Source organism: Trachypithecus francoisi, unplaced genomic scaffold, assembly GCF_009764315.1.
Source record: "Trachypithecus francoisi isolate TF-2019V2 unplaced genomic scaffold, Tfra_2.0 Lachesis_group1, whole genome shotgun sequence".
NCBI classification, from domain to species: Eukaryota; Metazoa; Chordata; class Mammalia; order Primates; family Cercopithecidae; genus Trachypithecus; species Trachypithecus francoisi.
In genome coordinates, this window is record NW_022681454.1 from 55337679 (window position 1) to 55459574 (window position 121896).

At 38.7% G+C, this 121896-nt stretch overlaps 1 protein-coding gene across 3 annotated transcripts; it reads right to left on the reverse strand.

Moving 5' to 3' along the window:
- Positions 1-5867: 5867 nt before the first annotated feature.
- MRPL1 (mitochondrial ribosomal protein L1) lies at positions 5868-102633 on the reverse strand. 3 transcript variants are annotated; one of them, XM_033214332.1, is made up of 9 exons: positions 101991-102633; positions 90173-90284; positions 78300-78558; positions 75042-75125; positions 73076-73147; positions 66126-66237; positions 51229-51335; positions 8793-8874; positions 5868-6164 (listed from the first exon to the last, which is right to left on the reverse strand). In XM_033214332.1, exons 1-9 carry the CDS (start codon positions 102019-102021, stop codon positions 6049-6051), a joined length of 975 nt encoding a protein of 324 aa, XP_033070223.1. In that variant the 5' UTR covers positions 102022-102633; the 3' UTR covers positions 5868-6048. The 3 variants fall into 3 exon arrangements, with proteins under 3 accessions (XP_033070223.1, XP_033070225.1, XP_033070224.1); XM_033214334.1 differs by having other exon boundaries at positions 101856-101996; XM_033214333.1 differs by lacking the exon at positions 101991-102633 and adding an exon at positions 101666-101743.
- Positions 102634-121896: the final 19263 nt, after the last annotated feature.

Below are 121896 nucleotides of genomic sequence, written 5' to 3' on the forward strand. Positions count from 1 at the left end.
TTATCAGGAATACAATGTCGCAATGATGTTTAACAAACACTTGTTAGTTTTCCCTGTACCAGGTTATATTAAAATGACATGCTGTTGAGAAGCCACTCTTAAGAGTCCAGTTTGTTTAATGATATGGGCAGCTACCAATTTGTTGTGTCTCTGTATATTTTTGTAAAGATTCTCATTTTTATGCTTGAAGTATTTGGTGAAATATGTTGGTTGACCACAATTTGCAACATTCTTACTAAAAATAAACTTTCGTATTCATATTTCGTAGAACTGTTAACTTAGAAAGAAGATAGAATGTTACAAAAGTGAAGTTGTAGCCACAGTACAACACTGATTGCTCAGACACATTTAGGTTCAGCGTGGACCTTTCTGTCTTATCAAGATGTCTAGGCTCTTGATAATAGTTTATGATACAATGTGGATTAGTTCTTTTGTTAACTCCACCGTCTTGGGGAATAATGCCAACTGAGTCATGTAGTATTTTCAGGGAGATTTAAGTTTTTGACTGAAACATGGAGCCTTTACTGTTTTTCTGGTTGCTATAGATTTGGAACAAGAAAACATCAGAAAAACTCACCTTAAAATTTGTGGAGGTCAATAATGGTAGAAACAATTTTAAGGGGAAAAGAATGTTCTTACGTAGTTTTTCTAAAATTTAAGGAGTACTGTTGACCATAATATTGCTTAGTTTTCTTACTGCCCTTAGAAGCAAGTGAATTGTTTCAAAGTAGGCTGTGTGTGTGTGTGTGTGTGTGTGTGTGTGTGTGGTGTATAGTGTAAAAGAACTGAAATGTTGATGCTTACAGCATTTGGCCTATACATTTGCATCAAAATTTGCCTGTTTCTTTATGCAGGAGGCTTGCATTTCACACCTCAGTTTATTTAACGTGAGTCAAGTTCAAAAACAGCACGCTCATTCTAGGTGATTCTGTGGTGCCATGAAATTTAAAATGATTTTGGAAAAAAAGACTAGTCAGTTTTAAGAAAGAGTCACATCTTTTGAATTTTTGACTACCAGTGTAGTACTTGACCAAAAATAAAGAAATAATACCCATTACCATTTATAATTTCTATATTTCTCTGAAAGATTGTTTTGGGGACAAAAGTGACTTGACATATCCAATCTCATTTTGGACAAAAAGCTAATATCTTTTAAAATCTCAGATTGCTTGCTTACAGATATAAGAAAGAATTATGGAGAAGCAATTCCTTTAAGAGGATTACTTATTTCAATTGTTTTTAGTAACCTAGGCTTTGTCTGTAGAGAACAAAACAATGGCAGTAAGCTGAGATAGCTCTGTTGGGAGAGCATTAGACTGAGAACAAAACGATGGTTTTTAAATACTATTTGTGGGAAGTGCTTAAGGGGTTGATTGTAGGACCTTTGTATATCTGATACTATTTCTTTCATTTCTTTAGTGTTTGCAGTTCATGTTCTGTTCTGCTATGCAATCATTTATATGCATGTTTCTTTACTTTTTTAAGACTTTCCTCGATATATAAACAACAAAAAGTGTATTTAAAACTGTAGCAGTAGTTTGCAGTTCTAGCGGAGAGGAAAGTTGTAGGGCTAAACTTTCTACTTTTCTTACAGAAGCTTCTACAAAGGCATTTTATAGTTCTCTTTAACAAATATTGTGTACCGCTTTTAAAACATCAATATTTGGATCAAAGCAAGACCCAGCTTATTTTCTGCTTGTTGTAAATTAAGCAAACAGAAATAAACTTTATTTTATGAAGGAAAATTTTTCCCTTCATTTTGCTATAATAAAAACAAAATGAAGAAAAAAAGATTTTTTTTTTTTTTTTTGAGACGGAGTCTCGCTTTGTCGCCCAGACTGGAGTGCAGTGGCCGGATTGCAGCTCACTGCAAGCTCCGCCTCCCGGGTTTACGCCATTCTCCTGCCTTAGCCTCCGGAGTAGCTGGGACTACAGGCGCCCGCCACCTCGCCCGGCTAATTTTTTATTTTTTTTTGTATTTTTAGTAGAGACGGGGTTTCACCGTGTTAGCCAGGATGGTCTCTATCTCCTGACCTCGTGATCCGCCTGTCTCGGCCTCCCAACGTGCTGGGATTACAGGCTTGAGCCACCGCGCCCGGCCGGAAAAAAGATTTGATTTACTGTTCTCTAAGAAAAAAAATATAAAGATTTAAATTGAGTAATATAGTGTAATTTTACTTTTTCCAGAAGCATACATTCAACAAAGCTCTAGTTAGCCAATAGGAAAAACACTCTAATGGAAGAGTGGAGAGTAATTTATTCATAGGCCAGTTAATAAGACCCTGGAATGTTCCTGCCTAGAGCAAATTTTCGAATCACATTTCCTTATTCTGGTTTGTTCTGCTCAATAAGTTACCTTTCTAAGACATAATAAGGCCTTTTAGTCACATCAGACCTTTAGACCCAGGAATGCCACTTCTAAAACTTAGAAAATAAATTACACTCCAATGATTTCTCCAAAGCACTGTAAATAATGGGGGGAAGGGGATCCTGGAGTTAGTTAAATGTACAACAATTGAGGAATGATTCCATAAAATAAAACATCAACAGGATGGAATATTGTTCAACCATTAAAATGATGCTTTTCATATGGCTTTTTTGTTTGTTTGTTGGTCTGAGACGGAGTCTCGCTCTGTGGCCCAAACTGGAGTGCAGTGGCACGATCTCCACTCATTGCAAGCTCTGCCTCCCGGGTTCACACCAACCCCATTCTCCTGCCTCAGCCTCCCAAGTAGCTGGGACTACAGGCACCCGCCACCACGCCTGGCTAATTTTTTGTATTTTTAGTAGAGATGGGGTTTCACCATGTTAGCCAGGATGGTCTCAATCTCCTGACCTCGTGATCCGCCCGCCTCGGCCTCCCAAAGTGCTGGGATTACAGGCGTGAGCCACCACGCCCAGCCTCATATGGCATTTTAAATATAGGAAATGCTTACTTTATAACATGTGCACACACAGATACATACACACTCACAACTGAAGACAACAAAGTACTAAAATATTAATGCTGGTTATCCTTCAGTAGTAGATTATGAATTTCAAAATATCTAATCAGTATTTTTAATTTTTTCAATAACGACTATATTTATCCATTAATTAAAAGAAAATCTACAAATAGCAGAGCTTCTACTTTGTAAATTGAGATCTTCAAATAATGATTAATCTGTAAGCTTTCAAAAGATAGTAACTGTGGAAAACAGGTAGGTATCTTTTCCTCTCCATCCTGTGTTATTCTTTCCTCATCCCACTCTAACTCTTCTACTTCTACTTTCTTCACATCAGCCCTGCCATAATTCATTAACTAGAAATACCAAGAAATCGAAGGCAATTATTCAAATAATTTAAAATTATTTTAAAATTTTAAAGCTGCTGAATTAAATGGTTGATCTTAGAATATATATTTAAAAAGAGGTAAAATAGCCCAATGGCTAAAAGAGACTAAGGCCTTTAAAATTAAACAGATCTGGGTTTAAATCTTAGTTTGCCACTTAGGAGACCTCACAGAAGTTTCATTTTCCTTACCTGTGAAATGGGAGTACCACTCTGCTTAGTGAATTGCTGTGAGTATGAAATGAGAGGATGCATCTAAAGCATAAGAAGGTAGTACACATTTGTTAGTCTGTTTTGTGTTGTTATAGCAGAATACCTGAGAAGGTAATTTACAAAGCATAGAGATTAATTTCTTGCAGTCTGCAGGCTGGAAGACCATGATGAAGGGGCTTGCTTCTAGTGATAACCTTCTTGCTGTGGTCATACCATGGCAAAAGGCAGAAGGGCAAGAAAGGGCAAGAGGATGCAAGCCGGGGAGGAAGAGAGAGCAAGCAAGCATGCAAGGTATGCCCAAGAGTTCCTTGCAGTCTTAAGCCGTTTTATTATTATTATTCTTTTTACAATTTGTATAAATTTAAGAGGTACAAGTATAGTTGTGTTACAGGATATATTGCTTAGTGGTGGCCTGGGCCTTTTAATGTAACCATCACCCAAATAGTATACACTGTACTTATTCATTTCTCAACCCTCACCATCCTCCTCCCACCCTCCCTCTCTTCTGAATCTCCAATGACTATACTCAGCATTAATCCATTCATGAGGGCAGAGCTGTCACGACTTGTACCTCCCATTAGGCCTCATCTCCCAACACTGTTGCATTGGGGATTAAGTTTCCAACACATACTTTTTGAGGGACACATTCAAACCATAGCAGCACTCAATAAAAGGTAACTGCTGTTATTGTTTTCTAGTAATGTTATTGCTGTTTTGGGTAAGCAAACTCTAAGTTTTAATTTTCCTGTGGGGAAAAAAAGCTTAGTGGGGTACTGTGGCTATTCAGTCATTTGGAATTCTCAGATCACTAACATTTCAAAAAGAATTTGGGAGACCTATATGGAGCTGTCAAAATTTTCTTTACAAAGTAGATATTAATCAATTTTCCCTCAAATGTCTTGTATAGCTGATGTTTTCAAACTATGCTCTAATCACTAACCCACATTAATTGTTACGTCTGAATTCCCTTTAATGGTTTCTCCTTCTGCTTGTTTCTATGAGGCTGGGAGGGTTGAACTGCATCACATCCCACATTCTGAATTGGCCTACTTATTCCCACTTGAGGTCAGTTGATTTGTACCTCCATCTCTTGTATCTTCTGTAAACTGAGATGTAGGTCTATAAGCTTGATTAGATTTAAGCAGAACAGCCTTGGCAAGAATAAATACTTCATTGGTAGTGATGAATTTCATCTTGAAACATGTCTATTCCTTGGCCAAGTTGAGTGTGCTGATTCTGTGTGCTCTAGGCAGATTTATGGTTCCTAAGTAGATCAATGCAAAATGAATCAAAATAATTTGTGTTATTAGAAATCTAATTGTTTTAAAATAATACATTTTGTAATTGTGAGAACTGTGTTACCCAGATCTTCTTCAAAAAAGATTTTACCTTGAAAAGCTAGAGCTGGTGAGTCAACACCAAAACTAAAATAAAATGAGACTCATTAATGAGAAAAAAATAATAACAAAACAAAAACAAAGTAGGTATTTAAACCCCACCAACAAATTCACCATCACTATTATTTCATAAAAGAAAATTCATTCAAATATCCCTTAAAAAGGTGGAAGATACTTCAAGTAATCATTCCCATGAAAGGACAGCTAGCAATTGCATGCCAAAATTATCCTTATTTTTTTCATTTTGTCATATATCAGGAAGCACTTAAGGATTAATATCGGTCTGCAAACTGGTACCTGATGCAGGATGCTTTACTTCTTGACCTGATTTTTAATCCATGAATGAAGTTGTTCTAGCTACTTCATGGGAATGTTCATTCGACAAACACTAACCAAACACTTGTTATACTATTAAGCAGAGAAATTCAGGAGCAAATGAGGTCACGTATATGAAAACACTGTATACAGTGCCTTGTAGATTGCAAAGCATCATAGAAATATGTGGTATTATTACAAATGTATATATTATCATATATAATTATATATTACATAATTACATAATATATAACTATATATTACATATACATATTATATATACATATATAATTACAAACCGATTCCTAAAAAGAGATTACCCAATACACGTTTTAGTGACTTAGCAATTTTCTATATTCATGCTATCAAAAATAGTACTCAGAATTCTTTGGAATGCGTATTTTCCTTTTTTTTTTTTTTTAAAGAAAATAGTTATATTTGTGATGTACCTCATGATTCTGCCATTTTCTGCTTTATGGGAACTGAGGATGTTACCATTCCCTCAGATGGTTATGACTCCCAAGGGAAAGTTATCAAGCTAGAAACTGCTGCTATAATTACCAGTATGTAGACTCTGGATTCTAAAAAAGAAAATGTCACAGGGTCTAAAAGGCAGGTTCAGACAAAGAGAAAATTTTATTTTCTTATTCTTGAAATGACTAAGATTTTTCAGTGTTAAAGTTCACTTTCAAGTATGATCAATAACGAGACATCAAATGTAAAAATTATGCAGTTTTATAATTTTCTCCATTGCTTCTTAAAACACTTAAAGTAATTTCACAATTCAACACATTTAGGTGTCTTTTTTACTTTCTTCATTTTTTACTTCTTTAGGCAACAATGGATCAATCTTCAGTAATAAACCTTCACTTGTTGAACTACGAAGGAAAGCACGTATCACAAAGGGACCTGGAAACAAAAACGAGAATCGACTTTGATTTTATATCACAATGCCACCTCATGAGCAAACACAGTAAATCCTCACTAAATATTGTCACTAGGTTCTTGGAAACTGCAACTTTAAGCAAAACAACTTATAGAGAAATCAATTGTACCACAGGCTGATTAATAAGAGTTAAGTTTCAAAGACAAATTTCTAGTCACAAAAATATCACCAAGCTTCTAAATAAAGAGCTCAAGCACTTCTAATATTAACCACTGAAATAAATTTGAACTATAAATACATTTAAGATTAATAAAAGCAATAATTATTTACCCAACTGTTGGTAAATCAGAGTGACAAGAGTCATAGTGGTGGTGACTTAAATCAAAGACTAAGTGTTTGCAAAATGAAAACCGTAAGAAGCGCCTTCTGCCACCATGCAGTTCAAAAACAAACTAACAAATATGATTGGCTCCCTGAGTGCTTTCATACCACATCATTTATTGTCCTGCATTTGTATGATTATCATATACTTTGCACATTTTTATTTTACAATAGTTTGCATTCATTCATTCATCTTCCAACTCCCTTATTCCAGTCCAGGGTTGCGGGAGGCCAAAGCCTATCCTGGCAGGTCAGAGCATAGGTGGGAATGATCTCCAGATAAGCAGCATCTCATTGCAGGGCACATGTACACACCCCCCACACTCATTCACACCAGGACCACGTAAACATACCAATTAACCTAACATGCCCATCTTTGGGATGTGGGAGAAAACCGAAGTACCCAAAGAACCCATGCAGACATGAGGAGAACATGCGAACTCCACACAGACAGTGGCTCTGGCCAGGAATCTATTTTTTTCTTATGAATGTTATAATGAAATAACATTGGACAAAAGGATATTATTCAAGGACCTGCTGTACAAATATGCAACAGGAAAACTTATAGAACTCATGTCATATTTTCACATAAAAAGTACTGTATTACTAAACTTTTTGTATTACTGTATAATATTTTGAATTATAAGAAGAGGAAGATAGTTTCATTTCTAGAATAGAAGACAAACTAGTTGTACTCTAGAATATTAGAGATTCATCCTTGAAACTACATATACTCACTAATAATTCATTTCTCTCTTCCAGAAGATGATCACCTACAACTTATTTTATTGTAAAGTCAACAGTGAAGGGAACAGGTGGTGATATTTACATTTGATGGAAATATTATAAATATTTATTTAAAACAGTCAGCACAGATGCTACCTTTGTGTTACCACACAATTGGTAAAGTTCCCTAAAAACTAAAATGCTTTTCATAAGAACAATGTTAAGGGGCTTCATTTAAAATAGCAAAAAGACAGCCAGACACCATGGCTCACACCTGAAATCCTAGCACTTTGGGAGGCCAAGGTGGGTGGATCACCTGAGGTCAGGAGTTTGAGACCAGCCTGGCCAACATGATGAAACCCTATCTCTACTAAAAATACAAAAATTAGCTGACATGGTGGCGGGCGCCTATAATCCCAGCTACTTGGGAGGCTAAGGCAGGAGAATTGCTTGAACCTGGGAGGCGGAGGTTGCAGTGAGCTGACATCAAACCACTGCACTCCAGCATGGGCGACAAAGTGAGACCCTGTCTCAAAAAATAAAATAAAGTTGCAAAATGAGAATCACAACATTTAAATATGCTAAGGGGCTTCACATGAAATAGCAAAAAGAGAATAACAACATTTTGAGGATTTGCTGTCCATCATCTACTCCTACTATGGTCTCAGAGGATCCTGTACTGAAATCAAAGTTCTCTGTGGACTCTAAGAATCCATACACATCCAATTACTTAGTAGTATGGCCATATTTAGGACAAGAGAATTAACAAGGGTGGTATTTATTCACTAGTATGGTTAACTCCCAAAAAAGGTGAAAAATAGCTTAAGATTGTGTGTTTTAATTATAAACTCAGTTATAAAAGTAAACCTGACAAATTCTTATCATGGTAAGCCTACAAATGAATAATCAATTGAGTATAATGGACCCTTGCTTGGCTTCAACCATCCACAAGTGAAATTTGTCTGAGGAAGGAATTTGAACAGCACACAACACAATGATAAAGAAACTGGACACCTGTGTTCTAGCTTACTACACAGCTTCCCGCATCTTAACTGAGTTGAGTGATTCTCTATGAATCACCTCATTTATAAATGACTCTCATGACACAATAAAATGATCTTCTTTCTTTCCTGTAATAAATAAATAAGATTAAGAAAACCAACTGCTAGTGCCAATGACAAAGTTAATGATCTGGCTTCAAAATGTCATTTTAGAAATAATTTTAGTCCCTAACATCACTGTAAGTTTAAAGCAATCAGTTACAGTTTTATTTCAAACTTTGCTACATTTATTAGTAGTAATAATGTGGGAATTTACAGAGGTTTCAGGATGCATTCCTCATTAATGCTAGAGAAATCCTTTGGAGAATCAAATTTATTTATCTAATACCTGGAAATATAATACTTGCATGTTAACTTGATTTTTTATTTAATATTTTACATTTTGCTATTATACTTGCATGTTAACTTGACTTTTTTCTTCATATTTTACATTTTAAAGTATCACAGGGTCATAGGCAAGTCTGCCCTCAGCAAACCACTTACCAAAATTCAGTGGTCTGTGCCTACAAACTTCATTAATAACTGCTTGCAGATTGGCAGCTATCTGGTCACTTGACATATCCAACTGAAAGAAAGTAATATATATAACATTAATGATGAGAAAGCAAGAAGATAATACAATTATTCTAGACTATTTTTCAAATATTCAATCAATGCAAATTATCTAGTAAGTGACCCTACTGTTAAAGGGGAAAACCTCTACAGCTCTTTGTTTCGAATGCCACATTTACATGTCTTCACATGTCAAGATTTAATAGATTTATAGAACATGTTATAACAAATTGAAGTTGAAGTTTTTCTACTTGAGAGTCCTTGACTTCCAAGTAATTTCCCCAAAGCATATCTTGGAGCAGAAGACATCATTTCCTACACCCACCCTGCAAGGAAACAGTGATATTTTCTTATGAAGTTTGTTGATTTAAAGGAAACTAAGAAAATGTTTAGAAATTAATGTTTTCATGAGTCCAAAATAAAACTGCTTGCCACATGCATTCAGACAATACATATCTACACAGAGACAATTTCAGGATGTTGTGCTAACATTCTAATTTTTCAAACACTCTATGCAATAACAATTATCTTGTCATTTAGCAGTAAGTAAATATACAGTGAATGAGTCCTATTCATAAAACTCCTAAACTCAAATTACACCCTTGAAAAGTCTTTGTGTTTATTATTCAAATTCAATGACTCTTACTCTTCCTAAATATTCCAGTTAAAATCCATTATATTACATTCAAATGTTTACAGGATTTTGCACTGTGCCAAATAAACCAATTTTTAAAAAATTCATGGCTGGGCACGGTGGCTCACGCCTGTAATCCCAGCACTTTGAGAGGCCAAGGCAGGCGGATCACCTGAGGTCAGGAGTTTGAGACCTGCCTGGCCAACACAGTGAAACCTTGTCTCTACTAAAAATACAAAAATTAGTCAGGTGTGGTAACAGATGCCTGTAAACCCAGCTACTCGGGAGGCTGAGGCAGGAGAATCGCTTGATCCCAGGAGGCAGACGTTGCAGTCAGCTGAGATCGCGTCATTGCACTCCAGCCTGGGTGACGAGAGTGAAACTCTGTCTCAAAAAAAAAAGAAGATTCATATAAAATTATAGTAGCTTAACAGGCAAAATTTATACAGTACAACAGTTGAAGTTCAAACAAGATTTCTGTTTTCCAAAGACTCTGAGAGCACTGTGAGAACTGTGCCCCACATAAACATAAAGAGAATTCATCCTAAAAAAATTATTTTATCATCATCAACAGCATTTATTCAACACCCACTTGGGCACGATGCAGTACCAAATCCTAAGTGAGAAAGGTTGGACAATACTGGAGGAATTCTCACTTTATGCCAATCCTTAAGTAGAAGTTCTGAGAGGAAAAAAAAGCAATGCTTAGTTCACCTTATTAAGTCCATACAACATAAAGACTTTAATTTGCATCGATGTTCATCAGGGATATTGGTCTAAAATTCTCTTTTTTTGTTGTGTCTCTGCCAGGCTTTGGTATCAGGATGATGTTGGCCTCATAAAATGAGTTAGGGAGGATTCCCTCTTTTTCTATTGATTGGAATAGTTTCAGAAGGAATGGTACCAGCTCCTCCTTGTACCTCTGGTAGAATTCAGCTGTGAATCCATCTGGTCCTGGACTTTTTTTGGTGGGTAGGCTATTAATTGTTGCCTCAATTTCAGAGCCTGTTATTGGTCTATTCAGGGATTCAACTTCTTCCTGGTTCAGTCTTGGGAGAGTGTAAGTGTCCAGGAAATTATCCATTTCTTCTAGATTTTCTAGTCGATTTGCGTAGAGGCATTTATAGTATTCTCTGATGGTTGTTTGTATTTCTGTGGGGTCGGTGGTGATATCCCCTTTATCATTTTTTATTGCGTCTATTTGATTCCTCTCTCTTTTCTTCTTTATTAGTCTTGCTAGCGGTCTGTCAATTTTGTTGATCTTTTCAAAAAACCAACTCCTGGATTCATTGATTTTTTGGAGGGTTTTTTGTGACTCTATCTCCTTCAGTTCTGCTCTGATCTTAGTTATTTCTTGCCTTCTGCTAGCTTTTGAATGTGTTTGCTCTTGCCTCTCTAGTTCTTTTAATTGTGATGTTAAAGTGTCAATTTTAGATCTTTCCTGCTTTCTCTTGTGGGCATTTAGTGCTATAAATTTCCCTCTACACACTGCTTTAAATGTGTCCCAGAGATTCTGGTATGTTGTATCTTTGTTCTCATTGGTTTCAAAGAACATCTTTATTTCTGCTTTCATTTCGTTATGTACCCAGTAGTCATTCAGGAGCAGGTTATTCAGTTTCCTTGTAGTTGAGCGGTTTCGATTGAGTTTCTTAGTCCTGAGTTCTAGTTTGATTGCACTGTGGTCTGAGAGACAGTTTGTTATAATTTCTGTTCTTGTACATTTGCTGAGGAGTGCTTTACTTCCAATTATGTGGTCAATTTTGGAATAAGTGCGATGTGGTGCTGAGAAGAATGTATATTCTGTTGATTTGGGGTGGAGAGTTCTATAGATGTCTATTAGGTCCGCTTGGTGCAGAGATGAGTTGCAAAAATTCTCAATAAAATACTGGCAAACCGGATTCAGCAGCACATCAAAAAGCTTATCCACCATGATCAAGTGGGCTTCATCCCTGGGATGCAAGGCTGGTTCAACATTCGCAAATCAATAATGTAATCCAGCATATAAACAGATCCAAAGACAAGAACCACATGATTATCTCAATAGATGCAGAAAAGGCTTTTGACAAAATTCAACAGCCCTTTATGCTAAAAACGCTCAATAAATTCGGTATTGATGGAACGTACCTCAAAATAATAAGAGCTATTTACGACAAACCCACAGCTAATATCATACTGAATGGGCAAAAACTGGAAAAATTCCCTTTGAAAACTGGCACAAGACAGGGATGCCCTCTCTCACCACTCCTATTCAACATAGTGTTGGAAGTTCTGGCTAGGGCAATCAGGCAAGAGAAAGAAATCAAGGGTATCCAGTTAGGAAAAGAAGAAGTCAAATTGTCCCTGTTTGCAGATGACATGATTGTATATTTAGAAAAACCCATCGTCTCAGCCCAAAATCTCCTTAAGCTGATAAGCAACTTCAGCAAAGTCTCAGGATACAAAATTAATGTGCAAAAATCACAAGCATTCTTATACACCAGTAACAGACAAGCAGAGAGCCAAGTCAGGAATGAACTTCCATTCACAATTGCTTCAAAGAGAATAAAATACCTAGGAATCCAGCTTACAAGGGATGTAAAGGACCTCTTCAAGGAGAACTACAAACCACTGCTCAGTGAAATCAAAGAGGACACAAACAAATGGAAGAACATACCATGCTCATGGATAGGAAGAATCAATATCGTGAAAATGGCCATACTGCCCAAGGTTATTTATAGATTCAATGCCATCCCCATCAAGCTACCAATGAGTTTCTTCACAGAATTGGAAAAAACTGCTTTAAAGTTCATATGGAACCAAAAAAGAGCCCGCATTGCCAAGACAATCCTAGGTCAAAAGGACAAAGCTGGAGGCGTCACGCTACCTGACTTCAAACTATACTACAAGGCTACAGTAACCAAAACAGCATGGTACTGGTACCACAACAGAGAAATAGACCAGTGGAACAGAACAGAGTCCTCAGAAATAATACCACACATCTACAGCCATCTGATCTTTGACAAACCTGACAAAAACAAGAAATGGGGAAAGGATTCCCTATTTAATAAATGGTGCTGGGAAAATTGGCTAGCCACAAGTAGAAAGCTGAAACTGGATCCTTTCCTTACCCCTTATACGAAAATTAATTCAAGATGGATTAGAGACTTAAATGTTAGACCTAATACCATAAAAACCCTAGAAGAAAATCTAGGTAGTACCATTCAGGACATAGGCATGGGCAAGGACTTCATGTCTAAAACACCAAAAGCAACGGCAGCAAAAGCCAAAATTGACAAATGGGATCTCATTAAACTAAAGAGCTTTTGCACAGCAAAAGAAACTACCATCAGAGTGAACAGGCAACCTACAGAATGGGAGAAAATTTTTGCAACCTACTCATCTGACAAAGGGCTAATATCCAGAATCTACAAAGAACTCAAACAAATATACAAGAAAAAAACAAACAACCCCATCAAAAAGTGGGGAAAGGATATGAACAGACATTTCTCAAAAGAAGACATCCATACAGCCAACAGACACATGAAAAAATGCTCGTCATCACTCGCCATCAGAGAAATGCAAATCAAAACCACAATGAGATACCATCTCACACCAGTTAGAATGGCAATCATTAAGAAGTCAGGAAACAATAGATGTTGGAGAGGATGTGGAGAAATAGGAACACTTTTACACTGTTGGTGGGATTGTAAACTAGTTCAACCATTATGGAAAACAGTATGGCGATTCCTCAAGGATCTAGAACTAGATGTACCATATGACCCAGCCATCCCACTACTGGGTATATACCCAAAGGATTATAAATTACTCTACTACAAAGACACATGCACACGTATGTTTATTGCGGCACTATTCACAATAGCAAAGACTTGGAATCAACCCAAGTGTCCATCTGTGACAGACTGGATTAAGAAAATGTGGCACATATACACCATGGAATACTATGCAGCCATCAAAAAGGATGAGTTTGCGTCCTTTGTAGGGACATGGATGCAGCTGGAAACCATCATTCTTAGCAAACTATCACAAGAAGAGAAAACCAAACACCGCATGTTCTCACTCATAGGTGGGAACTGAACAATGAGATCACTTGGACTCGGGAAGGGGAACATCACACACTGGGGCCTATCAGGGGGAGGGGGGAGGAGGGAGGGATTGCATTGGGGAGTTATACATGATATAAACGTTATGCACATGTACCCTAGAACTTAAAGTATAATAAAAAATAAAAAAATAAAAAAAAATAAAAAAATAAAAAAATAAAAAAAATAAAATAAAATACTTAAACCTGGAAAAAAAAAAAAAAGACTTTAATTTGCATTGAAGCAGGTGGCTCACTGGCAGAGAAGGCACCTTATATCTTTTATGTTGAAAAATAAAAAAGAAAAGGCTAAAGGCATCAGCATGTGTCCCTGCCTTCAATTCCCCTCTTAATTCTGCGCAATATATGTTTCAAAAATATAAAACAATTATGTCTCCTGCAACTTTCATTATTAGGATGCCTTCGATGATTTTACCAATTTAAGTTTAAAAAAACCACAAAAATGTTTTAAAACATAGTTTATACTTTTATTCAAATTTTACCATCTTTAATATATGGTACTGTGCCCTCTACTGAATTTTAAAATATATGTATAGCTATACTTTTTATTTTAGATATTGTGCAAGATTATGGAAATGTTACATATCTCATAGGCATTACTGTGATTATTTAATTGGCTAATGACAAGACAGATAGCTGTGTACAAAAACAAAATATAAGTGTGGATGAGTTTTATCAAAACTTGCAAAGGAAATTAATTTGGGGTGACAATGATCTAAAGAGAACTCAGAAAAGCAAACTTTCAAGGTTTTCTGCCTACTTCTCAGTTAGTCTGCACTCCAATAGTGCTTTCCCATGTGATAACATTTTGTGGTCTTAAGGAGACAGGCTGACTATTTCGAGGAGAGAATATTATCTATTATATTAACAATAGCACAGTATATGACTTGGTACAGCAAGGGAAAAACAAACAGGGATGGGGTTGATCTTGAAGGGGATATAGGACTATGTTAAGCACCATATTTGTACGTGTGCATATATGTGTATCTGAATATATAACAGTCACAATACTATATATGTTTAACTAAAGTGATTATCCACTGCAAGACAAAACAGTTATTCCTTATTCTGGAGCATACATGTTTTCAAAAAAAAAAAAGACCACTTTACTTTCTGCTTAGCATTGCTTATAATGTCAGAAACCATTCCCTAAGCAGACAGAAGACTTCTACAAAAGATGTCAGGGCAGTGGCTCAGTAGACACAGGTGAACTTTATGTCTCTATCTCTGTTTTAACTCTCAGATTTCCCCCTTTTTGCGTAATTCCTAACCATTTTATTCAATAACTTTCTTATCATTATGATAAAACTAAAAATCAGTGGTTCTTAACCTTTTTTTTTTTGTCCCATTGAGATGCATATGTCATAATTCATCTCAGGGCAAAATGTAATCACAAGCATGTCCAAGCGAGTGATTCTTAAACATTTTTAGGTCACTGAGTCTTGCTACAGAAAAATGCACATAAAGAACTTAGTCTACACTACCAGGGTCTTCATAGATTCTCTGATTTAAAAGAAAGGGGATAAAAGAAGAAAGCTTCCTGGGGAAAGTGTCTGAGTTAAAAAGGATCCCTGGGCCACATTTTGAGAACCACTACTACAGAGGTTAGTCTGTCCAGATATGTTGAAGGACTAAGGATTACAGTGTGAATAAAGGATTTTTACAATCTTACAGAAGACAGAACCAAAAAAAGAAAAAAAAAAGCACCCCATACATGATTTTTAAACAATCACATGTTCCTTCTAAAGTGGCAGCTTATATTACTATAAATGTTCTGACAGTCTCTAGATGACTAATTACCTTTGACTGAAAACTGCAGAGAGGACTGCTGCTTTGGATAAGCACCTGTTAGACCACTTGTCCTCCAAAATCCCTTCCAAATGTAATATTCTAAGACTATATAAAGTGTGGACCGGCAGACGGCTTTTAAAGATGGGCCAAAACTCTTAATTTCCATGACTCCTAACAGTCTAAACCAAGAAAAGAAAAATTATCTGTATGTCTCCTACATAACATAAAGTAGTAATAATAATTGATGGTGCAGCTCTGTTTATTGGGTACTTACTTTGGGCCAAGCTCTAAGTGTTCACATAGATATTCTTATTCATTTCTCCCAAGAACCCTATGAGGTGGGTGCTATTATTATCCTTTATTTACACTTATAAACTGAGACTCAGAAAACTCTAACTTATTCATGGGCACATACATGGTAAGGAGTGGCCAAGTAGCTACGTGTCTGAGCACTTAAGGCAGAAAAACCTCACTTCCACCACCTTACTAGCTTATGACTCTGGACACAGGTATTACAAGTTGGTGATCTTTATATAAGGAAAATGAAGTATCAGTTGTCTGAGAAACACAAATGAGCGTGTTGTATACTAAGGTGAGAAAAAAGAGAAACTAAGTGAAACACTAAAAGAATATACATTTAAGATGGAAAAATAAGAATTTTTCTCTCTGCCCAATGAATCCCTTACTGCCTTCCTAATTTTTAGATGTTAACACCATACAACTTAGCAACATTTACTTAATCCCCACTCTATCAAGCAACACACAGAACCAGGAACAGAAAGATGAATAAGATACAAACCTTGCCCTTGAGATTACAATCTAGACACTAAAACACACCATAAGAAATACCACTTTAACTATATGAACAAAGCGCCACAAGGGCCCAGAGGAAGAAGTAATTGACACGGAAGGCTTTACTCATCACCAAAGAAGGTGATATCTAAGCTGAGTCTTAAAGGATGACGAATTTTGAAAGACAAAGAGGATCTTCTAGGCAGAGGGACCAGCATAAGGTAATGTGAGACAAAGGTGGATCAGGAGAACCCACAGACCCTTTGAAGGAAGCGGATTGCTCCGGCAGGCACCAAAGACAGCTGAAAAACTGTGCTGCTATCCATGGCTGAGACCTGAAGACAGTTTGCATCACAGTACTCTGTGCAGACATGCCCCACTACCAGCCTAGAGCCTGGTAACTCTGCTGGGTGGCCAGATCCAGAAGAGAAATAACAATCACTACAGTTTGGCTCTCAGGAAGCCCCATCCCTAGGGGAAGAAGGGGAGCACTACATCAAGGGAACAACTGGTGGGACAAAAGAATCTGAACAGCAGCCCTTGAGCCTCAGAACTTCCCTCTGTCTGCCCAAATAAGGAACCAGAAAAACAATTGTGGTAATATGACAAAACCAAAGTTCTTAAATACCCACCCCGCCCCGCAAAAGATCACACTAGCTTATCAGCAATGGATCGCAATGGATCGAAACCAAGAAGAAATCCCTCAATTGCCAGGAAAAGAATTCAGAAGGTTGATTATTAAGCTAATCAGGGAGGCAGCAGAGAAAGGTGAAGTCCAACTTAATGAAATCAAAAAAGTGATACAAGATATGAAGGGAAAAATCTTCAGTGAACTAGATAGCATAAATAAAAAATAATCACAACTTCTGGAAATGAAGGACACACTTAGAGAAATGCAAAATGCACTGGAAAGTCTCAGCAATAGAATCCAACAAGCAGAATAAAGAATTTCAGAGCTCGAAGACAAGTTTTTTGAATTAACTCAATCCACAAAGAGAAAGAAAAGAGAATCAAAATAAATAAATAAACAAAGCCTCCAAGAAGTTGGGATTATGTTAAATGATCAAAACTAAGAATATGGTGTTCCTGAGGAAGAAATCAACAAGTTTGAAAAACATATTTGAGGGAATAATCAAGGAAAACTTCCCAGCCTTGCTACAGATCTAAATACAAAGCAGCTCAAAGAACACCTGGGAAATTTATCGCAAAAAGATCATTGCCTAGACACATAGTCATCAGGTTATCTAAAGTCAAGATGAAGGAAAGGATCTTAAAAGCTGTGAGGAAAAAGCACCAGGTAACCTAAAAAGGCAAACCTATCAGATTAACAGCAAATTTCTCCGCAGAAACCCTATAAGCTAGAAGGGATTAGGGCCCCATCTTCTGCCTCCTTAAAAATATATATATATATATTGGCCAAGATTTTCGTATCCAGTGAAACTAAACTTCATAAATGAAGGAAGGATACAGTCTTTTTCAGACAAATGCTGAGAGAATTTGCCACTACCAAACCAGCACCACAGTTAGCAGTTCTGTTAACACTGCTAACAGAAGCTCTAAATCTTAAAGCAAATCCTTGAAATACACCAAAATAGGACCTCATTAAAACATAAATCTCACAGGACCTATAAAACAAAGATGTAATAAATTTAAGAAAAAAAAGTATCAGGCAACAAATAGCACAATGAATAGAATAGTACCTCACATCTCAATACTAATGTTGAATGTAAGTGGCCTAAATGCTCTACTTAAAAGATACAGAATAGCAGAATGGATAAAAATTAACCAAACAAGTATCTGCTGTCTTCAAGAGACTGCCTAACACATAAGGACTGAAATCAACTTAAGGTAAAGAGGTGGGAAAAAAAATTAATCTATACAAATGGACACCAAAAGTGAGCAGGAGTAGCTATTCTTATATCAGACAAAACAAACTTTAAAGCAACAGCAGATAAAAAAGACAAAGACATTATATTTTGACATTATATAATGACAAAAGAACTTGTCCAACAGGAAAATATCACAATCCTAAATATATATGCACTAACGCTGGAGCTCCCAAACTTATAAAACAACTACTACTAGACCGAAGAAATGAGACAGATAGCAACACAATAATAGTGGGAGATTTCAATACTTCGCTGACAGCACTAGACAGGTCATCAAGACAGAAAGTCAACAAAGAAACAATGGATTTAAAATACACCCTAGATCAAATGAGCGTAAGAGATATTTACACAACATTCTACCCAACAACTGCAGAATATACATTCCATTCATCAGCACATGGAACATTCTCCAAGATAGACCATATGATAGGCCACAAAACAAGTCTCAATAATTTTAAGAAAACTGAAATTATATCAAATGCTCTCTCAGACCACAGTAGAATAAAAGTGGAAATTAACTCCAAAAGGAACCCACAAAACTGTAGAAATTAAACAACCTGCTCTTGAATGATCACAGGGTCAACAATAAAATCAAGATGGAAATTAAAAAATTCTTTGAACTGAATGATAATAGTGACACAATCTACTAAAACCTTTGGGATTCAGCAAAGGGAGTGCTAAGAGGAAAGTTCATAGCCTTAAATGCCACATCAAAAAATCTGAAAGAGCAAAAACAGACAATCTAAACACCTCAGAGAACTAGAGAAACAAGAACAAACCAAACCCAAACCCAGCAGAAGAAAAGAAATAACCAAGATCAGAGTAGAACAAAATGCAATGGAAACAAACAAACAAACAAAAAACAATACAAAAAAATAAATGAAACAAATGGCTGGTTCTTTGAAAAGATAAATTAAATCAATAGATGATTAGCGAGATTAATGAAGAAAAAGAGAAAATCCAAATACACTCAATTAGAAATGAAACAGGAGATATTACAACTGATACCACAGAAATACAAAATATCATTAAAGGCTACTCTGACACCTTTATGCGCATAGAAAAACCTTTACGCACACAGAAAACCTAGAAGAGATGGATAAATTCCTCAAAATAGACAACCCTCCTAGATTAAACCAGGAAGAAATAGAAACTCTGAACAGACCAGTAACAAGCAGTGGGATTGAAGTGGCAATTAAAAAAAATAAACAAAAAAAAAACTGTCAACAAAAAAATTCCAGGACCATAGATTCACAGCTGAATTCTATCAGACATTCAAAGAAGAATTGGTACTGATCCTACTGATACTATTTCACAAGATACAGAAATAGGGAATCTTCCCTAAATTGTTCTATGAAGCCAATATCACTCTAATACCAAAACCAGGAAAGAACATAACAAAAAAAGAAAACTACAGATCAGTATCTCTGACAAATATAGATGCCAAACTCCTTTTTTTCCTTTCTTTTTTTTTTTTTTTTTTGAGATAGAGTTTTGCTCTTTTTGCCCAGGCTGGAGTGCAATGGCACGATCTCGGCTCACAGCAACCTCTGCCTCCCGGGTTCAAATGATTCTCCTGTCTCAACCTCCCAAGTAGCCAGGATTACAGGCATGTGCCACCACGCCGGCTAATTTTGTATTTTTAGTAGACATGGGGTTTCACTATGCTGTCCACGGTGGTCTTGAACTCCTGACTTCAGGTGATCCAACCACCTCGGCCTCCCAAAGTGCTGGGATTACAGGCACGAGCCACCGCACGTAGCGTATAGATGCAAAATTCCTTAACAAAATGCTAGCTAACCAAATCCAACAGCATATCAAAAAGATAACCCACTATGACCTGGGTTTCATACCAGGATGCAGGGATGGTTTAACATATGCAACTCAATAAATGTGATACATCACATAAACAGAATTAAAAACAAAAATCACATGATCATTTCAATAGATGCAGAAAAAAGCATTTGACAAAAGTCAGCATCCCTTAAAGATTAAAATCCTCAGCAAAATCAGCATAAATGGGACATACCTTAATGTAATAAAAGCCATGATTACAAACCCACAGCCAACATAATACTGAATGGGGAAAAGTTGAAAACTTGAACACTGAGAACTGAAACAAGACAAGAAGGATGCCCACTCTCACCACTTCTATTCAACATTGTACTGGAAGTCCTAGCCAGAGCAATCAGACAAGAGAAAGAAATAAAGGGCATCCAAATCAATAAAGAGGAAGTCAAACTGTCACTGTTTGCTGATGACATGATCATATACCTAGAAAACCCTAAAGGCTCCTTCAAAAAGCTCCTATAACTGATAAATGAATTCAGCAAAGTTTCAAGATACAAAATTAACAGAAACAAATCAGTAGCTCTGTTATATACCAACAGCAACCAAGTTGAGAATCAAGTCAAGAACTCAATCCCCTTTACAAGTGCTGCAAAAAATAAAATAAAATACTTAGGAGTATACCTAACCAAAGAGGCAAAAGACCTCTACAAGGAAAACTACAAAACACTGCTGAAAGAAATCATACACAACACACACAAATGGAAACACATCCCATGCTCATGGATGGGCAGAATCAATATTGTGAAAATGACCATACTGTCAAAAGCAATATACAAACTCAGTGCAATTTCTATCAAAATACCAACATTATTCTTCACAGAACTAGAAAAAAAAAATCCTAAAATGTATATGGAACCAAAATGAGCCCACACAGCCAAAGCAAGACTGAGCAAAAAGAAAAACTCTGGAGGCATCATATTACCTGACTTCAAACTATACTATAAGGCCATAGTCACTAAAACAGCATGGTACTGGTATAGAAATAGACACAGAGACCAATGGAACAGAACAGAGAACCCAGAAATAAACCCAAATACTTACAGACCATTTTTGACAAAGCAAACAAAAACATAAAGTGGTGAAAGGACACCCTATTCAACAAATAGTGCTGGGATAATTGCCAAGCCACATGTAGAAGAATTAAACTGGATCCTCGTTTTTCACCTTATACAAAAATCAACTCAAGATGGATCAAGGACTTAAATCTAAGACCTGAAACTGTAAAAATTCTAGAAGATAACATAGGAAAAACCCTTTTAGACATTGGCTTACGCAATGACTTCATGTCCAAAAACCCAAAGCAAATGCAACAAAAACAAAGATAAGTAGAAGGGACTTCATTAAACTAAAAAGCTTCTGCACAGCAAAAGAAACAATCAGCAGAGTAAACAGACAACCCAAAGAGTGGGAGAAAATCTTTACAATCTATACATTAGACAAAGGACAAATATCCAGAATCTACAAGAAACACAAAGAAATCAGGAAGAAAAAAAAAATCCCATCGACAAGTGGGCTAAGGACATGGAGAGACGATCTCAAAAGAAGATACACAAGTGCCCAACAAATACATGAAAAATGCTCCACATCACTAATGATCAGGGAAACGCACATCAAAACCACAATGTGATAGACACCACCTTACCCCTGCAAGAATGGCCATAATCAAAAAATCAAAAAATAATAGATGTTGGCGTGGACGTGGTGAAAAAGGGACACTCTTACACTGCTGGTGGGAACGTAAACTATTAATAGTACAACCACTATGGAAAACAGTGTGGAGATTCCTTAAAGAATTAAAGTAGAACTATCATTTGATCCAGCAATCCCAGTACTGGTATCTACTCAGAGGAAAAGAAGTCATTATACAAAAAAGATACTTGCACACACGTGTCTTTAGCAGCACAATTCGCAATTGCAAAAATATGGAACCAGTCCAAATGCCCACCAATCAATGAGTGGATAAAGAAATTGTGGTATATATATACACCATGGAATACAACTCAGCCATAAAAAGGATTGAAATAATGGCATGCACAGCAACCTGGATGGAATTGGAGACCATTATTCTAAGTGAAGTAACTCAGGAATGGAAAACCAAACATTGTATGTTCTCATTCATAAGAGGGAGCTAAGCTATAGGATGCAAAGGCATAAGAATGATATAGTGGACTTTGGGGAATCAGGGGAAAGGGTGGCAGGGGAGTGAGGGATAAAAGACTACGCTTTGGGTACAGTGTACACTGCTTGGATGACGGGTGTACCAAAATCTCAGAAATCACCACTAAAGAACTTACTCATGTAACCAAACACTACCTGTTCCCCAAAAACTTATTGAAATAAAAAAATAAATTTTTTTAAAAACGTGGATCAGGGGACCATGACGTAGCTCATTATATCTAGCTCCAGGGTTACGAACTCAAATGTCTACAGTGGCCACAGTGGGAAACATGTATAAGTGAGGAGGACTGGGTTTACATGTATATGCTTATACCACGTGTGTGATACAGGTTGTGCTGAGGTGGACAGCAACCACTAGGGATGGAGGCAGCAGAGTTGCTACACTAAGGGTTAACAGACTGAGGGCTGTGGGGCCAATGTCATCAGAACTCCTGATTTGTCAAGAACAGCTAAAAATCTGGATTTCTATGTGATACTGTCCAGTTTTTAAATCCTGATTCAATAGACAAACCACCACCACTATTTGGGACCAACAAAGTAAGACCAGGGGCCAAATTCAGCCTGCAAGCTGCTATTTGTAACTTTGGTCTTCCAGTTGCACAACTGAAAACAACAGGAAAGACTGAATTTGAACCTGAGGTAGTGATCTGCAACTAGGTCGCAAAGGGATTTAAAGGTAAAGATCTTAGAAAATACCCTGTCAGCAGTGAGAGGCCATTTAATGTTTCTAAGCATATAAATGGTATATCTGATCTATGTTTTAGAAAGAATTCTAGAAGAGTATGAAACAGGAGTTGGCATACTTTCTTTGTAAACGGTAAGGCAGTAAATATTTTAGGGTTTGCAGGCCAAACGGCCTCTGTCAGAATCCTTCCATTTCTGCTGTTCTGGTGCAAAAGAAATCATACACAATACATAAATGAGCACAGTTGTATTCTAACAAAGCTTTATCTACAAAAACAGGTGGAGAGCTGGATTTGGTTTGCTGACTCCTGGTACAGAAGACAGACTGAAGGATGTCCGAGGAAATGAATGAGTAAAAGTCACCATTTTTGTTTTGTAAGTTTTTGCTATAGCAGAAGCATTTTTTGGTTTTGTTTTAAAAGAAACTTTGTTGGGTCCTGATAGACTTCTGGTTTCCTACTATGAATCTACTATGCAGTTGAGACTTAGGGTTTCCTACTATGTATCTACTATGCAGTTGTCTGGCTAAGAAATGCGTTGTCATTTAAAATTTAAAAAATGCTTAGCAATGGTTTCAGTAGCTGATATAAACTTTATATATGCATTTGAAACAAGTTTCTTCAAGATTCACAATGAAGAGTCAAATTTGCAAGGAAAAAAGGCATTTAGTACCCTATATTCTAAAGAAAGATGCCAACAATTAAGGCCACCAAAAAGGTCCTACCATAATCAACACCCAACCCAAGAAGCAGCAGAAGCCAAGTGAGAAGGCAAGACTCCAAGATGTTCATCTGGAAAGACCGGGCGGTACTTGCAGGAAGGAGAGACTGACTGAACATGAGAAGCAGCAGAAGCCAAGCGAGGAGGCAAGACTCCAAGAGGTTCATCTGGAAAGACTGGGCGGTACCCGCAGGAAGGAAAGACTGACTGAACATGAGAAGAAGCAGAAGCCAAGTGAGGAGAAAAGACTCCAAGACGTTCATCTGGAAAGACCGGACGGTACCTGCAGGAAGGAGAGATTGACTGAACATGTGTTACATGGAGGCAGTCAAACCACCCAAAACGGGGACCACAAATACAGGTGGGGAAGTAGAGGCATTTGGGTTTTCCCCCCTTAATCTCCTCTTTAGGCATCTACCCCAGAGCAGTTAGGCCTGGAAAAGGCATTGGGAGCCCCGTACTTAGAACTGAGTATTCTAAGATCAAACCCAGGAGGTTGAAATCGTAATAAGCACTTCCCACTTCACGTCACACAAGTCATCAAAGCCTGGCTCCAAATTAGGCAAGGGAAATCTTTGGATATGAGATCACAGTTTTGAACTGGAACACAGTCACTTGAACTATGAGATCTGTCTAGTACGCATGCATCTAACAGAGAAGGGAAGTAGTACAGGGCACAGTTGAAAGAGAATGAAGAAAACGATGTCATGTTTATACTCCACTAAATTCACTTTTCTTCTTTTTTTTTGAGACAGCATTTTGCTTTGTCACCCAGACTGGAATGCAATGACACAAACACACCTCATGACAGCCTTGGCCTCCTGGCCTCAAGCAATCTTCCCATCTCCGCCTCTCAAGTAGCCAGGAGCACAGGCATGCACCATCATGCTTGGCTAATTTTTAAAATTTTTGTAGAGATGGGGTCTCACCTTGCTGCCCAGGCCACTCTTGAACTCCTTGGCTCAGATGATTCTCCCACCTTGGCCTCCCAAAGTGCTGGGATTACAGGCATGAGTCATCGTGCCTGGTCTAAATTTAGATTTCTTAATAAACAACTACATATTTATACATAGACACAGAATGTATTATGTGTGTATGAGAGCCTTGAATTTATGTTCATTAGAATGATATTTATAATAATGAGATATTATTAACAATCTAAATGCCCCCAAAAAAGAAATAAAGTTGAATAAATAATTATGTGTCTACATAATAGGCTATGAAACAGCTATTAAAATGATACTTTGCAAAGATTTTTAATGACATGGGAAAGTGTTTAAGATACAGTGTTAAAGGGAAAAGAATACAAAACTCATTATAAAATAGCAACTACTTAAAGAAAAAATATGTGCATACAGAAAGAGCAGTAATAAAAAGTACTAAAATGGTGAAAGATTACAGGAATTTGGAATGATTTTTGTATTCTTACCTAGGTGATTCAGTATTTTCTAATTATTTCATTACGTGCATTTATTACCTCTTAATAAAAAATTAGTTTTAGTTTAGCATTTAAAGTTATTAAAACCAGCCCTTTAAGATGCTATAAAATGCAAGACATAGTTTACTTTTTTTTTTTTTTAATGAGACGGAGTCTTGCTCTGTCGCTCAGGCTGGAGTGCAGTGGCACAATCTCGGCTCACTGCAACCTCTGCCTCCTAGGTTCAAACGATTCTTCTGCCTCAGCCTCCCGAGTAGCTGGCACTACAGGTGTGTACCACCATGTCTGGCTAATTTTTTGTATTTTTACTAGAGACGGGGTTTCACCATATTGGTCAGGCTGGTCTTGAACTCCTGATCTCGTGATCCGCCTGCCTCAGCCTCCCAAAGTGCTGGGATTACAGGTGTGAGCCACTGTGCCCGGCCCATAGTTTACTTCTTAATGAAGATATAAAGCAATCTAAGAATTATTATTGGCCGGGCGCGGTGGCTCATGCCTGTAATTCCAGCACTTTCGGAGGCCGGGGCGGGTGGATAAGCTGAGGTAAGGAGTTTGAGATAAGCTTGCCCAACATGGCAAAACCAATCTCTACTAAAAATACAAAAAATTAGCCAGGCATGGTGGCGGGCACCTGTAATCCCAGCTACTCATGAGGCCAAGGACAGGAGAATCGCTTGAACCCAGGAGGCAGAAATTGCAGTGAGCCAAGATGCGCCACTGCACTCCAGCCTGGGCAACAAGAGCGAAACTCCATCTCAAAAAGGGGGAAAAAAACCGAATTATTCTCACTGTTGATATAGGGGCATAGACCCAAAGCCTACCCGACCACCATTACAGCTCCTAACAAGCTAATTATGTTGTTATATGTTTACATATTTTTTAATTACATTTTTAAAATTGAAAGGTAGTAAAATTAACTTTTTGGGGGGTGTATCTTTTGAAACTCATGTATACATTCAAGTAATGACCACTCCAATACAGGATACAGAATCCAAAAAATTCCCTCATGTGATTTCTCTCAGGCACAAACACCATCCACTCCTGACTCCTGGTAACCACTGATTTACTAGTGTTCTTTTTAAAAATGTCACTTAAACAAAATAACAGTATATAACTCATTAAACAATAACTTCCCACTGCCCCCTTCCTCCAGCCCCTGGTAACCACCATTCTACTTTCTATCTCTACGAATTTCACTGTTATAGGTACCTTATACAAGTGGCATGATAAAATATTTGTCCTTTTGTGACTGGCTTATTTCACATAACAAAATGTTCTCAAGGTTCATGCATGTTGTAGGATGTGTCAATTTCCTTCCTTTTAAAGGCTGATAATATTGCATTCAATGTGTGTGCTGTACTTTATCCATTCATCTGTTAATTGTCACATGGGTTGCTTGTACCTTCTGTCTCCTTTGAATAATGCTACTGTGAACATGGGTATGCCATCATCTGTTCAAGTTCCTGCTTTGAATTCTTCTGAGTATGTATCTAGAAGTAGATTTGGTGGATCACGTAATTCTATGTTTAATTTTTTGAGGAAGTGCCATATTGTTTTTCATAACGGCTATAGTATTTTACATTCCCACCAGCAATAAATAAGAGTTCTAATTTCCCTATATCCTTGCCAACAATTATTTTTTTAAATAATAGCCATCCTACAGAGTATGAAGGGGTATCTCATTGTGATTTTAATTTGCATTTTCCTGATAGCTAATAATGTTATGTGTTTATTGTCCATTTGTATTTTACCTTTGGAGAGATATGTATTCAGGCTCTGTGATGATTTTAAAATTGGGTTATCTTTTTATCATTGAATTGTAAAAGCTCTTTATGTACTCTCGATTCAAGTCTTGTATCATGTATATGATTTCCAGATATTTTCTCCCATTCAGTGGGTTGTCTTTGTGCTCTATTGATACCGTCATTTAATGTGCAAAAGTTTTAAATTTGGATGAAGTCCAATTTATCTAGTTCTTTTGTTGTCTGTGCTTTTGGTGTCAGTATGTAACCACTTCAGATTGGCTTCTTTCACTTAGGTTACAGTACAAAACCTTTTGAGATTCTAAGTTGCTGTGTCTACACAACGGCTCATACCTTTTTTATTGTTGAGTGACATTCCACTGTGTGATGCACCAGAGATTTTTTCACATGTAGGAAAACATCTATCTACACAACTGGGTTTTTTTCAGCTTTTGATAATTATCAATAGAGTTACTGTAAACATTTGTGTTCAGATATCTGTGTGAATGTAGGTTTCCATTTCACTTTAAATTTTTCATTGTGTAGAGTTAAAAACCCACAGAATTGCTGGGACATACGGTAAATGTATGATGAGCTTTATAAAATACAACTGTTTTCCACGGTAGCTGCACCATTCTGCATTCCTACTTGAAAAGTATGAGAGGTGCAATTTCTCTGCAATCCTGCCATTATTTTTTTAAGTAATTTTCTGTACCACGCTTCTCCTTTCCTTCTGGAACTCCACTGACATGAAAGTTAGATCTTTTGTTACTGTCCCACAGGACCCTCAGGCTCTCTTCATTTTTTTCCAGTCTTTTGACTCTCTGCTTTTCAGATTGAAAAATTTCTATGATCTTAGAGTTCCCTGACTCTCCTCTGTCATCTCCATTTATTTCATCTCCAGGAGTTTATAGTTCTATGAGGTCATTTTTCCAAGTTCCACACTCTGCTTGATCTCCCCAGTACTTCTGAGTTCCCTGGGGCTCACCTTTTCAGCTCTGCAAAGAAAGATGGGGCTTTATTTACCCAGTTCTGACACTTTTTGCAACCAAATGTTTCTCCACTGAGGGACAACTAGCCCTCAAAGGACAAAGACAGAGAAAAAAAGCAAGGGTGGTATGCCCCACCCTCTTGTAACTACAGCTCCTCTAAACAGAAAGAAAGGTTCTAGCTGGGTGTGGTGGCTCACACTTGTTATCCCAGCATGCTGGACAGCTGAGGCTGGAGGATCACTTGAGAACAGGAGTTCGAGGCTAGTCCGAGGAACATAGCAAGACCCCATCTCTTAAAAAAAAATTAAAAATTAGCCACGTGTGCTGGAGCGCATGTAGTCCTAGCTACCTGAGAGGCTGAAACAGGAGGATCCCTAGACTCCAAGTTTGAAGTTACAGTGAGCTATGCTTGCATCACTGCACTCCAACCTTGGCAACACAGAGCAAGGCCTGTCTCAAAAAAATTTTTTTTTTTTTTAAAAGAAGAGTTCCGTTCTCTTACAGTTTTAGATACCTGTGTCTTACCCTACACAAGTGGTCCAACCTTTTTAGTACCAGGGACCGGTTTTATAGAAAACAGTTTTTCCAATGGGGTGGGGGTGGGAGGTTTAGGATGATTTAAGCACATTATACTTATTATGTATTCTATTTCTATTATTATTACACTGTAATATATAATGAAATAATTATACAACTCACCATGATGTAGAATCAGTGGGGGCCCTGAGTTTGTTTCCCTGAAACTAGATGTCCCATCTGGGGAGGATGGGAGACAGTGACACCCCAAGTGTGTTGCTTATGTGCAGTCTACTCTGTAATTTCGTTTTGGTTGCTGTCACTGAGGAAAACCCTGCTTCACAAAGAGGATGATAGAAATGGAAGCAGGCTTTCCAGAGCTTTTGTGGCAATCACAGGATATTCCACACTGACTTTAATACAGAACATATGGAGATTTGAAGCTGTCTCAAACATACTTTCAAGGCCACTGTCATTTGTGATCTCACAAATGGGTCAAGAATCCATTCCTTCCCAATTCAGAGGCCTTTTGTGGTTGGGAAGTAATGCCCAAACTCTGAAAGCTGAGAGAGGTGATCGTGTACCAGCTGGGACAAAGGAGGCCCTGGCTCAGTCTCTTTCAAAATCTCTGCTAATGTTTAAAAAGTGTTAGAAATCCCAATGTTCACTCGCCACCCCCATAATTCCAGTTTGACTTTGAATGCAGCCCCTTTATCTGCCAACTCGAACACAGTTATTGTTTTCCCCAGAAGTGGCAGATTGAGTTTGTTGAGGAGGCTGAATATGTCAAACAAGTAACCAAGTTTTGTGACCCATTCTGTATCACTGAATGTGCTGCCAGTGATGACTGTTTTTCTAAAAGAAATCTCTGGAGCAGCTCTTGTAACTGAAAAACTCTGGCCAGTGACCTATCTTTATAAAGTCATCTCACTTCTGTGTATAAGAGAAGATGTGTGTGCTCTGTGTCCATCTCCTCGCAGAGCTGCATGAACAGACAAGAGTTAAGAACATGTACTTTAATGTAGCTGATAATTTTAATCATGTCCTTCAAAACGTTTTTAAGTTTGGGTGACATTTTTCAGCTAGCCAGCGTCTCTTTATGGATGACACAGTGCACAGACTCTCATTCAGAAGTGACCTCTTTCACCCAAGTAGTGAAAGCAGAAAGCCGTCCAGTCACGGTAGCCACTCTGTCCATGTATATACCAACACAAGACAACGAATTCAGTTTTCCTGACATGTAATCATTCAAAGACTTGAATAGTTCTGCAGCTGTGGTGTTGGTTGGCAACAAAAGTACACATAACATATCCTCATATACATCCTCCTGAAAAATATATCGCACAAAAACAAGCACTGTTGCCTTGTTAACATCAGTAGAATCGTCAACCTGGATTGTGTGTCACAGTGATTCATTAATCCTAACAATTGTGCTTCAATATCCTCTGTTATTTCATTAATTCATCTAGTTACAGTGCTAGCTAAAGGAGGAAGACGTGCCACCTTTCGAATGCAGCTTCTCCTAAAAGTTCAAAACAAATGTCCTTAGCAGGAGGCAGGATCAACCCCTCACCAGTAAAGGACTTTTTAGCTTTAGCAATGTGGTTAGCCACTAAGAATGATGCTGTCAGTGCAGACACATTTGATGAAGGGGTGGCCTTCAATAATTGCTTCTGTTCTTCGTGTTCACGCTCTTTTCTTTTGAAATACTCCAAAGGCTTGTCTTTTAATGAAGGGTACGTGGTCTCCATGTGACAAAGCAGTTTTAAAGGTTTCATGGCTTCACTGGATAGCCGCTCGCCACATATTATACAAAGTGGGCTTGGAGAATGTGAATCATCCGGTGCAACAAACCCATAATTTAAGAAGGAATCTTGCTCTTGGTATTTCTTTTAAATGCAGCTTTCTTTTTGCTGGCAGTCTTAGAGTCTTCTGCTGTCTCGTCATTGAGTCTTTCCCCCTTTTCAAAGAAGCTCTCCAGTGGCATTTGTTTTTTACTCATTTTGGCTAGGGTTAGCCTGCGGGCTTACCAAAACTGTGACTGAGACAAGTGCACAGTGCGGGAAAGAGGTGCAGATGGAAGTGGTAAATCAAATAATGGGCAGGCCATACACAGACTAAAATAAGGGTTGGATTCTGACTTAAAGCCTGCCACCAAATGCAGCTGCACAATTGAAGTATATCAGCTTACCTGCCACTATAAAGCCTGCCACCAGATGCAGCTTAATTGTCACCTGCCACTCACTGATAGGGTTCTGATATGAGACTGCAGCAATTGATTTATTATGGCCTCTGTGTAGTCAAACATCTTTGCTAATGTTAATCTGTATTTGCAGTGGCTCCCCAGCACTAGTATCACTACCTCGGCTCCACCTCAGATCCTGAGGCATTAGATTCCCATAAGGAGCATGCAACCTAGACAGAGCTTGGACGGTAATGCAAGCCATGGGGAGCCGCTGTAAATACAGATGAAGTTTTGCTTGCTCACCCACCGCTCACCTCCTGCTGAGAGGCCCAGTTCATAATGGGACCCAGACCATTACCAGTCCATAGCCCAGGGATTGGGGACCCCTGCCCTATACCTACTGTTGCCACAAGGAGACATGATTTCCACTTCTCAAGCTTGTAACTGGAAGGTTTCTCCTGGAGCTCTCGCTGCCTACACTTAGGTCTGCTGCTGGTTTCAGGCTGTATTGAGACCAGGCCAGGTGACAACAGAAGGGGACAAATGGCAAACTTGCCACCAGTTTGATGGTACTTCAAAATCTGGTTTTCTCTCCCAACCTGCTATTATTTACTTTTCAGAATCCTCAAGTAGCTCTTCCATGTATTCTGTCCAGGTTTTATAACAGCTGCATTCAGTGAGAGAGATAGGGTGGCATGTGATTATGCCGTCTCACCTGGAACTGAAACTTCCCACATTTACACATTATGTATTTATATTTTAAGCTTGGTAAACATTTTCTGTAAAGAGACAGATGGTAAACATTTTAGACTTTAAGGGCTACTTATGATTTCTGTTCCATATTATTCTTGTTTTTTTTTTTTTAATAAAACCTTTTAAAGTGGTTCTAAGCTCATAGGCCACACAAAAACAGGCCACAGAGCCACTGTTTGCCAAACTCTGTTTTAGAAAACATTATTATCTACAAATACATGAAAATTCATATAAAGACAAGCTGTGGTATAAGCTATGCTTTACACCACTTTAACAAATTAATATTTGCCGAAATCTGTAATGGGAGAAGGGTGCTCTGAGGCAAAAGCAGCTTTTATCATTATTTATGATAAAGCTGTTTAGAAAATGCTTAACTTTGCATTTATATTTAATAATTCATAACATTTTTATTGTTTACTGTAAATACTATATTAATAAATGTTATTAATGTTTACTGTAAATACTATATTTATAAATGTTACTTTTTTAGATGTAATACTAATGACACTCATAAGGAATTATCTTTCAGATACACTTAATTTGTTCTCCAGGCATTTGGATAAAGACAGAATTCAGTAAAAGCTATCGTATTTATCCACTGGTTTTAAATTTGTTTTTATTTTTATTTTTATTTACAGATGTGGGATCTTGCTATGTTGCCCGGATTGATCTTGAACTCATAGGCTCAAGAGATCCTCTTGCTCAGCCTCCTGAGTAGCTGAGACTACAGACATGAGCCACCATGCCCAGTTTATCACCGCTTTTTAAATAAAGCCAACAAAAGAAAGCTGTCTATGCAGCAAAGTGGCTGGCAAGGGAAAGTAGATCAGTTTACTCTCTTTTTACACATTATGCAACATTTGTATTTTTCATCATGTGTCATTCTATTATCCATGATCACTACATTGCAAATACAATGGATTAATGAGAAAAGTTAGCTATTTCTTTCAAACGGTATGGTTTTTCTTCTGCTATTATTCAAATCTGTTAGTAGGGGAGAGTCACACTTTCAATTTCCAAAAGTTCTGGGAAATTAAAATCTGATTTCATGATAATATAGGTAAGACCACTAGAAATGATAAATTATTTTTTGATCAAAAATAGTTTTTGATCAAAATTAATTCAAAAGATGTAAAGTAAAATACTGCAAGGATGACTCATCCCAACTAAATATACTTCTCTTATGATAAAGCAACAAAGACAGAGCTGACACAGAATGGATTCTGGATAAATATTAGTTTTTCCTCCTTCTTAGCTCCATATCCTTGGAGATCTAAGATCTATTGCCAGCCTACTTCCTCTACTTTACATTCTAAAGTTTATTTTCCTCTCTTTATAATTCCCTTATTTATGACACAGTACACTATAGTACACCAAAAATAATGCAACAAAAGGAAAGTTAATTATTAACTAGAAGGAATAAGGGAAAAGGAGGAGGGGAAGTGGCAGTGAGCCATGAGCCAATGGGTTGCTTCCTTTTATCCAGTTATTGTTTGTAGATTTAAGCAAGATTCCTGGCTAGCTACTATTTCAACCTATGGACCCAGTTGCTTCAAAATAAGCATTTAATTTCCATGTCTTATACTATCCACATCTTGCTGTTTGGCTGAACTCCAGAACATTCACTTTTCCTGTTCTAACATGTTCGCTAAAACCAAAGGCTCTCTAATTTCAACGTAAGATTTTACTATTGTTTATAGTCCCTTGTCCTGAACTTGTTTATTTTCGTTACAATATGCTTCAGCTTTTATCAGCTGCCAGGTTGACAACACACTTACCACAAAACTATTCGCTATTACACAAGCACAGAAAATGATACTCACCTATAATTGGACCATGTCTACAACTTTAAAAAGAAGAAAAACAAAGAGCATATCAAAGGCATTGCTTTTATATTAAGTATGTCAAAGCTCCAAATATATTTGAAACCCAGACAAGAAATACTTGTTAAATCAGGTCTTGACATGATTTGGTATAAATATAACTCTTGAGTTGTCCTACTCTTTTCTTCTCTCTAGAAAACAAGCTTAGATTTGATTTGCCAATAGCATCATTATTTACATGTTCTCAAGATCTGGATATTTACATGATTGTAACAGGGCTATAGTTTTTTTCTTTAATGTTAAAACTTAATGCCTAATCTCCTAGACTATCATATAAATGCATTTATATGTTGTACTTTAAAGAGCTTTTTCATCATTTCAATTGTATTTAGTGAAATTTTTATCATTTTTCCTCATTCCAAATAGTCAAGATTTTATATTTAAATTACATATTATTAAAATAATATAGTATTAGTTTTTTAAACTGAAACAGAACAAGTAACATCCATATTTTTAAAGTATGTAGTTTATTTACAATACTTTGCTTTTATTGACTTAATTCGATTTATAGCATACTAATGGTTAGAATCTGTCCTGTGATATATAAAAATAGAGTAGAACTCTTCTCACTCACAGGAGGAACTGATGCTTCATAATAAATTTACTGATGTCACTAACGTGGAATTAACAATTCAGAAACTGTGCCAGATACGTTTTAAAAACATAAATAATGTAAATAAGATTATAAGAAAACATTTAAACATCTTTAGAAAACAAACTTTTAAAACAACCATTTGTTAATTATATAGCATTAATTCAGGCAATATCTACCAGGCAATATTTTTTATCAGACACTCTGTAATCAAAATTAATTAGGTTGCATGTCACTGAAAAACTATTCTGAGAGACACACTTCCCACTAATTTACATTAATTTTCTCAAAGATTTCATTCTACATTCTATCTTTCATGTCTTTCTGACATGTAAGTAGATGACCAAGGAGGGAGGGAAAAGTATAAAAGAGGGGGTAAAAAAGTAATGAGAGAAAGGGACAAAGAAAATAGAAATGAAAAACTTCAAGAGCTATTAAAAGGAAAAAAAAGTAAAGAGAACATGGGAGACAGGAAGACAGAAGAGAAACCTGAAAACAAGTATCAAAAACAAATTATAGGCTGGATGCGGCAGCTCATGCCCAAAATCCCGACACTTTGGGAAGCCAAGGCAAGCGGATCACTTGAGGCCAGGAGTTCAAGACCAGACTGGCCAACATGACAAAACCCCATCTCTAACAAAAATACAAAAATTAGCTGGGCATGGTGGCATGCGCCTCTAGTCCCAGGTACACAGGAGACTGAGGCAAGAGAATCACTTGAACCCAGGAGGCAGAGGTTGTGGTGAGCCAAGATCGCACCACTGCACTCCAGCCTGAGCGACAGAGTGAGACTCTGTCTCAAAAAAAAAAAAAGAAAAAAGAAAAAAACTATAACAATGATTCCTAAATCATGTCAAATAGTTCTCATAAAGTACCAGAAATGATTAAGTATCTCTTCATCCAGAGAAAGAAAGAGCGAGCAAAGCCACCATGAATGTTCAAACTGGGAAGGAAAAAATGGTAAAGCTGGGTCAAATGCTTTACTATCATTATATCCTTGAACTAAACCTCTTCTTATCTCCTGCCTAGAGGGTGAGGCCTGGCAGCCCAGAGTTCTGGGAGCTAAATCAAGGAAGAGAAATGGTGGTGGAGGGTAAGGGGAGCTTCTCAGCGTTCAATATCAATATATTCACTTAATCTCCCTATTTTCAGTTTCAACTCCAGTTGATCTCCCCCAGTCTAGAGACCCTATGTTTTAATCTCTCCAGTCATCTGCTGGCAAGGAAAGGGCAGTTACTCAGTATGATAAAGTAAGGATTTTCCTCAATAGTTTTTAATCAACCCTCCCTTTTTCAGATTCCTTCTGTCCCATCCCCATGCCCACCATTAACATGCAGTTCCAGAGGTATCCAGAGCCCCATTCTTTTTTTTTTTTTTTGAGATGGAGTCTGGCTCTGTCGCCCAGGCTGGAGTGCAGTGGCAAGTTCTCAGCTCACTGCAAGCTCCGCCTCCCGGGTTTACGCCATTCTCCTGCCTCAGCCTCCCCAGTGGCTGGGACTACAGGCACCCGCCACCTCGCCCGGCTAGTTTTTTGTATTTTTTAGTAGAGACGGGGTTTTACCATGTTAGCCAGGATGGTCTCGATCTCCTGACCTCGTGATCCACCCGTCTCGGCCTCCCAAAGTGCTGGGATTACAGGCTTGAGCCACCGCGCCCGGCCAAGAGCCCCATTCTAAGCCTTTTAAAGATACTAAGGTTTAGACTGTGTTTGGTTTTTGCCGTTGCTGATTTAAGAGTGAGAATTTTCTAATAAGTTACCACTGTGGTGTTCAAACCACTATCTTTACCTAGAATTCTCAGAACACATGCTATTTTCAAGTGTCCATGAAATGCCTGAAAAAATATTAAACCTACACTATATGCCAGAATGAAAGTCTCGAGAAATTAAAAGAAAATAGAAACTACAAAGGATGCATTCTTCAACCATAAAACAAAAATATTAAGAAACTTAAGCCAAAAAAGGTTGCAAAGTATAAAACACTCTCACAAGTAAGAAGAAATAAAAAGTACCATTGCAGACTACTTAGAAAATAGTAACAAGAAAACTAAAAATCAAAACATGGTGATGCAGTCAAAATTATAATTAGAGGCAAATTCACACACTTAAACTCTTTCATCATTTAAAAAAAAAAAAAACCTCACAAATCTCATATATAACTTAAATAATTACAAAGCCAATAACAAATCTCAGAAAAACTGGGTAAGTAAAAAAAGCAGCAATAAACTATAAATGAAAAAACTACCAATAATTAAATTTTAAAAACTGTTCTTAAAACGACTTAGCCGGGCAAGGTGGCGGGCGCCTGTACTTGGGAGGCTGAGGCAGGAGAATGGTGTGAACCTGGGAGGCAGAGCTTGCAGTGAGCCGAGATCATGCCACTGCACTCCAGCCTGGGTGACAGAGCAAGACACTGTCTCAAATAAAAAAAAAAGAAAAGCACTTAATTATATCTCTATAAGTCTATTCACAGTTAAATACACACATATATATCTAATTATATAGTTTAATATATATTAAACATATATATTTCATTATTTTTCATACATATATGAAAAGATCCCTATCCTTAGGCTATGCATGCTAAAATGTTTACAGGTGAAGCACTACAATGCTTCAACTTAATTTCAAGTGTTTTAAAAAATTCACAAAAGTATACCTACTAGTTTCTGTAAGTAATCTAGTTTTACTAGTTTTGGTAAGCAAATGTGACAAAATTGGTGAATCTAGGTGATGAGTACTATATGGGTGTTCTTTGCGCTGTTCTTTCAACTTTTCTACTCACTTGAAAATTTTTGAAATAAAAAAGTGGGAGAAAACATATGCAGATACTGAGGGCATCTACAAATAAGATTCTAAGTATAAAGTTATGCTAGTAAATGTGGATGGTTTTCTTAGGTATATAACTACCAAAATTCACTTAAGAAATTAAAAGAAAAACCAGACAATTAGCCATGAAAGATGAAAAAGGTTATTAATTTATTCTACAAATACTGAGTACCGATATATACCATAAATTTTTCTTGATGTAGAGTCAAATGAGTAGACCATGAGTAAAAATGATAGGCCATGTTCTTACCTTCATGAAGCTAACACTCTAGTAGGAAGGAGAGAACATGACAAATATGACAAATAAACATACACATATATAACATGCCAGTAGCAATAAGCACTACGAAAAAAATAAATGGAATCAAAGGAATGAAAGGCATGAGGATTGCCCTGTGAGAAGGAGTTCCAAGGTGGGGGCTTCTCTAAAGTGTGATATTTGACCAGAGCCCTGAATGAAAGGAGGAGGCAAGATTCAGAACTATCTAGGGAAAGATGGGTCCAAGCATAAGAAACAGCAATTATCAAAGAATTACAACCTTCCTCCAAAAATAAGCTCTTGGACAAGCTGCTTTTATTAATTTTTTCAAATTTGAAAGACGAAGATAATTCCCATGTAACATAAACTGCTCTTGAGCACAGAAGAAGATGGGAAGCTTTTAAGTTCATAATCCTGACATCAAATCCAGATAAAAATAGCACAAAACACACACACCGATTAACAGTACCAATAACTATAGATGTAAAAATCTAACAATCATCAAACTAAATTCAAAGGCATTTAAAAGATTCTTGTGTATTTTCCAAGGTTTATGATTTCCAGTTGAGTCAAACCAGTGGTGGTCTACAATCAACATGAAAGACAGAAAGAATAGGGAAGAAAATCTCACTGCATTGCATATAATAAGTATAGTATCATGACACTTTTTTTCTTTTTTTTTTGAGACAGAGTCTTGCCCTGTCTCCCAGGCTAGAGTGCAGTGATGCAATCTCGGCTCACTGCAACCTCCACCTCCCAGGTTCAAGTGATTCTCCTGCCTCAGCCTCCCAAGTAGCTGGGACTACAAGTGCATACCACCACGTCTGGCTAATTTTTGTATTTTTTGGTAGAGATGGGATTTCACCATGCTGGCCAGGCTGGTCTTGAACTCCTAGCCTCAAGTAATCCACCTGCTTCGGCCTCCCAAAGTGCTGGGATTACAGGTGTGAACCACACTCGGCCCTCCTGAAACTTTTTTCTCATATACACACATAAGTTTGATTGGGTCATGATATAAAAATTATTTTTTACTATGACAGTGGCAAGAAATATTTGAAAAACAATAATATACAATAGGGTTTATCATTGGAATATAAGAATAGTTGGATATAAGGTAGTATGTCATGTCAATAGATTATAGAAAATAATTATCTCAACAGATTGTTTCAAAAACTATTCAGTAAATTGCAACGTATATCCACAATTAAAAGGACAAACTAGGGTCGGGCAAGGTGGCTCACACCTGTAATCCCAGCACTTTAGGAGGCTGAGGTGGGCAGATCACCTGAGGTTAGGAGTTTAAGTCCAGCCTGGCCAACATGGTGAAACCCTGTTGGGTCTCTACCAAAGAGAGACATGGTGAAACCCTGTTTAGTCTCTACTAAAACTACAAAAATTAGTCAGGCATGGTGGTGCACATCTATAATCCCAGCTACTCAGGAGGCTGAGGCAGGAGAATCACTTGAACCTGGGACGCAGAGGTTGCAGCGAGCCGAGATCATGCCATTGCACTCCAGCCTGGGCGACAGAGCGAGACACCATCTCAAAAATAAATAAATAATAGATAAATAACAAAAATACCAGCTCCTCTCTTAAATATCAAACTTCTTTTAAAAACTATTCATTTACATAATAAAGAATATGTATATTAAACAAACAGCAAACATCATACTTACTGAGGAAAATCAAAGTTTATGAACTATCTATATGCAGATGACTTCCTAATTTGATCCCTATCCCAGTCCTTTTCTCTGAATCAGACTTGAATATCCAACAACCTACTACACAGTTCCCTTTGGACATCTAAAAGGCATCTCAAACTGAACACGTCCAAATCTGGGCTTCTGATAATAACCCTTCCGCCTATTCATTTACTCTGCTTTGTAATCTTTCCTATCAATTAGAGGCAACTTCATTACTCCAGTTTCGTCAGCAAAAAATCTTGCAACCATTCTTCGCTCTCTTCACTTTCTATCACACCTCATATCCATTCAATCAGTAAATTCCACGAACTGTATCTTTAAAATATATCCTGAATCCAATCAGTGTCATCACTTTCACTGTTAATAACCAGGTCCAAGCTACCCTCATATCCAGCCAAGATTATTGCGAAAGACCCTTAACTGGACTCTGCTTCCATCCATGCTCCCTTCAGTCTCCTGTCAATACAGCAGTGAGACTGAGCCTTTTAGAAGTCAGATCATGTTAGTCTGCTCAATCCCTCCAAAGGGTCTGCATCTCACTCTAACTAAAAGACAGTATCCTTACTATGACCTAATCACCTACAACCCCTGCTCTCTGCTCTAGCCACACTAGCTATGCTAGTCCTCAACCATGCCAGATATACTGTCACGGCCTTGCATTTGCTATTCCTTCTGCATGTAATGCCCTTCCTTCAGTCACTTTCTTTGGATCATGATTCAAAAGTCATGTTTTTAGAGAAGTTCACATGAGATATCCTATCTAAAATTTCAGTATCCTAACTCTATTACTTACATACACTTCCTTCTTCCAACTTGTTTTTCCCTCCTTAGCACTTTCATCTGAAATATTTTGTTTGTTTTTTGTTTTGTTTTGTTTTTTTACCATTTCTCTTCTATCACCAGATGTCTACCTTTATACCATCTACACATCTATCCCATGAAGGCAAGGATTGTTGTCTACTTTGTTGATGTATAGAACCCTATTATCCAGAGTTGTGCCCGGCATATAGTAGGTACCCGATAACTATTTGCTCAACGAATGAGTCATGAATCCCTGATGGAAAACACAACCACTCGCCCAAGAAAAATGTACACATGCACGTACACATAGTACTCTGCATAAAATTTCAGGAAGTTCACAGAATCTTGAAGTCTATTGTTAGCCTCATAAAGGTTTCCTGATGTGAAAAAAACTCTGCACAAAAGGCTTTTCTATTCAAATAAAAGCAAGTTAAGATTGCTATTATGTAAAGATACTCAGGAATGTACTGTCAGTAAAATATGTAATTCTATGTCCTCCTATATCAAAGTAGGTTCCTTTGTGTATTTAATACTTTTCTCAGAACTTTTTGAGCATATATTTCTTCAAAGATATTTTAGCCTTTTCTAACACCCCGAAGAAATACCTCTTGTTCCTGTAAAAGCTTATTCCCCTTTTTTCCTCAGAGTCTTTGTACTTGTTGCCTCCTGTCTCAAGAATACTTTTCTCTCAGATATCTTCATAACTTGTTTTCTTATTTCATTCAGTCTCTATTCAAATGTTACCTCCAATTTAGAGAGGCAGGCCTTCCCTGACCGACCTATCTAAAATAGCTACACATATACACACTCCACCATCACTCTGTCTCCTTACCTAAGTACATATATATTTATTTGTATATTACCTATATTCTCAACTAGAAAGTAATCTGAGGGCAAGAACATGTGGACGACAATATATCCCCACAGTTACGAACAGTTTTTGCCACTCAGCAGGCATTCAGAATGTGTGTACATGTGTACTTTATGACAGAAAATAGATAGAAAATAGTAAGAAGGTGCCAGCCCATGTAGAACCATTGAAAAGTTTTTTAATTTTTACTAGATTTGGTGTGATATGTTGAATTACTAAGTCAAGGAATCAATGGGGCTGGGTGCAGTGGCTCATGCCTGTACTCCTAACTCTTTGGGAGGCCATGGTGGGCAGATCACTGGAAGTCAGGAGTTCAAGACTAGCGTGGCCAACCTGGCAGAAACCCATCTCTACTAAAAACACAAAAAATTAGCTGGGTGTGGTGTCAGGCGCCTGTAGTCCCTATCTACTCAGGAGGCTGAGACACAAGAATCAGTTGAACCCAGGAGGTGAAGGTTGCAGTGAGTCAAGTTCATGCCACTTGCACTCCAGTGTTGGGGACAGAGTAAGACACTGTCTCAAAAAAAAAGGATGAATGGCAGGCAGTAGGGTACTATAGAGGGAATAAAAGCAAAATAACCCTTCTTCCTTTAGAAGAAGAAGAGCATTTGTTCTGGACATAAAAGTATGTGCTAATTAGCAGAAGCCAGACTTCCTGTGTTTGTATTTCAACTTTTGCCACTCAAGAATCAAACCTCATGTGATCCCACACGCAGGTTCCTATAGTCTCTCTGCTCAGCAGTTTTCCCTTTTTTGGGAAAGAGCTTACTAGAGCTACAGCTGTATGAAGCAACAGATCTCAAGACAATGTGTGATGTTTCATTTCCTTACTTTTTTACCTGAAATGTTATGAATATGGATTAATTTCTCTTTAGATTTTCTTGTGAAAAATGCTATGAACTCCAGGAGTCTCCGATGTTCTAAGATAAAATATCAAAATTCCTTATTTTACGACTTGTCAAAAAATACTATAGTAAAAAGTCATTTTAAAAAGTTTCATTTTTATATACATGTACACTTGAAAGGAATTACTTTGAAATGAAAAAAAGCACAAGTTGATTGAAAATATAGCAATCCTTAACTAAACATACTTTTGAAGAACAAACATTTTTCATAAAATGTGGCAAATTCTACCAAGTTGCTACATGGATAGCAAAGCACTTATAAAGAAACCAATATTATTTTTAAAAAGATAAAAAACTAAGTCATTTTCATAGTGCATTGCACTTCTTTAAAGTTCCAGTGTGCATCACCAACGCTAGTTTGTTTTTATTTCCAACTTTTATCTAATTTGACTAATTCCCAAAGATTTTTTAGTTAGAACTGATTTTAAAATCTAAAACCTACGAAAACTACATTGTTTCTATATTTATGAAACTCTACCCAACTGGATTCAGCCAAAAAAGTCTGCTAATTGCTACTAGAAAACACATATATATATATAACATGGATCTGATTTTATAGGTTCTTGAATATATATAATATTTTATAGGTTCTTGAATATATATATTCTATAGGTTTGTGAATATATATAATAAGTCATGAGAGTTATGTAGTTTATTATGGTACTAAATGTTATGAAAGGCTAAAAAAAGCAAATAATAGCCCCATCCTATTTTGTTGATAAGTACTTGTTACCACAAGTACTAATATACCATATTTTATAACTCAAGTAATTTTTTCCTAGTGGAAAGTTCCATTCTTTGATTACCACTCTCAGCAAATGAAAGAAACCTCAACAACAATGCTATCGCATTTCTTTGTTTTTGAAATATGTGAGGTAATCAATATTAACAAAAGTGAAAGGAAAGAACATTTTAGTTTTTGACAAAGTTATTATATATGCCTCTATAAAATGGGATAGTCAACATTTATAGAAAAATAGAAAGAACTTTTATCTTATAATGAAGGACAAGTGAAGAAAACCAGGCAACAATGTAAGTGGCCTTCAATTACACTTAGAAGTGTTCTGGAGAAGCAGGCTGAAGGCCAAGTATTTCAAATCATGTAAGAAATCTATCAATGAAAAAAAAACAAAGCAAGTTCTGAGAGCCTCACAGCTAATACAAAATGGATTTGTGGTATGTTATAAAATACTAACAGTTGCCCTTTGAAAATTACTTCAAAGTCTCCATTCTGACAGGTTAATGCTACAATATTTGGACATGTTTTAACCTTCTTGAGTAATATCAAACTATACACTTGGCTAAACATTTTTATAAAAAATAGAGGACAAGACAGTTAATTCTGTCATTTTGTGAAACTCCAACATTAATTCCAGCAATATTAGTCCACGTTTAAAAGTTTAGTGTCTCATTGGTTAAATTTTATAGACTAAAACTTTCCCACTGATTCATTATATAATTTGAAATGTTGTTTTAATCATTTCTAATTGATCTTAAATTAGAAAATTTTGTTTATTCATACATATATATTCATCCAACAATTATTTATTGAGTAGCTGCTATATGTCAGGCAATCTTCTAGGAGTTGGGGATATAACAATAAATAAATAAATAAAATTATTGCCTTCAATTTTCTTATTCTTTTAGGATTCCTGGTTCTTCCTCAGCTATGGTAAAACCTTAATTTTTCCCCAAATCTCTCCCCTCTTCTTTTAATCAGGTTTAGCCAGGTACATGATCACATGATCACCCAGCTAGCTGCTACAAAACACAGACCTTGAGCTAAGCCATATGAGTAAGCTCTGGACCACGGGATGGGGCAAAAGTGATGAGGGCAATAGCTCACATGCTTGTAAGAAACTGCTTATTCTCTACCTCCTCTTGCCTCTTTCATACAGGCTACAATTCAGACATGGTAGTCAGCAAGCTTCAATCACATAGAAAAGAAGACCCTAGAAGACTGCAACAACGAAAAAGAGGTGAGGTGGAAACCTTGATCCCTGGATAGCCCTGTGGAGCAAAGAAGCCCTGAGCTGAAAACCAATTTAAACTTGGGAGAAAATTAACTCTCTATCAAAGTTAAATCACCGTTATTTGGTTTCTTTAAAACAGTTGAATCAATAATTTGTGCTCCATTCATCATTATGCGTGTTATTTTGAAATACGAATGGCCCTTTTCTAGCTGGTATATATGTTCAAACTCCTCCTAGAACCCACCCTGACCTACTTGCTCCACTGCTACTCTAAACAATCATTGCTACTTTTCTGTAACTTCTATATCATATATATGTATATGTATTATACATATATATACACACACTCATTTTTTTTTTTTTTTTTTTTTTTTTGCGATGAAGTCTCGCTCTGTCACCCAGGCTGGAGTGCAGTGGCGCATCTCGGCTCACTGCAACCTCCGCTTCCCGGGTTCAAGCAATTCTCCTGCCACAGCCTCCTGGCTAGCTGGGACTACAGGCATGCACCACCATGCCTGGCTAATTTTTGTATTTTTAATAGAGAAGGGGTTTCACCATGTTGGCCAGGCTGGTTTCAAACTCCTGACCCCAGATGATCTGCCCACCTTGGCTTCCCAAAGTGCTGGGATCACAGGTGTGAACCACTGCACCCAGCCCTATATATACATTTCTATTATTATACTTACCACATTTTCCTGTACTTTATTTACGTATCTATCTCCCCTACGAGAAGTATTTTTCTTGAGAAAAAAAGGTCATAATCTTTTTGTATCACCAGCATTGTGTCGGCATCAGAGTCAGTATTTTTACATATTTGTTAAATAGAACTTACACATTAAGTTGATTGTTTTCTGTTTTTTCTATGGTTAGATTCTAAATGAGCTAACAGTAATTTTACCTGATCAGAGAATAAAGCTTAAGAAAAGTCAAAAAATAAGCGTAATTTTTTAAATACATAGGATACATTAAAAATCCCTACTATATCATAGGTCAGAAAAACCAGTCCCCTTTTCTACTGGGTAGAAAAGGCTTTCTTTTCAGTAGTTAGCAAATGCCAGGCAATCTCAGTGTTTGTGAACACTTCAAGTTTACAAGCACTCAACTTTCAGTGATCATGGCTCTTATCAATTTTATTTACCAGGCACTTGTAAACAGAGCAGGTGATGGTAGGGGTGAGTCAGAAAGAGTCCATGGTAAAAAGAGTCAATAGGAGACTGCATACACAAAAAAGAGAGTTGTGGAGAATAAGAGAGGGGCTAGGAATGTGAAAGAAATAAGAATGGTGGACAGATGAGGAGATTCAGAATCTTAAGGAGTAAAAGAGAATAACACTGTAACCAAAGAAAACGATGGTAATGTTCACACTGAAATTTTTAAGCTGTTAAAAGTACACATGCGCTCACACTCACACCTATAATGTATCAACTTTCAAACTGACAAAATGTTTAAGTGTGATAATACTTAACACAAGTACTTTAACACACTGTTGGATAATGATAAATTAGTATAAACATTTTAGAAAATAATTTGGGAATTCATATAATAAAATTTTCAACATATACTCTATTTCTATAAATTTACCTTATGGATATACTTGGAGAATTTTGGCAATATTTCTTTGTGAAATTTTCATTAAGTATTATTTACAATAGCAAAAATCGGGACACAAACTAACGGCCTATCAATAAGGAACTGATTATGGTATATGATAAAATATAACTCTATGCAGGCATTAAAAAGAGTGTGGCAGATCTCCTTGCATCTTTGATGACATTCATACTATATCTTTGAAGACATCCATGCTACACTTTTATCCACAGAAAAGAAAGCTACAGAATAGTATATGTGGCATAACATAAATAAATGAATTTTATGAGGGTGCCTATGTTTATGCCTTAATATTTCTGGAAGAACAAAAATAAAACTGTAAATAGAAATTTCGCAAGAAAACAATTACAGGGAAAGGGGCTCTGGTGTTTCTTTACATGCATTTGTAAATTACTTTAACTTAACCATGTACATATATTAATTAAAAGCTTTTTAAGTTCCGCAAGAAAACTATTTCAGGGAAAGGGGTTCTAGTGTTTCTTTATATGCTTTTGTGAATTATTTGAATTTAAATATGTATGTATATTAATTTGAAATTTTGTAAATGTCAAACGTTATCTGGATAGCAGAATTAAGACTATATTATTTTCTATATAGCAAACTCAGATAAATCATTTTAAAATTATTTAATTACTATCTGAAATTAAATTGCTATTTAGAATATAAACAGTGGCCAGGTACATATGTCTTAACTTCATCTTTTGAGAATCTGCCTTAGTTTCATTTCTGTTTCATGGAAAGAGCCATTGGGGGAAAAAGGTTGAAGAAATGTATTTTTTCTCCTCTGTAGCTCTTTATTTTCAGTTTTATACTCTAAGACTTTTCCCTTTTATCTGATCCTTTGGCAATCTGCTTTTATCCCAACCAATTATACTTCATGCTATGACAGAAAATAAACGGTGTCTATGTGATAGCAATATAAGTGATTAAAAAATAACATATTCATATCAATAACTTGTTCTGTCTTCATGATGTTCAACATATCATCTTAATGACATTTTCACTGATATGAGCATTTGATAGCATAAAGACATAACCAATTTCATGACTATGTAAGTTACAGGTACAAATGGTAGGAAATACTAAGAACAAAACTAAGGCCAGGCACAGTGGCTTGTGCCTGTAATCTCGTAACTTTGCAAGGCTGAGGTGGGCAGATCATTTGAGCCCAGGAGTTCGAGACCAGCCTAGGCAACATGGCAAAACCCCATCTCTACAAAAAATACAAAAATTAGCTGGGCATAGTGGCACACACCTGTAGTCCCAGCTACTGGGTGAAGGAGCTGAGATCAGAGGATCACTTGAACCTGGCAGGGAGCTGAGATCACGCCACTACACTCCAGCCTGGGTGATACAGTAAAACTCTGTTTAAAAAACAAGAAAAGAGAAGCGAAAAAAACTAATTTACCTGCAAGTACTGCTGACAAATGTTAGATATTGGCTGACTATAAGAGCATTAGTATACACAGTATTGATATACAAAAGCATTAGTGGCTGAGTTCTAACATCTAAGATACTAATCCTCAAGTTAAATAATTAAGAAAGATCATTCAACTGATTATATTTAGCACATTGATATAGAAGGAAAACTATAAACTACTGAAGATCAATTCTGTATTACATCAATATTAGAAATGGATCTTGAAGTGCAGAATCATAACACAGGACATCAAGATGATTTAACTACAGTGAGAATCTCTCCTGTACAGGTAAGTAGACACACAAAACTAATCCATTTCACTCTCCCAAAAAACATTTTTCTAGATCAGAAGTCAGCAAATCTTTTCTATAAAGAGCCAGATAGTGAATGATTTAGGCTTTGCGGGCCATATGCAGTCTCTGCAGCATATGCTTTATTTTTTATAACCTTCAAAACTGTAAAGACCATTGTCAGCTCACAGGCTATACAAAAACAGGCCACAGCCACAACCAGATTTGGCCCCTGGTTGTCATTTATTGACCACTCTTCTAGATATCTTCCTTTTATCCAAGTAAGGACACTTATTAGGCATGTGATACCGTCAGTGCCCTTTTATCTGTTGCACTCATTCTATATCAATTATATCATATTGGCTACACACACACACACACACACACACACAAATACCACATCTTCAATATTTTCAACTGCATAAGAAGAATAATTTCACTCAAGGAAACCTCATTAAATTGCTGTAAAATAGTTTCTAAATTTTTAACTATCAGATAATTCTAACAATAACATTTATGGAACAATTATTTTGCATAATACAATGGTACAGTTTTTTACTACTTTGTAAAAGTAAAAGTTGACATACTGCACATTTTTAATTAATGTTATTGAGGCATACTTTGCATATACTATTTACCATTTTTTGATGTAAAATTCAATGTTTCTTAGTAAGTTGACTGAGTTGTGCAACTATCACCATAAATCAGTTTGAAAACATTATCACCCCAATACGATCATGCACACTTAGCATTAATACCTGTTTCCTCCCACCCCTCCTATGCAACTACTAATCTTTTTGTCTTTATACTTTGATTTTTCTGAATATTTTATATAAATGGTATCATACAGCAAGTAGTTTCTGTGTCTGGCTTCTTTGCCTAAGCATAATATTCTTGAGGTTTATCCATGTTGTAACATGTATCCATAGTTTATTATTTTATGTTGCTACATAGTATTCCATTGGATATGCTCCACATTCTTAATGTGTACAATTCACTAAGCCTTGTCTTATGTATGCACACATGCAACCATCACCAGTCAGAATAACATAACAATCACTCCCAAAATTTACTGTGTGCCTTTGTAATTCTTCCTTCCTGCCCCTCTTCATCCACCTCTGTCCCCAAGGCAACCACTGGTCTGCTTTCCGTCACCATACATTAGTTTGCATTTGCCAGAATTTTATATAAAAAGAATCATACAGGATGTGCTCCCTTTTTTCTAACTTCTTTCACTCAGCACAATTATTTTGAAATCCATCAATATTGTAGAATGTACAAGTTAATTTCTTTATATTACTGAAGAGTGTTTTTTTTTATATTCAACTGCAGTGAACATTTGGAAATTTTCCAGTTTGGGGCTATCACAAATAAATCTGATATGAACCCTTGCTTACAAGTCTTTGGACACGTTTTCATTTCTCCTGAGTAAATTATCTAAAAGTAGAATGGCAGGATCATATAGTAGGTGGATGTTCAATTTTAAGAAACTGCCAAATTGTTTGCCAAAGAGGTTGCATCATTTAACATACCCACAAACGCTGTAAGAGTGCTCAAGTCTCACCGCATCCTTACAACAGTTGGTATGGCCAGTCTTTTTAACTTTATTCATTCCAAATAGATGTGTGTTATCCCATCATGGTTTTCATTTACATTTCCTAACAATTAAAGATGCTGAGCATCTTTCCAAGTGTTTGTCATCTATGTATCTCCATAGTAAGGTGTGTTCAAATCTTTTCTGATTTTTAAAATTGGGTAATTTTATTATTGAGTTTTTGACAGTTCTTTATATATTCGGAATTTATCAGATATACGATTTTTAAATATTTTTCCCAGTCTGTAATTGGTCTTTTCATTCCCTAACAGTGTCTTTTAAAGAGCAGAAGTTTTTAATTTTTACAGAGTGATTTATCAATTTCTTCTTTTATGGATCGTGCTTTTCGTGTCTTATCTAAGAAATCATTCCCTAACCCAAATTTCTCTTCTCAAAGTTTTATCACTTTAGGCTTTACATTTAGGTCTTTGATTCATTTTTACTTAATTATTATATATGTCTTGAAGTATTGGTCAGATTTCATTTTATGACATACAGATATCCAACTGTTTCAGTACTGTTTGTTGAAAGAACTATCCTTTCTCCAGAAAAAATGCCATTGTACCTTGTGGAAAATCAGTTGTTCATATGTTTTGTCTTTCTTTTTGGACTCTCTATTCTATTCCATTAACTGTTTTCTTTTGATGTGAATACCACATTGTCTTAATTACTGTAGCTTTATAAATCTTGAAATCAGGTAGACTTCCAACTTTGTTCTTTTTCAAAGAAGTTGTCTTAACTATTCTAGACACTTTGCATTTTTCTATGAATTTTAGAATCAGCTAGTCAGTTTCTACAAAAATGTTGACTGGTACTTTGAGAATGCTATGAATCTATAGATTACCTTGGAGAAAATTGACATTTTTAACAATATTTAGTCTACTGATCCATAAACAAGGCATATAGTCACCATTTATTTAATTTTTTTATTTTTCTTAACTGTGTTTTTAAGTTTTTGGTGTATGGATCTTCAACATCTTTGTCAGATTTATCCCTAAGTATTTCATATATTTGCTATTACTACAAATGGCATTTGTTGCTTTTTCATTTCAGTTTCTAATTGTTCTTTGCTGTTATACAGAAACAATTTATTTTTGTACATTGAGCTTCTACCTTCAACCTTAGTTAACTCACTTCGTTCCTCTAGTAGTTAGAACACGTAATCTGTGAATAATGACAGTTTCACTTCTTCCTTTCTAATCTAGTTGACTTTTTATCTCTGTTTCTTGCCTGATTGCGCTGCCTAGAAGCCCCAGATCAATGTTGAAAAGAGGCAGCAGTGAGAGGGATGTCCTTGTCTTGTTCCTGATCTTAGGAGAAATGCAATATTCAGTGTTTCACCACTAAATATGATGTCAGCTTTGGCTTTTCTTAGACATTCTTTTACAGGTTAAGGACATGGACTTCTATCCCTAGTTTGCTGAGACTTTTTAATCAAAAATAGATGTTGGATTCTGTCAAATGCTTTCTCTGCATCCACTGAGATGCTCATATGGCTTTTGTTTTTTACTTTCTCAATATGGTGAACTGTAATGATTAATTGTTGAATGTTAAACTAACCTTGCATTCCTAGAACAAACCCTACTTGACCTTTTTATATATTGCTGGATTCGATTTGCTAAAATTTAGTTTACAATTGTTACATCTATGTTCACGAATGATACTGCACTGTTGTTTTCTTTGTCTGGTTTTCGTATCAAATAATGCTGATTGTTTTAAGTAGGAGGGTAAATTAGGTCCCTGTTACTCCCCCTTAGCCAGAAGTACTCTGCTAAATGGTAATTATGTTATTATCTCATCTATTCTTTCCTAGTTTAGAAGGTACATATTATTACCATCATTTTATATACAGGAGAAATGGGAAATGGGGAAAAACTGAGGCTCAGAGAGCAAGGGGGTACAGCTCTTTCTAGCTGGAACAAAGGTTTGGATCAAGACAGTAGGAATCTAAAACCCACTCTCAACCTTCTACTATACTGCAACACTTAAACAGTGTTCAAAAAACATCTCTTTAAACACATAATTTTTCATTAAGAAATTATATCTCCAAAAGATCCAAGTAGTCTGATCTACTACTTAGTGATCTACTACTTAGTGATTAAGACCTATGTGTTAATCACTACGGTATTTGTTGAAAAAAAAATGAACGTGATATCATGGTTTCTTACATTCTGAGTCAGGATCTACATAAACTATTAACTACTGAATATACTGAAAACCTTACTTAAGACAGATTTAATCCAGCCTTATAAGGATATTCCACAGTCCCAAAAGGCCAACCAAAACAATAACAATAGATGTTACCATTTTAAAATTTTATGTAATCTTCAAAACCACATAATGAAATAAGTACTATTATACATATTTTATAGATAAGGAAATTTGAGACACAACAACATTAAGAAACTTGCTTAAAGTCTGCCATCTCTGAAGTAGCTGAACAGGTATTCAAACTCAAGTCTCTACAACTTCAGAATAGATTCTTAAAATTTGTATTTTATGTTTCATTTGTTTGGTTTTCCAATTACAATGTTGTCAACCCTAAGAAACAAGAAGTGCTACCAAAGGCATTTTGGGGAACAAGGAAATTCCAACATTAGACTGGAGCAGAGCTCAGTGCCAAAGAAACTGGAGCTGAGCTTTGATGGTAATGATGGCAAGCTGGGGTTTCCCAATCTCCAACTAGATTAAACCTGCTTTGCTCCATTTCTTTTTTTTTTTTTGAGATGGAGTCTCCCTCTGTCGCCCAGGCTGGAGTGCAGTGGCACAATCTCGGCTCACTGCAAGCTCCGCCTCCCGGGTTCACGTCATTCTCCTGCCTCAGCCTCCTGAGTAGCTGGGACTACAGGCACCTGCCACCATGCCTGGCTTATTTTTTGTATTTTTAGTAGAGACAGGGTTTCACCATGTTAGCCAGTATGGTCTCGATCTCCTGACCTCGTGATCCGCCTGCCTCGGCCTCCCAAAGTGCTGGGATTACAGGCGTGAGCCACCGCGCCCAGCCACTTTGCTCCATTTCTAAAGCAAGTTTTTTTATCTTGATTAGGGGGACATACAAAATCTAAACCCTATTCTCAATAAGCTTAAAATATAATACATAAATACAAAAGTGTATACATAAAACAGATAAATAAGGCAAAGGACAAGTAAATGTGACAGTAGCACATAACTCTGCAAGAAATTCTCAAGTACCATTAAAATTTATGAGTTTAACTTACAGAATTTAAAAAGTATCTATGTGTATGTTTAATGCCATTCTTAATGCTAGGGCCAAGAACAAGTCCAAATGATTGGTATTTTATAATATTAAAAATTATTAAGGAATTACTTGAACAACAAAAAAAGAGGGTTACTTGATAATTTTCATTGTAACTTACTGTTGCTATTTTGGTCTGCAGAAAATTCTCCCTTTCTTCATCTACCTTAATTTCATGTCCATTTTTGAAGAATTCAAGCATTTTGGGGATGTCATGGCCAATGGAATCTAGTTAGAAAAAGTAAAATCCACAATTATCACTCCAAATAAGTAGTAAAAATTACTGAATAAAAGAAACACATATCTCATGTGAAGATACAGCAAACAAATAGTGGCAGATAAACTTTAGTTCCAAAGAGCTCTGTTTCCTGGTGTTCATGCTCTTGTGTGATCTCCTCTCATTGCGTGTGAATGAAACTTGCAACTTGCTTCAAACCAAGAGGCAGAATAATTATGTGTACATAATTATATTACATAAAGCTATAATGCCTGTCTTGGAGAAGACTCTCTTCCTTATTGGCTTTGAAGAAACAAGCTGCAATGCTGTGAGCTGCCATATGGAGAGGGCCATAGGGCAACAAGCTGAGAGCAGTCTCAAGCTAACAGCCAGTAAGAAACTGAAGCCCTGTGCCCAGTAGCCTACAGGAACTGAATTCTGCCAACTGTGTAAGTCTGGAAGCAAATCCATCGCCCATTGAGTCTGAGATGAAACCACCTCTCTGGCCAACACCTTGAGTGGAGCTCTGTGAGACCCTTAAGCAGAGAACCCCACTCAGCTACACATACATTCCTGACACATAGAAATGGTGAGATAATAAATGTGTGTTGTTCCAAGCAACTGTTTGTGGTAATATTGTTGCACCACTATGGATAACTAATACATAAGTATATGCAATAATAATATATAGCATACATTAAAAACACAGATGACATAATAAAATCAAATCTACAAAATAAACTATGGCAAAAGATAACAGCAGCCAGGCATGATGGCTCACGCCTGTAATCCCAGCACTTTGAGAGGCCGAGGCAGGCAGATCACCTGAGGTCAGGAGTTCAAGACCAGCCTGGCCAACAAGGAGAAATCCTGTTTCTACTAAAAATACAAAAACTAGCTGGATATGGTGGCGCACACCTGTAATCCCACCTACTTGGGAGGCTGAGGCAGGAGAATTGCTTGAACTCGAGAGGTGGAGGTAGCAGTGAGCCGAGATTGTGCCACTGTACTCCAGCCTAGGCGGCAGAGTGAGACTCTGTCAAAAAAAATAATAATAATAACAGTACAGTCTTGAAATCTTTAAGAACCTTTTACCTACCATAAAGAAGTGGGGAAAAAAAAAACAAAACTAAAAAGCAGAAACATTTAGCAGTGGAAACAATATCATAATGAATGATACAGTGTAGAGGTAGCTCATTATTACACAAATGGTTATAGAAACTGGCATGAGTTTCTACAGTCAGACATGGTGGCAGGCACCTGTAATCCCAGCTACTCAGGAGGCTGAGACAGGAGAATCACTTGAACCTGGGAGGCAGAGGTTGCAGTGAGCTGAGACTGAGCCAGCCTGGCAGCCTGGGCAACAGAGCAAGACTCTGTCTCAAAGAAAAGAAAGAAACTGGCCTGAGAGGTCAGGCATGCTGGCTCATGCCTCTAATCCCAGCACTTTGGGAGGCTGAGGCGGGCAGATTACTTGAGGCTGGGAGTTCGAGACCAGTCTGGCCAACATGGTGAAACCTCATCTCTACTAAAAATACAAAAATTAGCTGGGGTGGTGGTGCATGCCTGTAAACTCATCTACTTGGGAGGTTGAGGCAGGAGGATCACTTGAACCCAGGAGGAGGAGTTTGCAGTGAGCTGAGATCGTGCCACTGAACTCCAGCCTGGGCAACAAAGCAAGACTCCTTTAAGAAGGGGACGGGAGAGGAGGGGAGGGGAGAAAGGGAGGGGAGACATGGACAGAGGGAGGGAGGGAGAAAGGGAGGGAGGGAAGAAGGGAGACAGAGAGAGGGAGGGAGGGGGGAAGGAGGGAGAGAGAGAGAGAAAGAGGCATGAGAAAATAATTACGAACTGAAACAATTTATTGGATTCTAATGTCACTTTGTCCTCCATTAGGGTAGAGAAAGGGATGCAACTAAACATAGTAAGGAGAAAAATGGAATCAGGATACAAATTAAGAATCTTCAAAGGATCTGGCCGGGCACAGTGGCTCAAGCCTGTAATCCCAGCACTTTGGGAGGCCGAGACGGGCGGATCACGAGGTCAGGAGACTGAGACCATCCTGGCTAACACGGTGAAACCCCTTCTCTACTAAAAAATACAAAAAAGACTAGCCAGGTGAGGTGGCGGCGCCTGTAGTCCCAGCTACTTGGGAGGCTGAGGCAGGAGAATAGCGTAAACCCAGGAGGCGGAGCTTGCAGTGAGCTGAGATCCGGCTACTGCACTCCAGCCTGGGCGACAGAGCGAGACTCTGTCTCAAAAAAAAAAAAAAGATTTTCAAAGGATCATACAGGAGACTATAAAATAAACTATTACTCTCCTAAGATTTGGTTACGATCATTTTAACACAAATTTAATAAATAAAAATACAGTATATTCCACTATACCATAACTTAACTTGAAAATTTATTTCTATGCACAGAAAAATGTGAATTATTTAAAGGGTAAGATATAGAATGAAGACTGTGCCACTGAAGAGACACCACTCCCACCGTGCTCAAGCAAGTCTTCCACAGATGAGTCAATGTGAAGAACTCATTACATAGACAGCACGGCATACCCTCAGCATACATTACTCCTAGGATTATCTCAGTAGTTGTTCATTTGGCTCAGGAGCACTACAGCTATAAGTGAAAGCAACTACCCATGGGCAATTTACAGTCTAATTGGGAAGATAATGGATATACAAATGAATAATTACTAAAAAATACGAAGTTTTTTCAATATCACAGTCTGATGTAACTGAGTACTAAACAGTATGATAAAATTGTATACTAGTAAACAGTAAGATGCTAATGGTGGTACACAAAAAACAGATACCTGGTTAAACCATCTATATCTCTATTTAAATTTCCAAACTTAAATATATTTTTTAAGTTTGTTTTCATAAGAACAGTGCCTTGTACATAATAAAAGCTCAAGAATTATTTAGTGACTTACCTAAATCTAAGCCCATCACACTGCCTGCCTTCCTGTCACTATGGGTGAACTGTCTATGCCCCTAACAAAGGCCATTCCTCTTCATTTCTGTGCTCACCCCAACTTCTACTCACCCATAAAAGGACACTGCTCCTCCCTTCTTTCCTCTACATTGCCCATTTTTCCCTGCTTCCCTAGACAATCTTCATTAGCTTACGACCTTGCTATAAAATCTTCCTTTTCAAAATAAAATAAACTTTAAGTCTCCTATGTTGCCTACCAGTTACCACCCAACATTCCTCTTAATGTAAGTTCTCAAAAAAAAGCCATCTCTATTTCCTCTCCTTCTATTTTCTCTTATACCTACTTCAGTAACCTTCACATTGGCAAATCCAGTAGTCACTTCTCAGTGTTCCTCTGACTTGACCTACAAGCAGCAGTTCACAGTGTCATCTGTTCTCTTCCTACAGTATCTTGACTTGTCCTCTGAAACACGATTCTCACTGGCTATTTCATCTCATTTTAAGGGCTGAGCCACCCACCCTCACTTACCTGCCTTCCAAAGGTTGAACTACCTGAGGGATCAGTCATGTTGCTTCTCTTATCCTATCCATGCACACCTCCCTAACTGATCTCGTGCAGACACATGGCTTTAAATACCATCTAACCACTGCTAATTTCTAAATTTTTATCTCCAGCCACAATCTCCCTTATGATTTCCAACCCCCAACTTGATATCTCTATCTAGATGCAGACAAATTATTAGTAAGGAGTAAACAGGACAAATGTCTCCTGGAAGAATAAACAAATAAAGGACTTCATAATTTAGAGCCTGATATCATATTGATGATGTAACGGTAATGAAGAGAGAAACAACTGGACTCAAGAAGAAAAGAGAAATAGTTCTGCATTAAAACATGCTAAAGTGAAGGTCTGATGGAATATCAAAAAATATATACATTTATATAGTTAGAAAAAAGGAACCAGAAAAAAGGTGATAGATTGAAGATGATGTAGATTTTAGTTTTTAAGGTAGTTCCATCCTAAAACACAAATAAAAATTCCTTCCTTTGACCTTATATATTCTTTCTTCTTTGTCTAATTTGCATTTCTCCAATGACCAAAATGTTTAGAATTATTTCATCTGTTTAATGGCCAATTACATATATTCTTTTTTTTTTTTTTCCAAGATAGAGTCTCACTCTGTCGCCCAGGCTGGAGTACAGTGGTGCGATCTCAGTTCCCTGCAACCTCTGCCTCCCGGGTTCAGGCAATTCTCTTGCCTCAGCTTCCCAAGTAGCTGGGATTACAGGTGTGCGCCACTGCATCCAGCTAATTTTTGTATTTTTAGTAGAAACAGGGTTTCACCATGTTGGCCAGGGTGGTCTTGAACTCCTGGCCTCAGGTGATCCGCCTGCCTCAGCCTCCCAAAGTGTTGGGATTACAGGCATGAGCCATTGCGCCTGGCCACATATGTTCTTTTCTACAATACCTACTCAACTCTTTTGCCCCTTTTTTAAAAAATTAGGTTGACTGTCTTACTGAGTTATGAGTTCTTTATATATTATGGATACAGGTTCTTGGTCAGAGCTATGTGTGGCAAATATTTCCCCCCAATCTATGACTTGCCTTTTCATTTTCTTAGGGGTATCCATCCACGAGCAAAAATTTTTAATTTTGATTAAGTCCAAATTAGTAATTTTTTCTTCTATAGCTCATGCTTTTTGTGTCCTAAGAAATATTTACTTAATCCAACACCATGAAGATTTTCTCCTAGAAAAGTTTCTTCTAGAATTTCATGACTTTATCTTTTACATTTAGGTCTATGATTCATTTTGGGTTAATTTCTGTGTTTGATGTGAGGAAAGACTTATCCAGTTATTTCAGCACAATTCATTGAAAAAATTATTCTTTTTCCACATAACCCTGACACCTTTGCTGAAAATCAGTTGACCATATAAGTTTTGGTTCATTTCTGAACCTCAATGTTTGAACTATATTCATTTATCCTTTATACCATACCACAGTCTTGATTACTGTAGCTCTATGATAAAGTCTTACATCTCAAACTGTGTTCTTCCTTTTAAAAATCATTTTCTCTTTTAATTTTTTTTTTGTTTTTTGAGACAGAGTCTTACTGCATCACCCAGGCTAGAGTGCAGTGGTGCAAACCCGGCTCACTGCAACTGCCACCTCCTGGGTTCAAGTGATTCTCCTGCCTCAACCTCCCAAGTAGCTGGAATTTGTACAAGCATGTGTCACCACATTCAGCTAATTTTTGTATTTTTAGTAGAGATGGGGTTTTACCATGTTGGCCATGCTGGTCTCAAACTCCCAACCTCAAGTGATTCACTTGCCTCAGCCTTCCATACTGCTGGGATTACAGGTGTGAACCAGCACACCCAGACAATTTTTTTTTTTAAAACACAGTCTTGCTTTGTCACAGGTTGGACTACAGTGGCATGATCTCAGCTCACTGCAGCCTCAATCTCCTGGGCTCGAGCAGTCCTCCCACCTCGGCCTCCCAAGTAGCTGGGACTCCAGGCACATGTCACCACACCCAGTTGATTTTTTTTTTTTTAAAGTAGAGATTTGGTCTTGCTATTTTGCCCAGGCTGGTCTTGAATTCCTCCTGCCTCGGCCTCCCAAAGTGCTGGGATTACAGGTGTGAATGTGCCACTGTGCCCAGCCTAAAATCATTTTTTCCATTCTAGGTTCTCTGTATTTCCATTTAAACATGAAAATGTGGTTTTTTTTTTTAAAGTTTTCTGGGAGTGTGGTTGGGATTACATTCAATCTATAGAAAAAATAAGCTTATCTTAACAATATGCTTTCAAATCCACCACTATGGTATATCCCTCTATTAACTTTCAGCAACATTTACATTTTCTATGAAAGGTCTTACACAGCTTCTGTTAAATTTCCTCTTAAATATTTTTATTTCTTTATGCTCATGTAAATGGAACTGTTTTAGAAATTTCGGTTTGATTGTAGGTTGGTTACATATAGAAATACCGTTGATTTTCATGCATGGACTTTGTAACCTATAACCTTGTTAAATTCACTAATTAGAATTCACTTACTAAAATAGCTTAGTATTATCTAGGAATAAAAAAAGATTTATTTTTTCCTTTCCCTTATGTATGTCCTTTATTTCACTGACCTCCAGTACAATGTTGAACATAAGCTTTGACAGCAGAGATCTTTGCCTTGTTCCTGATCTTAGGTAGAAAGCATTCCTTCTCAATGATCTCATCATTAAGAATGTTGCTTTTTCATAGATGTGCTGTGTCAAGTTGAGGAATTTCACTCACATTTCTAGTATTCTGAGAGCTATTATTGCCAAAATGTTTTCTTTTTTTTTTTTTTTTTTTTTTTTTTAGAAAGCAGGTCTCACTATGTTGCCCTGGCTAGACTGTAGTGGCTATGCACAGGTACAATCATAATGCACTGCTACCCTGAACTCTTAGCCACAAGGGATCCTCCCATCTCAGTCTCTCAAGTGGCTGGAATGACAGGCATATGCCACTGTGCCCAGCTAGTTCAGCCTTTAAAACTATAAATTTCCTTCTAAATACTGCTTCAGCTACATCCCACAAGTTCTGACATGTTGAGTTTTCAATATCATTCAGTGTAAGACAGTCTTTGATTTCTTCTTTGATCAATGAGTTATTTAGTAGTGGGCTTTTTCATTTTAATGTATTTGGAGATTTTTCATGGTTACTGATTTCTAATTTAACTCAGTTGCAATCAGAACACATATGTATGTAACTTCAATTCTTTTACACTCATACATTTAAGACTTAATATATTAAGACTTGCCTTATAACTCAGCAAATAGTCTACCATGGTGAATGTTCAACACCAAACAACATTTGCTGTTGTTGGGTATTTTATAGATATCAGCTAGGATATCTATATCCTAGCTGGGATATCAGTTGGATATAGAATCCAATTCTCTAATGCTTACAGTTTTTTTTTGTTTGTTTGTTTTTTGTTTTTTTTTTTGTTTTTTTTTGAGATGGAGTCTCGCTCTGTCGCCCAGGCTGGAGTGCAGTGGCCGGTTCTCAGCTCACTGCAAGCTCCGCCTCCCGGGTTCATGCCATTCTCCTGCCTCAGCCTCCTAGTAGCTGGGACTACAGGGGCCCGCCACCTCGCCCGGCTAGTTTTCTGTATTTTTTAGTAGAGACGGGGTTTCACCGTGTTAGCCAGGATGGTCTCGATCTCCTGACCTCGTGATCCGCCCGTCTCGGCCTCCCAAAGTGCTGGGATTACAGGCTTGAGCCACCGCGCCCGGCTATGCTTACAGTTTTTATGGTATATCTTTATCCACCATTTTACTTTCAGCCTATTTGTGTGTTTGAATATAACATGTGTCTCTTGTAGACAGCACATAGTTGGTTTTTTAAAAAATCTTACAATCTCTGCCTTTTGGAGTGTATGGTCCATTTCCAATTATCATAACTATTTATATGGCTGAATTTAGGTCTTTATTTTGATATAAGTTTTCTATTTGTTTCATCTTATTTGTTCTTCTGTTCCTCCTTTACAGGCTTATTAAATAAAAAAAATTTGGCATATCATTTTTATTCCCCTATTTATAGTTTTAAGCTATATTTATTTGTGTGAGTACGTTTTACTTGCTCTAGGGAGTACAATGTGCATACTTACCACAACCTACTTCATATTAATACTGTTAATGCTTCATGTTAATACAAAATAAAGTTGCGCCAGCTTATCTACCACCTCCTTGACTCCTTCGCCTTGTAGTACTATTGTCATACCCAAACCTGCTTTACTTCCTGTGCATTCATATTTAAAATAGTATTTACTAGGCTACTCAAGATCAAAATTAGGAAATCATTCTAGATTCCTCCCCCTCCCTTACCCCCTACATTTAATCAATAACTCCTGTTAATTCTAATTCTTTTTTTTTTTTGAGGCAGAGTCTCGCTCTGTCGCCCAGACTGCAGTGCAGTGGCCAGATCTCAGCTCACTGCAAGCTCCGCCTCCCGGGTTTACACCATTCTCCTGCCTCAGCCTCCCGAGTAGCTGGGACTACAGGCGCCCGCCACCTCGCCCGGCTAGTTTTTGTATTTTTAGTAGAGATGGGGTTTCGCCGTGTTAGCCAGGATGGTCTCGATCTCCTGATCTCGTGATCCGCCCGTCTCGGCCTCCCAAAGTGCTGGGATTACAGGCTTGAGCCACCGCGCCCGGCCAATTCTAATTCTTAATATCCAACAACATCCTTCCTCATCTGTCTTCACTGCCACTACCAGACTCTTTCCTTCTTCATCTTTTACCCGGATTACTGCAATCAACTCCTTACTGGTCTCTGTTCTTAAAGTTTCACCATCCTCATATGGCTACCCTGCCATTTATACAGTTTCCACAATACTCATTCTGATAAGCAAATCTTACATCATTCTTCTGAGCTAAAGTTTTCAATGGCTCCTATTTGCAAAGAGGATAAAATCTAATCTCCATGGTATAGCACACAAAGCCCACTGTGACCTGGCCCACTGTCTATCACTGTCTAACCCCATTGACCACCAGTATCAGATAACATTTTATATACCAAATGATAGAAAGCTGCTTACAATTTCCTGAACACAACTGGCTCTCTCATACTTTTGTATATGTAAAATGGCCATTTCCTCTGCCTGATTCATGTAGGGAAAGCAAATGCCTATTCATGCTTACCTCTCAACTGCCATCTTCTTTACATAATCTCATTCTACAAAGCAGTCCCTCATTCCTCTACATACTTTGTACATTTTCTACCAATAAACTTATTGCATTTTAGTGCAGCAGTTTGCTCTCATCTCTCTCCCCTCAGTGTTTATCTTCTTAAAGACAGAAAATGTCTTTTCACTTTATTTTTCAATCCTCAGTACTAAGTAGGCATGCCAATAATTATCTGCTTATTCAACAAATAAGTTATGAAGGTGATACATAAATACATGAAAAAGAATAGTTTCTCCTAAAGTAATTGTGAAGAATGAATAGTTACTTTAGGAATGATAGGGAGCTAATGATAATGATAATCATAATGGCCCACACATTGTAGGTTATGTACCCAGCTTGTGTTTCATACATTATCACAAAAACAGTATGGGATGCATGTTATAATGAAACTCATTTTGTAGATGAATAAATAAAGGCACAAAATGTTAAAAAGTTGCTCAAGGTCACAGTAAGTGACAGACTCAAGACAAAGAGAGATCTATGCTAACTGCTATTCTACTCTGCTTTTCAATACAGCCAAATGTTAAATCATCACTGCTATTTCTAGCGCTTTGCTACCCCTTACTGCTTTATAACTGCCTTCCTCTTTCTCCACTTTCACTTTTCTCCGTGTTTTTAGGTTCTTCTATCTTTCTTCATTTCACGTTCTTTTCCTTTAATTCTCTATTCAATTTCCATAATGAACATAACCTATACTATACAATCAAGTATTTCCTCCTAATATACCATCTCTTTTCTTTTTTTTAATCAAGGAAAACAAAGTTAAGAAATAGTTAGAAAAGAGCTGAGTTAGGATTGCATACGTTACCTCCTGAAAGAAGTTTCAAGAAACTGAGAAAACTAAGAACAGACCTTTGAAAATGGCAAAAGAAAAACCTGTGATAATTGAGAGAGCAATATTTTAGCTAAATTATGGAAGAAAAAGCTGTAAGGAATACTAATGCTTAGTAAGAAAATGAAGCCAATTTCTGAAGACCATTATTTGAAAAACTTAATATAAAACAACATAAAAAACTAAGATTGCAGCTAGAAAGGATAGTTGAATCAAATGAAGGTGCGGGGGTGAGGGGGTTGTGATTTGCTTTTTGTTTGTTTAAAGAAATCTGAGCATAAGTGGCCAGGCACAGTGGCTCATGCCAGTAATCCCAGCACTTTCGGAGACCGCAGCAGGCGGAACACTTGAGCTCATGAGTTCAAGACCAGCCTGGCCAACATGGCAAAATCTCGTCTCTACTAAAAATACAAAAAAAAAAAAAATTAGCCAGGTGTGGCAGTACACGCCTGTAGTCCCAGCTACTCTGGTGGCTGAGGCAGGAGAATCACTTGAATCCAGGAGGCAGAGGTTGCAGTGAGCCAAGATCGTGCCTCTGCACTCCAGACTGGGTGACACAGTGAGGTTCTATCTCAAAAAAAAAAAAAAAGAAAGGAAAAAAAAAAATCTGAGCATAAGTAACTGTTAAAAGTTAAACCAGTTTCTCTACTGCAGAAAACAAAACTGTTAGTTCTATGACCACAAGAACTTTGTCTTGTTCATTGCTATCACACCCGAGGCTTGGCACCTAGTAGATACTAACTACTATAAATACTATTATTCTAATAAAAAAATCGATAAAGTATATATAGTCCAAGCTGGGTGTGGTGGCTCACACATGTAATCTCAGCACTTTGGGAAGCTGAGGGAGGTGGATCATTTGAGGTCAGGAGTTTGAGACCAGCCTGGCCAACACGGTGAAGCCCCGTCTCCACTAAAAATACAAAAAAAATTACCTGGGCATGGTGGCGCACACCTGTAATCTCAGCAACTCGGGAGGCTGAGGCAGGAGAATTGTATGAACCCAGGAGGGGGAAGTTGCAGTGAGCCAAAATGCACAACTGTGCTCCAGCCTGGGTGACAGAGTGAAACTCTGTCTTAAAAAAAAAAAAATTGTATACTCCATTTTAAAATTACAGTTTAATCCTATATCTTCTACCAACTGAATGAGTGCCGTATTAAACGTTCATTCATTCATTCAAGTATTTGTAGAGTACATACTATTTTCCAGGTACTATATTCTAGGCAATGGGAATGTAGCAATGGACAAAACAAAACCGTCCTTGCTCTAATGAGAGGAACTGAACACACATCACACACACACAAAAAGATGCTGAGAGTGATATGTCCTAAAATGAATACAAAAGCATAATAATGACATTTAGTGATAATAGGAAGTGGGAGTAATATTTTATATAGAATGGTCATGCAAGGTCTCTCTGTTTAGATGATGTTCAAATGAGAAAGTGAGTAAGGCAAGTAACCAAACAGTACTACTACAGCCCCATGCAACAGTATATCCAAAGACCTGAGGAGGGAGAGCACTAAGTGTGTATGAGGAAGATCAAGGAGGCCACCATGGCTGAAGTAAAGGAAGCAAAGGAAAGCATAACAGAACCAGCTGCAATAGATCCATAATTCATCTATAACAATTGTAATAGTACTTAATTATTAATGGAGTCTTTCATACATGGATAGTTTTTAAACTAATATGTGAAGGGGCAGAAATTTAGAAAAAAATCAAATTCATTACCTTGCAAAAATTCTCTGTTTTGGTATTTTCCCTTATATAACCAAAACTTCTGATTGTTCCAATAATGCAAACAAAACCCAGAAGTACAAGATATTATTCTAAGAGTTAAAAATACTACACATTACAAGAACTTTAATATCCATGAGTCTCAAGTATGATGTAATACCAACTTCCTTACAGAAAGCAGTGTCCTGCTCAGAAGATGTGAATATCTTTTGGACAAGTTTGCTGGGATATCCTTTGGACAAGACATCGAGTGGAGCACTAGTGTTCAATTCTAAGAGTTAGAAGTTAAGAGGAATCCACACTAGTGTAATTCTAATTTTCTAATCATGTCCCTTTCTCTCTTACCTGACAATAACTTAGTACAGTATAAAAGAATTTAACTGCTCCCATATATGCCACAGTACCTATCACAGGTTAAGTCAAGACTTTTGTTTGGCTGGGCACGGTGGCTCACGTTGTAATCCCAGCACTTTGGGAGGCTAAGCACTTTAGGAGGCTGAGGCAGGCAGATTACCTGAGGTCAGGAGTTCAGGACCAGCCTGGCCAACATGTCTCTACTAAAAATACAAAAATTAGCAGGGCATGGTGGCAAGTACCTGTAATCGCAGCTACTTGGGAGGTTGAGGCAGAATCACTTGAACCCAGGAGGCGGAGGTTGCAGTGAGCCAAGATTGCACCCCTGCACTCCAGCCTGGCCGACAGAGGAAAACTCTGTCTCAAAAAAAAAAAAAAGATATTTTTCACACTAGCGTTTTTGGTTTCTAAATGCTAATTTATAAATAAGAATAGAAATAAAAAAGTTTCAAATAACAAAACATATCTCTATTAGAGATGAAAGAATTACAGAGGGTACTTATATTGGGGAGGAAGCCAGACGATAAGCAAAATAAAATCAAATTTCTTAGAAGGAATTTTTAAAAACAGGTTTTAATTTTTTTAATAAAACAAAAAAGAAATATTGAGAAAACAAGCCAAATGTGCATTTGAAAAATAAAGAACTTGCCTACAGTTATGTAAGCAATTAAAATAAAATGAATAAAACTGCAGCATTAAGCAAGCTGCAAAATGTACACACGCCCACTCCCATTAGTAAAACTGGAAATGAGAAACTAATGAGCTCAGCTGCAGGAGCTTGTTTTTTAATTTTCTCCACTTGCTCAAAATGTAATGTCTATTTCACACTGAAGACTTTTGTTGGATATAGGGGGAATCAAATGTTCTTAAACAAGAATCTGAATGAGCTTTGAAAATGCATAATAGAAGCTTCATTTGCTCTAATGCACATCTCACGTATTCCGTTTAACATTTTTGACAGGTTGATCGTTTGTCTTCATGTTTAAAGAACACAAATATTTTACTAGTGCCATTAAACAGATCATGTTGGGGTGAAAAGAAGGTGTCAGAGAAGGGAAAAGGTCCATCTCTTCTCTCAAGGTGCCTAAGCAAATAGGAGGGGAAAAACATACTTAGGTACTTGACCATGATATGTGAAGTTATAATTCATTATGAAAGGAGAAATAAAGTAAAGCTCACTAATAGACATTTTATTAGGAAAGTTATTATTTGGAATAAAGAAATAAGTTATTTGAAAACTAAAAAATGTTCCAAATATTGAGATGACTATGGGAAGAAAAAAAAAAGCCCTCAAGGCTAAAAAAAAAAAAGAAGTTAAAAGGGTTATACAGAGAATGGATAAAGTAGCAAAAGTGACAAAATTAATGTCTCTTAAAACTCAGTTCATCATGGAAAGCAAGGAGCTAGATATCTAGAATACAAATATATTAGTATTCATTTTTGGTTTTGACTATATTTAGTACTGTTTGTTTTGCTCTGATTTGAGCTTGAATTTAATTAAACACAAAAAATTTATGAGAAATATTTTCATCAAATTCAACTGCAATTTTGGTTAATTTTTAAAATATGTTCAGTTTTAGGTCTTACTTAAGAAAGAATATAAACTGGATTCCATGATAACAAATACTGCGGTAAGGGAAATCGCTAATAAAAAGTGCCAGACACCAGTTCAAAATCTAATAAATATTTATGACTTAATGCATGCTATCAAAAATAATCAAACAAAACTCTAACACAACAAAAGAACCAGAAAGTCCATTTGAATTTAATTTACAGGTCATGATCTAGAATTCAGACAAGTTGTTAGTGGCTAGGATATATAAACATTTTAGCAGGATATTTTTAGTTCAACTAGAGTTAAAATTTGGAGACAAACCTACTAACACAATTTTAAAACATTTGTTCTGTTTACACTACAAATTTTATTTGAAATAATAATATACCAGACATCCAGCACTACCTAAAACAAACTGTGTCAGTAAGTGAACTTGTTTTTCCTCCCAAATGCACTCCATTTCTATTAATGATGGCACTTATTAGGAGAGGTCTCTAGTCTTAAAAAACCTCAGTATCATTTGACTCTTCCTTTTCTCCCCCTCAACCTGTCCATTCCTAATTAATTGCTAAGTCTTAATATCCTTGATGTTCATACACTTCACTCCAGTCTTGTTATGAAGACCTTAGCTTCAACATTACACTTATTAGTCTCTTGCCATTGCACCCAAACTGGTTTCCCTGTCTCTCATTTCAATTATCTTAAAACCTCTTGCCAGATTAAAGCTCTAAAGAACAGATTATGTCACTCCCATCTCAAAAACTTCTAAGGTAGTCCTGCTGAATACAGAATGCAGATATTCATGCTCATTAGCCCATCATTCAAAGTTCTTCTCAATACGGCATCAATCTACCTTTCCAACATCATTTCCCATTATTCTCTTCTATGTCAATGTAAGGGTACCATTCTCCATAGTCAAAGAGAGCTAATTAATATTTCTTGTACCTGGCCTATGATTTCTGACTTAGTGTTTATGATTAATTCACTCCTTCTACTTAAAATAACATTCTCCTCAATCAATTCATCCAATTACTGTTACCTTATTTATGTTTAAATGTTACCTCTTTTATGATGCCTTCCCTGATTCCCCACCTATGTGTAAACTCCACCTCCACTGAACACACACTTCTTAAATTTATTATATAATACCTCACACTTTATAACATAGCTCCTTATTTAGTGATCTTAACTTTCTTATTCGATTTCTTAAGGAGAAAATATCCATAAGCAGAAAACTTCTTAAGAGAAATTACCTCCAGAGCCATGCATATGGTCAATATTCATACATACGTTTAACACTTTTAAATAAATGGGCATACATATTATATTGATAAACAGGGATGAAAGCCAATAAAACAGTATGATGATAATATACTGAGTGGATAATACATTTCACTAATTGGGAGCTAGACTTTGATCTAAATATTAAAAACTGGTATTATAAAGTAACTAGGTTTTCAAATCATATTAGATTACCAGTATTAATGCCAAAGCAGGGGAAAAAAAAAATCAAACCCATAGGTTCTTGTAAGTCAAACTCAAATACCAGGACATACTATTTATTCTACATATATATGAACAATTTTGTTTCCTAACTAAGCAAAGTTCACAAGAAAGTTGTTGACAGGATATTGAGATAATAGGAATTCTCTTACTTCGAGAAACCTTTGGAAATCTTTTACCCAGCTTCTTCTTTAATCGATTAAGTTCAGGCATTATTTCTGGAACAGCTACATAAAAGTCTACAACAATTTCATCATCCCAAATCTGAAAATAAAAAAAAAAAGAAAGGTGACCTCAGATGAGATGAAAAGCTTTATCGTTCTGAAAAAGTACAATGTAGTCATTTCCTTTATAATTCAGAAAACAGACATTAAGCACAATTCTTTTCTTCAAACACAAGGATCATACAAATACACCTGCCAAGTATAAAAACCATCAGAAGCAAAACATTTTCCTTTACTTTAAAAACAGTCACATCCATTAAAAAAAATAATAATAATAATGGTTTCTTCCTTTGGGTTGTGTTAAGCAAAAGTGTCACAAGTTAAAACACAGTGATGAATGTGTGCATGGCTCACAGAATCCCACAAAGTTAAATTCATATATTTATTAAAACTGAAGAAACCTACAAAAGCTGAAAATTTTGCAACAGATCACATGTAAAATTAATAACCACTAACTGCCAAACTCACTAGCAATCACTAGCTTCCTAAATTTAGAACATCAGAGAACTGAATTTATAATTATTTTCACAAAGAACTGAAACTGAAAATTTCCTTACCACCAATAACTAAGAATAAAAGAAGAGGGGGTGATCAAAGACAAGTTCATTTATAGTTTATTATCCATACTCTATATCCATTCTCAGAACAAAGGAATTAATATTCAGTTTTTAGAAAACATTTTTATTAATTCAGACAAGCACCTAAAATAACTATTATACTACTACAATATACTCCACTTAAACTCCACTTAATATACTTCACTTAAACATACAATATACTCCACTTAAACTCCACACCTTTGTGTGGAGTAATCCCAGCACTTTGGGAGGTCAAGGCAGGCAAATCAATTGAGCTAAGGAGTTTGAAATTAGACTGGGCAATAAGGTGAAATCCCGTCTCTACAAAAAATACAAAAATTAGCCGAGTGTGGTAGCACACGTCTGTGGTCCCAGGTAACCGGAAGCTGAGGTGAGAGGATAGCTTGAAGCCAGGAAGGCAGAGGTTGCAGTAAGCCAAGATCGTGCCACTGCCTGAGCAAGAAATATTTTACCAATGATTCTCTTTGTATGAAATCTTACCACAATATGCCATTCAAATCCTTGATTTAGGGGTACACAGTGAATTAAAAACTTGAATTCTGACAGAATTAAGCAATGACTATGGAATTTTATCCTTCTGTTACTATTCTTTGTACAAATTTTTAGTCCTTAAATAACATATTCTCCTCTCCTTAACAGTAACTTACATTAAATGGGCACTTCTCATGTGCCAAGCATTCTGCTAAAAGTTTAATATAATTTAGAACATCCAGTCTTCACCACAACCCTTGAGACAGGTACCAATATTGACCACACATTCCAGATTAAAAAAATTGAGGGCTCAGGGGAGGATGGATGAGTCAGTCTGTACACATCTAAGAGACAGAGCTAGAACTGAAATACAGGCAGTGTGGGTCCAGAACCAGGGCTCTCATCACTGGAAATAGGAAAGCAGAGGCAATTTCTAAATGTCAAAGAACTGTATGTGAGATTTCTATTCCAAGACTTTCCAATCCTAATTCTATGACATGTTCCTTTAAATTAAAATTATGTTTGGAAGTTATGCTGTAAGTAAGATTATATCTTGGAATATTAAAAAACTGTGGCTGGAAATCATGCTCTTAGAGACAAGGAAAAATATGAATTTACTTTAAAATCACTCAGAACCAGGCATATCTGTGATGTTTCAAAATAAAGTAAAATAAATTTAATAAATGAATGTGTTATCTAAGAAATTACTATGTGGCACGGTGGCTCACATTTGTAATCCCAGCACTTCGGGAGGCTGAGGCAGGTTGCATCGCCTGAGGTCAGGAGTTCGAGACCAGCTTGGCCAACGTAGTGAAATCCCATCTCTACTAAAAATACAAAAAATTAGCTAGGCGTGGTGGCAGGCACCTGTAATCCCAGCTACTCAGGAGGCAGAGAGAATCGCTTGAACCCAGGAGGCGGAGGCTGCAGTGAGCCGAGACTGCGTCATTGCCTGGGCAACAAGAGCGAAACTCCATCTCAAAAAGAAAAAAGAAAAGAAAAGAAAAGAAATGACTATGTATATTTATCCTACTTCGCATTTTACAGAGCTAAGTAAAATGATAATTTAAAAACACAGGTATGTATAAAAAATTGCAGCCATAGTATTATTTACAAAACTGTATTAAATTTACTTCATAACCTGAATACCTTCTAAAAATAACAAGGACTAGCTTTAAAAAGGCACCATGGGGTAACTTGCAAACTTATTCTATGATGCCGTACACAGGTGGCATGCTCTCTCTATTAACAGACCCTCTACTGGGGCCCTAAAGAGAAATTCTGTACCTGTTAATATTTTCTATACTACAGAATTTTAAAAAGTCTTTGTCTTCCTTATATGAGTTACTTTAAAAAATGTGTTTCATTTACTGAACTTACAGCTTCATAACACTTTCTGTTCTATTACCATTTCTTTCTTGAGAGGTAACTTCTTGCTTAACATTTAAGAACCAAAGGCCAGGCGTGGTGGCTTGGCCGGGAGCAGTGGCTCACGCCTATAATCCCAACACTTTGGGAGGCTGAGGTGGGCAGATCAGTTGAGGCCAGGAGTTCCAGACCAGCCTGGCCAATGTGGCAACACTCCGTCTCTACTAAAAATACAAACATTAGCCGAGCATGGTGGCAGGCACCTGTAATCTCAGCTACTAGGGAGGCTGAGGCAGGAGAATCACTTGAACTCAGGAGGCAGAGGTTGCAGTGAGCCAAGATCACCCCACTGCACTCCAGCCTGGGTGATGAAACGACACTCTGTCTCAAAAAAAAAAAAAAGAAAAAAAAAGAAAAAAGAACCAGAGGAGTGGCTATGATAGTTCTACAAGGTAACTTTTGTGGTTGCAAGAAGAAAATGGAAAGCTGTATACAAACTCAAGATTAGTTCTCTGATTCTAGACACTCAGCTCTATTCTCAAATTCCCAAACATTTGTGATTATTTTTTAATAATTAAAAAAGTTTTAATAATTTTTTAATTAAAATTAATAATACATCAGAAAGAACTGGGTACCACAGACTTTGGCCTAGAACCTGTATTAAAGCATACTCTTCCTACTTTCCACTAGTTCTGCAACCAAAAATCACTCTGAAGACCCTCTTTAAAAATCCAGAACCTTCACCAAATTTAGAGTACTTTTAAGGGAGGGAAAAAAACCAACTATGAGCACTGCTGTGTATCTCAAAGGATGTGTCCAGTTAAAAGTTATCCAAATGAAAATTTGAATATGGGACAAAGGATAAATTTTCAGGTCACTATTTCCTGTCTACTTCCTCCTCCCCAGCAAAAATTCCATAACATATAGGAATGCTTGTGATTTTTGCACATTGATTTTGTATCCTGAGACTGCTGAAGTTGCTTATCAGCTTAAGGAGATTCTGGGCTGAGACGATGGGGTTTTCTAAATACACAATCATGTCATATGCAAACAGGGACAACTTAACTTCCTCTTTTCCTAATTGAATACCCTTTATTTCTTTATCCTGCTGATTGCCCTGGCCAGAACTTCTGCCCTGGCCAGAACACTATGTTTAATAGGAATGGTGAAAGAGGGTATCCCTGTCTTGTGCCAGTTTTCAAAGGGAATGCTTCCAGGTTTTGCCCATTCAGTATGATATTGGCTGTGGGTTTGTCATAAATAGCTCTTATTATTTTGCGATACATCCCATGAATACCTAGTTCATTGAGAGATTTTAGCATGAAGGGCTGTTGAGTTTTGTCAAAGGCCTTTTCTGCATCTATTGAGATAATCATGTGGTTTTTGTCTTTGGTTCTCTTTATATGCTGGATTACGTTTATTGATTTGCATATGTAGAACCAGCCTTGCATCCCAGGGATGAAGCCCACTTGATCATGGTGGATAAGCTTTTTGATGTGCTGCTGGATTTGGTTTGCCAGTATTTTATTGGATTTTTGCATCGATGTTCACCAGGGATATTGGTCTAAAGTTCTCTTTTTTTGTTGTGTCTCTGCCAGGCTTTAGTATCAGGATGATGCTGGCCTCATAAAATGAGTTAGGGAGGATTCCCTCTTTTTCTATTGATTGGAATAGTTTCAGAAGGAATGGTACCAGCTCCTTTGTGCCTCTGGCAGAATTCGGCTGTGAATTCGTCTGGTCCTGGACTCTTTTTGGTTGACAGGCCATTAATTATTGCCTCAATTTCAGACCCTATTATTGGTCTATTCAGGGATTCAATTTCTTCCTGGTTTAGTTTTGGGAGGGTGTATGTGTCTAGGAATTTATCCATTTCTTCTAGATTTTCTAGTTTATTTGTGTAGAGGTGTTTATAGTATTCTCTGATGGTAGTCTGTATTTCTGTGGGGTCGGTGGTGATATCCTCTTTATCATTTTTTATTGCGTCTATTTGATTCTTCTCTTTTTTCTTCTTTATTAGTCTTGCTAGAGGTCTATCAATTTTGTTTATTTTTTCAAAAAACCAGTTCCTGGATTCACTGATTTTTTTGAAGGGTTTTTTTGTGTCTCCATCTCCTTCAGTTCTGCTCTGATCTTAGTTATTTCTTGCCTTCTGCTAGCTTTTGAATGTGTTTGCTCTTGCTTCTCTAGTTCTTTTAATTGTGATGTTAGGGTGTCAATTTTAGATCTTTCCTGGTTTCTCTTGTGGGCATTTAGTACTATAAATTTCCCTCTACACACTGTTTTAAATGTGTCCCAGAGATTCTGGTATGTTGTGTCTTTGTTGTCATAGGTTTCGAAGAACATCTTTATTTCTGCCTTCATTTCGTTAGGTACCCAGTAGTCATTCAGGAGCAGGTTGTTCAGTTTCCATGTAGTTGAGCGGTTTTGAGTGAGTATCTCAATCCTGAGTTCTAGTTTGATTGCATTGTGGTCTATGAGACAGTTTGTTATAATTTCTCTTCTTTTACACTTGCTGAAGAGTGCTTTACTTCCAACTATGTGGTCAATTTTGGAATAAGTGTGATGTGGTGCTGAGAAGAATATATATTTTGTTGATGTGGGGTGGAGAGTTCTGTAGATGTCTATTAGGTCCACTTGCTGCAGAGCAGAGTTCAATTCCTGGATAGTCTTGCTTTCTGTCTTGTTGATCTGTCTAATGTTAACAGTGGGTGGTTAAAGTCTCCCATTATTATTGTGTGGGAGTCTAAGTCTCTTTGTAGGTCTCTAAGGACTTGCTTTATGAACCTGGGTGCTCCTGTATTGGGTACATATATATTTAGGATAGTTGGCTCTTCTTGTTGAATTGATAGGGTGGGGAACATCACACACCAGGGCCTGTCGTGGGGTTGGGGGAGGAGGGAGGGATAGCATTAGGAGATATACCTAATGTAAATGATGAGTTAATGGGTGCAGCACACCAACATGGCACATACATACATATGTAACAAACTTGAACGTTGTGCACATGTACCCTAGAACTTAAAGTAAAATAATTTTTTAAAAAAATCCATAACATAAATGATTTTATTTAGAGGAGAAACTTTCAGAGAGAACACTAAGAAAAATCTTTTGTATTTTCAGAAATAACCCCATGCCTCTTCTTCCTACCTCTTAAAAAGGAAAAAAAAAAAGTCCTTGGTTTCAAAGCGGCTCCCCAAGCTCCATTATTTTCTTATTTATTTATTTATTTTATTTATTAATTTTTTGGAGACAGAGTCTCACTCTGTTGCCTAGGCTGTAGTGTAGGTGCAATCTCAGCTCACTACAAACTCCTCAAGAGATTCTCGTGCCTCAGCCTCCCAAGTAGCTGAGATTACAGGCATGCACCACCACGCCTGGCTAATTTTTATATTTTTAGGAGAGGTGGGGATTCACCGTGTTGGCCAGGATGGTCCCAAACTCCTGGCCTCAAGTGATCTTCCCACCTCAGCCTCCCAAAGTGCTGAGATTACAGGCATGAGGCACGGCGCCCAGCGAAGCTGTGTTACTTTCTAAAGGCAGGCTATATAATCATTTGTTGCTACCATACTGAGCCTATGCCACTCTGAAAGGATTAGGAGCTAAAAATTAACAGGAACCAAAAGCACCAACATTATAGAGGGCAGATACCATACTTTATGATCTACTAAGTGAATACACCTTCACTCCAAAAAAAAAAAAAAAAATATGTGATCTTCAAAACATGAACAGAGGTGTCCATGGGTATCAATGAAATCCACGTGACCTTTTAGATTTCATTTTAAACCTTACATTCAAAACCAGAGTCACACTGCCCTTTCCTATCTATCCACAAAACTCTCATAGACAAAAAAGAAGCAAGCAAAAAACAGTAATAATAATAATAATAATAATCACAATAATGTAAGTCAAATATAATCAATATCAGACTGTGTGAGGTTGGGTGTGGTGGCTCTCACCTGTAATCCCAGTACTTTGGGAGGCCAAGGCAGGAGGATTTCTTGATGCCAAGAGTTCAAGACCAGCCTGGGCAACAAGCGAGAACCCCATCTCTACAAAAAAATTAGCCGAGTGTAGTGGCATGCACCTTTAGTCCCAGCTACTCAGAAGGCTGAAGCAGGAGGATTGCTTGAGCTCAGGAGCTCAGGAGTTCAAGGCTTCAGTGAGCCATAATTGCACCACCACATTCTAGTCTGGGCAACAGAGAGAGATCTTGTCTCAAATACACACACACACACACACACACACAATAAGACTGTCTGGATCATTGTCTCCTAGCTTTACTTTGAAACTGAAAAAAGTTGGAAATTTTTTTCCTGCTCTTATAAAGACCTACTATTTATTGTAAGATATGAGACTAGTGTTCCACATATAATAAATCAATGAATGGCAAAGATAAGAGAATCATCTCTATACCTAATGAACATGAAAACAACACTGTACCTTCTGTATCAGACTTGTGCCTCCTGCAAATGCAGCTCCATTTTCTTCTGCTATTTTGACCTCTGATGCATTCTATCAAAACACAGTTTGAACATCAGTCATTAATTTTAAATATATTCAGTCTGCTTTGAAGTATGTTGTCAGAAATGATATCACAGTTCAAAGTACAAATTGTAGCTTTTGTTTGTAATTGAAAATGTGGCTGGACGCAGTAGCTCACACTGGTAATCCCAGAAGTTTGGGAGACTGAGGCGGGTAGTTCCCCTGAGGTCAGGAGTTCAAGACTAGCCTGGCCAACATGGCAAAACTCTGTCTCTACTAAAAATACAAAAATTGGCCGGACATGGTGGCACATACCTGTAGTCCCAGCTACTCAGGAGGCTGAGGCAGGAGAATCCTTGGACCCAGGATGGGGAGGATGTAGTGAGCCAAGATTGCACCACTGCACTCCAGCCTCAGTGACAGAGTGAGACTCCATCTCAAAAAAAAAAGAAAAGAAAATGCAGACCAGGTGCAGTGAGTCACACCTGTAATCCCAACACTTTGGCAGGCTGAGTCAAGAGGATCGCTTGAAGCCAGGAGTTCCAGATCAGCCTGGGCAACAAAGGGAGACCCCCGTCTCTACAAAAAAAAATCTTAAAAATTAGCCTGCCATGCTGGGCGTGGTGGCTCATGCCTGTAATCTCAGCACTTTGAGGCCAAGGCAGGCAGATCACCTAAGGTCAGGAGTTGGAGACCAGCCAGACCAACATGGAGAAATATTGTCTGTACTAAAAATACAAAATTAGCCGGGTGTGGTGGTGTATGCCTGTAATCACAGCTACTTGGGAGGCTGAGGCAAGAGAGTCACTTGAACCTGGGAGGCAGAGGTTGCGGTAAGCTGAGATGGCGCCATTGCACTCCAGCCTGGGCAACAAGAGCAAGACTCCATCTCAAAAAAGAAAAAACATTAGCCTGCCATATAGTGGCTAGCACCTGTAGTTCCAGCTACTCAGTAGGCTGAGGCAGGCAGGAGAATTGCTTGAGCCCAGGAGTCTGAGGCTATAGTGAGTATGACTGCACCACTGTACTCCAGCCTGGACAATAGACCAAGACCCTGTCTCAAAAAAGAACTGAATGCATCACTTTTCAATTAAAAGAATCAGGGATATTACATTCAGAACAATTACAGTTTGTGGATGATTAAAAAAGAAATTCATAAACACATTATAAACAAACATTTATAAATACAGGACAGTTTTATAAAGACTAGATACTTTCGGCTAGGCGTGCAGTGGCTCACGCCTGTAATCTCAGCACTTTGGGAGGCCAAGGCGGGTGGATCACAAGCTCAGGAGATCAAGACCATCCTGGCTAACATGGTGAAACCATTTCTGTACTAAAAATACAAAAAAAATTAGCCAGGTGTGGTGGTGGGCGCCTGTAGTCCCAGCGACTCGGGAAGCTGAGGCAGGACAATGGCATGAACCTGGGAGGCGGAGCTTGCAGTGAGCCGAGATTGCACCACTGCACTCCAGGCTGGGCGACTGAGCAAGATTCCGTCTCAAAAAAAAAAAAAAAAAAAGACTAGATTCTTTTAAAAGTTGTGGTTTCTAAGGCACCACAGCACTACATGGTTCTACTGCTTTAAAATCATCTTATTGTTATTTGGGGAGGAAAGTTTGAACAGAAAGCAGGAGTTAGTAGGATAAATTGATAAATTCCACTCTTTTCTTCAGTTTCTTGTGAGAAACATAATGTAGTATTCTAGTAATGATGAAACTAATGTTCTAATCTAGCTCTTTCTCAAGCTAATAACATAACCTCAAACAAATCATCTCTTTTGAGCTCCAAAAGGGGAAAATAGGACTAGGTGAATGTTAGGATTTTCTCTAACTCCATTTATTCAGGGTGCTAATCATTGGTTAATAATTAAGTGATCTCTAAAAAAATTAAATGATATAAATAGTTGATGGAAGTTACTTACCTCTGTAAATACAGCGACTTTATTGATTTCTGAAGCAAATGGGTATGGCAAACTAAGAACACTGGTAAATGGCGCCACGTTTTTCTAAACACGCAACAAGGAAAAATAATTATGTAAAGTTAATCTTTTCTGTCTCTCACATACTCTATATAAAACAAGAACAGACATGTTTTGTTTTCAGTGTTCTGATTCTACTCTACATTCTTCCATTAATTCAGAACTATTCATTGATTACTATTCATGAATTACTATTCATCGATTACAATTTAAAGCACAAGAGATTATATTTCTTTTTCAAGATTATATTTTTTTGAGAATAAAAAACTAAAATCTTTTTCCAGCTTCATAATCCCATGCCACTTGGCTTCTATCTCTACATCATTCATCACAGTCTCTCATATATTATGAAATGTGTTTGCATAACATCTTCCCCAGCAGTAGTACAATGCTTTCCATCTGATGAATAATAAATGTTTGCTACCTCCAATTAAATTTGTTTTAAACCCATGTACTCTTCTGACACCATCAGGGAGACATGAATACAGCTATACATGCTGAACAATAGACAATATCCAGCTGATCTGCCCAGTAGGTCACCCCCAATTGCCATCACTGGCTCGAAACTATCAGGAATTGTAAAGCCTAAACCCAAGACAAAATGTCAAGCCTAAAGGGATCTTCTGAGTTGACTCTATTTTTGAAACAACCTAGACCATCACCACTTTCAGATTTTTTAGAAAGTCAATTGGAAAATTCTAAATAAACAATGGCATGCATTTGAGGCACGCTAATACAGGTGGAGATTTTACAGGACCTCTAAACTAATGTGTTCAGTCATTTTGACCAGAAACTATTGAGGCCTGAGGCCTAGCTCTCTTAGGGAGACTTTACAGAGAAACAAGTTCTAGGTCCTCCAAAGTTTTGTCGCAGCCTTAAGGTTTGGAAGAAAAGGTGGTTGTTCCCGTAATAAAAGTGATTGAAAGATCAATATTTTTAGAAAAACCTTATTTTGAGTAGAAACATCCTCCTGGGGATTTCTTTGCAGACAAGGAGGAACAAATTCTTTTTTTTTTTTTTTGAGTCGGAGTCTTGCTGTGTTGCCCAGGCTGGAGTGCAGTGGCCTGATCTCGGCTCACTGCAAGCTCTGCCTCCCAGGTTCACGCCATTCTCCTGCCTCGGCCTCCTGAGTAGCTGGGACTATAGGCGTCTGCCACCACACCTGGCTAATTTTTTTTTTTTTTTTTGTATTTTTAGTAGTGACGGGGTTTCACCATGTTAGGCAGGATGGTCTCGATCTCCTGACCTTATGATCTGCCTGCCTCAGCCTTTCAAAAAGTGCTGGGATTACAGGTGTGAGCCACCGCACCCGGCCTGGAGGGACAAATTCTTAAGTATACTTTGTATCAGTCATACAGCTTAGTTTTATGGACTGGCATTCCTTTGCCATTAACATGTCACAACTGGTTTCAGCAAATTTCTCAATGGTAAGCAGTCGCAATAATAGCATCCCCTGGGGAATACTGGCTTGTTGTATAAGCACTCTATGAAGAAAAAAAAAAAAAAAAAAAAAAAAAGCCTTAGGAAGGCAACAGTATCTTTTCAATGTCACTAGTTTACAAGCAGCTTCCATGTATGAAATGAAGCCTGTGGTGCTACAAAACATCATTTTGAACTACACTAACGGTTGACTGATCATCTTGAACAGTTACAACATTTTCCAACTAAAAGAACAGTAACACTCTGATACAAAATAAAAAATTGTAACATGGCTATTATAAACTGTTTCTAAAAAATGAGAACAAAGAAATGAGACAGGCCTTGCTTCAAATCTTACCTTTGCCCCCTATTCTATGACCTTTGGCAAGTTATTTCACTTTCTATGCCTCAACTTCCTCTTAAGAGATTATTATAGAATTAAATGAGAAAACACATGCAAAACATTTAGCATTGTATCTGGTATACAGAAAATTTTTCAGTAAAAGTTGACTATTATTATTAAGCACATACTAAGTCCTTTACAGGCATTATCTCATTTAATCCTTGACCTTTTATTCCCTTTTAGAAAGAGATGAAAAAACTGAGATTTGAAGAGGTTAAGCATTAAACCCAAAGTCATGAAGTAAAGAAGCCCAAACTCAAAAAGCAATGAAGCAGGTTTCCGGTCGGTACTGCAGGCGGACTCCAGAGCCTGTGCTCTTAAGACTGCGTTATATTGCCTCCTCCTAGGCGCTCTAGCATTGCTGTTGTTGAGCTTGTTAAATTACATTTAAAAACTTATACATTCTAGTTTGTCAAGAAAAGAGACATCTTTAGAATAAAAATTAAAATCATTTCTACAAAAATTAGAACTCTTAAGCAAGAAGCTTATAAAATTTAGGGATTTAGGGCTATATAATAGACCTTAATACTAAGCTAGTGTCTTTCCTGCTTCTAATTTAGAGTTTTATAATCAATAGTACTCTGCTGAATTTCAGTATATAAACAAATAAAGCAGAGAAGCTCCGGTTGAAGCAAGAGTGAGGAGCTTGGAATCCCACTTACGAAGACTTAGTCTCAAACCAGGACCCCAAGGAACACATCTGAAGGAGACTGAGCTAATCCAGAGCCCTCATTTACAGAGAAGAAACATGCCACCTAGGCAGTTTAAGTCACTTTTCAAAGTTACAGTGATACCTCAATTAATTTTAACACTACTTTTGTTGAAATTTATACTAGTGACTCTTAGGAGAAACAGGAAATCTATGTTAACTCTCTAGAGTGTTTTCAACAAATTTTATATTTGGAAAATTTTTAAATGAACAAACATATTTTTCATGCTAAAGTACAGAAAGAGCATGAAGTTTTCGAAAAATTATGAGAGGCAGTAATTTTTAAAATTAAGAGGCCAGGCGCAGTAGCTCATGCATATAATCCCAGCACTTTGGGAAGCCAAGGAGGGCAGAGTGCTTGAGCCCAAGAGTTCAAAACCAGCTTGGGCAAAATGGAGAAATCTCATCTCTACTAAAAGTACAAAAATTAGCTGGGCATGGTAGAACACACCTGTAGTCCCAGCTACTCAGGAAGCTGAGGTGGTAGATCACCTGAGCCCAGGAGGTGGAGTCTGCAGTGAGCTGAGATCATACCACCACACTCCAGCCTGGGCAACACAGCAAGACCCTGTCTCAAAAATAACAATAACAATAAAATAAAATAAAATAGAAACACCAATTCATAGAGCCACTGTTCACAAGTAAACTTATTTTCATAGACTCCACATACCTTCTTTCCCTGTGTCATATCCAGTGTCAAATCAAGATAAACACTTTGCTTTGGACTAGTAAAGTCAAGAACTTGAAATTTCTTAAGTAAGTGAACAGCTTTCTCCACCTCATATATCTGCCTCGGGTATAACCATTTCAAATAGACATCATCCTCAGGTTCACCTTCCATATAGGGATATGCTTTTATTTTTTCTATTTCATCTTTTTTCTCATCTGGTGTTTTTTCTTTAGCACCATGTTTTGTTTTCTTTGCAGACCTTAAAAGAAAATAAAGTTGAGTTATGTCAATATATATTCTAAGAGACTTTTTAAAAAAAATGCCAATGAACATAACAGAGAAAAAAAGGATGAATTATATTTTAATTCAAAAGCATAGATTGTTTTACAGTTTTTCTAATTCAACAAACATGAAGTGAACTTTCCTAATGTCTGAAGTCATGAATAAGTTGAATTATGGCACTGATGCTGCTCTCCAGAAACTTACAGAAGAGTAGAGCAGAGAGACATACTAACAGGTCATTTCAATATAATGTGGTAATACAAGAGCATCATCAGAGCCTGACAGAAAAGACACTCAATCCAGCCTAGAAGGCTAGGGAAAAGTTATAGAGGAAATGACCCCAAAGTCAATTCTTAGTGGATAAGGAAGTGTCAGCACCCCAAAGAAGTGAAAACATATGACACAAAATCTAGTACACAAATGTTCTTAGCAGCATTATTCATAACAGCCAAAAAGTAGAAACAACCCAAATATCTATCAACTGATGAATGGATACATAAAATGTGGTATGTCCATATAACAGAACATTAATCAGCAATTAATAAAAGAATGAAATACTGATCAATGCTACAACATGCATGAACCCTAAAAACATTAAGCTAAGTGAAAGAAGCCAGTCACAAAAGCCCACATATTATTCCATGTATACCAAATATCAAGAATGGGCAAACCTAAGAGACTGAAAAGTAGATGTGGTGATTGTCTAGTGCTAGAAGAAGAGGTTAGGGCACAAGAAGTGAAGGCTCACAGGCATGGGGTTTTTTGGGAGAGCAATGAAAATGCTCTAAAACTGATTACAGTGATGGCTGCACAACTGTGAGCATACTAAAAACCAATGAACTGTATGCTTTAAATCGGTGAACTGTATGATATGTAATTATATTATACCTTAATAAAGCTGTTATTTTAAAAATAAGAGTTAGGTAAAGAAACAACATAATAAAAAGTACTGAGGCATAAAATAAAATGGTATAAGAAGGAAGCTGTTATAAGTTCTACATGACTAGAGCAGGGTTGGCAAACTTTTTCTGTAAAGGACCAGAGAGTAAACGTTTTAGCTTTGTGAGCCATATGTTCTCTGCTGCAATGACTCAATGCTGCCACTGTAGTGCAAATATAGTCGGTAAACAAGATTGGCTCACTCGCCAAAGTTTGCTGACTTCTGAACTAAAACGGTAAAAGAGAAGGCAGGCAAGAGTGGAAGATGAGATTAGAAAAGACAGAGCATAGGGGGCATCCTCTAGAGGTAATAAGAAATCACTAAATAGGAGTGACATCTGCATTTTAGGCAGAGTATTCTGGCTGCAACATAAGAGATAGATCTGAAGGAAGTAGGATTGAAAACAATTGAGAGTCTGTTCCCTCCCTTTCTTTTCAGAGATATGAGAACCTGAACCAGAGTAGTGACAGTAATAAGACTGGAAAAGATGGCAGATTAGAGAATAATTGTCAAGCTAAATACTGGGCCAAGCATGAGGGCTCACGCCTGTAATTCCAGCACTTTGGGAGGCCAAGGCAGGAGGACTGTTTGAGGCCAGGAGTTCAACACCAGCCTGGGCAATATAGCAAGACACTGCCTCTACCAAACTAAAAAAACTAGCTGGGCATGGTGGTACACACCTGTGGTCCCAGCTACTTAGGAGGCTGATTTGGAAGGATCACTTGAGCTCAGGAGTCTGAGACTGCAGTGAGCTATGATTATGCCAGTGCATTCCAGCTAGGTGACAAAGTGAGACCCTGTCTCAAAAAAATAAATACATAAATATTGAAGATGGGAAAAGGAGAAAATGAAGACTCCAAAATACTTCCTAGGTATCTGGCTTGGGTAACTAGGCATAGAATAGAATCATTAACTAAGATCAGAAATAAAGAAGGCAAACCAGGTTTCTGGTGAAGGAGGTAGTCACAGAGATTAGTTCAGTTTGGGGGATACAAAGTTTAAGTATGGGGTCAATTGTATCGTTGGTCCCAATTCTTTACCTCCTTTCCATTCAAGCCCTTTGCTAAATGACTTTGCTGTTCTTCCCACTGAAGAGGAGGAGTATATTTCTCAGCCCCTTTATTTGGCCATGTGACTATTTTTGGCTGACAGAATAAAGCAAAGATGACAGTTTCCCTGCTCTATGCTTAGGCCAAAAGAAGTTTCACATGTTTCTACTTTCATGTTTGCATTTCTGCCATTTTCATTAGAAGAACATGCCTAGGCTAGCTCAAAGGTAGGAGGATGAGAAACATGTGTAACAGAGCTGCCTCCACAGAGCCCCAGGCTACATTAGACAATTCTCAGCTGACCTGCAAGCTTACAGATGCACTGCAAGTCCAGCCAAGGTCATCAGAGACATCCATCAAACCCAGCCTATGTCAGCTGACCCATAGATATGTGGGCAATGATAAATAACTGGTTTGTTACATAGCAAAAGCTAACAAGGTGCTTACAAAATATCTAAGAAAATATATTCAACAGGTAATGGCAGATAAGAGTTTGAAGAAATTTCTCAGCATTAATTCAAATTATGCCTATACTCTTCTAACCATAAAAGTTTTAAATTAGCGTAATAGTATTCTGGAAAGATGTTTGGGTTCTGTGGTAGTCAGAATAATAATGCCTCAAAGAGACCACATCCTAATTCCCAAATCTTGTAAATATATTACCTTACATGGCAAAAAAAAAAAAAAAAAACACGACCTTGCAGACAAGGTAAGGTTAAAGACCTTGAGATGGAGAATTATCCTAGATTATCTTTGTGGGCCCAATCTAATCACATGAGTTCTTAAAAGTGAGAGTCTTTTCCCTTTCCCAACTGCACCACACAGAGATGGGAAAATGACACCAGAGAAATTCAAGCAACCAACCATTGCTTTGAAGATGAAGGATGATGAGGGCCAAAAGAATGTGGGTGGCCTCTTGAAGCTGGGGATTGCAAGGAAATGGATTATCCCCTAGAGGCTCCAGAAAAAAAAAACTGCCAACACCTTGACTTTAGCCCAGTGAGATCCATGTCAGACTGCTCACCTACTGAACTGTGAAATGAAAAACTTGTGTAGTTTTAAGCCTCAAAGTTTCTGGTAATTTGTTGTGGCAGAGATGGTAATTTGTTATGGAAGAAAATGAATATGAGGTCCTATAAAATTGATGTGAAAGAAATGGATGACAATAAAACAATTTTTTTTAAATGACCTCAAAAACCAATTCAACGTATAATTCCATTCTCACTTTTAGTACTCAGTAAATCCTTACTAACATCACTAATAATAGTACCCTGCCAGTTAATGAGCAATTCAACAGAATATTAGATAATGACAATGCTTATTTGTAATGGGGCACAGGTGTCCTTCTGGACTGATGACAAGTCTAAGCAAGTGCCCAAGTAAATGGATACAACACATCTCAATAGCTACCTTGGAAGTACTCCACAAAATCCTGAAACCTTCCAAACTGGAGAAACCATATTTTTACTTTATATTTAGCAAAGCAGCAGAGAAGCCAACAGAAGGATTTTGGAGAGCCTGTTTTAGGAATAAATTCTCCTGTTTAAAATAAACAAAATGTTCTAGCTGTAGCCTCCAGGCTTACTTTACATAAATGTAGAATTTGTCACTAAATTTTCAATCATAGTCGAAACTATGCATTTAATTTACAATTAATCTGATATTCCCCAAGGCTGAAATATGACTTTTTAAATTAATAAGTATTTGCAAAACTCAATGAAAATCTGCTGCATAAAGAGACTGAGTTGGGTATATTGCAATTTATTTATACTTTGGACCTTGTTTCACAAAATATTTAAAGTGGTTGAGTGAAAATATTTGTAAACACAAAAAAAGTATAACATTGTAACATTGATCAAATAGGACTCTCAGGAAAACGCATTCTTAAAAAAAGAACTGCAATTTAACAAATTCCTGCCACAATAATCTAATAGACCTGTCGCCTGTTTTCCATGGCCTTCCAAAAAGTAGCTATCTTTATTCATAAGAATCACATTCAGAAGAACTTTGGTGTTCATGCAATTATATAAAGCTCTACCAGGAACACTTAAATACTGTGATTCTCAGAGAATACAATAAATCCTACTAGAAAGGTTTTTGGGAAGGTAGAGGACAAACACCTGGCAATCTGAATCAAAGAGAACAGAACTTAGCTGTAGTTACCTAGGTAACTAAACCACACAGATTAAAAGAGCAGTAAGAGACTGCACACAAGCAATAACTTTTTCCCTGCCTCATCTGTCTCCTAACTCCAAAAACATGATATTCCATGGTTATGCCCATAAAATATGTTTTTTTTTTTTTTTAAGATAGAGTCTCGCTCTGTTGCCAGGCTGGAGTGCAGTGGTGACATCTGGGCTCACTGCAACGTCCACCTCCCGGGTTCAAGCATTTCTCCTGCCTCAGCCTCCCAAGAGCTGGGACTACAGGCGCCTGCCACCACACCCGGCTCAGTTTTTCTATTTTCAGTAGAGACAGGGTTTCACCATGTTGGCCAGGATGGTCTCGAACACCAGACCTTGTGATCTGCCCACCTTGGCCTCAAAAAGTGCTGGGATTACAGGCATGAGCCACAGCGCCCGGCCTAAAATATGATTTTTAAAAATCAGAGATACAATAAAGTTCACTTTAAGGCCTTTAAAAATCTGTGACCCCAAGAGATCAATCCAAGTCTTTCCAAGGCTGAAGAATCCTTTACATTGAGACATTAGTGGGGGGAAATTCGTACAACCTCTGTCAAACTAAAATGAACTAAACAGAACTAAAGAGAAAATGCCTACGGCATATTAATGGAATGGAAATACTTGGAATTCTTATTTCTTAGTGTAATCACATAAATAAATTCACTAACATCTCTGATGCTGGTTTACTCATTACCTTTTAAACTAAATGCAGAAGTTATGTTTCCACTTAAAACTGTAAAAGCTGGAAAGACCATTAACAATGAGAAAGAGCTTGATAAAATCACAACTTTTCTTGAACCCATGACAGAGTGAGACTGAACGCAAATAACCTGAAATCCAAGGAGAGTCAGTCCCACATTCCAGTTCCCACCACAGTCTCTCTTGTGCCAGAGCAGGAAAGGCAAGCAGGTAAGAAACAATCAGCTAAAATTTTAGGGCTCGTGTGACAGTATAAACCTCTTGGGAGACCCAGGCATACGGGGAGTTCACACTCAATTCACAGGCCATTTTCCACATACCTCCCACCAGGTGCTCCCAGGAAAGACTGGAGCAAAGCAGAAGATTAGAAGTGCGCCCCCACCCCCACCCGCCGAGGGCTGCAGGCACACAGGAAAAGGCACAGGTAAATACACACTGTGTCTCACAGTGGAAGGGAGAAAGATAAAAACCTACAACACTTCTACCCACTGGGAGCAGGGCAGGAAATAGTCCTGAGCCCAGTATCCTGTACCAATCCAGCTAGAGAAGGGTTAGGAAACTTCCCCATAAGACATGCAATAGATTAGTGGTGCCATGAAGAGGAGGAACAGAAATGCTGAGAAAACCCCAACCCCAAGGTCCAGCTGCACTGGGCCTACTTAAGAGTAGGGCTGGATTTATTAAAAACAACAACAACACAATTCCCTCCCATTACCCATCACCAGGAATAGAAGTCTACTGCTAGGGAAGAGGGCAAAAGAGTGACCCACCCCACCCCACCCCATCCCCACCACTGAGGCACAGCTGCACAGGGAATGCAGAAAACTGAGCATGGAACAGGAACGCTGAGAAAAACCCTCCAGCAACCCAGACCCCACCGTAAGAACAAGGAAACTATATAAATTTGAAGCTGGTGGTAACCATGGCAACAACAAAACCAAAACCTAGCTCAACTCCTGACAAGACTGACCCAATGCTCTGACACATGAAGGGGCATGCCTGTTTGCAGGCGTAAATATTATTTACTTCAGTCCCTACACAACATATCTGGCATTCAGACCTCTGACATAAGCAAGAAAAAAACCCATTGTCAGACCAGGTGCGGTGGCTCATGCCTGTAATCCCAGCACTTTGAGAGGCCAAGGCAGGTGGATCACCTGAGGTCAGGAGTTCAAGACCAGCCTGGCCAACAGGGTGAAACCCCGTCTCTACTAAATATACAAAATTAGCTGGGCGTGGTGGTGCACGCCTGTAATCCCACTTACTCGGGAGGCTGAGGCAGGAGAATCGCTCAAACCCGGGAGGCGGAGGTTGCAGTGAGCCAAGATCACGCCATTGCATTCCAGCCTGGGCAAAAAGAGCAAAACTCCCCTCAAAAAAAAAAAAGAAAGAAAGAAAAGAAAAAGAAAAAAACCCACTGTCAAGAAAGAAACAAAACCAGACTCAACCTAGTGGCCTTTTTAAAAATCAGGATCTGCTACTGGCAAATAGAGGATATATGCTTGCACACACACAGGGGAGAGGGGAGAGCCAGAAGGACAGAGACAAGAGAAGCTAGCACATGCCCCTCTGCTCCATTCAGATCCTGATAAAAAACAAACTCTAGCCATGAAAAAAAAACATTTTTTAGTATATTATAGAGTCAGTACATTAAACAATAAAGCTACAACTAAAATTACGAATACTATGATTCTCATCAAACTACTAAGTAACTTTTATTGTCAGACATGCAAAAAACCATCTGCTTATAAATTTTCATGGTTTTTTAAGAGTAGGCATGTTTCTTGTTCTATGCTTTCTAGGTTTTTGAAGAGCATATTTAAAACCATACTGGAATAGAACTTGGGGTAGACAAAATGAAACATTTCTAAGGTATAAAGGAAAACATTTAAAGATACAATAGTCTTGAAATAATCAGTATCCCTAATAACTATGTTTACAGAGCAGAGAGAAAAAGACGAAGCCCAAAAGAAAAAGAAGCAAAAGGCATAAGCTAGAAATACAGTAAAGAGGCTGGGCATGGTGGCTCACACCTATAATCCCAGCACTTTGGGAGGCGAAGGCGGGTAGATCACTTGAGGTCAGGAGTTCGAGACCAGCCTGGTCAACATGGTGAAACCCCTATCTCTGCTAAAACCACAAAAATTAGCAAGGTGTGGTGGTGCACACTTGTAATCCCAGCTACTTGGGAGGCTGAGGCAGGAGAATCGCCTGGACCTGGGAAGTGAAGGCTGCAATGAGCCGAGATCATGCCACTGCACTCTAGCCTGGGCAACAGAGCAAGACTCCATCTCAAAAAAAAAGAAAGAAATGCAGTGAAGAAACACAAATGAAGATTGATGGGATCCAAGGTTGTTAGGCATATACTCCTCACTAATTACTAAGTGGAGATGTAAACTGGTACAAGCAGTACTCCAGCAACTTAACAACAAAAAGAATCCAGGCACTATTCACACTCAAAGGAAGCCTCCTTTCTTGCTCCATTTCTGTTACCTCCCTATTCATCTTATTTTCAAACCAAATCACTTATGTTTTTATCTGTATCATTCACTTTCCTGTCTCTGCACTACCGAAATACCTTTCAACCAATTCCCCTGCAAAATTCTTTTTTTTTTTTTAAGACAAGAGTCTCAATCTGTTGCCCAGGCTGGAGGGCAGTGGCGCAATCTTGGCTCACCGCAACCTTCGCCTCCCAGGTTCAAGCGATGCTTGTGCCTCAGTCTCCCGAGTAGCCGGGACTACAGGCATGTGCCACCAAGCCCAGCTAATTTTTTGATATTTTTAGTAGAGATAGGGTTTCATCAAGCTGGTCTTAAACTCCTGACCTCAAGTGGTCCACCCGCCTCGGCTTCCCAAAGTGCCGGGCCACTGTACCCTGCCCCCTGCAAAATTCTGTCTTTCAAGACCTAGATCAAATACTTCTTGCCCTACTCTTTCCTATAAAGAATTGACATTTCATCTGTGATCGCACAGCACTTGATCCAATCCTCTAATATGATAGTTAAAACAGTCATACAAATCAGAAGTTATATCACAGACATGTTAATTCATAACATATGAGTATCATATTTGTATATAACAATATATAGAGAAGCTTCTACACATCAATAACAACAAAGAATTAGAATAGGACATGAACAGAAAATTCACAGTAAAGAAAATATAAATGGGCCAGGTGCGGTAGCTCACGCCTGTAATCCCAACACTCTGGGAGTCCGAGGCAGGCGGATCACCTGAGGTCAGGAGTTCAAGACCAGCCTGACCAACATGGTGAAACCCCATCTCTACTAAAAATACAAAGAAAAAAATTAGCCGGGCATTGTGGCACATGCCTGTAATCCCAGCTACTCGGGAGGCTGAGGCAGGAGAATCGCTTGAACCTGGGAGGCAGAGGTTGTGGTGAGCCGAGATTTCACCACTGTACTCCAGCCTGGGCGACAAGAGCAAAACTTCGCCTCAAAAAAAAAACATATAAGTGGCTCTGAAACATATGAAGAGGTATACAACCTCATTAATAATAAAAGAAATATAAATATAATGATGCTATTTATTACCTATCAAATTGTCAAAGATGAAAAAATTTGACTATACTATACATGGGAAAATTGGCAGTCTAATAATACTTGCTGGTAAAAATACTGGCAAGATTTCTATGAAGGCAATTTGGTATTACCTATCAAAATTATAAATACACACATCTTTTGAACCAACAATTCTATTTCTCAGAGTTTATGATACAGACATATTCACTGTATTTGACAGGATCTATATGCATGATTATTCACTTGCATGATCACTTGTAATAGAAAAAGATTGGAAAGAAAAATGTGCATCAATAGGGGAATAGTTACATAAATTATGCACTACTACATTTCACACAATGAAATGCAGTTAAAATGACTAAACAGCTCCATATGAAACTATTTCCAAGATATATTGCTAACTTAAATGCAGGCGGCTCAGGTGCAGTGGCTCACACCTGTAATCCTAGCACTTTGGGAGGCCAGGAAGGCGGTTCACGAGGTCAGGAGTTTGAGACTAGCCTGGCTAACATAGTGAAACCCCATCTCTACTAAAAGTACAAAAAATTAGCTTGGCGTGGTGGCAGGCGCCTATAATCCCAGCTACTTAGGAGGCTGAGGCAGCAGAATCGCTTGAACCCGGGAGGTGGAGGTTGCAGTCAGCCAAGATCGCACCACTGCACTCCAGCCCAGGCGACAGTGCGAGAATCCGTCTCAAAAAAAAAAAAAAAAAAAAAAAGCAGGCAATATGCAAAACAGGGTGTTATAGTACACTACCATTTATGTAAAAAACAAATAATATATTCATGTACTTATATATGCACAGACCATTACAAATGGCTAAAGGAAAGGGTCGGAAGAAGACAAACTTTTCATACATACTATGCTTACCATGAATATCTTTTATCTTTTACCATGAATTATCTTTTATCTACTCACAGAGTTAACTAATTCATTTTAATTAATTCATTTAAAACACAAAGCAATTGTTTATGTTGCTGTCAGTTCACTGTGAAAATCTCAAAGAGAGAGAAACAGAATGTGTGCCTTATTCATCTTCATATCATCATTTTGCACAGTGCCAGGCCTACGGCAGATGATCAACAAAGTATGCTAAATAAGAGGCAACCGAGGCACAGTTGCCTGATATTAAATTAAGTTTACAGAAATAAGAATATATTAAGCAAAAATTTACAGTCAGCAAAAACTTTCCACCCTTTAGTTTTCATTTTGGGTATCCCATAACCTAAGGACTGTATTCTAGCAAATTTCATCATAAAGTAAGATCTTTGTACATGGAACTCTATTTGCTTTGCAGACCCTATCCTCCAGAGCCAATGATTCTATTATTATATACTAATCATGAAGAGTGTGATAGTTCTAAACTCAGAAAATTTAGGCTGAAATCCTTCCTCAAACACATTCCAGTTGTGTAACTTTCAACATATTACTTAACCTCTCGGCTTCCATTCCTTCATCCGTGAAACACAATACTATCTATGCTTCACAGGGTGTTGTGAAATTTAAATGAATACATGCTATGTGCTTTGTATAGTGCCTAGCACAAAGGAAGCATTCTATAAATTTTAATTATTATTATCTAGAGCTTTTTGTGAAGAAACCAGTTCCTGCTCTTGGAAATACAAAGTTGAGAGAACAAATTTCATTCCTTTACATATATCTTATCTTATTTTATTTTATTTCTGAGACAGAGTCTTCTCTGTTGCCCAGACTAGAGTGCGGCAGAGCGATCTCAGCTCACTACAACCTCTGCCTCCCAGGTTCAAGTGATTCTCCTATCTCAGCCTCCCCAGTAGCAGGGATTACAGGCACACACCACTACGTGCAGCTAATCTTTTTTTGTTTTGTTTTGTTTTGTTTTTTGTTTTGAGATGGAGTCTCACTCTGTCACCAAGGCTGGAACACAGTGGTGCGATCTCAGCTCACTGCAACCTCTGCTGCCCAGGTTCGAGCGATTCTCCCACCTCAGCCTCCCGAGTAGCTGGGATTACAGGTGCCTGCCAACTCACCCGGCCAATTTTTGTAGTTTCAACAGAGATAGGGTTTCACCATCTTGGCCAGGCTGGTCTCAAACTCCCAACCTTGTGATCCACCTGCCTCGGCCTTCCAAAGTGCCAGGATTACAGCCGTGAGCCACAGCATCCGTTAATTTTGTATTTTTAGTAGAGACGGGGTTTCACCATGTTGGCTAGGCTGGTCTCGAACTCCTGAGCTCAAGTGATCTGCCTGCCTTGGCCTACCAAAGTGCTGGGATTATAGATGTGAGCCACTGTGCCAAGCCAAAATAATATAAATTTATACCCAATATATATACTATGCAAATCTGAAATCTTACTATGTAATCATAGTACGGATAATCCTCTAATACATGATGTATAAAAAGTGCCTAAAAGGAAAAAATGTAATTTAAAGAACAGAAAGAAATAGACACAGAGAGAACACCTTAATTAAAATTCATTAATTGCAACAGACAGTGGGTTCTGTTCTAAAAAGGCAGTGAAAGCATACAGGAAAAAGCTTTGGTTCTGGAATAAACTCCATGGATTCAAATCCTAGCTCTAAAATTTAGTAGCTCTCTGACCTTGGGCTAGTTATATAACCTACCAGTACCTCGATTTTCTTCTCTGTAAAATGTGCATAATAACAATAGCTTCCTAATCCTCTAATACATGATGTATAAAAAGTGCCTAAAAGGAAAAAATGTAATTTAAAGAACAGAAAGAAATAGACACAGAGAGAACACCTTAATTAAAATTCATTAATTGCAATAGACAGTGGGTTCTGTTCTAAAAAGGCAGTGAAAGCATACAGGAAAAAGCTTTGGTTCTGGAATAAACTCCATGGATTCAAATCCTAGCTCTAAAATTTAGTAGCTCTCTGACCTTGGGCTAGTTATATAACCTACCAGTACCTCGATTTTCTTCTCTGTAAAATGTGCATAATAACAATAGCTTCCTCATAAGGTTGCTGTTGGGAATACGTTAGTTATTGAACATCAGTGTTCAATAAATGTTAAGTATTATTATGTCTTATCTTTCCTTCAGGACTATAAGGTTGACAAAGCAGAAATAATAAACTTTTACAACTATATGTCCTTGTAAATCTTTATGGAACTAAACATGCTTTTTAAAAAAATTTAAATAACAAATGAAATAATAACTAAAAAAAAAAAACTTACTTTGTAGCAGCAGCAAAATGTCTGTTGGGCACTTGAATGTTTACAGAACAAGAACAAACTGATGTATGATAAACCATCTTGGAAAGGCTATGCCTTTGATGATGTATCAAGGCTTGAAAGGAAAAACATAAAATATTAACATTAAACAATCATTATATTCATAATTTTTTAATTTTAAAAATCAGTGTTTTCAAAATGAAAACATTCAATACTTTGTGGTTCTTAATCCTTCTTTTAAAAGTGTAATAATAGCCAGGCGCGGTGGCTCATGCTGTAATCCCAGCTACTTGGGAGGCTGAAGCAGGAGAATCATTTGAATCCAGGAGGCAGAGGTTGCAGTGAGCCAATATCGCACCACTGCACTTCAGCCTGGGCGACAGAGCGATACTCCATCTCAAAAAAAAAAAGTGTAATAGAAACCACAATTCTTAAAACTAAAAGCAGATAAATACATCTAATATTTGAACTGTGTTATCTTTTTTTTCTTTTAAAGACAGGGTTTCATTCTGTCACCTAGGCTGGAGTACAGTGGCATGAACATAGCTCACTATAACCTTGAACTCCTGGGTTCAAGTGGGCCTCCCTCCTCAGCCTCTCAAGGCGCTGGGGTTTTCATTTATTTTTAACTTAATCTATTTCATATTCATCAGAGTATGTTAGCTCTATTATTAGGGAATATATATATGTATCCCGAAATTTCTTAAATAATTTTATTTATTCATTTTTACAATAGATAAGACATTAACACAGTTGCCCAAGTACTTCTGAAAATAAGCACAAAGTGGGGCACTTGAGCTGCGAGAAATAAGAAAAAGGTACACAGGTCTTTGAAGGTATTGTTAATGTTCTATTTTTTTAAAGCTTAATAATGAGTATTTAGAATTTCAAGCTATTATTATTCTTTATATCTTACCTATATTTTTTTGCATGTGTAAATACTAGAAATATGTTTTTATTTAAAGATTACAAAAGTAAAGTCTTCCTTCTATACCTGGCCCCCAGCTTCTCTCCCACGTTAGCAATACCTTATGTATCTTTTTAGAAACATTAGATACATATATTAACATATAGGTACCAATATATTTTCCTCCTCTTATAAAATGGTAGCATACTCTAATCACTACTCCATCTTGCTTTTTCACCTAAAGGTATTATAGCCTATTTTCACAAACATACACACATATATACATGAGATATAGATGAGATTTTATGTATGCCTTTCATAAAGATGTGTGTACATGCATATATTTGAGAGATCATTTCATATCAGTTTATAAAGATTTTATTGCCGAGTGTGGTGGCTCATGCCTGGAATCTCAGCGCTTTGGGAGGTCAAGGTGGGCAAATCTCTTGACTCCAGGAATTTGAGACCAGCCTGGGCAACATGGTAAAACTCTGTCTCTACAAAAAAAAAAAAATACAAAAAATTGGGCCGGGCGTGGTGGCGCACACCTGTAATCCCAGCTCTTTGGGAGGCCAAGGCAGGCAGATCACCTGAGGTCGGAGTTTCAGACCAGCCTGACCACCATGGAGAAACCCCATCTCTACTAAAAATACAATATTAGCTGGGCATGGTGGCTTATGCCTATAATCCCAGCTACTCAGGAGGCTGAGGCAGGAGAATTGCTTGAACCCAGGAGGCAGAGATTGCAGTGAGCTGAGATCACACCATTGCACTCTAGCCTGAGTGAAACTCTGTCTCAAAAAAAAAAATACAAAAAATTAGCCAGGCACGGTGGTGGCACACACCTGCAGGCCCAGCTACTTGGGAGACGGAGGTGGGAGGATCACCTGAGCCCAGGAGGTTGAGGCTACAGTGAGCTGAGCTGTGGTTGCCCCACTGCATTCTAGCCTGTGGGACAGTGAAAACCTGTCTCAAAAAAAAAAAAAAGATTTTATCTTTTAAGATTGCAAAGTACTCCACTGTGTGGCTATATAATTTACTTAATCAGTGACCAACCATTAGGTCATTTGTAATGTTTTACTATTACAAACAGTGCAAAGTGAATAACCTTATACAAACATCATTTTGCACAAGTATATTTATAGAATTTCTAGAAGTGAATTTGCTGACAAAGGATATAAACATTTGTAATTTTGATAAATACTGCTCATTTAGTAACAGTAGTATATACATTTCCCACCAGCAATAAAAAGATCACTTGTTTCCACACACTCGTGCCAATATAGTATTTTTGCATTTATTGCTATATTTGCCTGGGATGCACCATCTCCAAATCTTTCCAAGGCTGCCTACTCTTTTTTTTTTTCAGACAGGGTATTGCTCCTTCACCCAGGCTACAGTCCAGTGACACGATCACAGCTCACTGCAGCCTTGACCTCTACGGCTCAAGCAATCCTCCCGCCTCAGCCTGCTGGGTAGCCAGGACTACAGGTGTGTATCACAAGCCCAGCTAATTTTTGAGTTTTTTGTAGAGACTGGGTCCCACCATATTGCCCAGGTTGGTCTCAAACTCCTGAGCCAAGGGTTCCTCCAGCCTTGGCCTCCCACAGTGCTGGGATTATAGGCATGAGCCACCACACCCAGCCTACTCCTTTTTATATCAGCTCAAATGTCATTAAAGCTATATGCCAATTTCATCTCTAATCTTCCAAGCTGAAGTACACGATAACCACCAAAACTGTGAATTCTGTGAACATATAGGAGTGACACCTGAGGCAGTGTAGGAAACCTGTCTGCCACTGAGAATTCTTTGCAGCAAAGCCACAAAGGGCTACAATGGCTAGGAAGAAAAACTGAAACAGACTAACAGGTCCAGTTCCTGTCCTTGAGAATCTCAAATTTAGCAGGCTAGACTGTTATACAACAGTCTAAAAGATGCTCTACATTTTTGAAGAAGCCAGTTATCTTGAAAAATCACATATGGTAAATGAAGGAACAAGCAATTATCCATTCAAAGCTTGGCAAACACTTCCAAACAATTCTAGTTGTACTAAACAAGAACCTAACAATCTTGGAAGATCCCAAAATAATAATTCTCTTGGGGAAACAAAAAAATACCTTGAACAATTGCAATCTGCTATTTTAAAAAATCAAGGACAGTCATAGTGGCTCATGTATGCAATCCCAGCACTTTGGGAAGCCGAGGCAGGAGGAACCCTCAAGCCCAGGAGCTTGAGCCCAGCCTGGGCAATAGAGTGGAACCTCGTCACTACAAAAAATTTAAAAATTAGCCAGTTGTGGTGGTGCACAGTTGTAGTCCCAGCTACTCAGGAAGCTGAGGTGGGAGGATTGCTTGAGGTGGCAGGATCACCTGAGCCAGGAAAGTTGAGGCTGCAGTGAGTTCTGATCTCACTACTCCACTCCAGCCTGGGTGACAGGTACCCTGTCTCAAAAATACAAAATAGGTTGGGTGCAGTGGCTCACACCTGTAATCCCAGCACTTTGGGAGGCTGAGGCGGGTGGATCACCTGAGGTCAGGAGTTTGAGACCAGCCTGACCAAGATGATGAAACTCCGTCTCTACTAAAAATGCAAAAAAAAAATTAGCCGAGTGTGCTGGTGCACGCCTGTAATCCCAGCTACTTGAGAGGCTGAGGCACGAGAATCGCTTGAACCTGGGTGGCGGAGGTTGCAGTAAGCTGCACCATTGTACTCCAGCCTGGGCAACAAGAGCAAAACTGTCTCAAAAAGAAAACAAACAAACAAACAAACAACAAAAAGCAAGCAAGCAAAACTACTACTATCAGTCATAACAACCAGAAATTACAATTTTCAGCAGAAATCAAACGCTATAGACCAAAAGAAACTACCACTATTTAAGCAGCAGTTAGATCATGATATCTGTATTTTCCATCCTTTTGTAGTCGATTTGTCTAAGTGTATTATTTTATCTCCTTTATTAATACATTTCTCTTCCCCTCATTCTTAGCATATAACCTCACTTGCTACTTCAGAGAAAATCACCCTCAGAACTTCCTGAACTACGGAGCCTCCCTGATCCAGCACTCATTCTCAAAACCTCTCCCACCCCGTGGCAATGAGATAGAAACAACTCCCTCTCCTTTCTTATTCTCTTTTAATTGATTGTGAAAGGTTAGAGTTCCCTTGAGGTCAGTCCTAAACTGCCTTCTCACCTGACTCTATAATCCTCACTCTCCCTAGGGAATTGTAGCTATCTATTCTTGCCTTTCTGCTACAACCATCACAGTCCAGGCCACCATCAACTACCATCTGGATTACTGCAACAGCCTCTAAACTGTTCTGTCTTCTACATTTGGCCCTCTCCATTTCTTTTCCACCTATTAGTAAGAGGGATCATTTTAAAATGAAAATTTCATCATGTCCTTAAAACACTTGGATGGCTTCACTTGGCTCTTTGAACAAAAGAAATTTTTTTTTTTCTTTTTTTCTTTTTTTATTATACTTTAAGTTCTAGGGTACATGTGCACAACGTGCAGGTTTGTTACACATGTATACATGTGCTATGTTGGTGTGCTGCACCCATTAACTCGTCATTTACATTAGGTACATCTCCTAATGCTATCCCTCCCCCTCCCCCCTCCCCATAATAGGACCCGGTGTGTGATGTTCCTCTTCCTGTGTCCAAGTGATCTCACTGTTCAATTCCCACCTATGAGTGAGAACATGCGGTGTTTGGTTTTCTGTTCTTGCGATAGTTTGCTGAGAATGATGGTTTCCAGCTGCATCCATGTCCCTACAAAGGACACAAACTCATCTTTTTTTATGGCTGCATAGTATTCCATGGTGTATATGTGCCACATTTTCTTAATCCAGTCTGTCACTGATGGACATTTGGGTTGATTCCAAGTCTTTGTTATTGTGAATAGTGCCACAATAAACATACATGTGCACGTGTCTTTTTTTTTTTTTTTTTGAGACAGAGTCTCGCTCTGTCACCCAGGCTGTAGTGCAGTGGTGCAATCTCGGCTCACTGCAAGCTCCGCCTCCCAGGTTCATGCCATTCTCCTGCCTCAGCCTCCTGTGTAGCTGGGACTACAGGCGCCCGCCACCGCACCCGGCTAATTTTTTTTTTTTGTATTTTTAGTAGAGACGGGGTTTCACCGTGTTAGCCAGGATGGTCTCGATCTCCTGACCTCATGATCTGCCCGTCTCGGCCTCCCAAAGTGCTGGGATTACAGGCGTGAGCCACTGCGCCCCGTGCATGTGTCTTTATAGCAGCATGACTTATAATCCTTTGGGTATATCCCCAGTAATGGGATGGCTGGGTCAAATGGTATTTCTAGTTCTAGATCCTTGAGGAATCGCCACACTGTTTTCCACAACGGTTGAACTAGTTTACAGTCCCACCAACAGTGTAAAAGTGTTCCTATCACTCCACATTCTCTCCAGCACCTGTTGTTTCTGGATTTTTTTAATGATTCCCATTCTGACTGGTGTGAGATGGTATCTCATTTACCAAAGTACTCCATGAGCTACTAATAAACCATCTAGTGAGCATCCTCTAGCATCACTCTTCCTCATGTTCACCACACTTCAAATACACTCATTTTCTTTCAGTTACTTGACCCTGTTCTTTACCACCTAAAAATTTTCATAATCTTCCATCTATGACATTTTCTCCTACTGCTTTCCACTCCACTAGTTCATAGTAAAACAGTCATCTTTCAGGGACTCTACTTAACATTATTTCTTCAGAAGAGTCTCCCCTGAATAGATTAGGTCTCTTATATACATTTGTATAGCATCTTATACTCTTCCTTCAAAGCACTTAGAACAATTTTAACTAAATAAATAATTATCCAGGTTGGGCATGGTGGCTCATGCCTGTAATCCCAGCACTTTGGGAGGTTGAGGAGGGCGGATCACAAGATCAGGAGTTCAAGACCAGCCTGCCAACATGGTGAAACCCCATCTCTACTAAAAATACAAAAAAAAAATTAGCTGGGTGTGGTGGCACGCTCCTGTAATCCCAGCTACTAGGGAGGCTGAGGCAGGATAACTGCTTGAATCCCAGAGACAGAGGTTGCAGTGAGCCAGGATTGCGCCACTGCACTCCAGCCTAGGCAACAGAGCAAGACTCCATCTCCGGAAAAAAACAAAACACACATACAAAAGTTAGTGGGGCATGGTGACACGTGCCTATAGTCCCAGCTACTCAGGAGGCTGAAGCAGGAAAATCACTTGAACCTGGGAAGTGGAAGTTGCAGTGGGCCAAGATCGTGCCATTGCACTCCAGCCTGGGCAACACCATGAGACTCCATCTCAAAAAGGAAAAAAAAAAAAACAAAGAAATAACTATCCAAGGCTGGTGTAGTGGCTCATGCCTGTAATCCCAATACTTTGGGAAGCCAAGGCGGGTGGATCGCTCACTTCTATAATGCCAGCACTTCAGGAGACTGAGGTGGGAGGATAATTTGAGCCCAGGAGTTCAAGACCAGCCTGGGCAACATAATGAGACCCTGTCTCTTAAAAAAAAAAAAAAAGAAAGAAAGAATTATCCAATTCCTGCTCCTCAATAGATGTTACGTAAGCATCACGGGCAAGAAATGCATATAGCCTGTTCAGCACTGTACACTTAGTACCTAGCACAGTGTTTGTCAAGTGAAGACTCTAAATAAACATTCATTGAATGAAGGAAATTTGAACAAATGAGAGGAAATTTGAATGAAGGAAATTTGAACAAATGAGAGCAAAAATTGGACTTAAATATTATGCATTACAGTACATGAAAGGGGCCATTTTTCTGATGATCCATTTATGCATTCATTCAACAAATATGCCAATGAAACATATGCTAGCACTGCTTGAAGCATTTAGGATACATCAGTGAATAAAACATAAAAATCCCTATTCTCATAGGGCTTATGTCTAGAGGGGAAAGACAATACATAATTGGGGGATGGAGGCACTGCAGGATAAAAGGGATTGTATCGGGGAAAGTCGTTTGCAATTTTAAGTATAGTGGTTAAGACAAGCCTCATTAAAAGGGTGACATTTGAAGCACGGGGGCTCATGCCTGTAATCCCAGCACTTTGGGAGGCTTAGGTGGGAGGATCACGAGGTCAGGAGTTCGAGACCAGCCTGGCCAACATGTCGAAACCCCGTCTCTACCAAAAATACAAAAAGTAGCTGGCCGTTGTGACAGGCACCTGTAATCCCAGCTATTCAGGAGGCTGAGGCAGAAGAATCGTCTGAACTCAGAATGCGGAGGGTGCAGTGAGCCGAGATCGCGCCATTGCACTCCAGCCTGGGCAACAAGAGCGAAATTCCATCTCAAAAAAAAAAAAAAGAGTGACATTTCAGCAAAGACTTGAAAGATATGGGAAAGTTAGCCACTCAAACACCAAGAGAAGTGTTCTAGGGCACAGATCCTAAGGCAGGAGTGTTGTTAATGTGTTTAAGAAACCAGAAGGCCAGTTGGTTACAGCAGAGTGAGTGTGAGGGAGGATAGTTGGAGAAGAGGTCAGAGAGGTCAGCTGGGTGAGGTGGGGGTAGGAGAAGGCAGGCACAAGGTAATATGGAAGACTTGTATACCAGTGCTACTCAACAGAAGAATAACGTAAGCTACATGTACAATTTTAAATTTTCTAATAAGTACAATATATAAAGTAAAAAGAAACAGTAAGTTAATAATATATTTTATTATCACTAATACCCCAAAGTATTATTAAATTATCAATGTAAAAAAATTGGGCTGGGCACGGCAGCTCATGCCTGTAATCCCAGCACTATGGAACGCCGAGGTGGGCGGATCACCTGAGGTCGGGAGCTCAACACCAGCCTGGTCAACAGGGCAAAACCTCGTCTCTACTGAAAATACAAAAATTAGCAGGACACAGTGGCATGTGCCTATAATCCCAGCTCCTCAGGAGGCTGAGACTACAGAATCACTTGAACCCGGGAAGCACAGGTTACAGTGAGCCGAGATCATGCCGCTGCACTCCAGCCTGGACAACAGAGCAAGACTCTGTCTTGGAAAAAAAAAAAAGAAAAAAATTACTGAGGTGTTTACAGGTTTTTTTTTTTTTTTATGCTAAGCCCTCAAAATCTAATGTATATTTGACAAATTCAATTCAGATTAGCCACATTTGAATTGCTCAATCAATAGTGGCTAACAAAAAGAACAGCACAACTGTAGGCCATTCTAAGGGCTTTGGATTTAGAAAAACGGAAAGGCTTTGCAAGTTCTGAGCACAGGAGTAACATGACTGAGGTCCTTAAAGGACAAATTTCACTACTTATTGAGAGTAGACTGTAGAGAAATCCAAGTGAGAGATGGTAGCAGGTTTGGAACAACGTAGTCGCAGTGGGGGCAGTGAGAAGTCAGAGTCTGAATTTATTTTAAGCGTAAAGTCAACAGGATTTGCCAACTGTTTAATGTAAAGTATGAGATACAGAGAGGAGTCAGCCAGGTGCAGTGGCTCAGAGCCTGTAATGCCATCACTTCAGAACACTGAACTGGGAGGATCACTTGAGTCCAAGAGCTTGAGAGCAGCCTAGGCAACATAGTGAGATCTCATCTCTACCCCAAAAAAAAAAAAAATTGGCTGGTCATAGTGGGCCCCAGAGGTCAAGGCTGCAGTGAGCCATGACCGGGCCACTGCACTCTAGCCTGGCCAACACAGTGAGATCCTGTCTCAAAAAAAAAAAAAAAAAGAGTCAAGGATATTCTGAGGTTTTGGCCTGGACAAATGAAGGATAGAATTGCCTTCAAATGAGAAGAAAAAGACTGCAGGCTATGACAATGAGTTGATTTTAAACAACTGCAAGGTGCTGATATGCTATCAAAGTGGAGATGTAGAATACTCAGATGAGTATAAGAATCTGAAGTTCAAAGAGTGATCTGAACTGTAGATATAAATCTGATAACCATTAAGATATAGATAATAATCAGCTGGGCACGGTGGCTCACGCCTGTAATCCCAGCACTTTGGGAGGCAGAGGTGAGTGGATCACTTGAGGTCAGGAGTTCAAGACCAGCCTGGTCAACATGGTGAAACCCCACCTCTACTAAAAATACAAAAATTAGCTGGGCGTGGTGGCTAATTAGCCAGGCGTGGTGGCTCAAAAAAAAAAAAGATACAGACAATAATCGGTCATCCATTTCTCCAACAGCCAGGAAGAATGCTGGTATTGAGGCTGATACCTAACAAAAACAGTAGCTACCGTGGCTTCCAGTGCTTTAACGAACCTCAGATGCATGGCCTTCCGGCAAAGCATTTGCAATTTCATATTGTTGAAGCATTGATTGTATCCATGGGGGTTTTAGCTATGTTTGTTGTGGCTGAGCCAAGAAAGAAGGCATACGTAGATTTCTAAAGAAATGATGATGCCATAAAAGATTTTGAGGAGATAAGGAAAGCTGGTATATTTCACAGCGCAAAGTGATTTTGCAATATAAAGAATTTATTTGGGTTGAATTACCTAGAAGTTTGTCACTGACCTGTGTTCTTGAACTATGAAATGTGAATATGTGGGCTAGACAGTTTCTCTTGATAAGTAAACAATTAAAAAAATAAAAAAGACAGACAATAATCAAAGCCACAAAATTTGGATGAGCTAACAAAGGAGTGAATTTAGATACAGAAGAGATGAGAATGAAGGAGGGAACCCCGGCTTCCAGAACACTACAAGTAAAGAGACTGGGGAGAGGAAGAGGAACTAGCCAAGTAATGTGAGAAAAAAATGACACATGAAATAGGAAGAAATTTAACAGAGAGATATCCTAGAAGCCCAGAGAAGAAAATATGACAAGAAAATTATAATATTCAGGTATTTTTGGTTTCTTTGGATTTGTCTAACATAACAATTTCTGTCATACATGAAGATAATGCCTTTAACCTCCTTTCAGAAATAATATACACTTTGGTTTGCTCACATAGTAGGTATCAGGGTCTGTTATCTCATCACCCTTAATTTTTGAGCAATAACTCTCTTGACACAGTTTTCCTGCAAAGAAACTCAAAAAAAAAAAAAAAAACCATGATGCAGTGTTAAATATATATATATATCACTGACCTAGCATTGCAAGCTTCAGTACTTCCTCTGCCATTTACCAGTTATATGAACTTGGCCATATATCTAATAAGATCAGTTTCTTCCTCTGTAAAATGGGGGTAATGCTGGCTACTGCTTCTGCCTAAAGACCTACCTAATTAATATATGTATTAATCACTGGACTTCATATATATATGAATATATATATCATATATATATGATATCACTGGACTTCAAAAACACAAAATGAAAACAAAAAGCGTTGCACAGGCCGGGCACAGTGGCTCACGCCTGTAATCCCAGCACTTTGAGAGGCTGAGGAGGGCAGATCACCTGAGATTAGGAGTTCAAGACTAGCCTGGTCAACATGGTGAAACTCTGTCTCTACTAAAAATACAAAAATTAGCCAGGCGTGGTGGCACACGCCTGTAGTCTCAGCTACTCAGGAGGCCGAGGCAGAAGAATCGCTTGAACCTGGGAGACGGAGGTTGCTGTGAGCTGAGATCGCGCCACAGCACTCTCAGCCTGGGAGACAGAGCGAGACATCCGTCTCAAAAAAAAAAAAAATTAAAAAAAAAAAAATATATATACAACATCGCCACGCCGGCAGCAAAGCTTTGGATTTGTCTAACATAACGATTTCTGTCATACATGAAGATAATGCCTTCACCCTCCTTTCAGAATATACATTTAGTATATATACGCTATATAGTATATATACTATATACCAAATGCATACATACGCTATATCATATATATACTATATACCAAATGCATACATACGCTATATCGTATATATACTATATACCAAATGCATACATACGCAATATCGTATATATACTATATACCAAATGCATACATACGCAATATCGTATATATACTATATACCAAATGCATACATACGCAATATCGTATATATACTATATACCAAATGCATACATACGCAATATCCTATATATACTATACCAAATGCATACATACGCAATATCGTATATATACTATATACCAAATGCATACATACGCATATCGTATACTATATACAAATGCATACATACGCAATATCGTATATACTATATTCCAAATGCATACATACGCAATATCGTATATATACTATATACCAATGCATACATACGCAATATCGTATATATACTATATACCAATGCATACATACGCAATATCGTATATATACTATATACCAAATGCATACATACGCAATATAGTATATATACTATATACCAAATGCATACATACGTAATATAATATATACTATATACTAAATGTATAGTGTATATATAGTCGCACAAAAACAGGGCTGTCATCGTAGCTAAAAGGTTGAAATTATTAAGATGAAAATAGGCGCTACCAAGAGGTACTACAGAATTAGCCTTCAAATGATAAACGTTGATCCAAATTAAACCACCTATGGAAGTTTAAGAACTGGAATCGCCTATAACGATTAATTTGGAAAGCACCGAAAAGCACTTTGAAAATTGCTCTAGTTTACAGACTTAAGCCACTCAAATACATCATCCTTCCCTTACCAGAACTCACCTCACTTATCACACTCCACTATCCGCAGCCCACACCCCAGTATCAGAGACAGAACCCAGTCCTTGCCTTGCCCATAGGTGGCTGGAGAGCGCTCGATGTACATCCCGCTCCCACTCCCTCCCTCAGGGTGGACGTCTCCAAAATGGAGTGAAACCCTTCATAAGGTCACTTTTAAGTAGTAATGACCCACCCTTTGAAGAACCCAGAGACCAAAAACAGCACGAGGCATTCTCAACACCCAAAGCAGAATCCGCCTTGCACTCTGCTGCAACCAGAGACTTGGTGCCAGAGCCATTTCCCCCGCAAGACAACCCCCCTGCCTTACCTCTACCCATGCACCTTATGGCCGCCGCCATGTTGGGCACTCCGGATTGCGTTCACGAAATTGTTCCTACGTTTCTATTGGGAAGAATTAAAAAAGGGTTCCGTTCTAGAATCGGCAAAGGGGGAAGGAGTTAAAAGAAGCAAGAGGAACGGGGCGGGAACCAAAATGAACTTTGCTGCCGGCGTGGCGGTGTTACTCTTAGTCCTCCGTGCTGCACAGGACTCTGTGTTTCGTGGTTCCGGTATGGCTGGTTAACCACCTTCGGGAAAATACGATCCTGTTGGCGATGCCGTGATTATTTTAATCCTTTCTTCTTCCTCTTTTTCTTTTTTGGTTTTGCAAGTGTACTCAGAGCGACAGTTTTAACAGGCTGTGAGAGTACTTAATACTCAATGTAAAATCATGAAAAACAAAAACCCTGAAGCCCACTAGCTTCCTTCGCCACTTTTCCGGCCTTGGAAAGACTTCTTTAAAAATTTCTCTAGACGTTTCGCCGCTACCCTGGGGAGGTGTCCAACTCATTGACAAACTTTCTTTGTTAATTGTCAAACTTTCTCTCAGCGCAAGATCAACCTTAGCTTTAAAATCTTACATTAATCTTTACATTTACCCCCTGCTGGCAAGCGAGTAGACTTGCCATTAGGATCAATTGAATAATAATACTTGACATTTATAAAACATTTCTAGTTTTAAAATGGCAGCTCCAAGACCCACGCACAAGTCATTCTGATGGGAAAAAAAAAACAAAAAAACAAAAAACAGAATGAGTGTACTTTCCATTACGTCACAGCTGTCAGTGTGGTTTATCTAAAACAAATCTATCTGATTACGGATTTTATCACTTCCCAGCTTACCTCCCCCACAACACACACACACACACACACACACACACACACACACACACGTTTCTCACCTCCATAACTTGGTTCATTCTATCTTCTCAGCTTGGTGTGTACTGTACCCTAAATCTCCTAGAAAACTTTTTAAAGATTTCGCCTTAGGCTGTTTGTTTGTTTTAAATAGTTTTGAGATATAATTTACATACCATACAATCTAACAATTTAAATTGTACAATTAAATGGTTTTTAGTATGCTCAAAAAGTTGTGCAGCCATGACCACAATATATCAGTTCTTGTCACCAGTCTGAGCTTTTTATGGGTAGAAACCATCTTACTCATTTTTGTAACCTCAGCACATACTTCAGTGCCAGGCCCATAGGAGGCTCTCAGTAAATGTCTGCTGAATAAATGAATATATGCATACATGAATTAGTGACTCAGTTAGAATGGCAAGCCTGCAAAATTAACTTGCTTCAGTGAAGCTGCCCACAGGAAGATGGACTGGATCAAAGGCATTTCCCAGTTGCCTTATGTCATAATTATGCATAGTACTCATCTACATAAAAAATAAGATTTCTAATGTATTGCCTTGTCTTAACACCTACGCAGTTACTTCAAAGATTCTACAACAATTTGTGACTTATGCAAAAAAATTTGAAGAACTTAAATCTACCTTTGTAACCTTTTTCCTTCTCTCCCTCACTCCCTCTCATCCTCCCTTCTTTTCACAAATAAATGAGTGCCTGCCATGTGTCAAGCAGTATACTTGGCTATGCATAAATGAAAAAAACTAATTCAATTTGAGAGTAAATACCAGAATTGGAGCAAGCTTACCTAGTCAATTTCAGACAAAAACAAACACTCAGATTAGAGGTGCTGGTCCTTAGTCCATTTCCTTTCCACAGTCAACAGCTGGGATCAGTTGGCCCCCATCTGTGGACTTCTTTATTTCTCACAAGACAGGATCTCACTGTCACCCAAGCTGGAGTGCACTGACAAGATCATAGCTCATTGCAGCCTTCACCTGCTGGGCTCAAGTGATCCTCATGTCTCAGCTTCCCAAGGGGCTGGACTACAGGCACACACCACCACACCTGGCTAACTTATTTTTATTTTTATTTATAGACAGCGGGGAGTGTGGGGTGTCTTGCTTTTTTGCCCAGGCTGTTCTCAAACTCCTGGCTTCAAGCAATCCCAAAGTGCTGGGATTACAGGTGTGAACCAACACAGCAAGCCCCATTTATAGACTTCTTTATGTCTACTGTTCTAACAAGAGAGTTTAAACATCCTATATTGAAACTATTACCATATAGTATGCTTACATACCATATAGTATGCTTATAGTGGTAGCCTAATTAAAGTAATGTCCTGTACAGGTACAGCTTACCTGTTGCCCACTCTGGTCACCAGAACTCGATGGCATTAGGATCCAGAATCCAGTTTTGTATATAACAATACGTAAGGAGATTCCTTAGCCTGAGACTTTATTTTTATTTTTTTGAGACGGAGTCTTGCTGGAGTGCAGTGGCGCGATCTCGGCTCACTGCAAGTTCCGCTTCTCGGGTTCATGCCTTTCTTCTGCCTTAGCCTCCTGAGTAGCTGGGACAGGCGCCCGCCACCATGCCCGGCTAATTTTTTATAGTTTTAGTATAGATGGGGTATCACCATGTTAGCCAGGATGGTCTCGATCTCCTGAACTCATGATCCACCCGCCTCTGCCTCCCAAAGTGCTGGGATTACAGGCGTGAGCCACTGCGCCCGTCCTTAGCCTGAGACTTTATAAAAACAACAAAAGGACTTTATAAAAACTACAAAAATCCATACTCTGAAATGGGAACTGCAAGCCTGTAAATATTTAGTACATAATGAGTTTCTTCTCACTAAAAAGAGGTAATAGAGCAGGAATGTCCAATCTTTTGGCATCCCTGGGCCACATTGGAAGAAGAATTATCTTGGACCACACATAAAATACTCCAATAATAGCTGATGAGCTTAAAAAAAAAATCAAAAAATCTCATAATGTTTTAAGAAAGTTTACAAATTTGTGTTGGGCCGCATTCAAAGTCATGCTGGGCCACATGTGGCTGGCAGGCCGTGGGTTGGATAAGCTTGTAATAAAGCATTTTGGTTAAGCAGCTGTGCTCTGGAGCCAAACTGCCTAGGTTTGAATTCCAGTATTATCACTTAGTAGTTGTGTGACCTGGGGCAAATTTATATACCTCTCTGGGCCTTGGTTTCCCTGATATGGGGCTAAAAATATAATTTACTGAGGTGCTTACTGAAGTACTTGGCACAGAGTAAGCACTCAAAAAATATTAAGTGTAATTATTAAAGAACCAATGAGAGCTCTGAACCAGAAAGGCAAAATGAATAAGCTGTTCTAGTACTCCTTCTTCCAATATCTGCTTATTTCTTAAGATCCATGCTGTTCTTATTCCCATATGTACAAGGATGTATTTGCAGAAGGCCTTTAGACTGTACTATGCATTTAAAATTCACTTTAAAGTGCAACTTTTGATTTCTAGGAAGGTTCATACTGTCCAGGAGTCTTGGCAAAATGCCAGCTGCCAGCCTGCTTGGCTAATTTCCTTGGGAAAAATGAATAAATATTTATCTAGCCCTGTAACTTTCTTGATCTGCGTTCTCTGCTTTCTTCAGCCATCTTCCAGTTGAGCTGGAAACTTCTTTGCAAGAAGTGTCACTTCCCTTTGGGGTTCAAGTTGAAAATGGATTCTCTTATAGACAAAAATAAGGAACTCCAAGCCTATTTCAGTAATGTGCATCAGAATCACTCAGAAGGCTTGTTAAACTCAGGTCACTGGGCCCCACCCCCAGAGCTTCTGATCCAGCGGATCTGAGGTGGGGGCCTGTGAGTATAATAAATTCTCAGGAGATATGATTTACTGGCCCAGTGACCATACTTTGAAAACTACTCCCTATGTAATACCATGAAATATTTGCATTTATACCTAATGTTAACTTGGGGAGGAGTTGTTGTTTTGTTTAAAATTTTTATGGTCAATATAATATAGACTATAAACGTTCCTCATGGGATATGTCTGCAGAACCAGAATCCACCCACTCTTATTTTCTTCTTCTCTACATACAAACTGCTATTCTATGCCTGGGTTTCAACTCCAAACTGTCCACCTGCCAGCTGAGAAAATTTCCAATGCCTGTCTGTCTGCCTATCTGGGTCTTAAGTATTACCAGCTCCTAGATTCCCTTTCCCCCTTGTGCTTATTTCAGAATCAGATCTTTTTTTCCCATAAAGAAATGACTATCTAGGAAAATTTTTTTTAGTCAAAAGGCTGAAAGTTCAGTAAATGGAAGACTGGAACTCATTTTGTCTTGTTCCCCATACATGGCAGTTTTTATGTCCAAAAGCCTCTAGAAGATTTGTTTAATAGCAGATTGAGTTAGGAGATTTAGAACTGTACAGTGGTATGTTGGTAACAGTTTAACAACTGGTTCTCCAGTATAAAAGAAATGAATTTGTACCATTTGTCAATTTCCATGGTGTAAATACTCCCACAGTAGGTTACTTCAAGCCACCAAACATAAAATCAACCAACTCAAAATTTCTGACAGTTTATCAATTGGTTCTTGCATAGCTACAATCTACTACTACAAGATTTCAAGTGCAAGTCTTCAGTAACTTTTAGGAGGCCTAAACCAAACCAATTCATCCTAGAGCCATACTTAAACTTTAATGTGAATTCAAATCACCTGGAAATCTTATTAAACTGTAGATTCTGATTTGGTAGGCCTAGGATGGGGCTTGAGATTCTGATTTCTTTTCTTCTTTTTTTTTTGAGATGAAGTCTCTCGTTCTTGTCCCCGAGGCTGGAGTGCAGTGGCACGATCTTGGCTCACTGCAACCTCCGCCTCCCGGATTCAAGTGATTCTCCTACCTCAGCCTCCCAAGGAGCTGGGATTACAGGTGCCTGCCACCACGCCTGGCTAATTTTTGTATTTTTAATAGAGACGGGGCTTCACCATGTTGGCCAGGCTGGTCTCGAACTCCTGACGTCAGACAATCCACCTGCCACAGCCTCCCAAAGTGCTGGGATTACAGGCGTGAGCCACCGTGCCTGGCCTCTGATTTCTAACAGGCTTCTAACAGTGATGTTGATGCTGCTAGTTCACAGACCACCCTTTGAGTAGCAAGGTCCTAGAGTATACTTGAGAGCAAAACTCACATCTCTATCATTAATCCCCAACCAGAACCTTTTAAATAGGCTCCTTCTAATACAGGGAATAGAATAAGTTTAAGTACATTCACAAATTTGTGGGAGTAAACTCCATTGCCTCCATCTTTCAGCATCTTTCAATGGAGATACTAAAAATACCAATAGCTTCCTGCCCCACCCACATCTGCTTCTGGTAGAAACCTCCTCCTCTCACATAAACAAAATTCCCCAGTCCAGGATATTTGGATCAGTGGAAGCCATCTGACCCAAGGAAAGTCCACCCATACATGGCCAGTGACCTGCCTTGAAAAGAAAAACTATATCAGTTGTTCCTCTCACAAAACCAAAGTTGGGAAAATGAAAGACTGAAACACTCAGGTGGGAGAATTCAAGCTCCAGGGTCATAGAATAAATTCCATGCCAGAATAGTCTTGAAAGGCAAGCTGAAACTGTTAGGGAACAGAAATGAGTGAGTGAGTGAAGTTACAGGAGCCCAGTAAGTTGCAATAATATAAGGGAATAAGGATGCCAAGAAAAGCAGAGCTATCACAAGAAAGAAAGAAGTCAAGCAGCCTATGAGAAAAAGATAGCAAATGCTGCCTCAGTTCCTGTTACAGTTTCCAACAAGCCTGCTGTATCACTGTCCCTCTCCCTGTATTCTTGTGAGATCCCTATCTACCATATATATCTCTCTACAATATCCCTGTTTTCTTGAGCTAGCACCGGTTACTTTCTATATCTTCTTTTTAAAAAAATGAATTAAAACTGTGGGACTCTAGTTGTTCTGATTGTAATGCTATATTGGCAGCTCTATTCCAGAATTAGTGGCAAAACCTTAATCATGGAATCTCAGAGTTTGAAAAGCTTTTGGAAGTCTTCCATCTACCTACCTCCCTATAATTCTGTTTAAATTTCTGGTGGTACAGTCTGGAATATTCTGTAAGGTACTTCATTCCGTTTGGGGGCAACTCTAATTGTTAAAAAGTTGTTATATGTATTGAAAGCTCAAATAGTCCCTGTAACCTGGACTAAATGAACCATTCAGGTCAATTCCATTTCCACATGACAACTTTTCTGGTGTTTGAGAATAGCTATCATGTCTCCCTTTAAGTCTTCTCCTCACTTGGCTGAATATGTCCCTATTTTTAACCACTCACAGTTCCTCCCTTTCATGGTGTGGTGATAAGAACCTCTCATCTTACTAGGAGACTTACGAAGGATATACTCTAGATGCCTGTGTCTCTCTTAAAATGTAATCCCACAGCTCAACAAAACTCTCCAGAGGAGAAAAGAACACTGGGTTCTGGAAAAATTAATGCAACCTAAAATTGTATTAACTTCTTTAAAAGTTCTAATGGCTTCACTTACTACTTTGTAATTCCCTTGCTTATCCTAAATGTTTTATGACAAAAAGTGTACCACGAATATCCCACATTTTGAACTAAACCAAAAGCTAAGGTTCTTTTGGATGAACTTTTTGCTTTAAGATTTCTATATTCTAAAAAACAACACTGTCCAATATAAATATAATGCAAGCCACACATGTACTTTTTAATTTTCTAGTAGCTATACTAAAATGGAAACAAGTAAAATTAATTATAGTAATTTATTTAACTCAATATATTGTAAGTTTAACTATAGTTGATATAAAAATTATTAAAATATTTTACATTCTTTTTTATATTAAGTATTTAAATTTGATGTGTATTCTATACTTGGAGCATAACAAGTTTAGGACTGACTACATTTCAAAAGTTCAATAGCCACATATGGCTACCACATTGGACAGCACAATTTTAGAATAATAATAGCTAATGCTTATTGAACACTTACTGTGTGCCAGGGCTTTATTATTTTAACTCTTTAAATCTTCACATCAAACCTATGAGATAGGCATTATAATTATTCACAGTCTACAGATGAAAGAACAGAGTCAGGCCAGGCGCAGTGGCTCACGCCTGTAATCCCAGCACTTTGGGAGACTGAGACGGGCGGATCGCCTGAGACTGGGAGTTTGAGACCAGCCTGACCAACATGGAGAAACCCTGTCTCTACTAAAAATACAAAATTAGCCAGGCATGGTGGTGCATGCCTGGAACCCCAGCTCCTTGGGAGGTTAAGGCAGGAAAATTGCTTGAGCCCAGGAGGCGGAGCTTGCGGTGAACCAAGATGATGCTATTGGACTCCAGCCTGGGCAACAAGAGTGAAACTCTGTCTCAAAAGAAAAAAAAAACAAAACAGAAAGAAAGAACAGAATCATGGAGAAGTAACTTAACTTACCCAGTTAGTAAGTAGTTGGTTGGGATCTGAACCCAGGATGCCTGCCTACAGAGTCTGGGATCTTAACAGCTATTTTACATGTATCACACACATATTGCATGCTGGATACGGTGCTAGTAACTTTGTGTATAGTGTTATGCTTAATTCCCATTTATGGATGAAAAAACTGAGGCCCTAAGAAATTAGTGACCTGCCAAAGTCCGCAAACTAGTGTTAGATTCTGACACCAAAGCCAATGCATCTGACCACCGCACCCTCTTCCTGCTTCACTGCTATCCAGAAACTCTGGTATTTCCACATATATACAGCCATGACTCAATATTTTGGTGCTGATGTTTTAAATTAGAGAATGGCCAGATAACATCAGAGTGTAGAGGAGAAAGTAAGTAACATGTAAGTACATTACACTATTTTTTGATCGTCAAAGCCACGCATATAAATCACAAGTGCCAACAAAACACTAGAGTTATTTTTTTTAATTTCTAATGCATGAGGAGGTAAAACTTGTTTGAAACATTTGTCTAAAATATGGATAGACTTTAAAACTTTGCAGACCTGAGAAAAGTAACAATACCAGCAAAGCAATTCTCAGGAAGACATCTTATTTTTGTAGAGTGTACGTAACTCACAAGAGGAGGCAGTAAGCAATTGAAAGGATATGACACTCTTCCTCCCTATGTACTGTGTGCCTTTATTGTTTTGTTCACTTAGAAGTGAACTTGACATTTTGTTTTTACACTCCTTTCAGGTCCTGTCTTTCTTTTAGATTAGGTCAAACTGAGCCTGAGTTTCTTGCCAAGTTCCAGCCTCAGGGGTTTTTTCTCTATCTCTAGGTATCTCTTTTCTACTGCTTCAGGAAATGAGCCCAGGGTTTTCAGAGAAACTTGGGAATTATTTCTTAGTCACTTTTATCTGGACAACATTGAGTTCAAATACTCCAATATTCGCCTGTGCACAGTAGCACTGCATCTTGCCTAAACTATTTTATTCCATCTACTGATGTTTCTGTTGTTGCTTCCAGGTTAGCATTTTTCTTCTTGTTGTAGTTATTTTTTTTTTTTTTTTTTTTTTTTTTTGAGACGGAGTCTCGCTCTCCCGGGCTGGAGTGCAGTGGCCGGATCTCAGCTCACTGCAAGCTGCGCCTCCCGGGTTTACGCCATTCTCCTGCCTCAGCCTCCCGAGTAGCTGGGACTACAGGCGCCCGCCACCTCGCCCGGCTAGATTTTTGTATTATTTTAGTAGAGACGGGGTTTCACCGTGTTAGCCAGGATGGTCTCGATCTCCTGACCTCGTGATCTGCCCGTCTCGGCCTCCCAAAGTGCTGGGATTACAGGCTTGAGCCACCGCGCCCGGCCTTCTTGTTGTAGTTATTAAGTGGTAGATGGAGGGTAGCAGTGGTCTTGGAGGAAAGAAGGCAAGGTAGGATGGGAGGGGAATGGAGAGAAAAGAGACTCAGAGTAGAAGGGCCTTTGATAATCAGGAGGCCACAGGTTCTGGTCAGGCTTTCCTGGCATGGTCAACCCCAGCAAGTTACATGCCTCAGTTTCCCCATCTGAAAATAGGGGTGACAGGATTTTTGTGGCACACAATTCTCCATTGCTGTTCCTCAGCTTCAGTGACATCTTGACATTTATTCGAAACAACTATAGATAATTGTTAAGGGTTAATATTTAATAGAAAAATAAAAGCTGCTTTTCTAACTCCTCTGGGAGAAATGAAAGAGCTCTATGCCTTAGCAAAAAAAAAAAAAAGAAAAAACAGATGAAAGAACTATACAGGGATCCAAGGAAAGGAAGAAAAGTAATTAGCATCCTGAGCCATTAGGAAAAATAGATTGTATTTAGAGAATAAAAAAAGAAAAAAAATAGATTTCTCCAAAGATCAAAGGAAAAAAATATCAACTGGGCACAGGTATATGAGTAAAAGAGTTACTTAAACTGTAATAATCTAGGCTCTAAAATATGTGCTGGTAACTTCCTATTTTTTTCTTAGTTTGTGCCATCATAAATGGTATATGACATGTAATTCTTCACGAAAACACAAGAATGCATCACTCTTCTGAATCCACCCAGAAGGAAAGCTACAGAAGGCTTGGGCGAGTAAGATGCCCAAGTTCTCAAAGCTCTGCTATAGGAAGAGGTCAGATGCCTTCCGTGGTTTACAGTGAGAATGGGGAGTTTTGCAGCATTACCGCAACTCACCATGTATACTGCACACTGAGAGGATTCAGGAAGTAGCAACTGTATAATATGAGGGCTTCATTAAATGCAAACAGTGTGCACCCTGAGATTCACATACGAATTGGACATACAGAGCATGTCCTGACTTCTTCAGGGGGTCTTTGCATGGCTCTGAGGAGTGGTTCATCCTGAGGACAGTCAGAGTGTTTCAAGGGCACAGGACCAGTATGAAAGGGAAGGCAATTCTGTGAGTGTTGCTCAGAGCCCTGCCTCTACCCCGTATCTTCCAAGGATGAGTGTTAGAACCTGGGCAGGGGAGGCAACAGAAAACTATGTAAAAGAGCCATTTCACTGAAACTGTGAGCATGAGACTTCTTGTTTATGGGAACCAGGAAGTAACTTCTTGTTTATGAGAGACAAATTCTGAATATAACATGTTGCAGCCTGAGACACACTTCGGACAGCAACAGTTTCAATGTTTTTGGCAGCTCTCCTGCAGACAGAAGGCAACAAAAAGCAGAAGAGGACAAAAGGGGCAGATGCCATGCAGTAGCAAATGTGGGAACACTCAATGAGACACTCCCTTGATACATCCATCAATAACTAGAGAGGCAGAGCCAGGAGCGGTGGCTCACCCCTGTAATCCCAGCACTTTGGGAGCCCAAGGCAGGAGGATCAGGAGGTGAAGAGATCGAGACCATCCTGACCAACATGGTGAAACTCTATCTCTACTAAAAATACAAAAATTAGCTGGGCGTGGTGGCACACGCCTGTAGTCCCAGCTACTCGAGAGGCTGAGGCAGGAGAATTGTTTGAACCCAGGAGGCAGAGGTTGCAGTGAGCCAAGATTGCACCACTGCACTCCAGCCTGGAAACAGAGCGAGACTCCATCTCAAAAAAAAAAAAAAGAAAGAAAAAGAAAAAAACTAGAGAGCCTTTGTGGATGAGGTACAGAACCAATAATTATTGATGGGGTCCCGAAGGCAGAGAAATACAGGGACCCTAGTTCACACTTGGTTTGCGAAACACTGGCTTCATGGGGAGAGCCATCTGAGATTAATACAAGCAAGTATGTTTAGTTTCCCTAAATTTGCTTTGACTGGGATTAACAGGTTTTTTTCCTTGCACCTTTTTATAAAAATATCTAATTCCAGGTGATAAATTAAAATACGACACACAAACCTGGGCATATTGGTGCTTGCCTGTATTCCCAGCTACTCAGGAGGCTGAGGCAGGAGAATCACTTGAGGCCAGGAGTTTGAGGCTGCAGTGTGCTATGATCACACCTATGAATAGCCACTGCACTCCACTCTGGGCATAAAGCAAGACTTCATCTCTAAAACATAAAAATAAAAAAACATGAGGTGCAGTGGCTCACATCTGTAATCCCAGCACTTTGGGAGGCTGAGGCAGGAGGATTGCTTGAGCCTAGGAGTTCAAGACCAGCCTGGGCAACATAGTGAGACCCTGCTTCTAAAAAAAAAAAAAAATTCTTATTATTATTTTGAGATAGAGTTTAGCTCTTGTTCCCTAGGCTGGAGTGCAGTGGTGTGATCTCAGCTCATAGCAACCTCTGCCTCCCAGATTCAAACAATTCTCCTGCTTCAGTCTCCCGAGTAGCTGGGATTATAGGCATGCACCACCACACCCAGCTAATTTTTTTTTGTATTTTTAGTAGAGAGGGTTGTATTTTTAGTAGGGTTTCTCTATGTTGGTCAGCCTGGCCTTGAAATCCCAACCTCAGGTGGTCAACCTGCCTCTGCCTCCCAACGTGTTGGGATTACAGGCATGACCCACCGTACCTGGCCAAAAAAAAAAAAAAAAATTAACTAGCTGAGCATTGTGACACATGCCTGTAGTCCCCGTTACTCAAGAGTTTGAAATGGAAGGATTATTTGGGCCTAAGAAGTCAAGGCTGCAGTGAGCCATGATGGTGCCACTGAACCCCAGTCTAGGTGACAGAGTGAGACCCTGTCTCCAAAAAAAAAAAAAAGACACACTGTCTATTGTACCCTATATCTTAATATTAATATGAAATTCTTCTCTACTAAATCTTATAAAGTTACCCATGACCATTTACCTTAGTCCTTATTCCATAAGAATTAAGTATCTTTCATAGACTACAATAAAGCTTTATAAGAATTCATTGCAAAATCCAAGTAAATAAGGAGGTAAAATAAGGGAGGCTGAGGCAGGAGGATTGCCTCAAATCCAAGTAAATTTAAGGAGGTAAAGTCACTGAATAAACCTCCTTTGTCATTATTCAAATAATTTAATAGATTAGAAGGTAGCTATATATTTTTATAGGACTGTTCTGTCTTTATATTGCTATAAATTCACCTGCTTCATTATCTTTACTCATTTTTCCTAACAGATTTTTTTCCTCCTTGCTATAATTTGATAATTATTGGTGATTCTTATTTTAAAAGACACTACACTGGTTATACTCCATTTGCCACCAGCCATATCTACTCTTCACCCTTGTCCACCCTGCTGGGTACCCATGGAGACTGACCCTTTTAAACCATACCACCTGGGCTCCCTTGCCTTCTGGCTTCTCACTGGGTTTTGGCCTAGGAAGCACCAGCAAGAGATAGAGTGCAAGAAGAAAGAGAAGCCAGGCTATTGCCATGCTCCCTTGGGCCTGGCTATAGTCCTGGAGGTGGCTGCATTCTTCAATGGCCACTGCTTTTGTTAAGCAGCTCCTCTTCCATAGCTCTAGCTCTCACCTGGTTCCAATAACACTGTGTCTCCCTTTGTTCCTTGTGGCCTAGGTACAGTTGCAGCTCCCACACTTGCCTGTCCAAATTTATTTCAATCCCTTATCGGTGCCCTTAACCCTGCCCACACCTCAGTAAATAGTACCTCTTTTAGGCCGGGCGCGGTGGCTCAAGCCTGTAATCCCAGCACTTTGGGAGGCCGAGACGGGCGGATCACGAGGTCAGGAGATCGAGACCATCCTGGCTAACACGGTGAAACTCCGTCTCTACTAAAAAATACAAAAAACTAGCCGGGCGAGGTGGTTGGCGCCTGTAGTCCCAGCTACTCGGGAGGCTGAGGCAGGAGAATGGCATAAACCTGGGAGGCGGAGCTTGTAGTGAGCCGAGATCTAGCCACTGCACTCCAGCCTGGGTGACAGAGCGAGACTCTGTCTCAAAAAAAAAAAAAAAAAAAAAAAAAAGTACCTCTTTTAAACTCTCTTCAGTTAAATTATTTGAGTTTACCACCTGTTTCCTGCTGTGTCTCTGGCTATTACAGATACCGAGTTAATATATGGCTAAATCAGATTTTAACTGAAGAGGTGGGATACACAAAGATAATTACTTACATTGGCCAAAAAATTTTAAAAAGTTAACACTATGCTAATAATAACAATTTCCAAATTCCAAAGGAAATGCAGGTAAGAAGTCAAACCATTTTCAGCATGTCCTCTTACGGTTAATTTTAGTTCTTAAATCTATGCCGAGGTCTGTGTCTTACAATAAGAGTACTACCTTCATCTTACAATGTTCAGTGCTACAGCAGTCGTTGCCAAAATCTCTTTCTCTACATAGAAAGAATGGCCTTACCCTATGATTTACACCCCTTCCAACACAGTACATATTCAATATCTAGAGTTGTTCAATCAAAACAAATACCTTGGGAACTCCCAACAAGACAGTTATGTTCATTAGCATTCTCCAAGACTCACAGAACAATCCCAGAGGACCACAGACACTACAGTCTAATACTCTTTAACTTTTCCCTCTAGTGTGAGTGGCAGAAAATACCTCTTTGTTGTTTCAGTTGTCTAGTAGATAACTATTAGATTGTACACACACACACACACATAATCTCCTCAGAAAAAATATGAATTCTCAGAGACAGTTACTTAACAATACTTTGTTAACACAGCATTGGCCTACAAATATTTTTTTTAATGGAGCTGATGAATAATTAACCTTAAGATCTGGATTTCTGTCTTATTTTGAAAATAATCAGATTAAGCTGTATTTCTACACAGCTATGATCCGTTGGAGCTGAATAGACGTTGCAATTTTTAGATGAGGGATCAACCTCCCATGTACCGCAGTCCTCATCACACTGCACTGCCTCTCTAGGCATTTTATGCATTCACAATATCTGCCTAGACTCTGCAGACACTTGAATTTGCAGAGTCCCGCTCCTTTTAAAATTATGTTCAATAAGAAATAGATCTAGTGTTAAAGAATAAACCTCTTAATGGTTGCTCTATTAGCCAAAAACACCAGGCCAAACCTTTGAAATTACCACTTGTAAGGGTTTGATTAAATTCTTAGGTAAAGATCCACTTGTTGGCTGGGCACGGTGGCTCACGCCTGTAATCCCAGCACTTTGGGAGGCCGAGGCAGGCGAATCACAAGGTCAGGAGATCAAGACCATCCTGGCTAACACGGTGAAACCCTGTCTCTACTAACAATATAAAAAATTAGCTGGGCGTGGTGGCGGGCGCCTGTAGTCTCAGCTACTCAGGAGGCTGAGGCAGGAGAATGGCGTGAACCTGGGAGGCAGAGCTTGCAGTGAGCCGAGATTGCGCCACTGCACTCCAGCCTGGGCAACAGAGCGAAAGAAACTATCCATTCATTTGAATACATTAGAAACCCTTAGTCAAACTGGGTTAGGTAAACTAGCTCTCAGTAAATTAGTCTGATCCTACTTAATTCACGATTTTTAATTGAATTAATTAGTAAAAGTTTTCCCATTTGAACCTTGTGTTTTGTCCAATTTTAGTTTTATATGCTATAGAATATAATATAGTCCTAGTTCAGACATTTCTTGTCCCTAGTCTAGAATTCTTGTTTGAAGTCTGTCTGCTACCATTCCAACCCATTATTTAAACTTGATCTCCTACATTTGGAAATATAATGGAACACTGTATTTAATTTATTAAATTGATATTGTACTGAAATTGTAATTTTCCAAATGGAATCTCCATTGCCTAAAAAACCTTTATTTAGAAAATGCAGAAACTTTTAAGACATTGCTCATTCGGCCAGGTGTGGTGGCTCACGCCTGTAATCCCAGCACTTTGGGAAGCTGAGGCAGGCAGATCACAAGTTCAGGAGTTCAAGACCAGCCTGGCCAATATGGTGAAACCCCATCTCTACTAAAAATATAAAAATTAGCCAGGTTTGGCGGCATGTGCCTGCAGTCCCAGCTACTTAGGAGGCTGAGGCAGAAGAATCGCTTGAACCCAGGAGGCAGAGGTTGCCATGAGCTGAGATTGTGCCACTGCACTCCAGCCTGAGCGACAGAGCGAGACTCTATCTCAAAAAACAAACAAACAAGCAAAAAAGGCAGTACTCATTCAACTTAGCCATGTTATAGTCACTACTGATTTAAAAATGATAAAGAAAAACATGGTTTTATTCTAATTGTAGTATACACCCCATTAATCAACTTCAATGTAATCAATTTGTCACAGGCATTTGAAACAGAGCAACTCCAACTCTTTATTTATTTATTTATTTATTTATTTATTTATTTGAGAGGGAGTCTTGCTCCATCTCCCAGGCTGGACTGCAGTGGAGTAATCTTGGGTCACTGCAACCTCCACCTTCCGGGTTCAAGCAATTCTTTTGCCTCAGCCTCCCCAGTAGCTGGGATTACAGGCACATGCCACCACGCCTGGCTAAGCTTTTGTATTTTCAGTAGAGACGGGGTTTCATCTTGTTGGTCAGTCTGGTCTTGAACTCCTGACCTCAGGTGATCCACCCGCCTCGGCCTCCCAAAGTGTTGGGATTACAGGTGAGAGCCCCCGCGCCTGGCTATTTATTTTTTTGAGACAGATTTTCGCTCTGTCCCCCAGGATGGAGTGCAGTAGCCATCTCAGCTCACTGCAACCTCCACCACCCGGGTTCAAGCAATTCTGCCTCAGCCTCCGGAGTAGCTGGGATTACAGGTACCTGCCACCATGCCTGGCTAATTCTTATATTTTTAGTAGAGACGGGTTTTCACTATGTTGGCCAGGTTGGTCTTGAACTCCTGACCGCAAGTGAGTCGCCTCTGTTGGCCTCCTAAGTCTGGGGATTACAGGCGTGAGCCACCGCGCAGGGCTGCAACTCCATCTTTAATAGGGCATGCATAAAATAAGGCTGAGACCTACTAGGCTGTATTCCCAGTTGGTTAGGCATTCTTCCTCACAGGCTGAGATAGGAGGTCCACACAAGATACAGGTCATAAAACCCTGCTGATAAAATAGGATGTACCTGCTGGGCGTGATGGCTCATGCCTGTAATCCCAGCACTTTGAGAGGCTGAAGTGGGTGGATCACTTGAGCTCAGGAGATGAGACCAGCCTGCCCAACATGGCAAAACTCTGTCTCTACCAAAAAAATACAAAAATTAGCCAGGCATGGTGGCACGTGTCTGTAATCCCAGCTACTGAGGAGGCTGAGGTGGGAGAATCGCTTGAACCCAGGAAGGGGAGGTTGTGGTGAGCCAAGATCGTGCCACTGCACTCTAGCCTGGGTGACAGAGTAAGACCCTGTCTCAAAAAAAAAAAATAAGGCCAACCTGACCAACACAGCAAAACTTCTTCCCAATCTCTAAAAAAAAAAAAAAAAAAAAACAAAATTAGCAAAGTCTGCTGGTGCGGCCCTGTAGTCCCAACTTCTTGGGGGGCTGAGGCACGAGGATTGCTTGAACCCAGGCAGTTGAGGCTGCAGTGAGTCAAGACTGTGCCATTGTACTCCAGCCTGGTTGACAATGAGACCTGGTCTCAAACAAAACAAAATAGGATTCTGTAAAGAAGCTGGCCAAGCTGGGGGTGGTGGCTCACGCCTGTAATCCCAGCACTTTGGGAGGCTGAGGCGGGTGGATCACCTGAGGTCACAAGTTCAAAACCAGCCTGGCCAACATGGTGAAACCCTATCTCTACTAAAAATACAAAAATTAGCTGGGCCGGGGTATGGTGGTGAGTGCCTGTAATCCCAGCTACTCAGGAGGCTGAGGCAGGATAATTGCTTGAACCCAGGAGGCAAAGGTTGCAGTGAGTGGAGATGGCACCACTGCATTCCAGCCTGGGTGACAGAGTGAGACTCCGTCTCAAAAAAAAAAGGCCAGCCAAAACCCACCAAAACGAAGATGGCAATGAAAGTGACCTCTGGTAGTGCTCACTCCTCATTATAAGCAAATTATAACGTATTAGCATGCTAAAAGACACGCCCACCAGTGCCATGACAGTTTACAAATGTCATGGCAATGTCTGGAAGTTACACTGTGTAGACTATAAAGGGGAAGAACCTTCAGGTCTGGGAAATATCCGCCCCTTTCCTGGAAAACTCAGGAATTGTTTTCCAGTTTCGCATATAATCAAGCATATAATCCATTGTTTCGCATATAATCAAGAAATAACTGTTAAGTTTACTCAACGGGTAGTCCATGCCACTGCTCTATGGAGTAGCCATTTTCTTTTCTCTTTTGGGACGGAGTTTCACTCTTGTTGCCCAGGCTGGAGTGCAATAGCACGATCTCGGCTCACTGCAACCATCACCTCCCAGGTTCAAACGATTCTCCTGCCTCAGCCCTGAGAGTAGCTGGGATTACAGGCACGCACCACCACGCCCAGCTAATTTTGTATTTTTTGTAGAGACGGGGTTTTTCCATGTTGGCCAGGCTGGTCTCGAACTCCCGACCTCAGGTAACCTGCCCGCCTTGGCCTCCCAAAGTGCTGGGATTACAGGCGTGAGCCACCACCCCCATCCCAGTAGCCATTCTTATCATTCTTTACTTCTCTAATAAACTTGCTTTCACTTTTCTCTATGGACTCGCCCTGCATTCTTTCTTGTGTGCGGTCCAAGAACCCTCTCTTGGGGTCTGGATTGGGATCCCTTCCTAGTAACAAACCAAACAAATTCACTGACCCTTTCCAGTGCCTTTGTACAACCTTAATAGGTCCATTGCCAATGCGCAAGGCAAGTTAATATGCCGAGACACTGGCTTGCAGCAGAGAAAGTGGTTTAAGGCCACCAAACAAAGAAACAGGAGGTGACCTGAAAGCCATCTCACTGAAAAGTCTGGGGCTAGGGATTTTAACGGTTTTGGAGTGGGCCGAAGTATGGAGATCATTGATTGGTTAAAGAGTGCAGGGTGAAGTCACAGGACAGGGAAATGAAGACGCTGTATTCTCATGCTGATTCCATTCCTCTGTGAGGGTCTTTAAACTGGTCGGCATTAGCTGTTTCTCTGGAATTCGGGATCTGAAAAACATCTTAAGCAATCCTTAAGCAAAAGCAATATAATTCTAATGCCAGAGATCCTATCTGTAGGAATAATGGGGATGCAAATGATCAGTATCTAGTAACTTTGAGCAACAAGGAAGTGGGTTAACGTGCAGCCCGATTAATATTTAAATATAACTGTATTTCTGTCCAGAACCAACATGCAATTCTTGTCAACTCTGAGGGGACAATTTCATGTCAATTAACATATTGATACGCAGTACCCTGAAAACTCATCTAGTAATCTGTTCTCCAGTCTACCCACCATTTCTCCCACTAGTAGAGTTTTATACTTTAGAGTTTGGCTGGGCATGGTGGCTCACGCCTGTAATCTCAGCACTTACGGAGGCCAAGGCAGGCAGATCACTTGAGCCCAGCCTGGGCAAGACCAGCCTGGGCAACATGATGAGACCCTGTCTCTACTAAAAATACAAAAAATTGGCTGGGTGTGATGGCGTGTGCCTGGAGTCCCAGCTACTGGGAAGGATGAGGTGGGAGAATCACCCATGCCCAGGAGGTTGAGGCTGTAGAGAGCCAAGATCATGCCACTGCATGCCCAACCTAGGCAACCAGAGGGAGACCCTGTCTCAAAATAAATAAATGAAATAAAAATGAAAAAGTCCATTATTTTTTAAATCTGTTTACGCTTCCAGATGAAATGTGTATACAAGAAAGAAAAAGTATTTTTTAAATGTGAAGTTTTTTTAACGTGAAAACTAAAGTGAATGCTTTGAAAAGACCTGATAAAGGCAAAGTGCCAAAAAACATTGATGCCAAATTTGGGGTAACAAGACAACTATAAAAATAAGGAAAAAGGGGTCATGTGTGGTGGCTCACACCTGCAATCCTAACATTTTGGGAAGCCAAAGTGTGAGGATCTTTTGAGGCCAGGAGTTTGAGACCTCAATGTAGTAAGATCCTGTCTCTACAAAAAAAAATTTGGTTGGGGGCAGTGGCTCACTAACCTGTAATCTCAGCACTTTGGGAGGCTGAAGCAGGTGGATCACCTTAGGTCAGGAATTCAAGACTACCCTGGCTAACATGGTGAAACTCCTATTTCTACTAAAAATACAGAAACTAGCTGGGCATGGCAGTGCATGCCTGTAATCCCAGCTACTCAGGAGGCTGATGTTACAGTGGTCCTTGCTCCCAGAGCTCCCAAGATGGTGCGGGCTGCTTCCAAAATGGCGGCTGGCCACTTCCAAGATGGTGGCAGGCCTGGTGTTCTCTGACCTGGGGTTCTTGGCCTCACAGATTCCAAGGAATGGAATCTTGGGCCATGTGGTGAGTGTCATAGCTCTATTAGAAGCTGTGGGTCACGGAAGAGAACCCTGGAACCCAGTGACTAGTGTTCAGCTCCATTAGGACGAACCCAGGCACTTAGCTGTGCAGGAACAATGGCAAGCCTTTAGCCAGATCAGGAGTAGCAATGGGCACCTGGCTGGATCAGCACAGCCCACACCCTACCGGATCTGGAGGGACGGAGGTCAGCAGCGGGTCTGCCTAGGCGGCAAACAGCAGTGGTGGACAGCAAGGGAAAGCTCATCTCCAGCGGTAACAAAACACGGACCAGAATAGTGCAGCTGCAAGATTTAATAGAGGGAAAACAGAGCTCCCATATAAGGGGAGGGGACCCAAAGGGGGTTACCACTACCTGCTCGCTGCCTGGGTTTATATCCTGATCCTTGACCCACCTGCTGTGCTCTCAGGCAATAGATGATTGGCTATTTTTTTACCTCCTGTTTTTGCCTAATTAGTATTTTAGTGAGCTCTCTCTGATTGGTCAGGTGTGGGCTAAGTTGCAAGCCCTGTGTTTAAGGGTGGATGTGGTCACCTTCCCAGCTAGGCTTAGGGATTGTTAGTCGGCCTAGGAAATCCAGCTAGTCCTGTCTCCCACTGAGGCGGGAGAATCGCTTGAAACTGGCTGGTGGAGATTGTAGTAAGCTGAGATCGTGCCACTACACTCCAGCCTGGGCGACAGAGTGACACTCTGTCTCAAAACAAAAAATTAAAAATTAGATTGGGCACAGTGGCTCATGCCTATAATCCCAGCATTCTGGAAGAGGAGGCAGGAGGATCACTTAAGTCCAGGAATTCAAGACCAGTCTAGACAACATAGTGAGACCCCATCTCTGCCAAAAAATAATTTTAAAAAATTTACCTGGGCATGGTCC

Excerpts from the sequence above, each read along its gene's own strand:
- MRPL1 (XM_033214332.1), bottom strand. The coding sequence starts at position 102,021 with ATGGCGGCGGCCATAAGGTGCATGGGTAGAG. Across the intron at positions 90,285-101,990 it reads CATAAGGTGCATGGGTAGAG|CCTTGATACATCATCAAAGG; the intron begins GTAAGGCAGGGG and ends TTTCCTTTCAAG. Across the intron at positions 8,875-51,228 it reads TGCAGACCAAAATAGCAACA|TTGGATATGTCAAGTGACCA; the intron begins GTAAGTTACAAT and ends ACTTTCTTTCAG.